The following is a 113,677-nucleotide window of genomic DNA, read 5'->3' as shown; positions in this document are numbered from 1 at the left end:
TGGAAACAGTTTGTCCCTCTGGAGCATATTTAGAGAGCACAACCTGGAAATGACTACCCCAAAAGTAGCCAAGTGTCTCCCACTGCAGTGCAGCCACCTGTACCTGGAGCAAGAGAGCTGATCTCTTCCTCCCCTGGCCCTCGGGCATTCACACTGTAAAGCTTTTCTGATGAGAACTGCATTGTGTGTGTGCCTTTCAGCCTCCACGGCCTAAAGATGGTGCACAAAGACTCACTTAGTGGCATAAGGTGACATAACCTGTCACTTGAGTGATCATCATCCTGTGGTGACCAGTGACAGGACCCAAAAGAATCGCCTTAAGTTGTTTTAGGAGTGGTTTATGTTGGATATTAGGAAAAGGTTCTTCACACACAGGGTGGTTGGGCACTGGAACAGGCTCCCCAAGGAAGGGGCCACAGCACCAAGCCTGTCTGAGCTCAAGAAGCATTTGGACAATGCTCCCAGGCATGTGGTGGGACTCTTAGGGATATCCTATGCAGGAACAAGAGCTGGTCTTGATGACCCTTGTGGGTCCTTGTAGGTTCCAACTCAGCTTATTCTGTGAATCTATGTTTTATCAGTGCTATGTCACATATGGGATGTAATGATTTCTATCTCTCTGAACTAAAATCAAACCAGCTCTACTAGGGGGAGCTTTTACCTTGGGCTTTTTTACTTTTCCAGATTTGAGTGTGAAAGATATGGAGGTAGGTCATCCAGGCTGGAAATTTCTTCAGGGAGCCCAAAACCACTTCCCAAACACTGCTGTCACTGCCAGCATGGCTGCAGCATCCTCCAGCGGTGTAATGCACAGCCCATGGGTGCAAGAGCTTTGGTCGGCCCCCAGGCCCCCGTGTGCCTCTCCAGCCCAGTGCCAGGGATCTGCACCCTGGCAAGTGCTCCTGGGACAGGGCAGCCGTGGTGCTTGGAGCCGGGGGCCGTGGCTCCTGCCTCCCCCGTGGCTGTGACCTCGTTTCGTGTGCACTCGCCCGCGCTGAGCCAGTGAGACTCATCCTAGAGCCCCACGCGGGCAGCTGGCAGGGATTTTTGCATCGTTTAATTCTCAATCCTCCCAAGAGCCTGGTGAGGGATTGAGTGTATTCCCTGAAATGAAGGACAGGCCTGAGGGGCAGAGCCAGGCACTGGGAGCTGGAAAGACCCAGTTTGAGAGCAATTTGTTCCCAAATGTCCCTTTGGGTGAGAAAAGCTAAGGCAGAAATAACAGCCGGTGTGGGCATTTCTCTGTCCAGCAAGCCAGCTGGAGCCAGCAGCTCCCATTGTGCCTACATGCAGCATGCTGAAACCCTGGAGGCGTCCCATCCCAGTGCAGCAGAGATGACAGGCCAAGAGCCGTTGTGATTTGGGGCAGGGATGTTTGTCCTCTCTGCTATGTGCTGGCCCCCAAGTGCAGCGATGCCCATGCTGTGGTGCTAGGTGTATTTGCACATCTGAGCACACTGAGCAGTTGTCTGCACATGGATGCTCAGACAGGATTTTTCTGGATGCTCACAGGCACTTTGGAAGTCCAGCAGCTTGCTAGTGCTGCCCAGCCCACCCTGATAATGCTGGCAGGCCTTCCTTCAGACCAAAAAATCACAGAAGGGATCAGGTCAGAAGGGACCTGAAAGATCATCTCGTTCCAATCTCCCTACCATGGTCAGGAACACCTTCCATTAGACCAGGTTACTCAGATATGGCCTGTGGCTCTATGGGCTCCTTCTGACCTGGTTTCCTCTATAAATGTAGATGCAGATGAGCTTAAGATGTGCAGAAGGGAAGATCAACTGCTCAGAGAGACATATATTTCTGCCATAGTTTTCTACAGAAGCTGGGGGCAGCTCCTATCACAAAAAAGGTTCTTAAGATAAGGGTGCAGCACCTTGAAATTGGGGCCCTCCAAAGACAGGAAGGGTTGGGGGTGCTCAGCTCTTGGCCTTAGGAAGTCAAGGCTCAGATGATGAAAACAAGGCATAAACAAGTCTGGCATGAGATTTGACTGTAAACCCAAAGGAAATGTAAATGGGTCTCTAAGAATCACATCAATAGCATTCTCATGTGTCCCTGTTACAGATGAGCAAACAAAACGTGAAAGGATGCACATCAAAACAGAGTCAGTCCAGCAATGCATGCACAAACAACAGCTTTGGCTAAACCCCAAAACTGAGCCAGGCACTATCAGGGAGACCCTCTGAATTATCTCATGTCAGGAACTTCACAGATTTTCCTGTTCTTACAAAAATGCACCTGCAGGGCAAGCACGGATGGAGGGAAGAAATGGGAACGTGCCATGCCTCCTTACAGCTGTGTCATTGAACATATTCACAGGGAATTTCAGGCACAAACCAGTCTCTAGCCTGCCATATTCAGAGGGAAGCAACAGGATATGGAAATATAGTGGACACCAAGAGGTAAGAACTGGTGGCAAAACAACGGAGTCCCCACAGCATCCAGACTTGTAAGAAGTCTCTCCATCCCTTTACTGGAGGTGCATGGGCACATGAGGGTGAGAAGTCCATGAACAGTCTAATTGCACTGTAACACCCTCACCTTGGACTGGTTATCACAAATTCCAAGGTGTCCCTGCCCTCCCACGAGGGCAGAGAAGAACCCATCTTTCCCTTTTGCTGTGCTGGCTAATTTCCTCCATGTTTACATTGCTCCTTGCTCAGAAAACCCCTCAGAAAGAAGATTCTGGTAGCAGCTGTGTACCTGGTGTGGCCTCACCCCAAGCCCTCTCTAGCCCAGGAGCTGAAGGATTGCTGCCCACCAGCATGTCCCTTGTCCCCACATCCCCTCATAGAGAGAAGGTACAGCAGAGCCAGGACAGCCAAAATGCCACCTCTGTGTGTGCATGGGCAGGGCTGCCCCTCCAGCAGGACTTGTCCCTCCTGTAATTCTGACCCCTGGCAGGGTGAGGGCAGCACCCCGTGGGGGACACACACCCCAGTTTTGCGGGACCGAGCAGGTCATTCCGGGGCCCAGGTTCCCCTGAAAGGTGCTGCTGAAAATAAGCTGGGCTGGGCTGCCACCTTGTGCCAGCAGGCAGCATCCACTGACCAAACCTGGCAATGGGACCTTTCCGTATGGAAACCAAAGATTTTCCATCACCCCACATTTTCAGTGACCTAAATGGGGATATACTCTCAATGTATATCCTGGAATATACCAGTTTCCTGATGAAGCCCATAGAATTCAGCAGCTCCCTGCTGAGCAGGCAAGGGATTTTTTTGTCCCTCCATGAAGTCATCTTCACCCGCATCTCACAGTTCAAAATTCCCGTGTTTGTGCAGATCATGGCCCCGTCAGCCAGCAGTCAAGTCCTCGGGGAAATGCCTGGGAGCTGGAAGAGAGGGTGCAGCACCCCAGGGTGCTGGCACTGTGTGGGGCACAGGATTCCTGCGAGTGCTCCGAGTCACAGAATTCAGGAGAAAGGCTCTGTCCCAAATGCTGAGCATGGCCAGGGAGAAATGCCAAAATTCTAAACGTAGGTGCAGGCAATGAACAAGCAGCCTCGGCTGCTGGTGCAGTCTGCCGTGCTGAGAGGCATTGCTGGGCGGCCCCAGGCTTTGCCACCTCACCAAGGTGACGCCAAGGAGACCTTTGCCTTGTGCTATCAGCCCTGGTTTGCACGCTTGGCACCGGCGAAGGCTGACGGGGCAGTCGGGGGGCAGCAGAAAGGCTGAGACGTCACTGCCCAGCTCGGGCAGCCCTGGCATGCACCAGACCGGGCACGGCCCACACCGGCCGGCTCTTGGGAGCCGATGTTATCTCGGTGGGTAAACGGAGTTTATCAGTTCCTTCAGGTTTTATTTTTTTATATATTTTATTTTCAAGGCAGGCGTGAAAGAAAGGAAGCATTTCTGCAGGGAAGCTGTAGGGGAAGAGGCTTAGGCGTGAAAAGGAGCGAGGGAGGGGACCATTCACACATCCAGTGGTGCGGCCAGGCACTTTTCTTGCCAGAACCCGCCCAGATCACCGGCATCCTCTTCAGGGCACGTCCCTTGTGCCACCTTAAATCCACAGCCCCTCCCACATCTCCACAGCTGCCGGTTAGGGCAGAGGGCCAGTAAGTGAAGACTGTCGAGGACAATGGGTGACCCCGAGGGGTAAAGTGGCAGCACTTGGAGCTCTACATTTCCAACAGTGAAAAGAGAGCAGGGATTATTTCCCTGGTGCTGAACAGGCACATGCAGTCCCAAAGTGTTGTTCCAGCCCTGGTCATAGGGTGACAGGGACGGGCAGGGACATCTCCAATCTGACCTCCTGCTCAGAGCAGGGTGCAACCAACACAACATCATATTTGCTATGGCTTTGTACTTCAAATCCCCAGGTCTGGAGATCCCTGCCCTGGGCTGTACAGAAATTCTTCTTGCTGAGCATCCTCAGCCTGCCAAGTTGTAGCAAACAGCCCTCATCCCTCATAACACAGTCTGCCAGCAGCTCCAGGATGGATCACTTGAGTTTTACACGTAGCCAAGACCCCTGTTTAATTCTGGAAGTCCCATGTGTGTCAGATACAAAGCAACTGTGAAGTCTGGTGGCCGTAGCACTGGGTTAACAACCTGTGTCAGGCTCTAGATAATCCATCCTTTGTTCCTTGGTCTCTAAGGCCCATCGTGTCCCTTGGGGGTCACAATGCTGCCCTCCTCTACAAAGGTGCTGGGAGACAGCTGATGGGAGAGGCAGCACTGGAACTATGAGTGTGGTGTGGGTATGGGAGGGAAAGAACAGCCCTGCCTGGCCCTACCACCCAGTGCTTGTTAAAGTGATCCCAGATCCATTGTTCTCACTTGTCCCTTTCCCATCAGGACTCTGAATTCTGTCAGACACGCCCAGTTTGGGATGAGGCTTTGGTGGGCACTGGGACTCAGTGTACCACAGTGACTTCATCTCTGTTGTGATCCCAAGCTCTGCTTGGAGCTGTACCAGAAAGGATTCCCACAGTGCCAAAAGAGAATGCCACCTCTACCCCTGAGAGCAGTAAGGCTCCTCCAGCAGGAAACTCTCCAAGTTTGATTTCTATCTTCAGTTTTACAGCCGTTTCAGTCAAACAGGTAAACCAAGCACGTCTTGGAAACAGGTTCTGGCAGGGGAAAGGTCCTGCAGCACTGGTTCACACTCCCCCGGGAGCACTCCCTGGCTCCAACACGGGACCATGAATTGTGCCTTGTGACAGTCTCAGGGAAAGAGGGACAGGCTTTGGCCTTTGTCTCCTCTAGCTGCAAAACACAAGGAGGACAAGAATCATGAAACCCCTTTGGAGGTAGGCTCTGCAGGAGATCAGTCTGTGCTGCACGCCTAGGGCTGGGGCTGCAAGTGATACAAAAAACCAAACTTTTTGTGGCAACACACCATTAAGAATGGAAGTGACACCCAATGCTCTTCTAGTATCTGTCCTTTTGGCTTTCTCCAGCTCCTCTGACAGCTGGGATGAGGCCATGAGTCACCGCACAGTGCCTGGTCCAGCCCTGCCACTGCTGCACACCCCACCCAACCTGGCACCACTCACCGGGGCTGCAAAGCAACGTGACAGCTGATTTCCACCAGCTTCCTGCAAGGTCCTTTTAAAATTCCCTACAATCTCTCCCTGGCAGGACTCCAGGTCTTTCCAGGCTTGCTTCTGCACGTGGGTCCTTTATTGCTTTACCTACCTATGGACTTGGACCAGACGTGCATAGTATGGCACAGCCTGCTGGCACGGGGAGCATACAGGTGATGCAGGGGTAGCATCACCTCTATAGAGGCACATCCTGCCCCATCAGCACTGGGAGATGATCCATGTACTTCTCAAAGGCGCTTCTGTGATTGCGAAACCTGCCCACACCAACAAAACGAGTGTGTGCATGGGGATGTCACTCTTCCATGATGAAAAACATTAAATTAAATTAAAAGTGGGTCAGGAGCCTTGCTTGTGTCAGCTCCTCAGCATCCTGGAGCTTGGCACATGATGGCCTTTCCGGTGGGAGCAGCCAGCCAGGCAAACAGGCTGAACAGCCCCAGCCCGCTGCCGGCAGGTCGGGGCAGCGCTGGCAGCTCCAGGAAGGAGGTAACCCAGGGATGAACTCACCACCACTCAGTCACCTCACCAGGGCACCCTTCAAAGGGAAGCCCTGCAGGCAGAAGGGCTCAAGACGGAAAGACGTCATTCCAACATGTGCTGCTTGGGACACCTCATGTTCCTGGGAAAACACCCTTCTCCCGGCCCTCCCGGCAGGCGAGTCTCTGGAAAGTGGCCAGCTGTGATGCAGAGCCATGCCTAATGTGCTTAAACCCCTCGTTTGCCTTCACCAGCCCTTGTGAAGCCCTTTTCAAGCCCCTGGCGTGTGTAAGGAATAGATGAAGCCTACTCCTGGCAAGGCCTAGGGTGGGCCCCTCTGCAAAAAAGTAGCATAGCTTGTGCTTGTGCCTCATCTCTAAACCTCCCAAGCCTCTGGAAGTTTTTCCAGATGCTCTCCAAACCACCACAGCTTGTGTTACTGTGCCCAGCAAATGGCCATGGTGGGGGTTCTGCCCCATGGGAAGAGCAATGGGAGCAGCCTCACCTCATCAGACTGCTAAAAGGGGCTTTTATGTCCTGCTCCTTAATCCTGCTTCTGTAACGAGAACATGTTTCAAAAATCAGGGGAGGTTGCTAAGGGACAGTGTGCTCAGCAGGGACATCGCTCACAAACCCTCAGCACTCAAAAGCAGGAGGTAAATAACTTGGGATATTATTAATCCTTCACTGCCCACACAATAAACAGAAATGTATTATTCTTGTCAAGGACAAAGGAGCCCATATTTCCCCCTAGCCAAGGAGCTGAACCAGCAAATTTTTTTGATTCAGCTCCACAGTGGGTTCAGCTTTGACTGAAGTTGTTCCAGTTGAGTTCCTGTTCAGGCCAATAAAGGTTCATTAACTATTTTTTAACTGTGAACTCATTTCAGCCAGTTCACACTGGAAAACACAGCCTGTGGAAGCAGCTGTGTGATGGGGACTGAGCCTTTTTCAGCCCATCCCTGGTTTCCATGGCCTCTGCTGACTTCCTGGTTGGACTCCAGAGCTTCTTGCGAGCTCAGCAGAGATGACATGCAGGGTCAAAAGGCAGAAAAGCTAAATTTTGCCCTGGAAGTCTGTAGGAAACCTGCACTGTGAAGGACAAGTTGGCATGTGGGGGAACTGAGCTGCCTGGGCTCTTCCTGACACCAGCAACTGCACACATGAAGTTGGAGGCAGTGGAAACTAAGTCACTAGGAACACTGGAGAATTGCATGTTCCTTTCATTACACTCAGAAATTAGAATGTTCCATACATTAAATACCCTTTAGTGGCTCATGAGCCGAACCTGAGGACAGCCAGGGGTTATTTAGCAAAAAATCTCCTGGAGCAGCAATCTGAGGCCCCAGGAGGAGATGAGGTCCTGTGTTGGCAGCTGCTCCATGGCCACATAGCTGTCCATAGGACACTGAGCTGCCATTTCTCCCTGCAGAGAGGCACGTGCAGGGCACGGCTGTCAGAGGACCGTCTGTCCTGCTCACGGCTATTCCCAGACAGCACCAGCACAGCTTTATCCATGACAGCACTTCCGAAAATAATGCCACAGGATCAGCAGCAAGGCGAGGGGAGCGTTGGGACTCAGCAGCCAGTGCACTGCAGGTTCACACTAACACTGTCAGAAGACGAGATCTTGGTTATATTTATCATTTGACGATACTGGTCCCCACTATTTTTAGAGTGGTGTTGCAGCTGCAGTTCTCTGAGGAGCGAGGTGAGTCAGCTGGGGGGACTGATCTTTACCGAACTTCACCCAAAATTGGTGAAGTCAAGGCATCTCTTCCCTGACCTGAATGGCCCGTGGTGGTCAGGCTGGTGAGCTGTGGGCTGCTTCCCCGTGGGGCAGTGGGTCCTGCTGGCATCCCCACAGGCGCGTGGCAGTGCCCAGGAGCCCCACGGCTGCTGGGTGTTTCAGTATCTCGGGTCCAGCATCCACGGTGGGCTCTGGCACAGGCCGACACTGCTATTTCCCAGCCCAGGATGGCAGACCCGGCCTGCCGGGCATGGGCACCACCTGGGGACTGGGGAACACCAGAGTGACCCCACTCGGGTCATGAGGCAAGGGACACAGGAGGGGGCCTCACAGGGGGAAGGCATACCCACATGGCCAGGGAGGGCCGTCTCTGAGGCTGGCACATGTCACACGCGTGGGGCTGGGCAAAGGGTGATTCTGGGGCTGGGACATGCTGTGCCTGTGGGTATGTGCACCGGTGGGACATGCCGTGGAGCCAGGGGCACCTGTGGGGTGGGATGCGTTAGGGATGAGACGGCTGCCCGTGGGGTGGCACACGCCACGCCCGTGGGGACATGCCGTGCCCGTGGGGTGGAACACGCTGTGCCCGTGGGGCCATGCAGTGCCCGTGGGGCCATGCCGTGCCCGTGGGGTGGGACTCGCCGTTCTCGTGGGGCCGTGGCTGTGGGTGGGACATGACATGCCCGTGGGTGGAACATGCCGTGCCCGTGGGGTCGTGCCCGTGGGTGGGACATGCCGTGGTCCTGGGTGGGACATGCCGCGCCCGTGGGGCCGTGCCCGTGGGTGGGACATGCCGTGCCCGTGGGTGAGACACGCCGTGGCCGTGAGTGGAACCTGCCGTGGGTGAGCCATGCTGTGCCCGTGGGTGGGACCTGCCGTGCGTGGGACCTGCCGTGCCAGCCCCGCCGCGGGCCGGGGGCCCCCCCTCAGCCCACAGGGCCAGGGGCGGCAGTCCCGCCCCACGCCGACCCTGGCCACGCCCACGTCGCCGCTGCCGGCCAATGAGACGCCACCCCGCCTGGGCCCGCCCCTTCCCCGCTGTCATCACACTCCCGCACGTGGAGGGGGCGGGCTATAGGCGGGGTCTGGGCGCGGTGCTTCACCGCCCATTGGCCACGCGGCTCCGCGACTCGCCCCGCCCCGCGCCCTGCCCCGCCCAGAACACCAATCAGCGCGCGAGAGGCGGGCGCGGGGGGCGTGTCCCCAGAGACACCCGGAAGGAGCGGAGGAGCCGCGCACAGTCGGGGCCGCGGCGGCAGCGGCGGAGGGGGCGCTGGTGGGTCCGGCGGGGCCGCGACGGGCAGGGCCGGGGGGCGCGGGGCACGACTGGGCTGCGGCGGGGACGGGCCGCCCGTTCGGCGTGCGAGGGGGTTCGTGCGCCCCATCTCCGCCGCCTTCCCCCGGTTCCAGAAGGTTCGGGAGGGCCGTTGGGACCGGGGCCCCAGACCTCAGGGGCGAGCGGGAGCTGGGGGAGGCGCGACCAGGAGGGGCCGTGATCGGGTAGTATGGGTGAGGCCGTAAGCGGAGTGGCAGACTATGAGCGGGGGAGGGGGGGGACCGTGACCAAGATGGGGGTTTCTGAGCTGGGGACATCATGGCCGGGATGGGGGTCTGTGAGTCTGAGGCACTGTGACCGAGGTGGGGAGCTGTAGCCGGGGCACTTGGGCCAGCAAGGGGCCTGGCACCGGCGGAGGCTGGGGCAGGAGGTGCCGGGGCGGGGGGGCAGGCGGCGGTGTGACCGCAGAGAGGCTTTGGGGTGGGGGTAGGGGGTGGCGCCCGGGGGAACCGAGGCTTCGGGAGGGCTGTGTCTGGCAGAGGCAGGTGTGGGGGCAGGCGGGAGGGACCGAAACGAGGCGCAAGCTTTGCTGCGGGGTGTCCCCGATCCTGGCTACCAATTCCCCGGCAGCTTAGGGAGGCTGCGCTGCCCCTGGTCTCGCCCACCAGGGCCACGTCCTCTGCGCTGTGACATGGGCAGGGACAGCCCGTCTGCAGCTCTGCCCGCACGGTGGGGCCTCCTCCTCCTCCTCCTCTTCTTTTTCTTCCTCCCGCGGCATCAGCTCCAGCCCAGCTGGGACGCGGTGGGCTGTCCCGGAAGGGCCCGCGGCGGTGGGGCCGTACCCCGGGGGCGCGGGGGGCGCGCCTCGGGCGGCACCTGCCCCGGGGGTCCCTCGGCAGGCCCCGGCGCGGGGCTGCGGGGTGGGCGGCGGGGCGGATGTGAACCCCGGCATCCGCCGCCCTCTGGTGACAGCCAGCCGCGGGCGGAAGGGCCCGTCGGGGCCACTCACCCACCCGAAATCAGCTGCTGCCGACCTAGCCAGGTTTTCAAGCGTTTTGCGGGTTTTTATACAGAAATCGCGCAGGCGGCGTGCGCTCGGCAACCCGGGTGTCGTGTTTGGAAAGGTGGCCTGTTAGGGAAGTCAGAAGGAATGGCTGCGTGGTGGGTGCTGGGGAGGTGGACTTGCTCACAACCCACCCGTGAATCCATCAGTACGAGGGCCACACGCCTCCGGGGTTTCCACACTCCTTTTATTATTTTTCTTTGAAAGAAGGAGTGTGGAATTTGCAGCTGCTGTGGAAAATGTATGGTAGAGGAATGTTGTGCTCTAAATTTAAATTTTAAAAGTAATTTCCACTCATTGCCTTTTTAAAAACATCAGACAAGTATAGATCTGCTTACAGACCTGCCCTCTCCCTGTGTCCTGTCTGTTGGCATCAGCAAAGAGGGGAAGCTGGGAGATTGTGGAGAGTGTAGCAGGCTTGAACCCTGACACAACGCAGTGTCTTGGCAAGCTTGGTAGCACGAGGAGCTGAACAAGGTCCGGCAGGTGACACCGAAGAAAACTCCCAAGGTGATAGTGCTGGAGTTACTTTTGGCAGGGCCGGGCTTTAGGTTGAGGACGGGGAGAATGAAGTCATCCTGTAAAGCCTGGTCACCGCCTTGTTTCCCAGCAGCAATTCCCGTGGTTCGGGTCTCGGCGTGCGTGAGTGGCGTGGCGCTGATCGGGGCTCTGCTTGTCCCAGCACGGAGTCCCTGCGCTGGGACAGGGCCCTGGGGGCAGCGGGCAGGGCTGAGGGTTTGGACGGGGCTGGTTCCGAGGGACGCTGCTGCCACAGTGTTTGTTGCCAGGGAGTCAATGCTTGCCCTCACCTGACCTCCAGCCCCTGCTCCCATAACATTTAACCATAACACTGGGTTGCTGCTGACTCCAGTGGGGCCTGGACGTGTGCCTTTCCATGGAGTCTGGCGTGGTCAGGACAGCAGAGCCCTGCTGTCACCATAGCTGTACAGCTGTTGCCCTTGGTGAGCTGGGCTTGTGGACTGAGGTCCAGCCACAGTTGGAGCAGTGCTGGGGCTGTTTCAGCTGTGCCACTCGCCTGCCTTGTTTCTGTTCCCTTTGTGAGAGGTTTCTTACCCACTGAAAGTTTGAAAGCTGGTGGGGTCACTCTGTACTGTGGGAACTCTGCTGTTCAGAGGCACAGCTTGCTGAGGAGTTCTCTTGCTTCCCTGCTTTTGCAGCAAGTTGTGCAGAGCAGCTCTCCATGCTCTAATTTTCAGGTTTGCCCTCTCCAGAAGTGGCCTTTAGGGAGTTATAGATAATTTAAATTTTACTGGTAGGGCTGCTCTTTCACTCCAAATTGGATGAAGGCGCAGCCCCTACACCCCCACTCGGCTGGTGCTGAGCTTTCTCAACCTCTCTGCCCTCAGCTCTCTTCTCTCTCTGAGCATGCAGAGCAGGAGGAGGAAGTTCCCTCCCTGTGTTCAAGGGACCTGTGAGGGCAGAGGAGCACATCTTTGCCCCTGGTGTTCCTCTTTGTTGTCTGCTACAGGCTGCTTGCCCTGGCACATTTCTGCATGAGTGTGCTGAGTACCAGAGGCCAGAGATACCCAAACTTTGCTCTTTGAGTCTGAGGGTGATTGAAGGGGGTGATTATTGATCTGAGTCTTCAAAGTCAAAAACTCTTGGCTCTTCCCAAGTCCTTTACGTGTTCTTACTGCTCTGGGCCTGCCCATGTTTGTCCTCTTCTAGATCTGGTTGGCACCATTGTGTGCTGTGTGGAAATGCACCATGCCTGGGGGCCAGGACACTTCCTGATGCAGAATAAGAAAACCTGTTGTTGGTGGGTATGTGACCACAGACAAGAAAGGAGAAAGTGAAGCCATATGGTTAGAAAAGTGGTGTCCTCAGCACGCTGTCAATGGAGCTGTAATCAAATTATCAGAGGCTTTGGTAGCTGGAGGAATTAATGAGTTGGGTTTGAAACAGGACAGATGTGAAGGGCAGCATGGGAGAAATCCTGAAAGGAGATATTTGTATGCTGGCAGATGGTTTGTTGCAGGTTACTTAGTGAGATTGTTGCAGGTTACTTTGTGAGAGTCTTCTCTGAGAGGCTTTTGCCTTGCATCTCTCCACATTGCATAATTCCCAGGGACCACCTTCTTCCGGGGAACTGTGTGGGTCTCTGTGTCCTGGTAATTCCACGTTGCCATGTTTCTGATCCTTGCTTCTGTCTGTAGTACCTGGCACCTCTGCTCCTTGGAGCTTATTTTCTAACCAGCTCAGTTCTTTGTTATTTCATGATGAATTGCTTGTGATCAAGTGAGCCAGGTGAATATAACCTCCAGAGAACTTGCTCTCATGAAGTTTGAGGCCTGCTTTAAAAATTATTTTCTTTGACAATGAAGTGTCTCTGTTCATCCTCCCTTTGGCTTTGCCCCTCTCTTTCACAGTCTCCCTTGCTGGAGACACCCAGCTGCCAATTAACATGTTTTCCCCCTGTTTCCGTCTGCATCTTCAGCTGGTTGTGAATCCTGAATGAAGAGCAGCTGGGCTCACATGCTCTGCATTTCAGAGAGCCTTTTCAGGACTGGCCAGTGCAGTTGCAGTCATACTTGCCTGTGGCCTGGACAACCCCCCAGCCAAGCAGCATGATGGTAGAACAATACTTGTATGGGAAACCTTCAAAGGAGTCCTGTGTGCTGCAAAATGGGAAGTTAGTGATTCAGCTGGAAGTGCTTTTTAGTAATAAATCCATGTCCTGGGCCAGGGGTGAAGTCAACGCTGAGATTCTTGTTAGATGTGAACAAAGATGCAAAGCCCTTTATGCAAGAGCTGAGGTGGTAATCCAGATCTCCTGGCCTGAGTCCATTTGGGGTAATTGCATTCTTCCTGGGTAGTGTTTTCAACCCATCCCTGTCAGATACATTGCCATCGCTTCCTGTGCTGCTGCAGTATGTGGGTGGCAGTACTTCAGCCATGTCCAAAGCAATTCTTGTCACTGCTCAGGCTTAGCACCTTTTGAGCCTTCTCTGAAAGACAGTGTGCTAGAGGAGGGACTTGGTAGAGGGTTTTCTATATATGTATATTTATGTCTACACATGCTGCTTTTACTGGGGCTTGTTCTGCTTACAAGCTCTCCAGACCGGTAGCCCTTGTGCCTTGCTGGTACCATTTCCAGGTGGGCCTTCTCCTGGGATGCCAGTGCAGGTGTCATTAAGCACAAACTTTCTGGGTGCCCTCAGGACAGTTTTAAGGGCTGAAGCCCCAGTGTGGTGGTGTGGCCTTGCCTCCCTGCACCACGGTGGGAAGGCTTGTTTCTGGGGCACTGGCAGCCTGCCTGCCTGCAGTGCTCTGCTCCCTAGCACAGCAGCTCTGGTCGTGCTGGGCTGTGCTCTGGTGCTGCTGCAGGGTGGTTGCCTGTGGGGATGATCAAGCTGCGAGCAGGGACTGCCTCACAGCAGCTTTTGCCCATCATGCCTGCGGCCAGGGGAAGGTCAGACCTGATCCTGGGGAGCCTGATGCCATCCTGGTTTTCAGGACCTGCTCTGCACGAGGACCTAGCCCACACAAAGTGTGATCTCCAGTGGTCTGCAATTAAAGCACTGGGAGCCTGGGGAGGAGACTTAAACAACATCTTTGTGATGGTGTTGGCAGGCTTCTCGGAGATTTCTATTAAGCAATTGTCGTTTTCTCCCTTCCCTGTAGCCTGGGAAACGCTGTGGTGTTGGATTTGTCTTGGTCTGTTTGGGTTGTTGGGAGGGGTGTCTCTCCAGCAGTGGAGTTTGTCCCTCCCTGCCCTGGCTCTGTGTCTCCATGGGGTGGCTCAGCAGGTGGCCTGTGGGGACCACAGCCAGCGCCTGTTCTTGCAGATAAACCATATGCCAGCGCACCCACTCGAGTACAGCAGAGCCTGTGTGCTGGAGAAACCTACAGCTGTGTGGGTGGACAAGAACAAAGCCAAAGGCACAGAAAGGCCTTTATTTCCCACTGAAATCTGGGCAGGGATATCATGGATGTGGCCTTAGCAGCTCTCTCTGGAGGGCCAACTGTGCACCCACCTGGAGTCGTGCAGGGAACTGGGGGTAGTGGAAGCCAGGAGGGAGTCAGGGCTGCAGCTGGAGGGGCAGCCTCAGCACTGCTAGATCTTTGAGCTGGTGGGGTGTTTGGGGTCTCTTGCTTCTGTGCACAGGCCACTAACTCACTTAGCTTGGGTGAGCAGTTACTGCCCACCCAGTGTTCCAGCTGAACCTGTGCGAGTGGACTTGTCTTTCCAGGTGACCCAGGACAGCCAGAACAAGGGACCTCAAGGCCAGACTGCAAGGGCTGACAGCTGAGAGCTGCCTTCTCTGTCTGCTTCAGCCCTACACCGAGGTTAGCAACATTCAAACATCACTGATTTCCCTTGTCTCATCAGGGCTGTGTGAAGAAACAGGGAACTCTGTGCTCTTCTCCCCTTGGATCACAGGGATAGCTCTGTAAGGTAGAGATCACTCAGATGAGGTTCTCCCACAGCCAAAGTTTTTTGAGTGCTCCTGCATCCCACCTGGCTGTCAGCATGGCAAAGGGAACCTGGATGTGTGGAACCAGTGCTGCTAGGACTGTTGAACCCTGCACACAGTTATTGGGAGCTCAAGGGTGATGTGTTCTTGGGAACTTGCAGTCTGTGCTGTTGGCCACACTCCTCCTTCTGCATGCCAGCAGGATTGAATTGGGAGCATTTCCCAGCTGCAGGCCCTGCTGTCCTTCACCTGAACCCACCTGAGACTTTACCCAGAGCTTGTGGCAGATGTAATCATGTTCTCTATTAGCAGCATTTGTTTTTTTCCTGCATTTTCCCAGGATTTTGTAGCTTGGCTTTGATGTGTGAGGCTCAGAGGAAGTATTTTAGGAGGACCAGCAGTTTTTGTATTGCCACTGGCAAGAAATATTACCTGGTCCAAGGCAACCAGCCTGGAGCACCCTGAGGTGGCTGTGGGCTTCCTGCCCTGTCCCTGGATGCTTGTGTGCCTGCCTAGAATCCAGCAGTGCTTGCCCCACCTGCACGGTGTGCTCTCACCTGAAAGGGAGCCCTCATCAGGACTGTGCCTCTGGCAGGGCAAGATGAACCCTTCTCTCACTCCAGAGCTCAGGTGTGATTTGGCCAGGAAAGAATATATGAGGAAGACATAGTTTAGGATGCATAGCTGCCCAGGCTCTGCAGCTCTTCCTCTGAAGTGCCTGCCAGGGAAGCTGGGAGCAATCCAGAGGCAGCTGGAAACTGGGCTTCAGGCCATTTCATCCTTCAGCCTGATGCCGAAGTGGTACCCACAGAGGGTGATGCAGGGATAGATTTACCTGTGAAGGTGGAAGGAAGAAAGGAAGGAAGAACTCCTTTGCTCATGCCAGTGCCCTGTGCTGCAGATTACCAATCACACAATGCAGTGAGAGCAGAGTGGCCCCTTTATCCAGCTGGGCTGTGGCATTCACTAATACCTGTTCCATGGTGGGGTTTTATATCTCTCTTAGTGATGAGAGGCATGACAAAGACCAGAGAAAAGGTTTTCTCTCAGTTTTGCTGGAGCTGCTTGTAGATTCCACTCAGCTAAGTTCACAGCATGCTCTCAGGCCTCCCCTGCCTTTGGCAAAGGCCATTTCAACACAGAGCACAGAATCATAGAAAGGCTTGGTTTGGAAGGGACCATAAAGATCACATCCCCACCCTCCTGCCATGGGCCAGGGGAGCCATACATGAGACCAGGTTGCTCAGGGCCCCATCCAACCTGTCCTTGAACTCTGCCAGAAATGGGACATCCACAGCTTCTCTGAGCCACCTCTGCCAGTGCCTCACACCCCTCTGGCATAGTATTGGATCCAGTTTTCTCCCACCCCTCCTTGATAACCAGTTAGCTTAATATCTTAATGGACAGCAAATCTCCCATTTATGTGTAAAGCAGCAGCTTTTCCTGTTGCTTGGCCACAGCATGAAGCTGTTCTCTGGTTCATATATCACCTTACCCAGGTGATATCAGTGAGTTTATATTTGGTCTGAATTAGCAATTTTGGTTCTATTTAGTGCAGCTGGTGGTAGTCTGGAAACTGACACAACTTGCAGACCCGTGGACAGAATTGCAGTGCCTCTCTTGGGAATGGGATGGAACCCTGTGCTGGGATACCTAACTGCTGGGCAAACTGGAGTTTATATCTTTAACAGAGAGCAGTCAGCCTAACATCCTCTAGCCTTCTCTTGGTGTGTGTAGGCTGCCCTTGCCCCAGAGTCTGACCAGCTGATGTAGCACTAGATCATCTTTCCACTGAAAACCACCAGAAAATGCTGCTTCCTCCTTCAGAACTGGAGCTCTGGGTTCCTTGTGGATATTGGCACTGGAGTTATGCAAGGAATCCCCTATTTGCCCAACCATCTCTGTTGCAAATAGGTTGGGCATTCAAAGATCCTGTTCATGGGAGTGTTGGGACAGCTGGATCCTTGTTCAGTTCTTGCTGCTCCCAAGAATGGAGCAGAGGATCATCTGCTGAGGCTATTTTAGGTTTCTGAACATTGCTGGTGTCCCTCTGAGCTCTTATTTGTGTGCAATCCTACGGCTTCCTGCTAAGATCTGTGTGAGAATCACATATCCTCATGTGTGAAGGTTTTGCTTGTGCACAGTGTTCCAGGGATTGAATTCCTCACTTACCTCAACATCTAACCCATCTCAGCTGTATCTGTGACTCCTTTTTCTAACCTTTAGCTCTGAACATCCCTTGGACCTTGCTTTGCAGATGCCCGTGTGTTGCCTGGTGGGAAGCAGTCTGCAGCTTCCCAATGTTTTCCTGCCAGAAATGTGCGTCCTTCTTTTTGCAGCAGTTGATTCCTGTTGTCTCAGATGGGAACTTACATTGCTGAAAACAATCTTCCACACAACCTCTAGGGGTGGAAATAGTCCAAAGCCCACAGCTGAGTGAGATGGGATCCTGGTTCTGGCCATCTCTGCATGGTTGGATGGCTGCTTGCAATCTGCCACCACCATCCTCCAGCGTGGCACAGGGTGGGGCCTCCTGCCCTCTCCCTTCTTGGTACACCCAAGACTTTTGGCTTCCCTGCACTTTTTGGTTTCTACCTGCTCAGGTAATTTTTCAGCAGTGCTGAGCATTGCTGAGTTTCATGTTGAGGCAAGATGTGGCTCTGCAGTTTTGGCCCATCTTTATTTTTAGCTGTGTAAGGCATGGTTGATGGTATCAGAAGGAAGTTGCACGGCCTCCGGAGCTCCATGACTCATCCTGGATCAGGACCGAGGCTTTGCTAGCTTCGGCTATAACCCTCAAGTGATGTTACTGGTTGTGGGAAAGGGCAGAACGGAGAGAGAAGCAGAGCTTTTAGAAGTTTGGGTTTGTTTTATTTTTTTTTTTGCTTGTCTGCTAAGTTGTTGAATTTACATGGTGAAAGATATTGACAGATATCACTCCTGAGTGTGGTTCAAGAGAGTCCTTTGTCTTTGTCTTGTGCCTGTGTGAGAGAGGTGAAAGGGAAGAGAGCTCTGCTTACCATCCAGGCTGGGTAACTGTTTAAAGGCATGTAGCAATGGTAGGGGAGAGTTTTTAAGGCAAGAAACAAAGCAGGATTCTGTCTCTGATTCAAGCCACAGTGAGGTTTGATGCAGCAGTACAGACCTCCCTGAAGTGGAAACTGGAACTGGAGAGCAGAGGCTTGGGAGATACCTGCCAGGATGCAGCAAGAAGAGTCTGAGGCCCCCATTTCCATTAGATCTGGTGCTACTGCAGTGTCGAAAGAGCTCCTGGGGCTTTCTGACCTGCAGGCAGCTGTGTTGGGCTGGACTGGAGAGGAGCTGCATGACACCCCCATGGAGCAGGCCCTGTGGGACAGGTGAGGATGTTGAAGCACCCCTGCCTGCCACAGCACGAAGGAGATGCAGTTAAAAAGACAGATTCCCCAAATCTGTCAGCGTGGCTCTCCTGTGCCTTGCCTTAGACAAGGTGGGGTGCAATGCACCTGAATCTGGAGTAGGGTCATTGCTCCTGAGGTGGGCAGGGATGAGGGCTTGTGGGACTGGGCTTCCACATGTACCCCCTTTCCTTCCTTGGTGAAGGTGCTGCCTTTTAGGAGTATGTTGAAGCTTTTGGGTGTTTCATGTGTGGGGCAGTGGGGAGAGGACAAGCAAGGGGGAACAGAGACAGGGGAGCATGTTGGAGGGTATTGCTATGGTGACTTGCCACTGGCAGTGTCACTGATAGGGCAGGAAAGCAGTCAGGCAAATGTGGAAGGTGCCACAGCCCTCAGTGCAGCCCAGTCCCAGCTGTGCCATGGGCTTGGCAACCCTGAACTCCTGCCTGATAATTTGGCATCTAGAGCTGTTCTCCTCTGGCAGCAGCCTCGGGGTGAGTGGTCAGGGGTGTTTTGTCCATCTTCTCCCCTCTTTCGCCCCTTGCTGGGGTGTGGGCAGGCAGCTCCCACTTAGACCTGTTTGTTTTGAAGCCCTGAGCTGCAGAGCAGGCCCAGCCAGGAACAAACCAGTCTCTTGATCCCTCTCACTGTACCATGGTAGAAAGCAAGTCATTCTGCTGCCCTTGCTTATCCTCAGTTAATCAACATAAGTGGCTCCAGCCATGACTGCACCTTCCCAGGATGCCTGGCCCTGTGCTGTGCTGTTCTGTCCACCTTGCACAGCCAGTTTGCCTTGCTCCAGGGTATCTGTACTTAGGGAGAGCAGACACTCTTGTGACCCCTCTGATATGGTCTGAGACCGTCCTCTGGGGCAGACAAAAGATAATTTAAACATTTTTGAAGCTGCCTTTGGGTAGACCCCTTACCAGGTACTGTTGAGAGAGCTGGCTCTTGTTGGTGAAGGGGCAATCATGCACTCACTAGCAGAGGGAATGGCTCAGGAAGCCATTTCCAGTCTGGCCATAGTGTGAGTGTGACTGAGGCCTGACCTGTCATCCATGATATGCCTAAAGGCCTGGATGTAAGCCAGGGAAAAGGACCTGCTGGCGGCAAGCACAGCTTGCTCGTGTCAACATGGATGGCTGTGTGAGCTGTAAACCTCTCTCATTACACCTCTCAAAGGTCACTGCTGGCAGCGAGCTACAGCACCCTGCCCACAGCTCTGTGCCCAGCCCAGAGTGAGAGGGAAACAATGCCCTTGGAGATGTATGGAGGCTGTTTGTGTGGGCTTGCCATGGGGTGGCACACACTGCTCTGCTGCCTGTGGCCAGAGTCTGTCTGGGACTAGGGTGTTCAGTCAAAAATGGATGGGAAAGGATGCCTGTGAGCTACTCAAATAGCCCTGTACGCACAAATGTCATAATCCTTGCCTGAGCTGTGACCCCTCCTTTCCAGGGTACAAGGCCTCATGTATTGCCCTGAAAACCATTTCACCCTTTCCAGTCTGCCCTAGTGTCCTTCTGTGATGTAAGGTTGCTGTAAGATCTGCATGGACTGCCCACTCCTCTCCAGTTCTGCAGTTTCAGTAGTCTTAAAACTCCTGAACAGTCTAGACTTGTTTGCACAATATTCCCTGGACTCCAGACCCTGGTGTTCCCAAGGGAGAGCAAACAAGGAGGTGGAACCTGGAACATGGAGCCTCTGGGAAAGCCTCCCATGGTGGACAGCAGTCTGTTTCCTCCCTCTCACTGCCAACAGGTTCCTTCTGCTTTCAGAGGAGAGCAGCTTGCCTCTGCACTGAAGGCTGGAGCTTCCTTCCTATGGAGGAATCTGGGACTGTAGTACCTGACACTGAAGGCAGCTTTGGGTCAGCAGCTTGAGGACTGCTTTCCATGTATGTGACCTTCAGCACTTGGTGTGAGAGTTGGTGTTACATCATATTATGGGTGCAGGTGGTGGCAGAGCATGGTAAAAGTCCATTGGGTCACACTGTAGTTCCCATTGACCCCACTTTCACAGCCAGTGGTTTCTCATCTTTCCTCTGCACCAAGGCCCCAAGATGTGCTATGGAATATCATGGAGTGATGCAGAGCCCAGCACATGAGGGGTGTGGTGTCATATGTGTGTGTTGGGGTGGGAATTGCCATTTTCTAGGCCAGAGAATGTTTTCTCTTTTATAATTTGTAAACACCTTGCCTGCCAAGATTGCTGCCCAAGGTTCAATCTCTTGGGCACTGTGACCCCATGAGTTACAGCCATGCCATCACTGAAGTGCTGCCCCCCTTTTTCTGTCTTACCTCTTCATACTACACGGTTTGAAGCACAAAGTACCAAAAAAGCCCAAAGGTAGTGGGGTCATATACTCTGCTGCCAATTTGGAGAGGAGTTAAGATAGGCAGTGCTGGAATAAACATTTAGGGAGAGGCAGCCAAGAGAGATTTCCTCCTGGCTGAGCCATGGTGTTGAAGCTGGGAAAGTACTGTGTGGGTTCCATGCTGCTTTGCTTTGCCTGTGCCATTACCTGAGGCAAGTCCAGGACATGCCTGCCTACTGGTAATCAGGTGGGGACACCATGCTGAGCGGTGTTACTCTGAAGAATTGGACAGTGCCCCGTGGGACATCAGGACCAACCTGCATCCTGCTGCTGTGGGAAGAGTGGTGGGGATTTCACCAGAGAGGTGGTAGATCAGTGAGATCAAGTGGAAATTTTGACCCTGTGGGTGTTTCTGCCTGCATTCCCTAAATTGTGAGAGGGTGGCTGGGTCCAGCTGTGCTGCACAGATTTTCTGGAGGATGCATGAAGAATGGCTTGCAAGAGCCAACCCTTAGCTCCACTCAGGCTGGGAGAAAATGCCTGGATGCCATGGACCAGGGTTTGCTTATTGCCAGTCAGCGCTGCTGGAGCTGTCAGGCCAGCACTGCCACTCAGCCCTTTCTATACCAGCGTTTGCATTGCTGATGAGATTAGCATAGCTGGGCCAGCAGTGGACAAAGGGCGTAATTCTCAAGATCCTCTCTGCTGTGGCTGCCAGCAAAATAAAGCAGTTATGGCATCAAGTAGGGAGTCTGAGCTTTGTTTTCAATTCGTCTTTTAACAGCAGCAAAAGCTAAAAATATAAGCTGTTTTTGAGGAACTAGAATATTCTCAGGCTTTTCATCTAGGTCTGCCAGCCTCTTTCCTAGGCTGACAGTCTGGGATCTTAAGGTATTTGCAATGATCTGTTCTGGCCTTGTAATAAATATGGAGAGAGAGAACAGAAAAACTGGTGGCATTAATCTGCCACCCTGAAAGTGCTCCTCTTGCTGCTGTGCCTTTTCCCTGTAACCAAAGGCTGTTTTGTGGCTTAGATTTGTTGAGGAAACAGACTTACAGCTCTTCTCTTTCTTCTGTGCAGCAATTTCCCTGGCAGCTCAGTAGGAATGATTTATTACAGATTTCAGCTGTTTAATTCTGTTTCCCCACAATATGACAGTGTTGGAGTAACTGAGCAAAAGGCAGTGATGTTTCCGGAGGAAGGCTGCTATCAGAGGCCACCCTTGTAGCAGAGGCTGGAAGCAAGGAGGAACAGTTTACCAGGAAATTCCTGTGTTGGTGTACTGGGCACTTTTGGGAAGGAACAGGCATGTGACCCTAAAAGCTTCCTCGCTACAGGACTCCAAACATTGCTGATGAAGCTGTTTGAGCAGCAGTGAGAATGCTGCCCTCCAGAGCCTGGGAAAGGTCTGACCAAAGTGGTGGTCTGGAGAGAAAAGGCAAATTCTGTCCTTAAGTGAACCTCAAGTGCTATTTTTGGAGTGTAGGTTTTCTTTTTTTTTTTTTTTTTTTTTTTTTTTTTGTGGGTTGGGGTTTTTTAATTACTTTTTGATGGTGGTTTGGGTTTTTTTTGGTACTGAAGAGGAATCATTTTTGCAAATCCCTGTAAGGCAAGAGAGAATTTCCTTTGGAGTGAGCTGGCCTGAAACTCGATACGTCTCTCATGTGTGTTAACAGAGAAATTAAAAGATAGTACCATAAAGGGATAGGGGATAATGAATTTCATCTAGTATTATGTTGTCCTGGGAGATAGAGCTAGGCAAGGGTATTGCAATAATGTTATGCTTTGCATGACAATAACAGCAAATACCACCTTAACCCACTTCCCCAGGGAGGGGTGAAAGGGTCAGTTTTCAGAGAGTCCCCAGGAAGGTGGAGCAAGGCAATCAAGAAGACAGAAGCCTGAGAAAAGATGCCAGGAGACTTACAGACGAGCAGTGTGTAATAGCTGTGCATTTTTTGCAGTTTGAGTTCAGTTTTCCCATTCTTTGTCCCAGCTGAACTGGGCAATGTTGGGCTCTTGACCTCACTGCAATCTTGAGAAACATACTCAAGAAACCATAACTTTAATAACATTCGTGATATATCCGACCCAGAGCCTGAATTAACAAATCTTTAACTTATCTGTCTCCCAGGCAGATAGATGAGTGGTAGTTTGTTACTGCACCAGTCAGGGATTTCAAAGGGTCTGCTGTGGGTGTACACTGCTGTAGACCTGGTCCTGGGAAGCTTTACTGGTTAGCAGGCCCTCAAAAGGGTTTCTGTAGGTGTGTGATAAAAACAGAGAGCCTGAGGTCAGTACCTGGAAGCCTACCAACTCCTAGAGCTGGGCCAGAGTATCAAGTCTTTACTCAAACACATGAATCTTTTAAGGTAGAGAATGCCATTACTTGTTCTCAATGAAGTATCTAGTGCCCTACCAGCCTTTGGAGACCTACAGCACTCTTCTGATTTATAACACTATATCTGGGTCTCTTTTTTTTCTTTCTTTTTTTTTCTTTTTATTTTCTGGACTATGCTAAGTTACTGCACATGCTGGTCCCCTCTGGTGGCAGAGAGCGCATGGGTCAGGTTGTGTGGCCCAGAGAGCTGGGTGCAGTGTGTATGGCCAGCAGCCGACTGGGGCCAACTCCTGCTTTAGGAGAGGTGGGAACAGAGGAGATTGACAATTGGGAAAACTGCTTGATGTAGAATATGTGGGTACTTTTTAATCCCTCCCCATCACTGGGGATCTCAGAGGTCTCGGTACCACTCTTGCTCCACTCCCCACGCTGTGCCAGGGGCTGGGGGCTGCCCACCCATCTCCTTCCTCAGGGCAGGGTCAGCATGCTGTGACTCAGTTTCCCTGAAGCCTGGGGAGAAGGAAGGGGGTGGAGCAGGACCAGAAGGGGGCAGAGGGGAAGTTACAGCAGCTGATAGGAAATGGCATTTTAGGGTGCTGCAAGGTGGCCCTACCCCATCCTGTCTGCTGGGGGTGGTATTTTGGGTTGCAGTGGTACAAGCTGGTTCTGTCTGCCATGGAACTGGTGTTTCAGGATGTGCTTGGGCAGCTCTGTTCCAGCTGCAGAGCTGGCGATTTTGGCAGCCCTTGCTCCATCCTGCCGTTTCCTGTGCCAGGGATCATCCTAGGAAGTGAGACGTGGCTGTACCTTCCATGTCCTCTGCATTCCTATGTCCAGGGTGTATAATTATGCACAGTCCCATAGTACTGCTTCCCTAGCTTGTGACTTTGGGCTGCTGGTCTGGATGTGGGTCTGAGCTTGTCTCAGACAAGGCAAGAATCTGCGTGCAGGCTGTGTAGTAACAGCCTGGCATCCCTTGCTGGCTCTGATTTGCTCCTGGTCATGGAGCAATGGGTCTACCTGGGGACAGAGGAGTCCTTGGAAGACTGACAATGGAGGTGCCCAATCCCAGCTGTTTCCTTCCTCATCCCTATTTCTCTGTGTAACCCCAAATCTGCATGCATGGAGCATGTTTTGTAGTAAATCTGCTGAACTGAGGGCAGGCAGAGCAAAACCAGGTGACTATAAAGAAGTGCAAGCCCAAAACCTGCCTGTGTTGTTGCAGCAGTGTGAGGCACAGTAGTTTGTAATGATGATGAGCACGGCCAGAGGCATCCCTCCCACCCTGTTGTGTGTATTTGGTGCTTCCTTCAAGCCACCAGCAGATTTTCAGTACAGCTCTTTTGTAAGTGGAGGGTAGGTCCAGCTTCCCCTGGATGCTGCAATCCACCTTGCTTCTGTGAAACTCTCTTCATTTGAGGCAGTGCTCTAAGGGTTAAGCCATGGTTGTGGGATAGGGTTTGTATCAGGAACAAAGAGGGCTTTTAAGGTCTGTGCTGGCCTAGGAATAGAGGGAATTGATTGAGCCTTTCCCAGTGTGTTGAATTACAAAGGTCATGGAGACCCTTTTGCTGGGAGGCAGCAGCCTTTGAGCTCCCTGCTGGAAGTGGGGCAGAGAGAAAAGAAACTGTGAAAGTGAGTGAGAACAACTTAGTGGAGAGCTTTAAGACCAGGTGAAAACTGGAACTGTATCCTGGGGTAAATAATGTCTGAACACAAGGCTGGGTACCTTCTCCCTGAGATTTTTGGGTGGTTTGGTTTTGCTCCACCTCCTTCCCTCCCCCTTACTGCATTTACAGCTGACCCACACATGACACCTGAATAAGCAGCACCTTTGGTGTATCCAGAACTTGGGCAGGCCTCTCCAGCCTGCTCAGAGCTGGTGAAGGCAGCAGAGGGTAAAAGGCAGTGCCTGTAAGGGAGGATCTTTCCAAAATGAGAAAGAGGAGCGACTCTGGTGCCTACAGGGACATTTTGCCTCAACAGAAGAGGAAGCTTCTTACCACCTGAACTAGACCTGGATTTTTCATGTGGAGCTGAGCAGGAAAGCCCAATTCTAGCTGGTTTCCAAGCCCCTCTTCTTAATGTTGTCTGCTCAGGGTGTCCCATGGGGCACAGCAGCAGAGGGTCCAGCAAAAGGAGCTAGGGAAAAGAACTATGGCAGAAACGTCTGCTTCCCTTCCTGCAGCAAGATGAAGAGAGGACACAGGTAGTTTCCATCTTGAGCTTTGGATGGGATGAGCCATCCAGCTAGTCCATCTAAGACATACGGAAAAATGTGGTTTAGTGGTCTAGTCCTTAAAACTTTCAGGTTTTAAGTACCAGCTTATCAGGCATTTGGCCATTCAGCTCCATCCACTGGCACAGGTGTGCTCCCCCATCTGATTTTATTTAAAGTAATTCCATTTCTGATCTTTATGTTGGATCAACTGACCTCAGATGTGATCTTTTGGAGCAAGGACTGTTTAGGCTCTGTCTGGGAGATGAAAGCTGATTCCAGTTAGTATCCAATGAGGGTCTCTGCAGCCACCACCTAAGTTAGCAGCCCAGAGGATTCTCTACTTTTTCAAGCACTAGAAGGGCAAGACTGTGGGAGCACAGAGCTGCATGAGAAGGGGGACTTGTTTTGGTGCTGTCAGAAACCCAAACATCTGCTCAGCTTGGTAGCCAGCCTATTATTGGGGTCATTCTCTGTGTTATCTGTCTCATTAACCAGGAACTGTTTCAGCAGAAGCATCAAGTTCATGGATGAGTTGCTGCTTTGGATTGACTTTGAGAAGGCTTGAATTCCTTCACCTTTAGTTGCTCCAAATCCTCTCTTCTCACCCTGTCCTTTGACATCACCTGTGCTACAGAAGCTTGCCAAAAACAAACATAAGGTGGATAACTGAGCTCCTCTCTGCTGGTAGTTCCACGTTGCTGACCTGGAATGCGCTGTTTGAAGACAGCAGAGTCTTCTCACTGTATTTTAGGTGAACACTCTGCCACTCTCTTCAGCCACCTGGACTGCAGAAGGGGAGCATGAGGCACTTGCAAGAGTTCCCCTTGGTCTGGGAAAGATGTCAGAATCAAGAAGAGCTTGGCTGTCTCTGCTCTGCTCCTTCTCCCATCCCAGCTGGAGAGGAGTGTTGCAGATGGGATGTTATCCCTCTGTTAGTCACAAAGAAGGGTGTGGCAGGAAAGTCTGGCTCAAAAGTCAGTCAGTCTGGCTCAAATTGGATCAGTCCCCAGCTGCTTAACTGGATGTAGGGCAGTCCCTCAGCTTCCTGTGTGCTTGGGGACCATGTTAGGGAGCTGACCATGCCCAAGAGCTCACACAGGTTTGTTACTGCTCTCTCAGGGGCTCCCAGAGTTTGTAGACAAGCCCACCTTTTCAGTTGTGGTAGGCTGATTTAAGCATGTGCATTTAAATTGCCAGGTCCATCCTGCTGGTGGCTGCTGAGTTCAGTTCAGGAGCTTGCCCAGTTGCTGTGGCCTCAGTGACACTGTGGCCATGGTGTTGGCTCTGCTGACACGTGCTGAGCACTAGGGATCTTCCTCCTGCTTCCCTAGAAGGGACCTGAAGTACTGCAGCATCCTGATGAGAGAAGGGCTGCTGTGCAGAGGAAGCTGCTGGAGCCCATAAAGATGCCATGGGGCAAAAACTTGTGTTTTGTTGTCCTGAGAAAAGAGGCTCTGTGTATACATAGTGAGGATCAAAAATTTAGAAGTCCAGGGAGAAGCAGCAGTTCTGGCATACAATCCTGAGCTTTGGCAGAAAATCATTCTTTGTGCCTATTAATATGTGACATTCCAGCCCAAAGTGTTGTCCCTGGCTCCCTGGCCAAAATATAATTTACTTTGGCCTTAATTCCTGGGTGTCAGGGCTTTCTATCTAAGCTGGGGCTTCATGACCCTGTTGAAGACATAATGCTTGATTGACTTGTTCTTTTGCAGTATACCTTGCCCCAAGTATCCTGTGTGTGGCTGCAGGCAAAATGCTACAGATGGCCAAGGGATCCTGGGAGGAAGGGTCCAGAGTCCCTTGTCTGTGCATGACTGTGACCCATGTGATGTGGAGAGGAAAGAATGAGAGAAGAGCCTGTGTGATGCCAGTAATTTTCTGTTGTAGCCGATAGATGGATCCTCTAGCTCCGACAGGCAGGGGTGCAGGTCTGTGACTGGGTGTGCTGCATGGAGCAGCATCTCATGCTCACAGCACAGCTCTCCTGTGCTCAGACACAGATGGAGGTGCTGAGCCCCTGGGTGTGCCACAGCTCTCGCTGGGCTCGGCACAGCTGCACAGTGCCATCTTCCTCTTGTCACCTCTGTCTGCTCTGGTCCCTCTGAGGAGACTGAGGTGACCTGGACAGCCCTTGGAAGGTGGAGGACAGCCCTTAGCAGGTGGAGGCATGTGTGTGGCTCAGGAGCAGGCCAGCATGTGGAAAAGAGAGGAGGGAAAGGATGTGGGGCAAAGCCTGCTTGAGCCTCAGCCCCAAGCATCAGGGAATTGCCAGTCAGAGCAGCAGCCTGCAGAGGATCTGTGTGTACCCAGACCATGTGTGTGACTTGCACTGCCCACACTCAGGAACTGGCCAAGCCTGCGTGGAACTGGGCCCTGCGTGCGCAGCAGCATTAGCACAGCTGACTGTAGCCATGCTTAGAAGAAATAATTTTATGTCTCCCAGGAATCTGGCTACCTTGGAGAGTTAAGCCAGGAAGAGGCACAGCCTGGAGGAGCATGTTTGGGTGTACCCAAAGGCAGCTTAGCTGGCAGACATCTTGCCTGTGGATCTGAGCTGTAGCAGTGCTGGGTAACCCTCCCACAGCCAGCAGGGTTGGGCTGATAAAGGGAATGGGTTTGCCTGGAAGGCAGCCTCAGAGCCTGGAGGAAGGCCTCCCCTAGCATTGCTCCTTATCTTGGCAGCACTCCCAGCCTGCCTCTGCCCCTTCTCCCCACAATGGACTTGAGCCAGTGGTGGCACCCCTGCCCTTCTTGGGTGCTGTGGGGGCGAGGGTTCTGGCATGGCCAGGCCAGGCTCCCTGACCAATTTGCTGCCTTGCAGAGTCTGTGTGTGTGTCCAGAATTGCCCATTTTGCATACACACACACACACACACACACACACACACCCTTCGTGCATGGGGCTGTGGCAGAGATGGGATAGTCAGGAGGGGTGAATCACAGGGGAATGAGTCAGTGGGAAGGAGAAGGCAGGTGCTTGTGCAGGACAGGGCTTTAAGGGAGCCTAAGGGTCTGGCAGCTCATGCTGAGTGCATGGGAGATGGGCTGAGCTTGCCAGAGGGGAACTGGGAAAGCCACAGGGCTTAGCAGGCAAAGGCAATGCCTGTGCCTTGGGAGCAGGCCAGGATCTTAGCTACATGCTGAACTCCAGCTGGGGGTACATTGCTGTCCTGGAAAGGCTTGGGGCATCTTTGGTGCTGATTCTTTCCCAAAGAGGAGCACTGCAAGGGAGTGCAGGCACCAGGTATGCCTGCCTCCAGTGAATCTTCATCCCCGTGCAGGCAGTGGGGTGTCCAGCCAGCCCTAGGCAAGCTGAGCACATCTCTGTACTGGTCACATCCTGCCCAATGGTCTGAGAGAGCAGATGAAGTATGGCAAAATGAATGATACTTGTTGGGGCTGGGAATGATAAACAAATAGCTCTGGATTGAGTGAAGACAGCATGGAGGAAGAGCTGGGATGCAGATAATGCACTGGAGATTTGTGGACATGGGCGGTTGTTGGCTCCAAAACCCACTGTGTGGCCTGAGCTCTGCTGCAGACCCTTGAGGGTATTGCCAGGTCTGCAGATGGCTGCTTCTCTCATCGAGGGACCTGCTCTGGACTGCTGGGTTTCCATCTAGCACAGCTGGTCTCTGCTGAGTTGGCCTCCTAATTGTCCTGCTCATCACTCCTGCCGACAGGTCCCTCATGGGCATGGTGGAGGGAGCCTTGGTATCAGAGCTACAGCAGCACAACCGAAGCTCCCTGTGTCTGGGACCAAACTTCTTGGAGCTCGTACTTGGGAATTCTGTCATGGAGTAATGTAGGTGTGTTGCAGCAGGCACTGGTATTGCTGCCAACCAGAGCAAGGATCAGGTACTTGAACACAAGCAGCTTCTGCTGATCTCAGGCAGAGATGAGTCTCTTTTTTCACCATCCCCAAGGTAGGCAAGTGCAGGTACCTCCCACCCTCCCTGGTGGCACCCTTGGCTGAGCAGGATGGAGCCCAGCAGGCTCCAGCACTCTGCAGAAATGAGCTGGAGCCCTGGCTTCTTGTGTGCTGCCGCGGGCAGAGGCTGAGAGTGGTGGGCTTGTGCAGCCTGGGGGAGGGCAGGCAGTGAAGGGGGCTCTTCCTGCTGCTGCAAGCTATGGGTTTGCAGCTTGGCTCTCTTGGGAAGTGCCCAGGGGCAGGATGAGAAGCGGTTTCACACCAGGGAAATTCTAATTAGATATTAGGAAAACTATTTCCCTGCAAGGCAGTTGACTGGAGTAGGGCCCAGAGAAGGGAGACAGTTTCCACACTTGGTGACTTTCAGCCCCTGGCATGGGCAAACCCCAAGCAGTTTGCTCGAACTTGGCCCTGCTGTTAACCCAATTGGACCCAAACTCTCTGAGGTCTCTTCCCACTGTTGTTTCTCAGTTCTGCAGTTCTCAGGTTGCTTGGCAATGTCATATCTCATGGACTATTGGATTGACCAGCTTGGAGGTACATGGAGGGCTCAGGGTCTTGTTCTGTCTGTCTTCTTCTCACTTGGACTCATCTGTGTGGTATTAGCAGTGGTGGGAGATGGAGGCACTGCCTCATCCTCAGCTCATTCACTTGTCCCTGCTTCTCTTAGCTGGAGCACCCATCTCTCTCCAAGTCTGCATTATTTCCTTCCCACATGAGCACAAGAAGCCAGTGGGCAGTGAAGCACAGGATGCAAAGCATCCTCCTTGCTCTGCTGGAAGCACAGAGCTGTGATGTGCAGGGGGGTGCTGGTGTTTTTGGAAGACTCATGAGGATTCTGGCCTCCAGCCCTCCAGATGGAAAGTTTATCTTCCCCGTGGTGCCTGTCCCAGAGATAGTGGTGATTGGAAAGGAAGTCACTTGGTAGCTTTTTTAAAGGTTGCAGCTGCTTGACCATCCTCAGCAGATGGATGCTGAGATGAGCCCAAAGGATCGTCTGGAAAGAATTATTTGCTCCCAGTATTTTCTGTTTCTTTGCCAGCCTTTTATTCTCATGGCTGCTCTTTTCCTGATCCTGTCCTTTTGCAAGGCTGGCTGCTGGCAGTCTTATGAGCCTTGTCTTCAGGAACAACTTTGCTCTGTGATTTATTGTGTCTCTGAGCTTTGACCTGGTGTCTGATGCTGCAGAAGCCCATGTCTGGTGTGTAAGTGTTCAGAGGGTGTTTACAGTGTTTGACCCATCCTGTCTGCAAGAGTAATGAACCAGAACAAAGGGGTCTGCCTTAGCCTTGGTGCCTGGGTTAAGCTGACCTGTAGCAGTAGCTACATCTGCTTTCTCATCTGGCAGAGGCTGGGTGGGAGTTTGGGCTCCCTTCATGTGAGTTTTCAAGGTCTAGAACATTTTCAAAAACCATGTTGGTCCCCAGATGCCTTCTGAAGTTGCTCCTTTCAGCCTTTCCCTTGGGCTTGTTGACACTGAGCACTCCCTGTGCACTGAGCATCGCCCTGTGCACTCTGCTCTCCCTTCCTTGGCAGTCTACACATAACTCAATACTGCTCTGGGCATGCTGGCTTTACTTGGATATCCGTGTTACAGTACCCTCCTGCACATCAGGAACAGCAGGGTCTAGTGGTTTGGGCCAAGAGATCCCTGAGGTCTGTTCCCAGCTTTAGGAGCAAGTGCTGTGTGGCAGGAGATGAGCTGGTTTCTGGTAGGCCATGGAGAACTCTTAGGTCTCTCAAGGCTTTGTCTCCCTAGGAGGGTCAGGTCTAGAGGGACGTCTGTGTCCTCAGGGCATGGATCAACCACCAGGGTGAAGATGTTTTTGACTTGGCTGCCTCTGCTGTCTGTGGGGCCCCAGGGGTGGATCACTCTTGTGGACCAGGAGGTTTGCAGTTTCATGGGGTGTAATAGGAGCTGGATCGTGTCTCCTGCTGCCCTTCAAATGGATACATCTACAGTCCCTCTTACTCCCATGTTTTCCTTCTTAGGGCCTTCTGCTCACGCTGTCTTCATTATGGGCAACATTGTGAATGTTTATATGACAGTTGTGTCACCCTTTTCCTAAGTCCATCAGGGTGTTTCACCTTCAATCCTACAGGAAAGAGAGGTTTTCCTTTCCTATGACAAAGTGCAGGACATTTAATTCATGGTGAAAATACTCCTTCCTGCAGTAACCCTGATTGTGTCAATCTTCTTAAAATCAAAGATGGACAAAGCCTCACCCTTGTAGCCCAAATACCTGTGCAGCACATGTCATCACTCTGGCCTGGGCTAGACTTGAGCCTTTCTAAATTACAGCTGGAAATGAGTTGGGTGTGTGTGCACAGCCGTGTATGTGTGTGTGTGTGGTATCTCCTCCCCCTGTGCCACGTACATGTCTAGTACAGAGAGTGGAAAAGATGCTGAATGTCCCCACAGCTGCTGCAGCCTTATCTGCAGGCTGCAGCTTGGTAACCAAGCAGGAGGCCCGAGTGCCTGTGCTCAAGCACCTCCCTTGGAGGGCTCTTACAGTAAAGGGAAGTGTATTGCAAGAGGGCTTGTGCTGGGGAGGGGCAGTTCCCACGGGGCAAATGCTGCCGTGCACAATCCTTGCTGCCCTCCCCACTGCAAGCCATCTGCCTACTCCCTCTTCAAACGTGTAGCTTTGACACCTGGAGCTGATCGGAGCAATTCAGCATCCCCGGGACTTTCTCCACTGCCCGGAGGTGCCTGGTGACTGTTTGGGGAGGTACAGAAAGGTGATGGTGCTGTGGGTCTGTCGGGTGTCAGGGACTCATCAGGGGAGAGTGTGCAAGGAGCCTTGGGCTGGTGGGGCTGTGGGTGTGTGACAGTCGGAATGCGAGGGGCCTGGGGTAAGCTAAGGTGTGAACTGCAGCAGTCAGGAGGCAGCGAAGCACAGGTGAGAGCTGGGGGCTTAGCTTGGGGGTTCGTGGAAACAGGATAGGGTCTGATGGTGAGGTGGAGCAGGAGCACATAAGCAGGAGCACACTTGTGGGGATACAGAGCCCAGCTACCATGGGGTGGGCATGGGGTGCAGTGTTGTGCATCTGGGTTTAGGCAGTGTGAATGGCTATAGGGCATCAGGTACAGAAGGAGGTGGCTTGGTAAGGAAGCTTTGCATGCCTGTAGATATATGCAGTGGTGACAGAGGGAGAAGAAAGGAGATGGCAGAGCTGGGAGCAACAGGGCTGCCATCACCTGCTGATTTCTGTGCTGTCTTCTCCCAGCCTGCAAAACATCACCTTACCACCCAAGCTCTGTGTCAGAGGCTTCTGTTTCTGTACCCAGCTAATAGTGCTGGAAAAGGGGCTGGGCTGTTCAGGCTGCACCCCTAGGTCACGCTTCCCATGGTGCACAGCCCAGGACAGGGAGCTGGCAGGAGGGGAGTTACTGTAAGTGATTGCCTTACCACTGGAGTTGAGTTAAACAGGTTACTATACAGTTTGCAGGGCTTCTGATGCAGACACCAACTGCAGGGTGTTATTCCTCCTCTTGGGAGATCAGATAAAAGGGACTCCTGGTGCTAAAATTTGTAGATCACTTAGAATGGTGAGGGCCTCATCCAGACTGGGTCTGCGGAATATGTCCCTTGGACAAACATCCTTATTGAACTTGAGCTGTGTCAGTGCATTGGTGCCTTGGTCATGGCCAGAGACCTCCGGTATCATGCAGTGCAGACCAGAATTGGTCCTTGTCCTTGGCCAGGTCCACTTGCCTCCTCAAAGCCATTCTATGACTGGCTGCACAGGCATGTGACTGGGTAATCACACGGTGGAAAATTTTCCATTGGTTTCAGCTGGCACCAAGCTCTGGACTGGAACAGCCAGTCTGCAGGGTCATCAGTGGCTGAGGTCCCCTGGGCCTGTTCCTCAGGCTACCGCCCCTGAAGAGGGACAGGAGGTCTGGAAGGGAGCTGGCTGACATGTCCCAGTGCCTGGGTGGCCAGGGGCTTGCTTTCACATTCTTTCTTGCCACAAGGTGACTGCTGAGGCCACTATGCTGCCCCAAGTCCAATGCTATGGGTCTCCCCAGAGCTTTCAGGTGCAGTGCTGGCTGCACCCTTCCCTGTGCAGCAGCTACCCCGAGCTGAAAAGGCATGGCTTTTTATGATGTGGAGCCAGCACAGAGAAATTTGCTGCTTGTGGACAGCTGTTGTCCTGGGCCTGGCTTGTGTCCTCCAGCACTTCTCACCCGGGTGCTGCCTCGGGGAGGGGAATAGAGGTTTGCCCACCCTCGACTCCCTGTGTCAGGGAAGTAGGTGCCACCTCGGGCTAACGGGGGTGAATAGCTGCGGTGGAGCCTAGCAGCATCCTGCTGCCTCTGCAGGGATCCTCTTGGGCAGCGGAGAGTTTTCCCCACCCCCAGCTCTGCCGCTGCCTCTTTGTTTTCTGGCAGAAGCCTCTGTGCCTTTTCATTGCCGTTGAGGCGCCGAGCAGGAGCCTACATGTGCCGCGTGTGCGTCTCGCCGGGAATGTGATGCGGGCTGGGAATCCTGCCGGGCCGGGCAAATCCCCTGCAGGGCAGCGGAGGCCAAACAGCAGCTTCAGAGGTCTCCATCCCATGGACCGTTCCTCCGGTCGAGCAAGGCTGCGAGGCAGCTGGTCTCCCTCACAAAACCCTCTTTTGCATTGACAGCGCTTCTGCACCTTGCCACAAGTCGAGTAAGTTGTATGGGAAGGGGCCGGTCCTCAGCTGGGCACTCGGGCTCTCCGCTGTGGTTCTCCCTCGCTCCCGCTGGGAAGGCACCTGAGATTAAAGCAGCGCCAAAGGCTATGGAGCTGGATACAGCGGTGGCTCAGGATTGCCTTGTGCTGCGCCTGCCTCTCCATGTATTTGATCTCTCGACTTCCAGCGGGGACTGAATTCCTGTGCTGGATTCTGGGCTCGGCTCTTGTGAAAGGATCCAATTATTTTAGAGCTTTGAGCATCTCCATTTGCTGCCCATATTTGCGGCGCGCTGGCTGGAATTCCAAGTGATTAACGTGGCTGTGACATCCCTCCTAGGGGTGTTATCTTTGCTCGCTGTCCCCCACCGCCCCCCTCTTCCTCCTCCGGCAGCGAGCGAGCGAGACAGGCAGGCAGAGACAAAGGTCTGTCCTCAACCTGGGCTGTCCTCCCCGTAAGCGGCTGCTGCATGGGATTTCCCTGCCCTGCCTGCTGCAGGTTTCCTGGGCTCCCGGTCGAACACTGGAGCTGGGCGGCCGTGGGCTGTATCGCAGAGGTTTGAACCTGCTGGGCTGGGTGGGCAGGGGGTGCTGCCGGCCTTGGAGAGCTGCCCGATTGTCCTGCCGGATTTTAAGCTGCTTTTCATTCTTTGACTGCGCTTTCCTGGGAAGAGGGGCAGCCGTGCGTGGAGGGGAGGTTGGCGGGGAGGGAGTTGCATGTGGGGGAAAGCTTTACACAGGTGGCTGTCGCATAGTGGGATCTGCCTGCAGACCCTGTAAACCCCCCTTCCCAGCCGCAGGCTATTGTCAGCATCGCCGTGTGCAAGCCAGGCACCTGGGAAAGGTGTGCCGAGGTGATCCGTGCCAGGACGAGGGGCACCAGAGGGAAGGGGTAAGTCCCTGGGCTGGGAGCTCTGCTCCGGCTCCCCCGGGCTCCCAGGAGAGCTTTCATTGTGTTATCCCGACTTGGCCGAGCGGAAGGGCTCAGTCCCTGCGGCACCTGAGTGTGGGGCTGGGGCTAGGGAGGCACTGCATGTTGCTGGGCAGAGCTCAGCCCTTGAGGAGGTTGCTGCAGCTTGGAGCCCCAGCAAGATGCACTGCAGAAAGGGCTGCTCTGTTCCTGGGGGCTTCTGCACCCTGTCAGTGCCACCTCCCGAGGGATGGGAGGGAGCAGCAGCACCTCAGGGACACGATGCTGTGGGCACAAGGAGGTGTTGGGTCTCTGTCTCTGTAAAAGATCTGTCTGGTGGTTTCTAGGAGCTTGCACTTGTGACATGGGCAATACCTCTTGCCCCATCCTTCTTCTCTGTGCTCGGGCTTCCTCTCCATTCCTAGAAGGGGCTAACACTGACCAAGGCTCTGCAGCTGCATAAATCTGGCATGGCAGGAGGCCTCCTGAGGACCCTCAAGAGCAGTACTTGCCCTTGTAGTGGGGCAAGGAAGCTCCCTCCCTCTGAATCCATTCCCCCTCCCTCTCCTTCTTTTTCTCTTGTTTTCATCAAGTGTCAGCTCCTTCCTCCCCAGCCTGAATTTCAGGATAGTGCCAGAGCCATGGCCAGTGGTCATTTTTCCCTTCAGGCACAGTTTTCTCCCCTAGCATTTTGTTAGCTTCTCCCTGGGATTGCCACCTCTGCTACAGTGCTGGAGGTAGTCCCCAGCTCACACATCTGTCTCTCTCCTGATGGTGAGATGCCTGGTCTGTCAGACTGTGCAGGAACCCTTCTCTGGTGGCAGCATTGCTGTTAGTGCTGCCATCCTTCAGGGTTGTGACGGAAACTTTCTGCCTGCTGGCACGTCACAAGCACTGCTCTTAGCCTGTGCCAGGGAGCTCCTGGGTTTGTGCTCACACTGCTTAGATTTCCTTCCTTCTCCTTGGGTTCAGATAGGACCAATAGAGTTATGATTTATCCTCCAGGCTGTCTGTTTCCAGCAGTTTCTGTTGCCTCTTCTCTTGCCTTGTACTCTGCTTGTTCTGAGGATGATTATTTGCCCTCTTCTAATGGTGGCCCTTCTCCTTCCTGGCTGTGTGGTTCCTGTTTCACCCCAAGTGAGGCCACCAGTGTCTCTTTTGCCATGAGAGGAAACAGGAGAAAGGCTGCAAAAGTGACTTGGGCATTGGTTTGGGGTTTTTTGTGGTCTAAATTCTGCAAAGACCCCTCTTGACCCTGCCAGCCACCAGGCTGGTGTTCTGTCCCAGGCAGCAGTGCCCGGGTCAAAGCTTCTTGTCCACACTCATCCTGCTTCCTCTCTGGCTGGCACAGTACAGCTCGAACAGCATCAGATCCTTTTGCAGGCTGCAGCCCGGCATGTGGTACCGCTGCTGCACTGCCGAGCCAGGAACCCATCCTCACTCGCCATCCTGCTCTGTTGCCTCCAGACTGAGACCATGGTCTGTTAATCCTGGTTTCCCCCTGGATGTGCTAATAGGAATGGAACCAGCAGGTAAGCCAAGTCCCTGACCCAAGCCCACCAGTCCTGGCTGTGTTATTCTACATCAGGCTCTGGTGGCTTGGTGTCCCCAAGGAACACAGGGTTTCTGCCCCAGCGCCTGGGACACGCTCCCTCTCTGCAGGTCATTTGGCACTGGGTTTTTCTTGGGTGTTGAAGCGTCTTGCCCTTCCACAGGCAAAGAAATAGAGGAAAGCTGTGCCTGGCATAGCTCCAGATCCAGGTGCTGGAGATCTTGGCAAAAGCATGGGGCCCTGTCTGTTCTCTGAGCAATGAGGGGGCTTGGCAGGAGCAGGGCAGAGAGTGGAAGAGCTCTGAGCGGGCTTCCCTTAAGAGGCAAAGCTCTTTGAGTCCTATCTTAGAGCACCAGTATGGACTGAAACACTGTCAAAAAAAAAAAAAAAAAAAAAATCAGCATCATGTGGGCTTAGGAGGGGCCAAACCCTTGGTATGGGCACATGGAGCCCCATGTGCCATGTCCACAGAGATGGTACCTGTGCCATTCAGCTGAGCTGGTGAAACCCTGGGCCTGGCTCTGTCCCATCCATGTGGCCAGAGTCAGGGCTACAGCAATGCCTGGCTCAAGGACAGGAGAAGGCAGAGGTGACCAGGTGCTTTCTCCGTGTGCCTGCTTGGAGTGCAGGAGGCCATGGTCCCAGGTTCTGTTCTCTGGGGAGGTGGTGGGCTCCCCTGGTGCTGTCAGAGGCTGAGCTCTACTGTGAGCTGGATGGGCTCTCAGCAGGGAGGGACTGCCCTGGGAGATCTTCCCTGGGATACAGCCCCTTGCACTTCGAGGAGGGTGAGAAGCAGAGCTATGCCCCAGCTGATGCCCATCCAGGCTGTTGGGCATTCCTCACAGAGGATGTTCAAGGAGATCTTAGGGTGTACTTGGAGACACTTTGGGTGATACTTTCCTGTTCCTGGCGTGGGGCTGACATTCTCTAGCATGATGCTTCAAACAACAGTACCTGGGCTTGGCAAAAGGTGGTGCAGCTCCTTGTTTTAGTGGCTGGTGCTGGCAGCACCTGATGACTGGTGTTGAGAGCTCAGCTGGGAGGGATTTGTGGTGCTAGCAGGTCAGTCTGTCCTTATACATCCATTCTCCTGAAAGGCAGCGGTTGCCAGGGAGAAAATGGCTGTGACTTCAGTGGGACATGGGGAAGAGAATGAAAGGACACAGGTGAAATTGTGTGTTTGTTCTGGCATGGACACTCTTTCTTCCGCTGCACCAAGCTGATTCTTGCTGTTGGTTGCTGATTTTGCTTCCCATTGGTTGATAGTGCCACACAAGTCATGGCACAATGCTCCCTCAGGGAGGGAGGAGGGACACAGCAACCTTCCAGGCAGGCAGAGCCCAGCATGTTACCACTTCAGCATCCGCCCACAACTGAGGGCATTCACTTGCTTTCCTACCTGCTTTGGTGCAGACCTCATGGGGTGCCAGGAAGAGCTGGTCTTTGCAAAAAGCTTTTGTTGAGGTTTTAGACCCGTGGTTTGTTATGCTGCAAGTGCTCCTTAGGTGCAGCTGTATCTCAACAGGTCCTGTTCTGGCTGGTTGCTGGCAGTGCCCTTCCCCAGCAGTGGTGGTGGCTTTTGAGCTGTCCAGCTCTCAGAGACTGGTCATGACAGCGTGTAATTACAAATCTTATTGGAAATGTAGTGAAAGAACAGCCTGTTTTCTGAGGCAGGTGAGGTCAGGGAGTGAGCACAGCTGATGCTGGCTTCCCACGTGCAAGTTGCAGGGATGCAGATTTTGCCAGACCAGGATGCCAGAAGGGGATTGCACTTGAGTGTTACTGCCTCTGAGCATCCATTTGGGGTTTTTGTTCATCTGCCTGGCCCCTGGTCCTGCTGTTTCCAGCCTTCAGAGCAGTACTCACTGCCCAGACAGTGACTTCCCACTGGATGGGTGCTGCACTGAGTCCCCATTTGAGGGATGCATAGGAGGGAGGTGGGGAGGGCGTGGTCCCTATGGATAGGGATGATTTCCTCCTTTACCTGGAGGTGCCTGGGCTGGTGAAGTCCATGAGCTGTCTGCCACAGAGGTGCTGAGGGTGGAGGTGCTCAAGGGCTCCTGCACACTCTGAAGGTGTTGCACCATGAGCTGCTGCTTCAGCTGACTCTTCTCCACACCCTCTTCCAGGCATCAAAGCTGCAGTGCCCGTGGATTATGACCACAGGGGAGCTGTGTTGCATCTGCAAATCTCTGTTGTGCATCAAGGGCACATCTGAACAGGTGAGTGCTGTGCACATGAAAGGATTGCTGTCTTTGTGCTGGGGAAAACTGGTGGGGGGCCATTATGGCTTAGGGCTGTCAGGCTCCTCATTTCTGCCTTCCCTGACAGGCATCTCATATTGGAAGAAAACAATTCCAAGCTCTTCTCCTTATCTGTCGGGCCAGAAAGTGTCCTGTGCTGTGGGTGGAAGGGGGAGGAGGTGAACATGAGACCAGGAGCTAGCTGGAGGCCCAGAGGTTGCTGCAGTGTCTTGGAAAGCAAGGCATGAAATGGTCGCCAGAAAGAAAGAGGAATCTGTTCCTATGCACAGGGTTTCATACAGAAAGGCATGCAAAAGGGATGTAAAATCAAGCCAGGTATGAGAGTTCACAGCTTAGCTTAAAATATTTGTGGTTTAAATGGAAATCAATGTGTTAGCAGTGCCTGGAGGTGACTGAGATGTATGTGGCCTTTGATTTGGGAGGCTGGGAAAGGCTGAGCCCAGATGCTGCCTTCCCTGCCTGCGTGACCCTGCAGACAGGAAGCACCCTCCTGCCCTTCTCCCAGGAAGCATCTGAATCACCCCAGCCCTGCATCTCCCCCTTTCCTTCCCCTCAGAGCCACTGTGGACCCTGAAGAGCTGGAGAGGACGTTGCAGAGGTTCGGAGGCACACCGTGATGGTGGGAGCCATTCCACGGCAGCCACGCCGCTTCTGGGGGCAGCCTGACTGGCAGGCGTCTGCAGCCAGCTGTGCCAAGGACCGCCTGCTGCGGGGCAGGGAGGCTGATCCAGAGACAAGCAGGGGTGAGAACTGTGGGGGCAGCCAGGATGGGCTGCGCTGCTGGGGCTACACAGAGGGGTTGAGGTTGGCCGAAACATGTGCAGGTTATCTGGACCAGCCCCACCTAGAGCCATTGCCCAGGACTTTGTCCTGATCGCTTGTGGATATCTGCAAGGATGAAGATTCCGCAACGTCTCTAGGTAACTGGTTATGCTTGGTCATGGTTAAACAAAACCATGTTTTCTGATATTCAGAGGGAACCTCTTATCTAGATATCTAGATGAGATCTCACTGAGCCTTCTGTTCTCCAGCCTGAGCAGTCCCAGGTCTCATAGGGACAAATGCTCTATTCCCTTAATTTTTTAGTGTCCCTGTTTTGCACTCTCTCAGATGTGGCCTCACCAGCACTAAGTGAAGAGGGAGGATCAGTTTGCTCAACCTGCTGTTAATCCTGTGCCTGGTGCACTATTGTTTTTCTTTGCTGCAAGGGCACATTGCTGGCTCATGGTCAACATGGCACCCACCAGGACCCCCAAGGCCTTTTTTATTGTGCTGCTTTCCAGCCAGTCAGTCCCCAGCATATCCTGGTGCATGGTTATACCTTTTATCACTCCTTTTACACAGAGTCCCTCATCTCAAGCACCTTGGCCTGCCATTTTCACATCCATATCCCAGCAGGGTCAAAATAGCATATGCAGGCTCATTCTCCACATAGCCTTGATCCACTTGGAGAACAAATTTCCCTATAGCTCACTTGGCCCTACACCCTTACTCCACAAGATCAGGCACAGCCGCAAAGACAGGCAAAAGACAGAGCTGCCAGGCACTGGCAGTTTGTCCTGAGTCTGCTGGTGACTTTTCCTGCATCTCCTCAGCTCTTGCAGCCATTTCAGTATTTTTCATGCCTGAAACCAACCAACATATAGACAGGATTCTCACAGCTCTCAAACTGGACTGAAAATCAGAAGTGAGTCACCATGCTGCACAGAGAATGGCAGGCCCTTGGAGCTGGCAGGAGTGGGTGGATGGTGACCCTGCTATCTCCCAGCTGCTGATTGAGCTCCAAGCTGGTCCAAGTTGGCAGAGATAACAGGGATGTTGTACAGGTTCCTGTCCCTGCTGTGGGGCTGGCACCAGCCCTGCCTCATTCAGTGCACGTGGCCAGGGCAGGGCGTCTTGGCCAGCACTGGGAGATGTTGCTGCTTGTTGCCCAAAGGGGTGATTACAGGCCTGAGCCCCTGGGACTGGTCTGACCTGCCTGACTCCTGTGCTCCACAACAGCACAAGTTTGTCCCTGGCAGAGGGCAGGCCTCTTCCTCCCCACCTGTCCAGACTTGTCCACAGTTGTCTCCTGCCTGTCTGGAGACTTCTCTTGTTGCCCAAGCCAGGAAGTGTGTGCTGAACCTGCAGCTGAGTGATGCCTGAGGGTTTCCCAGAAAGGCACATCAGCTAAGTTCCTCTTCCTGTCCCTGGAGAGGGAGATTCAAGTGGGCTGTGTGAGGAGCCATGTCCCAGTGGGTCCCTTGCAGCTGGAAGCCTGGATGAGGATGGAGATCCAGGGCTGATCCTCATCCCTCTGCTCTCTTTTTTTCCAGATGCTGTGCTGCAGAGCACCTCATAGTAGAGGGCTCACACAGAAATCCTGAGTGAGAGGAGGCCCACCTTCCACCCTCTGCCCTTGGCACCCTGACCTGTGGCACTTTACAGTCCCCTTCCTGCTGCTGCATGGGCTCCACTCGGAGTCCCAGCAAGTGAGGCTCCATGCGGCACATCCACACAGAGACGCCTCTGCCCCCGGAGCGCAGCACGGAGCCCAGCCTGTCCCGGCCCAGGGGGGAGACACCCTTGGAGCCTTCCTCGCAGTGCTGCACGCACCGCAGCATCCTCGTGGGCTACAATGAGACAGAGATCAAGCGCCAGAAGGTTTACCAGGTGTCCATCTTCTCCCATCTCTCCAGCTCCTCTGAGAGCACGGAGCAGCGGGCAGGCACCCGGCCAGCCGTCAAGAGGGGATACCCCGAGCAGCGAACTCTGGAGGGGGGACGAGATCCCAAACGAACTCACTGGGGTGACAGGGGGGTGGATGGAGGCCCTGGGCAGCCTTCCCTGGATGATGATGATACTTTTGAAGATGGTCTGCTGGTGGAGGAGCTCTCCCTTTGCGGCTCTGCCCAACACTTCTCCCACAGTGGGCTGCGGGTGGTGGAGCACCGCTGTGAGGGCAGCCCTAGCCACAGCCCCAAGGCCAGCAGAGAGGACAAGTCACAGGATGTCTCCTTCTCCTCCTCCTCCTCTTCCTCCTCCTCCTCCTCCTCCTGGCCCCAGCACATTGCTTGCAGTACTTTGCACATGAGAGACAGTTGCCCTGTCTCATCAGGGGATCAGCCCATAGACTATGGAGAGAATGGGGAGCTGTCAAGTGGCCACAATGTGCTTCACCTTGATTTGCACAGTATTGCACAAACAACCCAGTTGGACCCTGGTGGGAAGAGAGAGAAGCCAGGGAGCAGCCCAGCTCACACCAGCAGGGCTTGTGGAGAAGCAGAAGGGCCAGCAGTGGCCAATGGGTGCAGGGAGTCCCCAGTTCCACAGACAGTGCTCAGCCCCGAGCCCAGCAACCTGAGCTCCCAGGAGATGACACCCTGTGGGAGCAGCCAGCTCAGCAGCACCTGCCCAGCCAAAAGGAAGTTGCTGCCCGCTGGCGAGGTTATGGCTGACTCCTGCTCTGAGGATGAGAGCCTGTCCCCACCAGCAAGGAAGAAGAGGGTCCTGCCATGCCATCCTGTGCCCACAGCCTGCCGCAGCACTGATGCCAAGGGAGCTCCGTTCTGGAATCACCTGCTTCCTGCAGCCAAGGTAAGCATTGCTCCTAGGGGAAAGCAGGGAATGGCCTGGGGATGCCCAGAACTCAGGACTGTGCTTGTGGGCAGTGTGGTCCACTGTGGCACCATGCCCTGTGCTATCCCTGAGCTGCAGTACTGGTGTGAGCAAGGCCGCAGCTGACAGTCAGCCCTGACACACATGATCTGCTTTAACCAGCTCTTGACATCTTGCAGTCACTAGATCCTCTGCATGGAACTGGCTTTTTCTCCTGGAGAGCCTTGATTGGGCAGGAGACAACCTCCCCATGGCAGTGAGAGCTGCACATGTCATGAAGCCACTTTTGGTGTCTGATGGCTTTATGTTATGCCATGATATACCAGCAAGATTGGAAAGAAGGCTGGCCTCTGCCTGCCTGGTGACGAGGAAGGCAGATGTGTGGGATGGCTTGAGCTCCTGGCCATGATGCCCATTAGAGCAAGTGACCAGTGGCAGGCAGTGTGACTGGACATGCTTTGACCAAGGAGCCCAGTGCTGTGTACACAGATGCCACTGGCTTTTCTGCCCTTTTGTGGTCCCTGTGGCATGTCCTCAAGGTGCCACAAGCTCTCAGCAATGGGGCAGACGTGTGAGGTTTGCAACCCTCCCTAGCAGCTCAGGAGCTGCCTCAAATTCTCCCTTTGTTACCCTGCCCTTCTTATCAGCCCCCTGCCCTCACCCTGTCCTGCCAGCTGAGGCTGCAGGAGGCTCAGGCCAAACCTGGCACCTTCTTCTTCTCTAGGGCATCCCTTGGTGTGGGGACACACAAGAACTGATGTCAGAGCTACCCTGGCTTCTTGCTGCTTGGAGCTGGGTCACACCATCCATGGCACACAGCTCCATTGCTGTGTGCCTTTTTCATGACTGTCCCCCAGCCCAGCTGCCCCCAGCACTGTCCTTGCAGAGTGAAGCCCTCCAGCAGCTTCCCTGGGTTTTCCTGCCTGGTCATGCCAGCCAGCTTCATCATCCCTTTGTGTTGTGCTACCCTTTGTGTGGCTTCCAGAAGGGAAAGCCCCTGAAAAAGGGACATCTTTAAAAGGAGGCTGCAGTGTGACTGTGGCTTTAACTCCCCCACCCCACAGCTGTAGGATCCTAGCTGTGAGTAGGGGTGGCACTGCCTGGTGGCACTGCTGAGGACTTTGCATGAACCACCAGGGGACAGAACTTTTCAGAGGCTGGTCTGCAAGTGTCCTTGTAGGTGTCACCAGTCCCTGGGAGGTGCAAGGGGGTATCGTTGCATGGCTCTGTCTACAGGTGTCTTGTCACTGGGGCTGCTCCTGAGACCTGCTTTCTAAAGAGGGAACAGTGACTCTTGGGTGTCAACACTCTCTTTCCCAGCTGAGCCAGTTCAGGTTTTGGGCAGCCCCATGTTCCCACCAGACACCTGTCCTGGGTTGACTATATGATGCTTTTATCCCCAATCGTCTCATTCTGTTTATGTTGAATAATAATAAGTTTTGTACCTTTAAGAGTGTTACAGAGAGTGAAGGGGGGAGAGAAGAAGGGCGCAGTTTGTTTTCAGACACTGCTCTCACTTCTTCACATTCCTGCTTCTGGACTGTGTTGTCTGCGGACAGACAGCGGGACAGAGCTCTTCTTTTGCTGCCCTGTTGGCCACTCATCCAGAGGCTGCTGATGGCTGCTCAAGGACAGGAGCCTGTTTCATCTGCTGGGACTCTCATGGGAAAATGGGACAGGGACGATGGCACCTCCCAGGGGTTGCTGCCCTAACATGGTTCTCTATTTTGTGTCCTCTCAGAGCTCTTCAGATTGCACTGCGGTCGGGAGGAGGCTGAAGAGTGGGCTGCGTCTCAAATCGTGAGTGTGCTGGCAGCCCCGTGGGATGGACCTGGGGGCTCAGTGTGGACCTGCCCACCTCAGTGCCCTGCAGCCCCGTGGGAGGTTCACCTTGGGTTGAGTCCTCTGCCCTGCCCTGGCCCATATATCTCCCCTCCATAGGACTGCAGATGGGGCGGGGGTGGTGTTTATTCTTCCCCTGGGATGTAGGAAAGTGGGTTCAACCTATAGCAAAGGTATGGGGGACCTGGAGAGGGATCCACAATCCCAGAGACATGAACAACCCAGGGCTGTGTGCTCTTCAGTCCAACACCAGTCTTCTCTCCTCACTCCAAGGCGACATCTCCGGACCAGCCTCCGGAGGGGTACCAGGTCCCCCACAGTGCCCTGGGCCACCACCACTGTCAGCCACGCTCTGCTGGGCAACTTTGAGGTAAGGGTGCCTTTCTGCTGGGGGAAGGTGGGTCCTGGGGACTGCATGCAGGGCTAGCAATGAGTGAGAGGCTGCACCTGATGGGAGCTGTGGTGTGAGACTGGGCTGATTGTCCCCAAAAGGCCTGGCCTGCAGTCGCCACCACACAGCCCCACCAGCAGCATGGCTCAGCCAGCAGATCCTTGGGTGGAACCTGCTGAGATAGGTGCTGTGGGGGCTGAGCCAAGGCACTCTCACTGCTTCTCCTTGTTAGATGGTTGGTGTTATTCCAGCAGTTCAGGGTGGGTCTGTCTCAGAATGAGGTCTCTGGGCACACAAGGGCAAGCAGTCAGCTGGGTGCAGTGAAGATGGGGATGACTTCACCTGGAGCATTGAGGCAGGGGGTGGGGCTGGTGTTTGAGATTCCCTAACGCTTCCCTCCCTCTCAGGAGTCCATCCTGAAGGGGCGCTTTGCACCATCGGGGAGGATCGAGGGTTTCACGGCAGAGATTGGTGCCAGTGGCTCCTACTGTCCCCAGCATGTCACCCTGCCTGTCGACGTCACCTACTTCGACATCTCTGAACACAGCGTGCCCTCGCCTTTCCTGGTACATGGATGTGGGGAGCTGGGGGGCTGTACCCTGACACCCTGGGGCAACCCCTGGCTGTAGAGGGTGGCTCCAGTAACCACCTGTTAAAGGAGATGGCTGCCTGTGCCAGGAGCAGTCTTTAACCCAGAAAAGGGAAAGAAGAGGGAACATACACAGGCTCTGCTGCTTCATGGTTGCCATTGTCATCACCTCTTTTGTCATCACCTCTCTGTTTCTTCTCCTGGTTTGGAAAGGGGCTGAGCTGGGGGTCTTCTTGTTGACTTGTACCAAGTGTTCCCAGCAAGGGAGTCTCAGGCCCATGCTGGTTCCCAGCTTTCCCTAGGCTTTCCCCTCTCTCACACGCTGTTTATTTTGCCCCAGGGAGTGATTGACTTGGAGGCCTTGGGAAAGAAGGGTTACAGTGTCCCCAAAGCTGGAACCATCCAAGTGGTGAGTCATTCCCTGGCCTGCACTAGCACTGTGGGGATGGGGCTGTTTGGGCTCTGGTTGCCCTGCTGGGGGTAGGGGGGAAATGCTCCATGCTGTTGTAGGCAGGGCAGCAGCTGGAAGGGGTGTCTGCTGCAGAGAGGTTACATGGTCAGGAGGACAGCATAGCAGAGGGGAGCAGAGGGTACCTAGGGTGCTGTCAAGGAGACAAGGTGATGGGAGAATCAGAGAAGGAAGGGTGTGTGAGGGTTTTGGCAGAAAAGTGTGTATATGCAGAGGGAATGGGATGTGATAGAAGAGGAGCACAGGTGTGAAGGTGAGTGGAAAGAGCTATGGCACTCAGGCTAAGCCCTCTAGGATTTGTGTGGGGCTTTCTGGATTCTTGGTGCAGCAGTTTCTGCTCCCAGATGCCCCATCTCTGCCCTGCATCCTTCTCAGTCTCACCCCCTACCCCTCTGCCCCCAGACCTTATTTAACCCCAACAAGACTGTGGTGAAGATGTTCTTGGTGACATACGACTTCCAGGACATGCCGGCCAACCACATGACCTTCCTACGCCATCGCATCTTCCTGGTGCCTGTGGGGGAGGAAGAGGGGCCCACAGTGGCCCCCAGTGACCCACTGGGCACCAGCCCACCCCGCAGGGTCCTCTGCTACCTGATGCATCTAAGGTAAAGCGTGCCGGGGCGATGGGCACCTGCCCCAAGGTCATCCCTGCGCTCCTCTCTTGTCTTGTCCCAAGCCTGCCAGACAGGAGGAGAGACTGGGGAGGAGCAGCTGCTCCTTTGAGGAGATTGGAGCTGCCACCCTGCCCAAGGGCAGCTGTCTCTGTCCCTCGGAAGGCAATCAGAGGGTGGCCACATTGGCCAGGGGCCAAAGTAGTCAAGGGGGTTGTGCCCTCACTGAGGATGCCCTGCCCTTACCTGGGGAGCCTGAATCCCTCTGTCCTGCTTGTCTCCACGCAGGTTTCACAGCTCCAAGTCAGGGAAGATCTACCTTCACGACGACATTCGGCTGCTTTTCTCCCGCAAGTCGATCGAGGTGGATTCGGGGATCCCCTACGAACTGAAATCCTTCACAGAGATGCCGCGGAACCCCTGCTACTCACCCCGGGCCTGACCTCCTTCACTCCCTGCCCCCCAGGGCCACTGGGGAGCCTCCAGCCCAGCACTTAGGGGAGAGAAAAGGGCCAGCAAGCACTGCTTTGAGATATCACCCACCCTCCCGACCAGCACGGACACCATACTCTGCAGCAGGGCTGGGATCACCCAGAGCGTTTCACCAAGAGGGGCAGGGGCTGAGGAGCAGCCCTGGCACTCCAGGGACATGCCCAAGCCTTCTGCTGGCACTGCTCCCAGCTTGGAGACTTGGCTGTTGGCTGAGGTGGGTGGGTGGGAGTGAAGAGATGGACTGGAGCTGTGAGTGAGACCTCCCACACTGGTCTCGGGTCTGGGAGCAGAAAGTGTGTAAGAGTTTGTATTTATTAGTATTTATTGTTGCTGGGAGCACAGAGGAGGCTGGTGCAGAGGATCAGAGGTGCTGTGTTTGTTTTCCCTCAGCCCTGCCTGTACCAGGCTGCCTGTGTTCAGGCAGGGCTGTGGGGACTGTGAGGGTGATTAGGGACAGGGAAGCCTCAGCCGATGGAAGGGAGAGTGACCCAGTGCTCCCAGATCAGAGGTGTATTAAAAGCCCACTGACAGGCTGAGACTCGCTGGCACCAGCTTTGCAGGGCCAGCCCAACTTCAAGCAGCTTGGAGAGGCCTGTGCTTATCTTCTGAGTCTTGTAGGGTAAGCTAGAACCCAAGAGACCTATGGCTATCAAGGGAGTGGCCACTGCCAGGTTCCTGAAGGTAAGAGACGCAGCTGCCACGTGGATGGGGACCTGGAGCTCTTTGCAGGAATATGGGGATAGCCCTCTGGGCAAGAGCCTCCAGAGCACGTGAGCTGTGAATCTGAGAAGATTGCCAAAAAAAAAAAAAAGGAACTTTGCACTGTCTGTGGGTGTGGAGTGAATCCCATGGAATCCCATGCAGGAGCCAGCTTTGGGCAGGGTCTGCCTGCAGGGTGATCAGGAGCTGGAGGATGGTCAGGAGCCCCAGCTTAGAAAAATGGGGAAACGGGGAAGCAACAGAGGAAATCAGACTCTGGGACTTGGGCTGGTTCCTCAGGAGCAGGACTGCAAGAATCCTGACTGGGGCAGTCAGAGGGACAGGGCCAAGGGTAAAACAAGCTTGCACATTCCCTGTCTGTATCATCTCTCTGTCCTCTGAGGGTCTCGGCAAGGCTCCCCTGCTAGCCCAGGCTGCGGGGATCCTCAGCCCCTCTGTCAGAGAGAACAAAAGAGGGACAGGCACATCAGCTCCCGCCGCTGGGGCTGAGACCCGAGCGCGGGGGCTCAGTGTGGGGATGGGCCGGGACTGGGGCTGTGGGGGCGAGGTCCTGCCCTGCCCTGCCCGGGGGCGGCCGAGCAGCTCCGGCCCTGCTGCACTGGGGTTAGAAGCCTGAACCTGCCCATACACCACACTGGGGGCCTAAACGCCCCTCACACCGGAGCCCTGGATCCCCCAAGCCGTGGATCTGAACCCCCCTCACACCGGGGGCCGCTCCCCCACTGCCCTGGCCAGCGGCTCTCGGGGACTGCCATGACACCGGAGTCCCCCTCGCCCCCAGGTCACCGGGGCTAGCCCTCTCGCCGTGGCCCTGCGAGCTCGCGAAGGCCGTGCCGGTACTTTTCGTGTTCGTTTCTAATTTAATAAACATCCGTTTGGAGCTCCAGAACGAGACCGGGGCTGCCGCGCCCTGATGGGGGCGGTGCAGAATCGCGGGCAGCCGGGCGGGCGGAACCGGGGACCGCGGCCAGAGGAGCCGGGGGGACCGATCCGGGCGGCGCAGCCGGAAGCGGCGCGGCGCAGGGGCCTTCCGGGAGTGTGGAGCGGCGGCGCCGAGCGGGGCGGGCAGAGGGGGCGATGCTGTCGCGGGCGGGGATCCGGGCCCGGCCCGGCCTCGGGCTGCTGCAGGTGCGGGGAACGAGGGCAGGTGGGGAGGGAACGGGGAGAACTCGTCGTTCGAGGGGTGCCCACGTGGTCCGGGTAGCGGATGCTGGAGGGGCCGGGAGAAGGGATTGGACTGGGGGCACCGGGATGAGGGGAATGGTGTTGGGGGTCTGAGAAGTGCTGAGGGGGAACTGGGCGGGGATGGGGTAAAGCGGTGAGGGGGGACACAGAGGACGGACGGGCACGGGGGTCGCAGGTGGGGTTCAGTGGCGGTGGTGGTTTCGCCGGTCCGAGAAGGAAGTGAGGAGGAGCTGTGCAGGGATTGGGGGTGTGGGTCACAGGGGGCTGTGGGCAAATGAGTTTCGAGGGATTGAGGAGATAGAGGCGGTCTGTGGTGTTGGGGCTCCTGGAAGACGCTGGAGTGGTGGTGAGGAGCTGGGCAGGAATAGGGCTGTGTGGGCGTGGCGGGGTGAAAAAATAAATGGGTACGGGCGGCTGAGAGGGAGTCGGGGGGAGCTCGGTGTCGGTGTTTGGGGTGAAGGGCTGGCAGTGTGGGGGCTCGGTGGGGAGAGCTGGGCAGGGACCGGGAAGGGGTACGGTGCGGTGGGCACTGCGTTTGGGGATTGAGCAGGGACAGCGGGGGGACTGGGGAGAGCCGGGCAGGGATAGAGATGAAGGGCGGGGAGGTGATGTAGAGAACAGACGGGTACAGAGAGGGAGGCTGGTCAGTGGGAGAGTATTTGGGGCTGGGAAGAGCTGGGGTGTGGGCAGGGGGATGCACAGGGATAGAGAATAAGGAGGGAGAGGAGTGTAGTGCAGAGGACAAACGAGTGAGGAAGTGACTCAGGAGGTGGGGTTCAGTGGGCTGCTGGTGTTGAGGGTTTAGGGGACACTGTGCATGGAGAGGAGCCGGGCAGAGGAGGAGGTGTGAGGAGGAGGGGTGCAGAGGACAAGTCGAGGTATGAGGGGGACTGAGAGAGAAGGGCCTTTGGGGGGGTTTTGGGAATCTGCAGAAGTGCTGGGATGGTGGGGGTGAACTGGGCAGGGATTGGGGTACAGGGAGGGCATTGTGAAGGAGACTGTGGACAAATGGTTATGGGGAGGGCCAGAGGGGGATGGCTGAACATGGGGAGTGGTGAAGTGGGTCTGGATTGTAGGAGAAGTGTATGTGTGGGGCTGTGGAGGTGTGAGCTGGGTTGGGATGGGGGGAGGTTGAGGGAAGCTGTGTGAGTGAGGGTCCATGGGGAGAAGGGTGAGGAATGCTCGGACAAAACAGCCCTTTGTGGGAAGCCCTGGAGGCACCCAGAACTTTGGAGGGACAGGTTGTTGGGAAGGGGTGGCCTGGGACGGAGGTGGGGGAGTGGGCCTGAATGGGTTATAGGGGCTGAGTGGGGCAGAAGAGACCCACATGCACACACCTTCATTGGCCTTATGGTTGGAGGGAGGCTTTATTCCCCACTCCAGGGTGGATGAGAGAGGAGTGGAGACGTGCAGAAAGCTCTGGCATGGGAGTGAGGTCCCTGCACCAGTGGAGAAGACTGTCCCTGGCACCAGGCCTCATCCCTGTGGGAGCACCCTTACAGCATGGGCTTGTTTGAGGCATTGTTTCCTGCCCTGGTCTCCTGGTCAGAGCCCAGAGAGGGTATCAGGCGTGGAGCTGGGCTCTGAGGTGCCAGCAGCTGGTCTCAGCCCTGCTCCGTGTCCTTCCCTCAGCATTCCCAGCAGCTGAAGCGTGTGGCACGGCTGGCCCCAGCTCCGTGCCGCTGGAACTCCGGGCTGCCCATGAACATCGGGGTGCTCTTTGTGCCGCAGCAGGAGGCCTGGGTGGTGGAGAGGATGGGCAAGTTCCACCGAATCCTCGAGCCTGTAAGGAGCAGCTTTTCTCCCCTTCTGGATTCAGCAGGTTCCTAAAGCTGTAGCGAGGCGCGTCCTTTGCACGAGGATTCAAGAGGGGTGGTGGGCTCAGTTTCCCAGGCTGAAATCCTTTTGGCTGCCTGTGGAGTAATTTTCCTTGGTGGGGTGTTAAAAGCACTGAGTAACTGAAACTCCTTGTGTGTAAAACATGTTTGCAGTGTGTGGCATGGGCTTTGTTTGCATGACTCTCTCTACTCTATCAGCCATCTAATCCCACCCTTTTCCCAGGGTCTGAACTTCCTCATCCCTCTCCTGGATCGGATTCGTTACGTCCAGAGTCTCAAAGAAATTGTCATTAATGTCCCAGAACAGTCAGCTGTGACACTGGGTGAGGAACAGCTTCCGTGTCCTGCCCCTTTCCTTCTGCTGCATCTGGGGTGAGCAAGGGACAATGAGGATGAGTGGAATTGTCCCAAGCTCCTGCACTCAGCCCTGTCCCTTGGGCATAAAATCACAAGATCACTGAATGATTTGGGTTAGAAAGGACCTTAAAGTTTGTCTCGTTCCAGCCCCCATACCATGGGCAGGGGACACATTCCACTTGGCTGGGCTGCTCAAAGCCCTGTCCAGCCTGGCCTTGAACACTTCCAGGGATAGCACATCCACAGCTTATCTGGGCAACTTACTTCAGTGCATCACCACCCTCACAGTAAAGAACTTCTTCCTAACATTTAAGCCTCTCCTCCATCAGCTTAAGGGCATTCCCCCGTGTCCCATTCCTCCATATCCATGTGAAAAGGCCCTCTCCAGCTCTCTTTAGGTACTGGAAGGCTGTTGTTGTGACTGGGGGCAGCCTAGGAGGTTCCATCTGCTCCCTCTGGGCTGCAGCTGCCCCTTCTTGCTGAGTTGAATGTACCTCGCCAGAAATAAATTTTTCAGGCATTTTTCTGTATTGAACCACAAAAGAAAATTCTGTTTCTGTTAAAACCATTTTAGAACAGAGTAATGGATGTGATGTTAATGGACAGCTCTGTTATATTTCCAGTTTTAAGTGGTTTATTTTGGTTTTTTCCTCCTTAAGTCTTTATTTACAAGAGCTACAGTGTGAAATGCTTCTGTTGAGAAAATCAAGACCTGTTGTGTATTAAAACATCACAGTGTTGTCCAGGGAACGTAAGGTCCTTTTTGCAAAGCCTTTAGATAAGAAGATCTATTTCAGCCAATCCTCTTCTGTGCCATGTAGCTATGTCAGGGTGAAAAAGGATGAGCCTGCCCAGCTGTGCTGTGGAAGAGGGGGTTTCTGTGTCTTGTTTGTGCTGCTTCAGTCAACAGGTTCTGTTGTTCTCTCCTGACAGATAACGTCACCCTGCAGATCGATGGTGTGCTCTACTTGCGGGTTATGGATCCCTACAAGGTACCATCCCTGCCCCTTGGGCACCTTTCTCCTGGCTCTGCCCGCTCCCTGCTTCCCAAAATGTGTGCTCCAGCCTCTGTGTCCTGCCTGGCAGGTGGGCTGAGCACTCTGACTCTTCCCAAGGCTCCAGACTCCATGTTTTCAGCAGGGGTGTCTGGCAGGTTTCTCGCTTTAGCGCTGTTTGTCTTTCCTGTCTTGTTCAGGGTCCCTCTTGGCATCCCTATCCACTCTGTTTTGTGCTTCTGCTCTTCAGGCCAGCTATGGGGTGGAAGATCCTGAGTATGCAGTGACCCAGCTGGCCCAGACTACCATGAGATCTGAACTTGGCAAGCTTTCCCTTGACAGAGTCTTCCGGGTGAGCTGGGGAGACAGTGTCTCCCAAAATCCCAGGACAGCCTGCATGGCCAAGCTGATGTGCTTAACATCAAAATGCCCTTTGCTTAGAGAGCTTATGGCTTCTGTTTCAGTTGACCTATTGGTGAATCCTTGGAGATGGGTCTTCTTTCAGCTGTTTTTTTTAACAGGAGCTATTTTTTGGCCTGCCCTGCGTTATTTGGAGGGGATGATGGGTGGTATGTGTCCAGACCCAGCTGGTCCAGCTGCCTTTCTTGAGTCAGTGACTCTTTACTCAGCCCCAGTGATGAATATCCCTGACCTGTGTCATGGGGTACTGTAATCCTTGTACTACACTTGCTGGGAAGAAACTGGAGTTGGTGGCATTCTCGTGTATGCAGATGTATACCAGGTGTTGTATCCCAGCAGCTTCAGTGTGGGCCCCTGCTCTCCCTAGGGATGTGACCCCTTCCACAGCTGCTGGAAGCGCCTAACACTTCCTGAAACCTGTGGAGATTTTTTTTTTCTGGTGAAGCTTGGTCTCTGAGGGAGGTGTCTGTTTCCCTCCTGACACCTCTCTCATGCTCTCTGCCATTTCTTTTGTGCCATCCAGGAGCGGGAGTCCCTCAATGCCAGCATTGTGGATGCCATCAACCAGGCTTCAGACTGCTGGGGCATCCGGTGTCTGCGCTACGAGATCAAGGACATCCACGTGCCCCCACGTGTGAAGGAGTCCATGCAGATGCAGGTGAGGCTCTCTGGGAGGGAGGTCTGGAACAAGAGGGAAGCCTTCTCTTCCATGTTGCATTACAGAATCACAGAATCAGTAATGTTGGAAAAGACTTCAGATCATCAAGTCCACCCTATGATCAAACACTACCTTGTCAACCAGACTATAGCATCAAGTGCAATGTCCAGTCTGCTTAAAAATCTCCATGAACAGTATCACTGCCACTTCTCTGGTAGCCCATTCCAGTGTCTAATCACCCTTTCTGTGAAGAAGTTCTTCCTAATGTCCAACCTAAACCTCCCCTCGTGTTCCTTGAGAGTGTATCTTCTCATCCTGTTGCTGACTCTCTGGGAGAAGAGGCCAACCCCTGTGTGACTGTAACCTCCTTCCAGGTAGTTGTAGAGAGTGATAAGGTCTCCTCTCAGGACCTTGTCTCCTCTTGTCCAGACTAAACAACCCCAGCTCTCTCAATGGCTCCGCATCAGACTTGTGCTCCAAGTCTTCCCCAGCTCCATTGCTCTTCTGTGGATGCTCCAGCACCTCAATGTCCCTCTTGAGGTGCCTAGAATTGGACGCAGGACTCAAAGCGTGGCCTCACCAGTGCTGAGTACAAGGACGTTATCACATTCCTGGTCCTGCTGGCCACACTATTGCTGATACAGGCTATGGTTTATTATTGTTACCTGTCCAGAGCTGGCAGCACCCAGCCCTTACATCAGGAGGGCACTTTGGCTGCAGACATACAGCTGCTGATTAAGTAACTCCTGTCATAATTTTTGTAGTAGTGGCACCTGCGTGCCACATAACAAGCCCTGCCAGGTCCCTTTAAAATCCCTACTGGGCTCTGTGGAGAAGCAAATCTCAGAGCTGAAGTTCTCCCCTTGAGAAAAGCTGGACACCAGATATTTGGGCTGGAAAAGGAGGAGGGGGACGCAACTTAGGTGGGAATGGGGCTGGGAAGCACTGTGTGGCATGAGGAGCAGAACCAACCTTACCGAGACCACACAGTGTTCTGTAGCTGTATTTTCATGCTTTGCTAAGCCATGCTTCCCCCAGCAGAACAGAGGAGCATATCCTTGCCCCACAGATGGGATTTCCCCAGCACAGCCATGGCAGGCTGGTGTCTGACCTGTGTTCCCAGGTGGAGGCAGAACGACGGAAGCGAGCAACAGTGCTGGAGTCAGAGGGGACAAGGGAATCAGCTATCAACGTGGCTGAAGGCCAGAAGCAGGCCCAGATCTTGGCATCAGAAGCTGAGAAGGCCGAACAAATCAACAAAGCTGCTGGTACTGCCTGGGGCTAAAGCGTGGGTTTCTGTAGCCCTCTGGACTGAGGGGTGGTGCTACAGGGGAGAGAATGTGTTACTGCAAGCCAGGCTTCCTCAGCCTCTCTGATCCTTCCCTGCTGGGGCCTCAGGCTCAGCTCCAGTTGATGTTGCTGCCCTGGCAGTGCAGCTGTTGGCGAAAACACAACCATGCATGCATTGAAATTGTCTTGATTCTCTCCCTGAAATGGTTGGGATTCAGTCCTTGCAAGTGCTCTCTTGTGACCCTGATGTGCACCCTGCTGTGGTTCATTGCAGGAGAAGCCAATGCCATGCTGGTCAAGGCCAGAGCCAAGGCAGAGGCAATTCAGCTCCTAGCAGCTGCCCTGGCACAGCAGGTGAGTATGGCTACCTGGAGCAGCCACTGCTTTGGTCCTGGCACTGGGGGAGGTCAAACTGCGGGCAGGGTGGCACCTGGCTTTCTCCTGGACACTCCCTGGCGCCTTCGGCAGCAGCAGGGAGTGAGGGGCTTTGCTGGACTGGTGTGGGCTGGGGACACAGGCAGGGATGAGCTGTTGGTGGCACGTGACTTGTCTCTGTGTCCCCAGCACGGCAATGCTGCTGCCTCCCTGTCTGTGGCAGAGCAGTACGTGAACGCTTTCTCCAAGATTGCCAAAGACTCCAACACCGTTCTGCTGCCCGCCAACACCGGCGATGTCACCAACATGGTCGCACAGGTCAGTGCAGCCCACGTGTCCTGGGCTGCACCCAGAGCCCCGTGGGCAGCAGGGCAGGGAGGGAATTCTGCCCCTCTGCTCTGCTCTGCTGAGACCCACCTGGAGCCCTGCATCCAGCCCTGGGCTCCCAGCACAGGAACCACAGGGACCTGCTGGAGTGAGCCCAGAGGGGGCCACCAAGGTGGATGGAGCAGCTCTGCTATGAAGAAAGGCTGAGGGAATTGGATTGTTCAGCCTGGGGAAGAGAAGGCTCCAGAGAGACATTGTAATACTTTCCAGTACCTAGAAGGGGCTCTCAAGGAAGGTGGAGAGATGCTTTACAATGATGATAGGATGAGGAGGAATGGCTTTAAACTGAATTAGTAGGTTGAGATTAGATTTTAGAAAGAAATTCTTCCCTATGAGGATGGTGAGGCCCTGGCAAGGTTGCCCAGAGAAGCTGTGGATGCCCCATCCTGGCAAGTGTCCAGGTCAGGTGGAATGGGGCTCTCAGCAACCTGCTCCAGTGTGGGGTGTGGAGGGATGTGAAAAAGGATCTTTAAGGCCCCTTCCAGCCCAAGCTGTTCTTGCTGTCACCCAAGTGAATCTTGCTGGGGCCTGGCCCCCTCTTCTCCTTCCCTCCTTATGACTGTGTAATTCCCTCCAGGCCCTGGGGATCTACACCACACTGACCAAGCCACAAGCTGTGAAGACCCAAGATGACATGCCTCCAGCCCACGAGGACTCCCACTCTTCTGCCACGGAGGTGCTGAAGGCAGAACAGGGCAGCTCCAGCTAACAGGGCTGGAAGGATCTCATACCCTCTCCTGAGGCCTGCCAGCAGTCCTGTTCTGCTGCAGGCAGCCGCTCTTGTTCCCTTAGTCCCTATTTTGTATTGGATTTAAATCATGTAATAAATGGTGAGTGCTGCTGCAGCATGTTCTCTTGTGCTTGGGTGCCTGACCCCAGCATTCGATGCCAAAGGGGGATCATCCCTCCTCAACAGGCTCCTGCTGGGATCTCCCATGGACATGCAGTAACATACAAGAGTGAAAAATTTGATATAATGAAAAAATTCTTCCTGTGAGGATGGTGAGGCGCTGGCACAGGTTGTTCTGGGAAGTTGTGGATCAGGCTCTGAGCAGCCTGGTCACGTTGAGGGTGTCCCTGCTCACAGAAGGGGGGTTGGAACTAGATGATCTTCAAGGTACCTTTCCAACCCAAACCATTTTATGATTCTGTGAATTTGAGGACCTCACTCTTACAGAGGATCTCCCTCCCAGTGCATCACCTCTCTGGGAGTGTGAGCTGCTCTCATCATCCCTTCCTCTGTCAGCTCCCAGAAGCTGTCCTACAGTGCGTGACTGTGCGTTCTCCACAGCGAGCTCCTCACAGCACAGGGCGGGAAGCGAGTCTGTCGATTAATTAATTACTTGATTAATTAAAACAACACTTTGCCGTTGAATGTGCCTCGGCTGCCGGGAGGCGCGCTGGGACCTCCTGTCCGCCAGGGGGCGCGGCCGCCCCCATGCCGCTCCCCGCCGTGCCACTCCAGCGCGGTCGGCGCCACACGCGGCGCTTCCGGGAGCGACGGGCGCCGGGAGCCGCAGGTGGGACGGGACGGGAGCGTGGTCCGGGGTCTCAAAAAGGGGCTGTGAGGGGCTGAGGGGCCGGGAGGGAAGTCTGGGGCGCGGGGGACACAAGGGTGGCGCGAGTGTGAAGTGGCGGACCGGGAGTCGGGGGTGCAGGGGAGGGGCTGGGGGTGTGTGAAGGGGAATGGGGGTGTGTGAAGGGGAATGGAGTGTCGGGAAGGGGATGGGGATACCGGCGAAGGGCAAGGGGTGCCGAGAGGGCGCTGGGCAGTCGGGAGGGAGCCGGACTCGGCTCCCGTTCAGGAGGGGATACAAGGAAGTGCGTGGGGCGGTTGCCGGACACGGAGTGGGACCAAGTAAAGTCAAGGCAGGCTGATCGGGATTACTACGGGACAGGCGGGTGTGGGAGGTGCTGGGCCGGGGATGGGTGCTGGTAGGGAGGGAGCGGTGCCGGGCCAGGGATGGGTGCTGTTAGGGAGGGAGTGGTTGTGGGCCAGGTTTGGGTGCTGTTAGGGAGGGAGTGGTTGTGGGCCAGGTTTGGGCGCTGGTAGGGAGGGAGTGGTTGTGGGCCAGGTTTGGGTGCTGGTAGGGAGGGAGCTGTGCTGGGCCAGGTTTGGGCGCTGGTAGGGAGGGAGTGGTTGTGGGCCAGGTTTGGGTGCTGGTAGGTGCCTGCCCAGGTAGAGCCGCTGGGGACTGAGCCTACCTGTCCTTTCCTCTAGGATGCAGCGGTGGCCAGTGGTGCTTTTCCTGGCCTGGGTTTGCTTTCTCTTTTTTGCTGGTATTGGGCTCTTCATGAGCGGCTTCCTGCTCACCCGGATCGAGCTTGCCAGCAGCAGTTCCTGCTCAGACCCACTCGTGCCTCCGCTTTGGGAGAGGCAGAGCCTCCCGCCGGGCTCCTGCTGGGCTCCCCAACGCTTTTCCAAGGCCGTGCTCGTCATCATCGATGCCCTCCATTTTGAGTTTGCCCGCTTTGACCCTGCCAAGGCCAGCCCGCTGCCCTACGAGAACAAGCTGGGTGTGCTGCACCAGCTGGCCACCTCCCAGCCCCGCCATGCCCGGCTCTACCGCTTCCGAGCCGACCCCCCCACGGCCACCATGCAGCGCATCAAGGGCCTCACCACTGGCTCCCTGCCCACCTTCATCGACGTGGGCAGCAACTTTGCCTCCTACGCCATCCAGGAGGACAACCTGCTGGCACAGCTGGTGCAGAACGGTGAGTTCCTGGCCTTTAGCTCGGGCAGGATATTAAAGCACTTTTTTTCACAGGCACAGGAATAGGTTGCCCAGGGAGATGGTGGAGTCACCATCCCTGGAGGTGCTTAAGAGGCTTTTATACCTTGTGCTGGGTGGTGTGGTTTAGGCTTTATAGTGGTGGGTGTACGATCGGATTGAATGGTTTTGAAGGTCTCTTTCAACCTTGGTGATTCTGTGACTGGGGCTGTTCGGCCTGGAGAAGAGAAGGTTGTATTGCTGCCTCATAGCAGGCTTCCAGTCCCTGAAGGGGGCCTACAGAGAAGCTAGAAATGAATTCTTTGTCAGGAACTGTAGTGATAGAATGAAGAACAGTGGGTACAAATTGACAGAGAGGAATTGTAGTGATAGAATGAAGAACAATGGGTATAAATTGACAGAGAAGTTTAAGTTAGATATTAAGAAGTATTTCTTTACTGTGAGGGTGTTGACACACTGGAACAGGATTCCCAGGAAAGTTGTGGATGGCCCATCCCTGCAGTGTTCAAGGCCACACTGAATAAAGCTTTGAACAACCTGATCTAGTGGGAAGTGTTCCTGCCCATGGGAGGGGGCTTGAAACTGGATGATCTTTAAGGTCCTTTCCAACCTCTTAACATGCTATGACTTGTGGGCAAGGCAGCAGCCCTCTGGAACAGGGCATGTGCAAACGTCTGTTCAGTTTAATTTGTATTCCAAACATTGATTAGTTTCTCCCTGGGAAGGGCATTCCTTACAACAGATCCCCCCTGTGAGCTGATTCTTTCTCCCTGCTTAATGACAGTTTCCTCAGGCAGAGTCAGGAAGGCAGGGCATTGCCAGCTTGCTTTGGGAGTGGCAAGTAGCTGTGACCATGACTTCATCTTCATCATCTTCAAAGATGACGAGAAAGCAGGTGAAAGTGGCTTCACTGGTGGTGTTTGTCCCAAGGTCACCCCCAGGAATGCCTGTAGGATGGCCAAGGTTGTGCTGTGTGGGGCACGTGACAGGGGAGGAGCCAGGTGTGCCAGGTGGTGCCAGGTGTGCTGTGGGGGTGTCCCTCAGGCAGCCAGCCTGCCAGGCCAGCTGCCTGCAGCCGTGAGGCAGCAACCTCATCCCATTTCCATCGTGGTTTGGTGCTGCTGGGGGTGCTCAGTGCAGCTGTAAAGGGCTTGTTATGGTGGGATAATGGAGTAGAGGGGAGAGGACAGGCCACAGCTGTTTGTTACCTGGAGAGACTTCCTCCCAAGGCTCAGAGTGGGCTAAGGCAATGTGATTTTGTGTGAGCAAGGTGGGCAAATCCAGTGAATCATCTGAGGCAGAATGATGATCACAGCATATCCTGTGGCAGAGTAGCAGTCTCAGAGAAAAAGGTTCCTTGCTCCCAGGCTGAAGACGCTCTGTGGAAACAGAACTGGCTGATGGCAGGCAGGGCAAGGAGAGTGGGAAGCATCAGCACTTTTGCCTTCTCTTTTCCATGTCTGGAACACCATCACCATTGTGTTTAAAAGCCAGAGCTCAGGACTGCATCTTCTACTCCATCACCTCCTGCCTTGCATTTTGCAGTGGGGTCACAGGCCTTGGGGGAGGCTTTGTCTGCTTCAGGCTGCACCCTGTGCACTAAGATGTGTTCAGGGGTCACCCTGTGCACCCAGCTGTGTTGTGGTGGCCCAGGAGTCTTTCTGCAGGGGTGGTGGGTCAGGTCAGCAATAAGTCCTGAGGTTATGCAGTGGCTTTGGTGTGGAGGGTACTTACTGGCTTACAGATACTCATGGGCTGGTCCCTCCCTGTATTCAAAGTAATTTACAGACAGATGGTCTTTTTTTAGTGAAAATTTTGGTTTTGAGTGTGGGTTGGAGAGGAGCAATTGCTCCAGATCCTGACCTGGGTCTGCTCAGGATCTTTGTATTGTTGTGGTAACAGCATGACCCAGGAGGGCTTAATCTCTCACTGGTTCCTTTCTCTCTGTCTCAGGAAGGAGAGTGGTCTTCATGGGTGATGACACGTGGGAAGGACTTTTCCCAAAGAAATTCTTCCGTTCCTATTTCTTCCCTTCTTTTAACGTGAAGGATCTTCACACTGTGGATGATGGGATCCTGCAGCATCTCTACCCAACTGGTAAGTAGCTCTTTCACCAGGGCATGGGTAAACCTTGGCCTAATGTGTAGTCCTACTGCAAATTCAAGGTAGGGCTGGAAGGTTTTTTCTGTTACAAAGGAGCACTGGGCAGTTACACACTGCTGCCCTAGGATTACAGTGTTCTAGCTGGATTTCCACAGAAAAGCCAGTTCTTGGAGCCCACAGACCATTTCTGTAGATGCCTTTCCTCTGTCTGGGACAGAATTCAGCTTTTTGGGATGAGATTAGACTTCTACATCTGTCTTACAAAATACACTGGCAGGATGGAGACAGGGGAGCCCCTTACCTTTGCCATGTGGCTGCCTAGGCAGGCACACAATACTCTGGGCAAAAGACAAGTTAGGGGCCTGAGACACAGCACTGCTCTCAGCAAAGCATTGGTGCTTCCTAATCATGGGAAGAAGATGAAGCCTGAGGTAGGTGTTTTCCACCTCCCTGAGGTGCTGGGACCAAGGGACATGCTCTTTCGTTTTTCTGTGTCTGAACATATGCACATCAGGGGTGCAGTGGCCTTTCACAGGAAAGCCTGGGTGCCTTGTGTGAGAGCTACAGGTTATCATTTCACTTTAAATATGTTGGTTTTCTTGTGTCAAGACCCTGAAGCAGAGAGGAGAGCCCAGGGTAACTTTCTAACTAGAGTCTGTGTTGGTGTGTCATGCCCATGTCCTCGGATGCAGAGGGGCACATTGGTGGGTTGAACCTAAAACATCTCCAGGGAAGGATGGGAGTTCTGGGTTCTCCTTTTTCTGAGCATTCCTTTGTTTCAGCCTAGTCTTGAGGTAAGTTCAAGATGACTTGGGTGACATTATACTGTTCCCCTCCTGAGGGATGGGGAGAAAAAACCAGGGATCCTGGGATGTGTGCAAAGCTTTGAGGTCCCTGTGCCATTGCACCCAGGAACCTCTGGCCAATAGTATGCCTGACTTAAAACCTGCATCCTCAAGAGCTGGCAGTGACAGTGGCAGGAGGTGAAGAACAGCAATATCCCGAGGCAACCGGGAAATTCTGGCAGGAGGATCCAGTCTCAGAATTCCAGGCTGGTGCATGATAAGTTTGCTTTCGTTTTGCAGTGGACAGCGGTGAATGGGATGTGCTGATTGCTCACTTCCTTGGCGTGGACCACTGTGGGCACAAACATGGACCTGACCACCCTGAGATGGCAAAGAAGCTCACCCAGATGAATGAGATGCTCAGGTGATCAGTGTGGCACTGAGGCTTTGCTAGCTGGCCTCTTCTTTCAGCCAGGCTGGTGAGATCTTCCCAGGGAATTGACAGATGCAGAGGGGAGCAGGGAATGCTTACTGAGCCTGTTAATGTGGAAAACAGCTTTGGCCAGCAGCAGCTGGAACCCCAGATATGGGCAGTATTGCTTGCATAGATGAGTCTTGAGTGGTTTGGTTTCTTAAGTAAGGCTGCACTCAGGTCTTGCTTCTCTACAAACCATGAGATAGTGCAGCTGGAGTGTAACTGAGCCTCTCTCTTCCCATCTTTAACATGGAGATTTTCCCACTGAGGTCTGGCTAATGTTTGAGAAGCAGGTGGAGGACCCTGGGATGAGGGCTGCTGCATTTATCATACAGAGCCATGAGCTGCAGTTTTGAGATAGAGGTCAGGATGGGATACAGAAATTTCAGATGCTGCGGCTTTTGATTCTTAGGGCTGCTTTTAAGTTTTGCTGCTAGCTGTATCTGAGAGTGCAGCATATACTGTGTCATACCTACTGCATCCTTCATAGACTAATCCCTGCTTTTTTCCTTTGAAGTGGGAGATGTCCCACATAACATGATACATGACCCAAATAGAAGCAGCCTAAAATTTCTTTTCTTTCAGGAGCCTTTCTTCTGAATTGCATTTTGACACGATCCCTGACAGCTCTGTTTTCTGGGGATCCAAGCAAGATCAGTCCACTCTGTCTTAGAGCTCTGAATTTTCAGTTTGGCTTTAAAGTAACAATTTAAAACACCCTGGACTCTGGCTTGTTACAGTTCTGCATCACCGTTTAGTTTTGCTTATATCTGTTTGTGAGCTTCACCTCTGTGATGCAGGCAGGATATCCTGGAGAGATATCCTCTTCCACCTAGGCTACTGTGGCCCTTGCCCGGGGAGGCGTTGACTTTCCTTATCTCGGTGGCAGGTCCTTGGTGGATCACCTGGGGAATGACACTCTTCTTCTGGTGGCTGGGGACCACGGCATGACAGAAACTGGAGACCATGGTGGCGACAGCGAGAAGGAAGTCAATGCAGCACTGTTTGTGTACAGCAGGACACCCCTGTTTGGCAGTGGCCCTCCAGAGGTAAGGAGCTGACTCTTAGGTATCCCTGCCTAGTTTGGTGCCTGGAAACTGCATCCTGGGATTACAGAGAGTAACAGTTTGACTGGGATTTTTTTAGACTGAGAGGGATGAGGAGTCTGTCATAGAATCATGGAATAAGCTGAGTTGGAAGGGACGCATCAGGATCATCAAGTCTAACTCCTGACCATGCACAGGACACCCCCAGGGATGTCTTCCCCACTGTTCTCTCAAATGAGTGAAAAGCTGCATTGCTGTCTTCTCTCTGAATTTCTGATTCCTTCCCTGTCTCTCCAGGAGCCTGAAACCATTCCCCAAGTGAACCTGGTGCCCACTGTGGCCCTGCTGCTGGGGGTGCCCATCCCCTACAGTAATATTGGGGAGGTGATGGCCGAGCTGTTCGCTGGGGACAGTGACGCTGTGTCTGCAGCCTTGCAGCAGCTCTCAGTCTATCACATCAATGCCAAGCAGGTATGGCCTGTGGTAAGCCTCCCATTGAACTAGAGGGGAGAAGGAATGGGTTTTTAAGCACAAACCTCTTCTGTTTGGTGGAGGTGAGATGGTGACATGCTGTTATTTTCATGGGGAACTTACTTTACATTGCATCCTTGCAGTGTTTGCTCCAGTAAAAGACAGCCCCATCATCCCTAAAGAGAAATGAGAGCCACCGTTTAGTGCTGTGGTCTGGAAAATACTGTCTGGGAAGGTGGAGGGTGGCTGGATCCAAATGGTCAGAAGTGGATTAAGTTATAGCGGGTGATGGTTCCTCAAGTCTGAAGATGACCAGAGACAAGTGTTGTGGTTGGAGATTGGAAAGTAAAAGTGAAGATTTTCATGCTGAAGGAGAAACAGTGTTAACAATAAAACTATTCTAGATTAGTAGAAGAATGAAAACAGTAATGAAAGACCAAATAAAAAAAATAACCATGCAACAGTTAATACTGAAGTAGGATACTGAAGGAGCAATTTACACAAAGCGCAACAAAATACAGAACCCCAGGAGCAAGTTGACAAAATTTGAATGAGAGTCTCTACATCAGGTATGAAAGAAGCCTAGGCAGTGGGGCAGGCTCCCATATCGATATTGTGAGGGCCATCTGTTGTGGCTCTGGTCATGCTACAGAGCCAGCTTTGCCCCAGGCAAAGCATGCATCTCAGTTAAGGGCCACTCTGCCTTTGAGGGACTCTGGATTGCTGGGAGCACAGGAGTAATTCCTCCAGTGCCCAACTAGCTTCCTGGAGAGCCACTTGGACACTGCTGGTGCTAGCCAGTGAGGAGCTGGAGACAATGATTGCTGATGGGAAGACAGAAATACTCAGCTTTGTAATTAGAGAGGAGCAGAGTGCTCTGACATTTAAAGATCATACTGTATGTTAGCGTCCATTAGTCACTGAGGATCTCAATCATCGTTTGTTAGGAATTAGCATTATCAAGTTGTGCCTGTGTAAATATTCGCACTCATTGTTTGAGGAGGTTTCTGGCTCGATAATGGTGGCGTTGAAGAAGCTGTGGCATTCCAGGGAGGCCTGTGAGAGAGCCAGTGCATGTGTGTGCCATCCCTGGGCAGGGGCAGACTGATTCTGACTGTGCTCTGAGGAAAATGGAAGGTGTGTGAAGTTATGGTTGCAGTTCAGGACTGGAGAGATCTAAGCAGATGTATATCTGTGCAGGTTCTCTGCCCTACCAATGCCCCTGTAACACTTCTTTTATGACTTCAGGATCATAGCTGCCTCTGTTCATGTTGTCTTGAAGTAGAAAGCAAAAAGAATGAGTTTTTCTTAAAACTATGATGCAGTATGTTAATGTGTGTTATTGAAGAAAGGGAAGCAGTTTGGTTTCATCCACTATAAGTTATTTAATGTGATGATTTTCCTCAGACAAAGCTGTAAAACTCAACATGGGGCAGATTAACAAGTCTTTAATAGCAATGACTTGGCCTTCTGAAGAACATTTGCCTTATTGCTGCCAAATACTCCATAAAGCCCTTGTGGGGTTCTGCACAGCATTAGCAGAGGTGTAGCTGCAGGAGTCATCATGGCTGTGGCTAAGGATGTATGTCTTGAGAGGGATGTCAATTTGGAGGAGAGATTAAGTTTCCTGATGGTGACATCCCTGGGTGGCAAGGTTTGGTAAACCAGGGTTGTTTCCATTATGAAGGGGCAGCGTGAAACAGTGAATCCCATTCCCAGTTTTCCCAGTGCTGCTGTCTGATCCTGTGTCTTCCCTCCTGTAGGTGGATCGCTTCCTGCAGTCCTACTCACTGGTGGCTCAGGACCTGCCAGCAGAGCAGCTTCAGCACCTGCAGGAGCTCTTCTACAGTGCTGTGGAGGAGCACACGCAGCTCCTGACCCAGGTGCAGGGGACGACAGTGCCTCCGGAGCTCAAGCCGAGGCTGGGAAGCCTCATCAGTCGCTTCCAGCGCTACTTGCGGGAGGCACGGGCTGTGTGCACCCAGTCCTGGGCCCGCTTCCACCCCCTGCGTATGGTGGGGGGCTGCATTCTTATTGCTTCCTCTTGCTTGCTCTGCTACATGGCCTCAGAGCTGGCCGCATCCTCACAATCTCTCTGTTGCAGCTGCCTCCTGTACCCGCTCTTCTGGGGCCCTGTGGGAGCTGCTCTGCTATGGCTGGTCCACGTTTTCACCCAGGAGGGGCTGGATCTGCTCCTGGTGTCATCATGGGCAGCTGCTGCTTCTCAGCTGGGTTTTTTCTGGCACTGGTGGGGCCAGCATCTCAAGAGAGCCCGTCTGACAGGCAGTCAGCCACCCTTGGCCAGTGGTGGCCTCAGGCAGAGGCTGCACGCATGGCTAGGGCTGGCCTTCCCCATGGGCATTCTGGTGTTCCGCTGCGGAGCTATGTTCTCCGACAGCTTTGTTGTGGCCGAGGCACGGGTGGCCCCGTTCCTGCTGGCCTCGCTGGTGATGTTGCTAGTAGGGAAGCTCCACTGGGATGGTCACCTGACTGTGCCAGAAGGTCCCAAGCAGCAGCTCCTTGGCGTTTCCTCTTACCGGAGAGAGATCTGGTACCTGCTGTGCCTCGTGGCCATGCTCCTGGTCTGCGTGCGCCTCTCCAGTTTCTTCCACCAGTGCCGTGAAGAAATCCCTCAGTGCCGGCCCTCTGTTTTCCTCTCCCCACTTGCCAGCCTGAAAAACACACGGGCCAAGAACCTCTTCTACCTCCTGTGCGTGGCCTTGCTGGCTGGGCTGGTGTATGCAGTGCAGAGCTGGCTGAGGCACTATGGCAACCTGAACAGCTCGGACCCCCTCGTGCTCTTCGTGCGCTGGGGTTTCCCACTGGTGGTCCTTTGCATTGCCTGCTACTGGGCCGTTGCCTCCAGTGCTGATGACTCTCTTGGCAAGCTGCAGGAGCTGGTGCAGGTTGCAGTTGTTGTGTTTCCCAGGGCTGTCTATGGACTAGCATCCATGGGCCTGCTGCTCCTGCTGTGCAATCCCATGACGGTGTTTGCAAAGGACACGCGGGAGTCGGCAGGGTCCCTTGTCACTCCCTACCTGGGGGTCCCTGGCTCCGAAGTCGACTTCCTCCACGTCATCCCTCAGATCTACAAGAGGATGCAGGAGTCTCAGAAGAGCCGGCTGGAGCGGGGCAGCTGCAGGGCCACTGTTGCAGCGTACGGGCTGGGCAGCGTGTACTCAGCAGCCCTGGTTATAGCCCTCACCCTGCTGGGCTTCCTCTTGATGCTTCTGCACAGCGAGCGGCTGAGCTTTGCCTTCCTGCTCCTCTTCGTGGAGGCCTTTGTGCTGCTGCACATCCACACGTGTGCCAGAGGCCTTGCTGGAGATGCTGGTGAGTCTGGGCTCAGTAGAGCAACCACTGGATGTGTTACCTGGGCTAACCTGTGGTGACCTTGCCTCAATTCCAGTGGGAGAAGCAGGATCTAGTTTATAGTCTTGGGAAAGAGTGGTGCACTGATCCTCAGGATACTCTTAGCTTTTTTAGAGCTGCTTAAATCCTCTAGCAGAAGAAAGATGCGTGCAGCAGGGATGTGAACATGGGAGGGGGAGGAGTTTCAGGGAGAGAAGCTCTCTTCTTCCCAGGGTGTGAATAGTCACCTAACCCCACTGGTGCTGACAGAGTGCAGTAGCAAGGCTGCTGGCACCAGCAGAGGGAATGCTGGCCCCTTGCTGTATCTGTGGGGGGAGCTGGACTGTTTCCTGTCTTTTAAAAGAGCCTGCATGGAAGGGGAACTTGGAGAAAAAAAGATCACTAGGCTTTTTTAGACCATGGATCTGGTTTGTTCCTTGATGCTGATATCCCAACCCCCTGCCTCTGTTTTTGTTTTTTATTCCCTCAGAGCTGTTTTCAGTGCCGTGGTATGCAGTGATCTCCTGGCTCCTTGCTGCTTCACAGTTCTTCTATTCCACAGGCCACCAGCCTATCTTCCCAGCCATCCACTGGAATGCAGCCTTTGTTGGCTTCCACCTTGACCACAGCACGAACCTTCTGCCTGCTGTCCTGGTGGGAGCCAACACCTTTGCCTCCCATATCCTCTTTGCAGGTAAATAAATTTCTTCCTGGGCTGTGGAGGCTGAGCAGACACAGCTCACTGCAGTGCCTTACCTGGGGCTCTGCAGGTTGAGCGCGAGGCAATAAAGGCTCCAGCACCAGCTGAGAAACAGCATCCTTGCTGTTCCCCTTGTGGGGCCACAGCAGCCTGGCCTGGAGCTGGGGTATGTGCTTCCTGCACATCCAGGGCAGGATGGCAGAGCCTGGACTGCTCCTCACCTCGTGGGCTCTGATAACTTCATGTGCCTTTGTCCTTGAGGTAGTTGGCTGCCCGCTGCTCCTGCTGTGGCCCTTTGTGTGTGAGGTGTCCACCTCACAGAGGAAGAAGCCCAAGAAGGAGTCCCGGGAGGAGCTGCAGGAGGTGGAGGAACACATGATGGAAATGAGGCTGCGGGAGTCTCCAGAGTTGTTCTCCACTGCTCTGCTGCGGCTGGGGTTGAAGTACCTCTTTGTCCTTGGGGCACAGGTACGGGCAGAGGCAGGGTGGCTGTGGGAAGGGTTGTCTAGGAGGAAATTGGTGTGCTGTGATAACTGTGGGGCTCTCTGATGAGAGAAAGGGGTCAGCCAGGACACAGACAGGCCCTGGCGTGCAGTGTCTGGTTGCGGGTGGAAGAGCAGGTCCCTTCTCAGCCATGCCATTTGCTCTGTGCTTTGGGAAGGGCTCCAGCATGGAAGCTGCCATATGGATTAGGATGCTTTTCATATCCATATGCCCGGAGTGGTAATCTCTGCTCAGGAGCTGCAGGGTTGTAATGCTACTCCCTGTCTTCCTTAGCATTCCTGTCCCACACCAGCTCTGGTTTTCATATGTGCTGTGATGACTTAGGAAGCTAAACACCAGAAATTTTAGTCCTGTGAAAGAAGTGAATAGTTTTCTGGGATTTATCTCTTCAAATCATTCTCACTGTCTCTGGTCTCACAACACTCCTGTGTTGTGAGACCAGAGACAGTGCAGGGGAAGAGAGAAGCAGTGCCCCTCTCAGTGAAATAGTAGGTCAGGTTAGCCACAGTGTGAGCCCTCCCCTGTGCTGCCTCAGCCTGGCCCCACAAGGGCCTTCATGTACCCCAAGCTGCTTGTGTTTCCTGACTTGAGGACATCATGGAAGGGAGTCCTCTTTAGGATGCTCATTCCTGATATGTGCTGTGCCAGCCTCTCAGGCACGTGCAGTTTAGTTCCACCTTCAGATATGAACATAGTGCCCAGGAAGACTCTCCAGAATCACCTATAACTTGTTTTTCATGATCTTCCCCACAGCTTCTGGCCTGTGTTTGTGCAGCTATGATCCTCAGGAGACACCTCATGGTTTGGAAGGTCTTTGCCCCAAAGTAAGTCGCAGAAGTTGCTCTGATGCTGGATTAAGACTCATGTCCCTGACACCTTGACTAGAGTTCACAGACAGTAATTTTGGAATAGACCCTGTGACTGATCTTCTGACTCATTGCCTAGTACTGGTTGTAGAAATATCCCTAACTAACTACTGCTTGAAATTCAGAAGCTAGACTTGAGCTAGAGCCTAGAAGTTTCTCTTCATCTGAATTTCCAAGGATACACAGAGCCCACCTGGAAGCTGAGAATGTTGTAGTCAGAGAGCCGAAGGTAAGGATACCAGACCAGAAGTGAAAAACCCAGAAATGCTGAACTGGCAAACCTTTGAACTAGTCAGTGTGAAGGGTGGCCTCAGCCTCTGGGGGATTCATAATCCCACCTGAGTCAGTGGGTCCCGAGTGGCCTCTAAATCAGATGAGTGCTTGGCTTGTAAATTTCAGGCAGCAACTGCTGGGGCGTGGATGTAATTCAAGTTTTAGGATGTGGGATGCTACCAGCCTCTCATTGTCAGGGAAATCAATCAGCTGGAGGGTAGCAGCCTGTCTCTGCAGTCATGCTGGCTGTTGTGTCCTTAACTGCATCTGTTGTGCCTGCAGGTTCCTCTTTGAGTCGCTGGGCTTTGTGGTGAGCAGCATCTGCCTCTTGCTGGGGATCTCCCTGGTGATGCGTGTGGACTGTGCCGTCAGCACCTGGTTCAGCCAGCTCCGGCTGAGGTAGCCCTGGAGGCGTGGGGAGCCCAGGCTGCGCTTGTCTCCTTGCCTCCCTGGGGCTGGCAGGGCTACACGAGCCGCCAGCAAACGAGTGCCTGCCCACAGCAGCCAGGGATTCTGCCCAGCTCCCTGCTGCTGTGCTGAACAAAAGGACTGGAGCCAACTGCTCCTGCCACTTGGGGATGGTGTTTCTCAGCAGGGGAGGTCAGAGCTCTCACTCTGGGCTTTGCTGGCAGCAGGAGGACCCTGCTGCAGGAGCCCGAGAAGCAAGAGTCCTGAAGTGCTCCTCTGGAGAAACACCAACGGGGATCTTGCCAGTACTTCCCTGATGCATGCCACGATGTGCAGCTGGTAGGCTTCAGTGGCCAGCAAGGTGTCACCTTGACTGTGCAAAGACTCACGGGATGGAGCCAGCTGAGGAGGGGAGAGGAGGTTGGAAGCGGAGGGAATGTCCCACAGCCCCCACTTGTTTCCACATGCTCGGTTTTCACACTGGAATCACACTGCACATGGTTCCATGCAGATGGCTCCTGGAGCCTCCGTGGCAGCTACTCCTCTGTAAAGTCAGACAGTTGCTCTGTGGTGAGGCCTCTCTTGCCCTGCACTCAGTCCCGCTTTCCTGGTTCCCTCAGCCCTGTGAAGTGCAGTGGGGAGTGCTCTGGGCTGCCTTCTACAGCAGGCTTAGCTTGGGCCAGTGGTAGCAGGGGCAGCTGTGTGGATGACCTAGAAATTCTCCACTTCTGTTCTCAACCTGTCCAGGTCCCTGTGGGCTGGGTGGTTGCAGCCAAGGCTCTTGATCTCTTCCTGCCTGTGTGCTGCTGGATGCTGGCTGTTTACTGTGAACAGTTAAGATGCAGGAGGATGTAGTGACAGAATATGGGCTCACACCCATGCTGGGCCTGGCCAGCAGGAAATAGGAAGTAGCTGTAAATAGGAAATAGCTGGAGTAGCTGTCCCAGCTACAGGAGTAGCCTTGGTGTGAGATACAGAGCCTGAGAGCAGCTACTTGAAAGCCTGGAACAGGCACCAGTTCTTTTGGGAAGTGGATTAACTTTCTGGTGTCTGTGTGTGTGCTGAGTGCTGTGGACCAGATGCAGTCAATCACATCCATCATCCCATGTTTGGGACTTGTCTCCCCCTTGGCCTTGCCCTTCTCTGTGAGACTTCATGTCACAAGTAAGCTATGCCAACATGCCCTTGACTGCTCACAGTCAGGAGGCATGGCGTTTCTTTCTTTATAGGCACAGGTGGAGGGTGGTGACCATGGTGCCTGGCCACATCCCAACTCAATTCCTCCTGCAGTTTCCATTGGAACTGGGATTCCTTACTGCTCTGAACCACTGTGTGGCATTACTTGGTGCTATAAAACTTTTTGTCTCCTTCCTCTTTGGAAAGAGACAAGGACTGCTTGCCTGGGATTTCTGCAATGATATTTGCCCAATCCCATTAATTTTTAACTCATGCACCATGACTGCCCCTGTTAGAGTCCTTACTGCAGACTGTTAGCATAATTCCAGGCTTTTCTTCTCTTCTGCCCTGCAGAGTCCCAGGGAATATCTCTCTCATTATTTCATTTCTTGCCATTTTTCCCAAGTGCCCAGTTGCTGTGGCTCTTGAGGGCAGGTGGAATTTTGTATTTTACCCCTGCAAAATGCCTACTCAGTTGTTCAGATGCAATTCCAGTAAGGCTTAAACTGTTCTTGTAATAGGTTTCCATTGCCTGGCCTGCTTCTGATCTGCTGGCTGTGCCCTGCTACCTCAGCCTCTCATGTCCTCTGCTCTGTGGTCCTGCTCAATTTCACCTGTCACAAGAAGGGACTGGTTTGTAGCTGGCATCACACCCTGGCCTGCCTCACTGCCTGGATGCACAACACCAGTGCTAGCACAAGGAAGGGCTAGTGGCAAATAGTGAGGGAAGCTGAAATCTGCAGGAATGCATCAACCCACAATTAAAATGGGCTTAGGCACCCTTAAAAACAGGTTATTTGCTGAAATTTGACTGCCTGGTGGCCATAAGCTTCTGAAGGAACAAGGGGTGCATCAATATGGGGAGGAGGAAGGGGGTAGAGGTAGCAGTTACCCAGTAAATTTTCACTCAATGTGAGGTTAATCTGGATAACACACATTCCTAAACCTCAAGGCTGGAGCTCAAATTGGTCTTGTTGTAACCTCATAACCTGGTCAGGAGGTTTCTGCCTGCCTGTGTTTGTGCTGGCAGAAGTCCCTGTGGCTGCTGATAGTGTAGGACTGGCCCCTGATGTCCCCACAGCTGCCACCCAGGCCCCTTGGCTTCCATCTCTGGGACTTGTTTCTCTTTTCACTGGTCACTCCGCTGCAGCTGAGCCTTCCCATGCCCACTGTTCATGGCTGGAGCACTCACACAGGGCTTGGGAATCCTCTCCTCACCCCTCTGTGCCACCCCTCTGCCATGTGTGGGCCCCTGGTCCCAGGAGGCCAGGGAGAGCAGAGGGAACAGCAGAGCTGTAGCCTCATCAAAGGACACACTTATCTCACCAGAGACTGAACAAAACTTGCAGTGGAAGAGCTGCAAGTGCATCCTTGTCACTGCAGAGATGCCATGGAGTGCTGGCTGCTCGGACACGGCAGGCTGGCTGCTACACCAAAGATTTCAGATTCATGAAGATGAGTTTTTCAAGGGCTGGAGATGCTCTTGCTTCGTTTCATTGACTGTTTCAGTCTTTGTCAGCCTTCCTCAGCTGCCCTCAAGCTGATTGTTTGGCTGCCATTCTTCTGGGCATGCTGGGGATTACAGAGTTAATGCCAGTCTAGGGCCTGGCGACCTTGGAAGCAGATCATGCTGCTGATGCTGCAGCAGACAGGGCTGTGTTTGCTGATTTAAAACTCCTGGAGGGGGTTGCCTCCTAGTCCAAACCAAGGCTCTTTGGGAAATGTGGAGTGCTGGGGAGGAGGTTTTGCCCCACATGCCTCCAAAGAGGCCATAGGGCCCCACTAGGCTCTAGATGAGTTATCCAGACAGATAACTTCTGGTCCCTGTGTCCCTGGGCTGAGTGTGACAGGGGACAGGGTGCTCAGCTGAGCAGTTTTCATCCTGCACTCCACAATCTTTCTGCACTTTGGGCTTTGCAAGTGCTGTGCATGTATTTCTTGGCATGGGAGAGCCATTGGGAAACTTCCCTGGCTCAGGCCCATGGTGTGTCCCATGGACTTGGCACAGAACAAAAATTCAGTTGTGTCTCTTGCTGCCTAGAAAATAGTGACCAAAAGCTGTGGCCACTGTGAAGAGTTGTGAGTGTTGGGAGCACCTGCAGCTCTGGTCCGTGGGGCTAACACGGACCCCAAGGGATGGCACTGTTTTGGGGAGCCCTGGGCTCGTTCCAGCTCTGTTCCCACAGCCATTCCTCTGTCCCATCTCTCTCTGGTTTTCCCTCAACTCTTCAGGCTGCTTTTTTATGCCAAGGCACAGTCCCAGTCCCAGTGTGCATGTCCCCCCTTCCCCTCAGGAAGCAGCAGTGCTGGGGAGTCCTGCTCTCTCCTCTGAACCCTGACTCAGTGCACCACGTGGCTTGGAGCAAGATTGTTGTTTTATTTTTTATTAACCTCTTTGTACCTCAGTCCCTCTTTTGGGGAAAAAAAAAGGGGATGGACCCAGTTGTGGAAAGCAACCTGGGCGCTCTGCATGCAGCATGGTGCTACACTTTCCTGGGTATCTACATATCTGGCTGTCAATGCTTTCATTCACATCCAGCAGCTACACCTGGAAGGTGGAAGCCATGCTCAAGTCTCTGCTGGGAAGCAGAGCCTTTTTCTTTTCAAAAAACCCTACAAAACAGGCAAGTAGGCTGTGTTTGTTCGCCTGGCGTCCTGGGCACGGCACGACCGACCCCATGAGGCAGCCAGGAACGGGTTGCTCCGGTGTTAAATTGCATAATTAATTAATCGGGAGTAGAGGGGAGGTGTGATTTGCTGTCCGAGGGTGGCACGGGGGCTCTGGGCAGCTGTGAAAATGATGTCTGCAAATAAAACGGTGAAAGCCAATGAGAGGCACCTCATTGTTCCATCCCTCTCCCCAACCCATCTGGGGTCTCCTTGAGAGGGACCTTCATCTATATTTTCCTTCTGAGGGGAAATGGAGGGTTACGCACCGATCTTTTCTCTGCAGGAACCAACAACAGGACCCAAGGGAACGGCCTGCACCTGTGTCGGCTTAAGTTGAGCTGGGGTCCAAGGCTCTCGGGGTTTAGGAAAAGACTTTTCCAGGAGAGTGGTCGGGCCCTGGAACAGGCTCCCCAGGATAGGGGTCTTGGCTACAGGCCTGACAGAGTTCTGTAAATCTTTGGGCATTGCCCATGTGTGGTTCTTGTGGGGCCTGCACGGAGCCAGGGGTTGCATCGCTCACCTCTCGGGACCCTTCCAGCTCAGGGTCACGGAAAATGGCCTCCGTTTAGGCCACTCGCCCTGCCCGACAGGGCTGTGCCAAGCTAGAAATTGGCAGACTTTGCTGGATTTCTCCTAATCTACAGCTGCCACCAACTAAGACCCTGCAAGCCCTTGGAGCCCCAAATGCCACCTTTCATCTGATACCCAGACCCTCGGACTGCTGGCTTCGCTTTGCGCCGAGGTTTGTCCCTCCGCGGCCTCCCCTTTCCCGGCGCGCGCCCTCTCGGCCCCGCGCTTCCCTGTTGCCTTGGTGACGGCCGTTCCCGCCAATCGGCGGCGAGGGCGGGAAAGGCGGCGGCGGGCGATGGCGGCGGCCATGAAGCGGCGGCGCGGGACGGACCCGGGGCCGGAGCCGGAACCGGAGCCAGAGCGGGGCTGCCCGCGGGCCTGGGCTGCCCAGAGCCAGGCGGTGGTCGGGCGATGGACGGTGCGGCACGTCCTCTTCCTTCCCCCCGCCCCCCACCTTCCCCGAGGTGCGGGGCTGCCGCCGGTGCCGCTCCGCAGCCGGGCCGGCGGTAAGTGCGTCCCTTGCAGACGGCGCGGTGCGGCGGAGAGACGCGGCGCGTGTGCCGGCAGCTGCGAGACGAGCTCCCGGAGCTGCACCGGAGCATCTGCGGTGAGTTGCGGCCGCCCTGCCCCGCCTTCACCTGCCGGTGCTGTCCCGGGCCGGAAGCGTGTGCCGTGGAAGCACCGGGTCCCTGACACCTCTGCTTACCGGGATGCAGCTCCGGTGTTCCCATGCTGGAAACGAGCGCTGAAGGCGGCGGGGTGAAAGGGTTCCCGCTGCCCAGTGCTGAACGGGGCCTGGTGCAAAAGAGTTAATCCCAGAATCATCAGGGCTGGAAGGAATCTCTGATCACCCAGTCCAACCCCCCTGCCAAGGCAGCACCACCTGGAGCGGGTGACACAGGAACACATCCAGGTGGGGTTTGGATGTCTCCAGAGACGGAAACTCTACAACCTCCCTACACAGCTGTTCCAGTGTTCTGCCACCCTCAGTGTAAAGAAGTTCTTCCTCAAGCGGAGGTGGAGGCTCTTGTGTTTTAGTTTATGGACACTGCTCCTCCAGTTTCAGCTACAGTATCCCAGTGCTGGAAACCAGCCAAGCTGAAATGTTCTCTGCTGCCCTATGCTGACCTGGGCCAGAAAAGGAGTTACTGTCCAGCCCCAGACTCCACCTTAACTGGGCAGAGCTTTGGGGTTTCTGTAAAACAAAAGTGAGACAACCTTTTCTGTAGGAAGCCAGGGAAGAGGCTCTGTGACACAGGTGTGGTGCAGAGAAAGCCCAACGTGAGGCAGCTTTACTTTCAGTTTTCTCAGCTCCTCAATGCAAGAGAGACACAGAACTCCTTGCAAGGGTCCAGCAGAGGAAAATGAGGATAACTAGGGGACTGGAACATCTTTCGTACAAGAAAAGCCTGAGCAATCTGGACATGTTCAGTCTGGAGCAGAGGAGACTGAGTGGGACCTCATTAATGTCTGTCAGTGTCTGCAGGGAGGGGTCAGAGCAGGAACCAGGCTCTGCTCGGTGGTGGCAAGCAGTAGCACAAGGAATGGGCAGGAACTGATGCACAGGAAGCTCCACCTGGACATGAGGAATAACTTTACCCTGGTGACTGCACAAATTTCCCTAAAAGGTTGTGGAGTCTCCCTTGCTGGAGATACTCAAAAACCATCTGGATGCAATCCTGTGTGCTCTAAGATGGCCCTGCTTGAGCAGTGAGATTGGACCAGATGAGCCACTCTGGTCCCTTCCAGCCCTATCCATTGTGTGACTCTGTGATAAGGAGAGAGACAGTGTGTGAAAGGGTGGATGTGTACTGGAACAGAGTAGGCTGTTGATGCTCCTCTGGGAGAACTGAATGTCTTGGAGGACTGCAGCATTTTGGTAGCTGGGGAATGGATGTCTAGAGGAGTGTTGGCACCTGGAGTGCTGACACATGCTGTCTGTCTGGCACTGCAGCTCCCAGGTGGCTAAATCACATCACAACCACTAAAAACTTCTTGCCAAGCCACTTCTCTTGTTGCCAAGCCAGGTGTTGAGCATGGATAGCTGTTTATTCTTAGCCAGCTAAATTTCTTGCTGGGTTGCTGTGCCCACAGGGCTACCAGCTACCCTCCCTGCCCTGCCTCTGGAACTCACTGTCCTCTACAATTCCCTGCTTTTCACTGTGGGAGCATCTGACTCTGTCATCAAAGGAGAAGCAGAAGGAATACGCCAGGGGCTCCTCAGGGGTAAGGATTTGTTGTCTGGGGAGTTCTTGGGGTGAAGAGAGCATTCTCTGTGCTCTGGGGATACTTTGTGACTGGCTTGAGGTGCAGGAACTGTGAGCAGACACTCCTGGCTCTGCCAGAGAAGGCCAGGGATGAGGGAAACTGTGAGCAGACATGCCTAGCTCCACCTGGAAACTGTGGGCAGGCACCCCTGGCTGTGCTTGGAGAGGCTGGAGATGGGGGGAACTGTGAGCAGACATCCAGGCTCTGCGTGTAAGGGATGGAGGTAGAGTGGCATGTGGCCAGGGACAATGTGCAGCTGCCTGCCTGCTGCTGCCTGCAGGGATGGGCTGGAGGTTTCAAGGGAAACAAGGATTGTTAATGTATAAGATGCCAAGTCTTGAGCAAAGTTCTAGTGACAGTAGAAAATGAGTGTTTTCTTTAATTATGGTGTGCTGGCTTCAAAGAAAGCTCACTGAAACAGGCTGCAGAGGTGGATCTGCAGTGTTGGCACATGCTTACCTGACGGCAGATGACTTCAGCAGCACTGGAGTCCAGCTCTGAGTTGTGCTGTGTGTTGTCTCCTGAATGTGCTGCTGTCATCTCCTCTCTCTTAGAGCTTGTTTTCCATTCTGCTGGGACCAGGCCAGCTCTGCAACCACCTTCCATCGCTACAAGGAGCCTGTGCTTGCTTGAGGCTCTCTCTCCCTCTTGCATCCAGGGTGTCTGTTACAGGGCACCAACACGTTGTCTCACAGCTCTCACAGCTCTAGGTCTTTTTGCTTGGTTTTTTTTTTTTTTTTTTTTCAGTTCTGGAGGCTTGTGGGGCCTGCGGACAGGATCTTGGCACAGAGGAGCTGTGGGAAAAGGTGCTGCAGGAGGTAACCGTGGAGGAGCTGCAGGCACCTCTACACCGCCTGGGGGCCCTGCAAGCAGCCTGGTGGCTGGCAGCCAACCAGCTGGGAAGTGTTGCTGGCCTCTTCCAGCTCCTGAGCACCGCTGAGGTAACTGGGCACAGGCAGATGCCGGCAGAGCTGGCATAAATACCATGTTTGTCATAAAACTCACTCTGCAAAATGTTGTTGTGGCACTTGGACAGCTGAACCAATTAGTGCTGCCCAGTCAGCATGACTAATCCACCCCGTGGCATCCCAGCATTGCCTAATGGCCCTGAGAGTGTTAATGGATCCCAGAATATTCTGCCTTTGTGGGCCTTGGACCTCTGTGTGTCGGACAGGAGACTTGGGCAGGCTGGAAGAGGGCTGCACATGGACTTGCAGACTCTGCAGGGAACAGCAGTGGGATGCAGAACCTTCCCTGCTTAGGTCCTGTCTATTAGGTCCTATAGGTCCTGTCTTTCTGAATGAACTCCAACAGCTGCCTGTTGCATGCCAGGAGGCCCTGGAGGTGTACCCCACGCTGAGGTGGGGAGCTGCTGCCCCAGGCCAGGCAGGAATCACTGCAGTAGGGGGGTTGTAGCAGAAGGGAACAGATGGTGGGACATTGCTCCCACTGCAGGGAGCAGTGTTGACTGGTTGGGTGGGACCTGTTTCTCTGTGCACTTGGACCTATATTTCCTGCTTCCCTTCAGCATTCCCTGCTCTCTCTCCTCTGTGCCTTCACAGGACCCAGGAAGAGCTCACTGCAGTGAGGGGCAGAACAAGCTCCTCTCCCTGATCAAGGCATGGCGGGTCCCTCCTGAGGGGGCCTCCCTGCCCCTTGCACAAAGCGCCAAGGACTTGAAGGAAGTCCTCCACACAGCAGCAGCCTTCCTGCAAGGTTTGTGGGGGGCAGGAACTCAGGCCAGCACAGTCTCCTGCTGCTCTGTCCCAGGAACACTTTCCTTGCCCTTGTCCTGGTTCCTTTTCCCAAGCCAACTGGCCCTTGGGGTTTTTTGGGCTGTTCCTTTGGAAGTGGGTCTGGGCTGAGCCTCTGAGACTCAGCCTTTACATTCCATATTCCAAAAGCTTCCCTGCTTTTCCCCAGCTCATCCCTTCTCTGCACTATCACAGGGTTCCTCTGCCTGTCTGTGGCTGTAGGGGAAGTGTCTGGGCCCTGCAGTGACCTTAAAGCAGATGGCTGGCAGGGGATTTATGAAGATTTTCCTTTCTTCTGGAACTTGCCTTGTTGCAAGCACCTTGTTCCTGTCACACCATGGTGCTGCAAGAGCTACACAAAGCTGTTGTGAGGCTCTGTAGCCTGGTGTCACAGCAAACAATGGCTGCTGTGTTCTGTCCTGCCTGTTTTCTCTCCTTTACTGTTTTGACAATCCCAGCAGCTCCAGGGACAGCCAGCACTGCCTCGCTGTGCTTGGGCTCCTACAGGGCCTTCCTGTCCTGTAGGACATGTGAGTGTGGTGCTGCTATGTGAGAGCAGCTTCAGAGGGAAACCTAAAGACTGAAGAAAAGGCAAATAAGGAGTGGTAATAAATATTAATTAATTGATATCCCAAAGCATCCTGCTGGGAAATGACCCAGATGCGCTGAAAAAATTCTGAAGTTCTGTGTGTGCCTTCCCTATCTGCACTGCTATCATTGTGGATGAATGTGGAGGTGAACCTGCCCAGCACATCCCCTGTCCTTGTTCTGGGCCAAAGGAAGCATCCTGGGCTTGGCAGTCCTGTTATTCCTGCTGAACATTTCCATTGATGGCTTGTTCTCTTGCAAAACCACTCAAGCCAAGATGGCAGCTTGGCACTATTGGGCTGTGCATCGCTGGGTTTGGAGGGGATCAGGCAAGTCCCTGTGGCTCTGGGAAGGAAAGGGCACCACTTGTTTGGGGCCAGGTGGGACACAAAAGTGAGCCACAGAGCCAATATGTTGGGTCTGTCCTAGGGCTGCAGGAGCTGGAGGCTGGGAACTTCCCCACCGCCATTTCCTTCCTTCAGGAAGCTGCAGGAGGATTCTGCTCCAAGAATATCCTGGCCCAGATCCACACCTGCCTTGGCTGCTGCGCTCAGCGAATGGTAATGACAGCAAAAGGGGAAAGGCAGCTGTGGGGAGGGTGGGCTCAGGCTCATGTCCACGATGCCTCTGTGTGGTCCAAGGCCTCTCAGGGAGGTAAGAGATTGCAGAAATTGCCCTTGTGGCCCCAGCCTCTTGGACAGGCTGCAAAATCCATGCCAAGATTTCGGCTGACTGCAAAGTGTTGCTGCAGAAAGAAAAGCTCAAAAACCAACCTGAGGAGGGCTGCCTTTGTCTAAATTGCTGCCCTGCTTAGTGGGGCTCTCTTGGGGAAGCAGAGCAAGGATCTGGATCCTACCAAACTGTAAAGACTTCTGCAGGATGTGCTTACAACATGCATGTCTTCCCATCCACATAGGGCAAGCCTCAGACAGCCCTTCAGCACCTGAAACGGGCCCTCCAGGCAGATTTCCAGTGCCTTCCTGCCCTGTCCCACGTGGCAGCAGTGTACCATGACCTGGGAGAGATCGATACAGAGCTGCAGGCCCTGACCCTGCTCTACGAGGTTTGTCTGGTTCCTGTCGTTCTGGGATGAGTTCTGCCCAGCAGAGCCTGCACAGAGCTTCCAAAGTAGGCTTCTTCCTTCTCCTGGACTCCTTCCAGGCTCTTTGACCCTGGAAGGAGTCCCCAAAATAGCATGGTTCTGCCTTCAGCAAGTGGGCAGGAAGGAGTCCAGCGAGATCTGAAATTCCTGCTCAGCACCGCGTTTGGATGTGGCAAGACTTTGGGTCCCAGTTCATGTTTGTGGTGGCTTGGGAGGTTATAGTCTCAGGTCAGAAAGTATCAATCTCTTAGTGAAGTATATAATAGCAAGGAGACTTTTAAGGGCAGATTTTGGCTGCAGTGAGGCAGAGTGCATTAGCTGTGTGAACCTGCCTGGGAGAGGTCACAGCAGTAGACCCTGAATTATCTCTTCAGCTGTTGGAAAACTGTCAGGTACATACAGAGAGGAGAGGGAGCTCTCTCCTTAGGTCTAACTAGGTCTATGGCTGCAATGGGAGATGGTGTTCCAGGCAGCTTAAAGTACCTTGAACTAAAAATCTGAGATGGTCTGGGTGATCTTGCAAATCTCCTGGTGCCATGTGGAGATCAGAAGATGGCCTGCCCCTTGTGATCCTCATGGCTCTTGCTGGAAGCCACTGTGAGAACAATGTAGTTGTGCTTGTGAAGTGCAGCACTTCTGCTTGCCTGAGTGCATCTCCAGATGTCAGAAGTGACAAAAGATTGCAGCTGCCTGAGACTTGACCAGTCTAGTGTTGATAATATTTTCTGTTCCTCTTTCACAGGCTCTGGGAAAAAGCCCTCCAGCAGCTGCTTCCTCTAGTCCCTGTTTCCTAATGCGAACAGAGCTGCTTGTCCACACACCAGTACTCACTTCCCTCCTCCGGCCTTGCCACCCCTCGGAAGTGAAATACCTTCTGGCACAGCGGTGTCTCCAGGATGGGAGGTAACAGTGCCTCTGCTCTGCTTGCAGCATGCTGCTTGTTTGGGCTCTGCAGTTTTCCCTGTGCTCCTGGAAATGGTCCAGTTTAGTGCTGCTGTTGTAGGCTTGCTCAAAGCACAGAGATTGTGAACAGGGCAGTGTGGTGCAGGGGGAGGGACTGTGGGCTGGCAATCCAGGTTTCACCTGGTTGATGGCACTTCTCCTTCCACCACATGTCCTGTTCTGTTGCAGGGTGGCTGATGCAGTGGAACATTACCTGGATTTTCTGTCTCTCCTTCAGGAGGGGCTGCAGCAGCAGGTGGGTGTCCTGGTACAGAGCTCCCTTGGTGACTTGGAGGATGAAGGTTGGAGGCATCCAAACCCAGTCCCAAGGGCTGGGCCCAGGCATCAGCCCTGGACTCCAGGCTTCAGTGTCTAGTTTGGGATGTGAAGGAAATGAGGTAGGGGCTGACGTAAAGGAAATTAAGTGGGGGCTAGCACCTGTGGCGTGTCTGCCTTTGGATTCACACCAGAGAGCACTCCCCATTGCTGTTTGGAGAGACAGCTTCCCCTTCCCTCTGGGGAGCAGCTGTCAGCCTGATTTTGGATGTCCTTCACTTCCAGAGTAGGGACTTGATGCCTTGACTCTGCTGAGCTGTGAGTGCTTTCCATCTTCTGCCTGCTCCACCAGGCTCCAGGGACTGTGGGAGAGGGCTTGAGCTTTGCTGGGCAGCAGCTCCACGTTCCCAGTATGAACAGAGTCATGCTGCTTGGCAGAGAACTCTGCAGTTCTGCAGCACTGATGTCACTTTTGCTCCCCAGGTGCCCCTGGATGGCAGGTCAGCTCTGCCCAGGATCCCGGAGGTGTTCCTGGAAGCAGCATCTGCCTTGGAGCAGGCTGGGAGGCACCAGGATGCCATAACTGTGTGTGAGGAGGTCATCAGCCGGACAACTGACCTCATTCCACGGGTGTTACGAGTGGAGGAGAGGCAGGAGCAGCTGGAGTCCTCATTGCCAGGGGCAGAACTGGCAGGTGGGCTCCTGTCCCACAAGAAGGAGAGCCTGTGCTGCCTTGCCTGGAGAGCAGCTGGATACCTGCACCAGGGCTGGGCATGGGCCAAGCTGGGCAAGAGCAAGGAGGCTGTGACACAGTTCAGCAGGTGATAAAGCCCTGCTGGGAGAAGGGGCCTCCCCAGCAGGCAGCCATGGATGGTGGGGCCAGGGCAGGATACAGCATGGCACTGAGGCTGCCCTGACAACCTGGCACTCCTGAGAGCCCAGGAGTGGCTCCAAAGCTCCTCTGGCCTCCCACCCACAGGTGTCTCAGTGACCTCCTGCGTGTCCAGCTTCACGGGTCTGGCATCAGACACACAGGTAGGACACCACACAAGTGGGACCTGTGTGGGGCCTTGCCTGGGTTAGGATCTGTGTGCTTGGCAGCAGCAGGTGCAGGGCTAGGTGGTGGGCACAGCACCACTCTGGCAAGAGGCAGTTGTCCCAGGGTGCAAAGCTCTGGGCCACGCTGAAGCCTCTGAAGAGACTGGCTGGGTTTTTTTGGAGCAGAGTTTGGCTTTTGCTCTGCCTCCTTCACTGCCTAGGCAGCAGTTATAAAGGGGCTGTGAACTGGAAAGCTTCTCCAATTCAGTTTTTGGGGGAAAGATACATGCCAGTGGTGCAGAGGGACAGCTAAAGGCCAGGTTGCTGCTGAGGTCACTGTTCAGCACAGCCGTGTAACATTCTGGGCTCTTGACATTCTTCACTCTCCCCCTCTGCTGCCTCCCGACCTCTTCCAGCCCGGCAGAGAGGCTGAGCTTTGCCTCTGTCTCCAGAGCTGGAGGATGAGCAGCCCAAGGAAATGCTTGGCCTGTCCTGACTGCTAACCTGGCTCAGCCTGCTGGGAACAGGGGAGTTCTAGAACATCTGGAGGATGCTGTCTTCATGTGTGTGTGTCTTCCTGTGGCAGAGAATCTCCAGCCAGAAGTGGAGGTGCTCCAGAAGATCAGGTTGCTCTCTCTCCTTGGGCGAGGTACACAGTTCCTGGAGCTGGGGAGGAACAAAGAAGCTCTGTTGGATTTCCAGCACAGTTTGCAGATCTCACCAGGTAACAGGCTCATTTTGGTGAGGAACACAAGGGATTTCCACAAATTTGTCCTGGGCTGCTTTGCTGTATTCAGCAGGAAGTTCCTATGCTTTATACCACATTTATTCAGGTGTCAAGGACAACAGTAGGGCCACTAGCAATGTTACATACTGGAGATACTTCTGTGGGGCCTGGTCAGCTCACTGGCATGGAGAAATACCCCAAAACTATTATCAGAGGAGTGTATCAGAACCCTGACAACAACCTGTGCCCTCAGATAGCTTGGAAATTTCTTTCTCAACCCCAGCTTGGCAGCAGCAGGTACAGGGACAAGGTGGTGGGCACAGCATCACTCTGGCAAGAGGCAGTTGTCCCAGGTACAGCCAGCTTTCTCCCAGTCAGGTCTGCCTTCCCAGAACAGAGGAGTGGAGCTGTGCTTCACCCGAGGGAGCAGCAAGTCCATGCCTGGCAGTACAGAGGCCTGCAAAGGGAACATTCCTGTCTTGAGCTCAGCCAAGGCACAGCTAGTGCTGCTGACAGGGCCGCTCTCTCCTGCTGAGTGCTCTGACATGCTGAAGAGGTGTGAGCTCCACCAGGATCTGTCAGACCTGCTGGTCCTAGTCTTGCCCCTGGCTGCTCCCTCTGGGGCTGCGGACGTGCCTGCAAGGAGAACCCCAGTCTGTGTCCCAAGAGAGGTGTGGCAGGCTGTGCCCCAGGGCTGATGCCATCTGCCAGCCCTGGCGTTAACCAGAGCCTGTGACACAGCCAGGACAGCCTCCTCCCCACTACACCACCTCCCCTTACACTCACTGACCTCGTCTGGCTGCTGAGCTGCTTTTGCAATGCCCTGCAACCCACAGCAGTGCTGGGGACCTGCTCCTCCTCTGCTAAGGACTGATCCTGCTTCCTGTCTTGCAGGTGACCCAGCTGCTGCCTCCTACCTGGTGCAGGCCTTGTGGGAGCTGAACCGGAAGCAGGAGGCGGCTGCTCAGTGGCAGAAGTTCTCCCAGAGCTGCCCTGCAGAGGATGAGCAGCAGCAAGGGCAGGGAAGGTGTGTAGAGGGGTGGGTGAGGTCTCAGCAGTGCAAATTCTCTCAGGCCATGAGGGCAGTTTAGGTGTCCGAAGAGCTTCCCCTGGTGACTGCTCCGAGGGGCCACAGGCTGTGGCTCTGCTGGGACTCCCTGGGGCAAATGGGGAGGACAGAACTGCAGGTGGAGCAAGGGGACCTGCAGAACAAATGTCTTAGGGCATGGCAAAGGAATGCTGGAGTCCTCACTGCTGCCACGGTCCCCTCTCTTTCAGGTCGCTCCCTTTGTACCTGGTTTCATGTCAACAGCAGGCAGTGTTCCCTCACAGTGAAACTCTTGCCAGAAGCATACAGGATTACCTCAGGGCAGCAGCCCAGGACACCCCAAGGTGACCTGGTCATGCCCCCATACCCATCTGCTGAGGTCTGCCTGCACTTGGCTGGCACAAGGCCTTTAAGAACTCCTTCAAGACTCAGAATTACTCTGTGATGAAGCTAGATTCCCAAAGGACTGAAACAGAATACATCTCCTTTTCTAATAAACAGCTCAGCTCTTTTTAGCTTTGGGTTTGTCCATGCTCTTTTTCCAGAGAAATGTTGCAGTCATGGCCTTGACACTGCCTCCAGCTACTGGGAGCCCATGGGCTGTGTGCCTGGATGTGTGAGAGATGAAGGGCAGAGATACCTTCATCCTCTGTGCCCTATGCATGGTGGGGCTGGCTCTGCACTCGGGCTCCAGGGAGCTGGTGGTCTGTCTTGTCAGTGCTTTGTGTGCCTGCTTTTTGCTTGGTTACTGTGGTTTGAGCCCAGAGAATGGGTTCTCTCTGAGTGTGCAGCTCAGAGGTCTGCAATTCACAGTGCTGCTCTAGTCCAGACCCACACCTGCGTGTCCCCTGTGGTCCTGAGGGTCTGTGCCAATGCCACAGCTCCAGGCCCCTTTCCCTCAGGGGTGAAGGAGCACATGCCCTGCCCCGCGTCTGGTGGAGATTTTTTTGGATGAGGAAGGTGCCCTTACCCCGTTGCCCAAGCCTTTGAAAAGCCTTGCCTCCCACAAGAGGGAAGGAGTGCTTGGGATCTGCAAGGCCATGGAGTGAGGGGAAAGAGGGCATGACAGCAAGGTAGGAGCTGCTGCAGCCTCCTGTGAACGCTGGAGGGATAGAGAGGGGGCTGTGGGTGGGCTCTGACCTGCAATTCTTTCAGAAAAACACCTTGGCATATCCTGGGCTGCACCTGATAGTGGAACCCTGGAAAAAGTTAAAGATAGAATCTAAAATGTTAGGCTTTGTGCTTTCCCAGTTCAACTGCACCTGCGTAAGCAGTATGATAAATTATATAATTGTTAGATGTGATGATTGTTTAGTAATTAAATGTAAATATTATATAACCATAAGAAGAATAGTAAGAAACTATGTTGGAAATTCAGAGAGGGGCTAAATTTATGTATACAATAGAACAATATAAGTTTAATAATTAACATGAAAGTTATGTAACGATAGAGTATAAAACATGATCATTTCGGATGTATGGTCGGAGTCAGATTTGGGTTGAATATACCCCGATTCCCAGAGCTCTTAATAAAAAGCACCACATATAATCGCTCCGTGATTATGTGTTTTTGAACGCTAACACACCCAGAGCCCCGGGGGCAGCAGGGCAGGGAGGGGATTCTGCCCCTCTGCTCTGCTCTGCTGAGACCCACCTGGAGCCCTGCATCCAGCCCTGGGCTCCCAGCACAGGAACCACAGGGACCTGCTGGAGCCAGCACAGAGGAGCCACCAAGGTGATCAGAGGGATGGAGCAGCTCTGCTGTGACTGAGAGAGCTGGGATTGTTCAGCCTGGGAAAGGCCCCGGGATTCCCACGCCTTCAAGGGGCCCCAGCAGCGCTGGAGAGGGACTTTTGACAATGACATAGAGCGACTGGATGAGGGATAACTGTTTCAAACTAACAGAGGACACGGTTAGATGCGGTATTGGGATGAAATTTTACCCTGTGAGGGTGCTGAGGCCCTGCACAGGCTGCCCACAGAAGCTGTGGCTGCCCCTGGCTCGCTGTGAGCGTTCGAGGGCGGGCGGATGCGGCCTGAGCAGCCTGGCCTGGCGGCCGGTGCCGGCGCCGTGTCAGGGCGGGCCCAGCCCCCCCCCCCCCACACCCTGAGGCGGCGGCCATTCCCCACCACGAGCAGGAACGAGGCGGCCCTGAGTGGCGGGAAGAGGCGCGCGTGCGCACCACGCCCCTTCCGATTGGCTCTGCCCTCGGGAGCTGCTCAATCAGCGGTGGCTGTGAAGGCGGGACTTCCCTCCCACATGTTCCCGTCGGTGGCTCTTCGCCATTGGCCTCGCAGCAGCTGTCGCTCGAAGGGTGAGCGGCATTGCGATTGGCTGCGCATAGTGGCGCCTGGCTGGTGACGATTGGCCAGGGCACACAGAGGGGCGTGGCTCGGGCGGAGCCGTCCGTCTTTCTTTTTCGCTCTCACCCATTGGCCGAGACGGCGGCCGGCCGGAATTTCCGATTGGCGGAAATACGCTGTTGCTAGGCAGGCGAGGCGGCGTGGGCGGGGCTCTCCTCGCCGATGAGTCGGCGCTGAGGCTCAAGCAGCGCGGACGCCCCGAACCCTCCGCCCGCCGCCCGCGACCCCCGCGACCCTCCGGACTCCCCGCCCGCCCCGAGGAGCCGCCGTCCGCCGCCCCTCTCCCCCACCCCGCAGCGCCATGGCCTCGGGATCCGAGTAAGTGCGGGCCCCACCGCCTCCCCGCGGCCTAGGCCCCGCTGCGGCCTGGGCCCGCTCCGGCCTGCCCGCTTCATCCGGGGCGGTCCGCGGGCCCCAGGCGAGCGAAAGCGGCGCCGGAACGGGGATGAACCGCTTCCCGCCGCCCGCCCCGCCACGGCCGGGCCTGGCCGGGAAGTGTCGAGTCATGGCGGGGGGGCGAGGCCGCGCCGGGCCTCCCGCCGTGCCTCCGCCGGGCCTAGGGCCGCCCGCCCGCCGGGCCATGAACTACGGAGAGCTTTGTTTTCCAGCCCCGTCCCGGGCTCCTTCTGCTCGCAGCGGCCCGGGAGCCGGGGCTGGCGAGTGATTCGGCGCTAGCCGAGGCCGACATGTTGTGCCGGGCAGGGCCGAGGCGGTCGGCGGTGTTTCCGTCTCGGGTGTCTTGCCTCACTCTTGTCGGCTGTGCTCAGTTACAGGCTGAGGATCGTCTTCCCTGCTCCCCAGCAGTGAGTAACACTCTCCGCACGCAGCCCACGTGTGCATTTTGAGCGGAGTGAAATAGAACCCAAAAAATAAATTTTCCCAATCTAGAAATTCTGAAAGTGACTTTTTGACTTCGCTAGAGGCACTTTTGGTCCCATTTAGTGTATTTTGGTGTTCTTTGAGTAGGTTTTCCCTCTTTTAAACAACTTCTGGAATCTAAAACTGCTTGGCCCTGCGGGGTCAGTTCAAGCGAAGTGTGCCAGGCATTCCGTGTCTGTAGTGGAAGTGACATTCCCAGACCCCTGTTGTGGACCTGGGTGAGGTTAACAGTGTTTTTAAAAAGGTATTTCTACTTCAGCAAAGTTTTTCTCACTCACGCAGGGACCAGAAAAAGTTTGTTTGCATCTGGATCACGGTTACTTTTTAGATGCCATTTTTTGTCACAGCTGCTGGCAGCCATCTTGCTGAACCGAGCCTCAGCATGGCAAGTAGCATTCCAAAAGCTAAGAGAGTGTGATTTCTGAGGGATCCCTGTTTTCCTCTCCCAGCCTGTCTGAAACAGTGTTGAAAACTTGGTTTCTCCACAGTGTGTCTAAACTGCCCCCTTTGTTGTCTTACCTCAGTGTCTGTAGTCACCACATAACTTCAGATACTTCACTTGGGGATAAAAATGCTTTATGACTATTTTCTTTAATATCTACCTGGGAAAAGCAGTTCAGTCTGTAAATCATATGTTCAGATTGGTAAGGAATTGCTCACAGGTTTTATCTGGGAAGTGATTTCACAACGCTGGTGGTAAAAAAATCACGTCAGTGTGCAGAAGACATGGCTGATTTCACTTTCGTTACTGCAGCTGGAATCATTCTGGGAAGTGCCTTCTCCCTTGTTTTTAGCAGGGGCTTGAAGGAAAGGAAACAGCTTGTTTCCTTACTTTAAGCAGGGCTTTGGAGGTTGGTTATCATTTTCAGAAGAATCACTAATTGGTAGCCACTTTCTGCTCTTGTTCTTCATACCCTGCCCTGTGATGGCTCTGGGCATTATCAGTTGTTGAACAAGGGGAGCTCTGACATGGAGAGAAACCACCACTGGTGTAATTAAGTCCATGAGGCTGTGTCAGGGGAGCCTGAGGTTGGATACCAGGAAGAGGTTTATCCTGAAGGTGGTCAGTCACTGGAACAGGCTCCCCAGGGAAATTGTCACAGCACCAAGCCTGGCAGAGGTCAGGAAGCATTTGGACAATGATCTCAGGTACATGGTGGGATTGTTGGGGCTGTCCTATGCAGGGCCAGGAGTTAGGCTTGATAATCCTGATGGGTCCCTTCCAGCTCAGGTTATTCTGTGGGTCTGTAAGTTGTAGGAAGTTCCCCTGGTTGTCCCATGTGTGAAGTAAAGCTGTTGAACTGCATTACTGCGAGAGAAAAGGAGGCTGAGGGAGCCTGCTCATGGTTGGCCTTTAGGGCCAATACATCTTTGCTTCAGTTTTATAGATGTCTTGCGCTTTATGTGCAAGCTTGGCCATTTGCTGTGCAGTTGATTGTGTCCTCACTTCTGGCTTCTGTCTAAGGGCAGCTTAATACAGACCTTGAATTACTTTTTAATTCCAAAACAGCTCTAAAGCTACGTTTTGTGTTCAGTTTGTCTCTTTGTTAAGTCAGGGAAAGAAAGGGGTGAGAGGGAAAGCGTGTGAGGGAGCTGACGAACTGGGTAGGTCAGGGAGGTGATTTGGAAGGTTTCCACCAGGCTGTCTCTGACCAGGCTCATCAAAGAACTTCAAATATTACCTGGGTTAGCTTTCTGTCCCTGTCCTTTCCCAAAGTTTCCTGGCAGGAGAGAGTCCCAGCTCATGCCTTAGGCTTTCCTGCTTGGTGTTTTGTGTTTGTGCTCTCCTTCCCACTGTTGTTGGGGTTTGTCTGATCATGGTTGAGGTGCACAGATCTCTTTTGCCCTGTTATTTCAGCTGCAGCATGAGGAACCCCTGGAGGGATGCAATGGGGGCAAATGGTGATGATAACAATATTATAAATTGCTGCTAAAAGATGGGCAATGCTTGTCTGTCTCAACCTTACCCTTGTCTGCAGGAGAAATGACATCATTTCCATGCCTAGCTGACATGTAATTTTGTAGCAGCTTTGTTTTTTCCTCTGCAGACCTGTGGGCTCAGAGTGCTGAAGCTGACCCTGCACATTTAGCTCCCTGGGTGCTCTTTCTTGTACACTTTTATTCCATTTTTAATGCCTCCAATCCTTTTTGATCACTCTGAGTGCATCTGATATTGATCCAGCCCTCAGTTCTTAGGGAAATGTAGGTTCAGTTCTTCCATACTAAAACTTTTTTCTCTTATTTAGCAGAACCAAGTGGATTCTTGCTGTGTTCTTCTGCACTGCTGCATGTCAGGTGCTATCCAAACTTCCTCTCCAGTTTTTTGCAGCTTTTGTTTTGTGTAGAGTGTTGCTTGAAAAGCCTCCGGTTGTTACCTGGTCTGTCTACTGTTTGTTTTTGATCTGATGTTCCTGGCTGTTTTTTTGGCTGTAATGGCAGTCCCTGCATCCCAAGGGACAGACACTTAGTTTCAGCAGCATTTCACATAGCCGAAGTCTGGCAGTGGTTTCTTATCAAAAGGCCTTGGGACTCACATCTTGTGTGCAGAGGGAGGAGTTACAGTCACACTCTGGGTAACCCACATAAGGAGTATTGTGTCTCCCTGGTGTCCCCTAGCTGAAATTCTGAAATCTGTTTGCTGGGTCAGTTTCCAGGGGCCACGAGCTAAAGCGGAGGCAAAGTCCTTAGAAGTAGGTATTTGGTTTTTATGCACTGTTTAACCATAATCTGCCCTGATAATGTATTTGTTCAGTTTACTTACTATTCTCTCAGTTTTCCTGGAAATTGCAGGCTTTTTAGGACTCACATTTTTAGATTCGTTGTGGAATTCATGAGCCCTGTCTAGGATGTATCCAGCAGCTTTTATTGTGTCCTTTTTACCTCTTGCACTCTTTAATAAAGAGGAAAAAGGTAACTTGCAATAGTGCTGGCAGTCCGGGAAAGAAAATATTTTACAACTTTTGTTCACTTATAATAATGTTGCCTGTGGTTTGCAACGTGTTTCCTGTGATACTAGTGTTTAAGGGAAGCTTGAAACCCTTTTGAAAGCAAGCTGGCTGCTCTCACGGGCTTGCTTGGTATTGTTTCCCATTTTACTTGGCAGAGAAGGGAGCCAACACTGCACAGCCTGACTTGGAAAAGCCTCTGCCTTGAGGTGGGGAGGGACCTGGGTAACATCACACCATAGGTATGTCACCCCTCTCTGATGGACTCTTAAAAATGCAGTGAACATGCCAAGAGCTGCCCTTTCCACTCAAGGATTGGTTTCTTCTGATCATTCTGTCTCAAAAAGGGTGAGATGGAGCCAGAGTTATGGCTGTTGCCGTTGTCCATGAAGCTCCCTGCTTTTTGCCAGTGCTTGCTGCTTCCTTAGGTCAGGGGAAGACTTTATTTTAATTTATTTTAATTTATTTTCTTTCAGAATCAAGTCAGACTATGCAAGGTTTTCTCTTCTGACCTTGGCACAGCCGCCCACTAGCTACAGCACTCCACCCCTGTTGTGTGTGGCTAATGTACAGCTCTCAAGAGCTCCTCTGGAATAAGTTGGTTTCAGTTCATAATCTGTCATAGAGCGAATTATTTGCTGTATTAGATTTTGAAGGAGAACAGTTAATCTGCCCTTCTTCCATTTCCTTGATCTTTTACTTGCTCCATTTTGTCAAGGGAAGTGAATTATCTCTTGTATTTCTTGGTGGCATTATAGGCCAGAGCTGCAGTGACTTTTGTGATGTTATGGAAAACAGCTAAAAACCCCCAACACAAAATCATTTTTTGTGAGCACTTGAATATTTCTACAGCTTGCTAGGTTTAACAAACAGGCATCTACAGGCTTAACTCTTACAGCTCTTCCTGACAGGGTTGCCCCAGCATTGTCCTTTAATGCTGCTATTTATCTGGGATTTGACACCAAATAGACTTGAACTTTTGTTTTGTTGGCAGCAGTTACATGTGATTTCAGATGAGTCTGACTAATTCATTGAGGCGAAACATCTTACAGTCAGCAAGATCTCACTGACCACTTCTTTTCATGGATAGCTTCATAGCTGTATCCATTGGAAGCTCATAGTTACATTTACTGGCAGAAGACATCCTTCCTGGAACTCCTGCAACTGGTCCCTGGGAAGTAATGTTCTCCTTTGTGCTACAAACACATAGAGTGTCTAAAAGACAAGACAACAAAGAAACTTTTAGAAAGTGAAGATGAAAACGAGGTGGCTGGGCAGGGCCGGTATCAGGCAGGCTCATAAGCTGTGTTTTCTCTCCCAGCTCTAAAGCCGATGACTTGTCGACTGCGATTCTGAAGCAGAAGAACAGGCCCAATCGGTTAATTGTTGACGAAGCCATCAATGAAGACAACAGTGTTGTGTCACTGTCCCAGGTGCGTCATCTGTAGAGGCAAAGCATTTAATCTGCTAATTTGCAAGCTGTTGCTGTCTGTTAACTTGAAATGTAACTTTGCAACATGAGTACAAGTGTTTATATCAGAAACTACAGCTGTTACCACTGAGGGAGGGTTGTCTTGTTTCCTGACACTCCTCCTTAACAAAATGCTTTTTGAGCCTCAGTTTGTAGGATTCAGCTGGGCTTGTGCCCTTCCTCTGGCTTCAGGATTAGCTCTATACTACTGTAGTAAGAGTCTCTGTCCTCTGGGTTTAGTATATCACTTCCAAGTTGTAATTTTCAAAGTCACATAACTCCTTCAAATACTTGAATTCCTGTTTTTTCAAAAGCTTGTTCTAACACTTTGCTGGTTACAGGCAAAGATGGATGAACTGCAGCTGTTCAGAGGAGACACTGTTCTGCTCAAAGGAAAGAAGAGGAGAGAAGCAGTGTGCATTGTTCTGTCAGATGATACCTGCTCAGATGAGAAGATTCGCATGAATAGGGTTGTTCGCAACAACCTGAGAGTGCGCCTGGGTGATGTGATCAGGTGAGGACACAGTGTTTCCTGTGGAAAACATTAGCAGCATCACACATTATCTCATAGTATCTGAGCTGCCCTCTTGCAAAAACAAGTTTAAACCTGTTAGAAATGAATGCCAGAAAAAAGGTGGAGCAGACACATAACAAGATTAAAAATGCCCCAATGATATTTATATTCCAGTTTTTGTTGTAAAATCATTATTAAATTAGGAATGCTTAAAAATTGTTCCAGGGCTTTTGTTGTGCAGCACTTGTGGGAAGTAGAGTCATAAAATTATTTGAATTGGGGGAACCTTAAAAGTAGTAGTAAAACTTGGAAATATGTATCTCTGCTTTAATAGGTCCCATTCTGTGATGGGAGTGGGTAGAATGGTAGCACATGAGCATTTCCTGAACATAATTAGTGGTAATTTGCAGGTTTAAATAAGGGAGGGCTAACAGCTTCTTGTCCTCCTAAGAATTGTCTCTGAGAAAATGAGAGCCTGGTTATGACACCAGACTTTCTGAAGTGATATCTGTGTTAATTTTTAAATGCAAAACGTTTTTCATACAAACTTAGTAGATGAGAGAAATTATGCTGTTCCACCCATCCCTTTATGTCTAAAAATGCAAGTTTTAAACACCACTGTAATTGGTTAAAAATGGTGCTTTGTATCTTTGGATTTAAAGTAGAGGTGAATTCTTACTTTAACCTGATGTGAGATTTCTGTTGGAGTCTCTTGTCTTCTCTGTTAGCACTGTGTCTGTAGTGGTTCTCAGTCTCCCAAATGTGTTACCAATTGTCTTGATTCTTTGCAAGGTCAGGGAATTTTCACTCACTTGCCCTCAAAGTTTTTATTGCAAATATTTAGCTGCTTATAGTGTTACAGTGTCCTGGTTTCTGCCAAAATCCAGATAATTATGCTAACACTTCCTGATTGTGGTGCGTCAAATATTTTCCTTCTGGGACGGTCTCTCTTGTCTTTTACCCTCTTGCTGTGTCCTCTCTGTGATGCACGTGGTAAAAGAAAAAGAATCCGTTAGGAGTCTAATAAAAGTCACATATCACATACGAGAAGCTGTGTACTCAGCTGCAGTTCCTTGGCTTTTCTTAGCTGGTGAAGCCAGTTTCTGCCGCAGCTGGATACTTTGAGCTGTTGCTACATTAGGCTGTTGTGCTACATTACAAAATAATTACTGTAACAAAATAATAAATGTATTTAAAAGGGAAAAGGGCTTTCAGCCTTCAACCTACTCATCAGCCCTCCGGAAGTGGGACTGACCTACACGTGGCTGCAATGGTACTTACCTCTGGTTGGTACTGTGAGAGCCTTTGCTTGGAATTAATGTAGCCAGCATCAGGGACTTTGAGCACTGTAGTAGTGAGAGAGAGGAGGGAAGAAAGTGTTTTCCCCAACTCACTTTTCCTTGCAGCTGGTTCTGCAGTAGCTTGTTGATATAAAAACTTCCTCATGACTCTCACAGGTCTTTAGGCTATATTAGAGATGTGTGAATGTGGAGAGCGGGTCTGCAGAAGAGCAGAAGGGTAGGAGAAAGTTATTAAATTCTTCAGTGGTCTTGGACAGGGCTGAAAGGAGTAACAGCTAGTGTGTGCTGTGAAGACTAGCTCTTGGTGGGTATGATTTTTGCCTTGTCAGCACTGAAATATTTCTGTGTGGGTAGGAAGTCTCACCAAGGCTTTTGGTGGTTTTTGGATGTTCTTTCCTGGGAAGGGGCATGTCTTTTCTTGTCCAGGTGTAACACTGAGGTGTAAGTCCAGCGCTAACTGGAGTTTTCTTCTTCTGCAGCATCCAGCCTTGCCCAGATGTGAAATATGGCAAACGTATCCACGTGCTGCCAATTGATGACACGGTAGAAGGGATCACAGGGAATCTCTTTGAGGTCTATCTCAAGCCCTACTTCTTGGAAGCTTACAGACCTATCAGGAAAGGTAATAATGCCTGTCATTCAAGTCCTCATGGCCGCAAGTGTGAGCTAGTCCTGAGACTAAATACAGAGAATTTCTAGAAGCTTGCGCAGATCTCCATGAGGCTTTAGACCAGCATCTGTAGGGAGAGATTTTGCTAGTGATGATATAAATTTTCCTTAATCTTCAGAAGGAGTAATTGCTGCTGCTGGCTGGTGGGGCAATTTGGTAGTTCTCTTGCATTTTTTTTTAGCTGTATGAGATGGAAGAGCATAAGAAAGGCTCAGGTGGTACTTGGGAGAAAATCTCATTAAACTAAGTTGCTACCATGTGATATAATTGGTGAGTTGCCTGCATATTAATCAATTGATTTGGTTTATGTTGTGCTTATCCAATTTCATCAGAGTCCATCCTTCATTAATGTGGTAATTGAAGGGGACTCAGGTTCAGATCACCACATGTGGAGTGGTGGAGTCAGCTGCTGTGAGGTGCTGAATGTGGTGATGTGCATATAGCTGCTATAGAAGTGATCACATGAGCGTCATGTAACAATTACCATCATGCAATTTAGTGAATTTCCTACTCTCACCTAAAATCAAATCACCTTGACCCATACACTGGGCTTTTCCATCCTCCCACATCATCCACAGAGTCCACCCAGGTCCTTGAGAAAAAGCAGAACAATGTGTAGAAAAGCAGAACCATGTGTGGGCATGCCTTTGCCTGAGGCAGCAGTGACCCAGACTGTTTATCCCAGCATATTTTTTATGTGCACTACAGGAACTTTGTCTCCTTCTACAGCATGTAAAAGTGTTGGCTGGACAGGGGCAGTCCAGGCAGCTTTTGCTGAATGTTTGTCCCAAAGTTTGCTGGTCCCACCAGCCTTTGCTCTCCATGTCATCATGAGCAGTCCATTGCATCATTTTGTTTTTCAGAGGCTGTTGCACAATAAGGAATGCAATACTCCCTCTGAAAACCATGCTTTGCCTGTCCCTGGGATGGAGTAGCCTCAGTGCCTGATGTTTTGTCATCAGATCCAAAGACCTTTTTTTCCTCTTAGAGTATGGAATAATGTGGAACGGGCTTCCAATGTGCTGGGCCAGGTCCCAGCACATTGCAGTGATTTGTGTCTCTCTGGAACTGCCAGCCTGACAGCACACCTTTTTCCACATATTTACTAGTTTTTCAGGATTCCACACTTGTTCAGGAGTTCAGAATGTTTTAGGTAGTCACTGGCGTGGACACTTTCCCCTCTGGGTGATGTTCTTAAATCTATTAACTGTAAACAAGACCTGAATCACATTCAGTGACGTGCTGTTGCACAGCACGAAGCTTGCCAGAATTCCAGAAGCATTTGGACAAGATCCTTGGGCCTGTCCTGTGCAGGACCAAGAGTTGAACTCAGTGATCCCCATGGGTCCTTTCCAACTTGGGAAATTCTGTGACAAAAACCAGCCTGGATTCAGGTGTATTAAAAGGATGTTAAAAATCTTTAAAATGTTCAAATGCTACTGTAATCAGCCTGGCATTGAAAGAGGTCGGGAAGGAAGACACCAGGAGATATAGGAGAGGTGCAGTTACCAGTGGTTCCCAGTGGATGGCTCCCAAAGTACAGAGCCGATGGCAGCACTCAGTTCACTCCTCAGATTCCTCTCAGGACCAGCGCCTCCATCTCATCATAAGCCACTACTGCAAAGAACAGCAGAAAGATCATGTTAGCCCAGGCAGCAAGAACAATAAACCTCACCACAGGGGGCACCCCCACCGAGTGAGGTGTTTAAAACATAGCCTGAGAACAAGCACAAATAAACACCATCACCAGCTACTATTATATATTGAATGCATATAACAAATTTGTCTTAACACCTTCTACTCGGATCTGTTGTTATGCCAACCCTTTTTCCCTGTGCTGGCTACCAAGGACTGTTGTCCTTTGATTCCAGCATGTGACTAAATATCAGATAGCTACTCATTCCCCACCCAGCCATGGGATGGGGAGCAGATCAGGAAAAAGGAGAAACCTGGGAGTTAAGAACATTTTTGTAATTGAAACAAAGTAAAATATAATAATAATAATAATAATAATAATAATAATAATAATAATAATAATAATAATAATAATAATAATAATAATAATAATAATAATAATAATATTATTATTATAAATAATAATAGTAATGGATTAGATAGGGGATGAAACATGAGGGATAAAAAAGACTGGTGTTACACGACACCTGAGATAGTTGCTCACCACCTGCTGAATGATGACCAGCCTGTCCCTCATCGGTGTGTGATGTCTCCCAGTGAAATCCCCACAGTTCATGCACTGGGCATGGTGTTCTATGGCATGGAATATCCCTCTGGGCAGTTTGGGTCAGCTCTCCTGGCCCTGCTCCCTCCTGCTTTCTTGTGCACCTGCTCCCTGGCAGAGCCTGGGAAACTGAGCAGTCCTTGAGTTAGGGTAAACAGTGCTGAGCAGCAGCTGGAACATCAGTGTGTTATCAGCATTATTCTCAACTGAATCCAAATCAGAGCACTGAACTAGCTACTGGGGAGAAAATGAACTCTACCCCAGATGAAACCGAGACATGTATACCAGCTGGCACCCTGAGTAAATTCATTATTTGGAGTAATTTAAGGAATAATTGGGAAGTGAGTAGAAAACCAAGCATACTTTTGGGGTTGTGTTCATAACACTTTTGATGTACTTTTGATGAAAGTACACTATAGACACAAGTCGAAGTTATCCAGTGTCTGTCAGCCAGAAGTCACAGTGCAGTGTTACCTATTATTCTGCTTCTGGAGACAAACAGTTATAACTAGTATCAACTAGTTACAGTAAATTCAGAATTAATTGTTATTGGGTTAGGGCTTTTTGCCTGTCCTGAAAATGTTAAATTGAAACTGAATGGGAAAAAAAAAAGTGATTTCTTGCCTTTGTGGTTTGTATTTGGGCAGGGTATTCTTTTCCATTGTTTGCTGTTTTTTACTGGATGAAATTTGAGAACTGAAACAGTGCTCAGGCTGTTGCAGTGGATGCAGATCTTGAGTTTAACATGCAAAGCAGTGTTATAAATGCCATAGTGTCTGCCTGTGTGACCAACTTCCTTAAACTCTGGGGCTGCTGTTTGTACTGGGGTTGGCATTTTGCAGATGTGGGTTGCAGCAGGCCACTGACATGTGGGGTTTTACAGGTGACATCTTCCTGGTGCGTGGAGGGATGCGTGCAGTGGAGTTCAAAGTGGTGGAGACAGATCCAAGCCCGTACTGCATAGTGGCTCCAGACACAGTGATCCATTGTGAGGGAGAGCCCATCAAAAGAGAGGTGAGCAGAACCCTCCACGTGGTGCTCCTGCTGGATCTCCTCTGTCCAAAGCCTGTTTCTGGGACAGTGCTGGAGGGCAGCAGTGTTTGCAGTTCCTGTTTTGACATTTTATCTACTGAATGTAATAGAAACTTTGGTTTCAGGAGATGTGCTGCTGCTGAAGGTAGTCAGAGAAAGGTACTCCCAGTGTCTTCCTCATATGCTGAAAGCACCAGGGGGTAGGTTTGCTGATGAGATGCCATGCTTTGGCAGCAGCTGTTCTGCATCTGCTTCCAGATATTTCACACTGTGCTTGGATGGATGCATCTTTTGATTCCAATGTTCCCTTGATCCATAGCAGAGAGAGCTTACAATGGTGCTACATTTCATGCCATGTGAAAAGAAAGCGATGAGCACTTTTTCCAAGAGAAATTTGAAATCCTCAAATGGTATACGTTAAAAAAATAAAAATTCCCCAGTTCATTAAGGTGTCTAGCCTTGAGTGTTGCAACCTTGTGGCAGCCTGAGGGCCTTGTCTGACAGGTTTTGGCAACCTTACTGTACACAGTAGGAAATGTGGGGAAAATGAGCTGAGGTGGGTGTGTACTTCATAGAATAAGTACCTTTTTCTGCCTGTAAATAGTGTGAGTGCTGGTTTGTTGTAAGCTGCCTTCTGAAAAACACGTCTGTGACCCTTGTGAGACTGCACCTGGGCACTCCATGCATCCCACTTGGCCTCTTCAGCAACAGCAGAGATAGACAGGAGTAAGTTCAGCCTAGGCCACAAAAATTATGAGGAGCTGGTGGTCAAGAATGAAGGAGGAGGGACTGGGATCATGGGATAATGCAGCCTGGAGAAGGGAAGGTGAAGGCCTACTGGTGACTGCCTGATGGGAAGGGATAGATGACCGGGCTTCTTCTGAGAGCTGTGCCCAGGGACATGACTGGACACACTAATATAAGCTAGATCAAGGGAAATTCCCAGTAGATCCTTGGAAAAATGTTTCCCCCAATCTTGGAGCAGAGCCCAGAGAGGGGCAGAAATCTCCAATATTGAGACCTTCAGTGCTTGTTAGGTCCAGCCCCTGCTTGAAACAGGTGGGACTTGAACTGAGCCTCTCTGAGATTCTAGGCTATGTTATTATTTTAGTGTGGCCTAAATAACTGAGGCCAGTAAAGGTTTGGACAGGAGAATGGATGGATATTGTGAGGGAAGAGTTGGTATGATCTTATCCGTATGTCTGGACCTTAACATTCTCTGCTAATTGGAGTCAGTCTCAAAGGGTAACACTGCACCTGAGTATCTGGCAGCTAGAATATGCCAAATAGATAGCATTTACTCTATGGAGTAAGTATATTTTATACTGACATTGTCTCTTGTTACTTCCATTAGCCCCATCAAAGAGTCACAGAGCTTGTTTTGTGTTAGAGTCTGTAGGGAACCTGGCAGCAGAGGCTGTCATTCCAGAGGGTGGGCTTCAGTGAAGTCTGAGTACGTGCAGGCAATTCTCTTTATATGTCTGGGAAGACAGAGCTAAGAAACAATTATAGAAGACATCAGGAAGACTTGAAAGGGAGAATCTCAAGACAGGCAAGAAATGTCTAAAAAGCCATACTCCTGGCTTCTGTAGACTGGGAGGGGTTGTTGAGCTATTGTTTTCACTCAGATGTTTGATGTGTTTCCTCCTGGACAGGATGAAGAGGAGTCACTGAATGAGGTGGGCTATGATGACATTGGTGGCTGCCGGAAGCAGCTGGCTCAAATCAAGGAGATGGTGGAGCTTCCCCTCCGACACCCTGCTCTCTTCAAGGCCATAGGGGTGAAGGTATGTCCTCACGTGCAGGGGGATAAGTGGGCTTGCCCTGGGAGATGTCTCTTCACAACAGAGATTTAGGAGATATTGGAGAGGGGAGTAAGCAATTTGTGGTGTGGGTTTTTGGATTTTTTTTTTAATGCTAGTCTTTGGAAGGTATTTGCGTACATGTTCTGGTCACAGACTGGAACACTGGCAGCTTGTAAAACAGAGTGATGCTTTGAATCAGCGCTGCCAGTTACTGGCAAGGTTTTTGTTGTGTGTTGTGGGAAGTAGTAAAGGGTGTTGATAGCAGTGCTGACATGGCAGCTGTTGCATGAGTTTGCATCACAATTTCAGACTGGCATTATCAAATGCTTACAAATTCACTGTGAAGCTGCTTAAGCAGTCAGATACTCACAGCCTAAGTCCCTTGCCTTTGTCCTCAGCCTCCACGTGGGATCCTGCTGTATGGTCCTCCTGGCACTGGTAAAACACTGATTGCCCGAGCGGTGGCCAACGAAACAGGGGCTTTCTTCTTCCTGATCAATGGTAAGTTTTGTGGCTGCGTTGGCTCCAGGTCTGCTGTGTGCTCACTTGTTCATCTTATGGTAAGGAATGGTGTTAAGAGAGCTTGTAGGGCCACATTGTCTTCCTGACATCTTTCCTTACCTCTTTCAAACGTGTCTCTGGGGACACTTGGAAGTCCTTTGTGTGGAAGAATGTGTAGTGGCACTTCCCTGAAGCTTGATTGTGTTGTAGCAGAGTGCTTGGAAGATCGTGCTGAGACACAGGGATTTGCTGTCCATCTTTCCATTTGTGTTGGTGAAGGCAGAACTGGCAGGGCTTCTGGCTTTGCTCCCACCATGTTCTGTTCAGAAAAGAAGCTGCTGCTCTGGATTCCTCTTTGCCCTCAAGTAAAGCACAAAGACCTCTTTTGTTTCACAGTACATTATTTGGAGGGAACTTCCCTGAAAACTATAATGAGATCCTTTGAACTTAGCTACAAGTGGCATAACTCCTATTTAAGAGTCTCACCTGTAGCACTTGAGATGGATACTAGTTGATACCTAGTAAGGACTAGATTCTCAATTTTCCACACTGCTTTTCTGTCCCATTTTAGTCCGTGCTGGAATAAGAGCATTTTTACTGAAGGAATGCAGCTTTTCTTCTCCAGTTTCAATCATGTGACAGTACAGCAGTGACCAGCAGTAAGATTAGGGACTTGCTTTTATCTCAAGAGAGTGGATGTAAATGGGCTAATTTTAGCCACATGTCACCCTGTCATATACTTCCTCAAGTGTGTGGAAGCTGTCACTGAATGCTAATGCACCAGCCGTTTCTTCAGATGCTTGTACATCTATTGCATAATGAAAATAACACTGTCAGAGTAAGCCATGGATTCGCTGCCTGCTGGCCCCAGTCTGGAGCTGCAGGCAGTGCTGCAGACAGAGGTGATAAGAACTGGTGAGTTACTTATAATGAAATACTCAGAACACCTGCCCACACCTGTGTCTCTGCAGCTGGCAGCTCTCTGTGCCTGAGGGTCAGGTTTATTTTTCTTGGTTCCTTCAGAAGCATATTTTCTCTCCATTACCACTGCCATCAGCATGACAGCAAAATCTGTAAAAACAGGATAAATCTCTGAACCTCCACTAGTGTTCAGCAGTTGTAGATGTCAGGGAAATGCTGTCCATCCATTTGGGATCAATGTGGTTACACACTTCAATTTTATATTTAACCTTTACGAGGAGATGGGGTTTGTGTTTTTGTTCATTTGTGGTTGGTTGTTTTGACTTTTTAAACTAGTTTATAGGATCATACAAAGGTAAATGTATACGTGTGTAATGTAAGCTAAAGATGGCTTCATAGAGCTTTTTCCTTCCTTATCCTGGTAATTCATCACCTTATAATTTGATTGCCTCTCTTGCAAGCTAGGACTGGCATTAACTGTGTGTGGTGGCACATTACAGAGAAGCTCACCAAGTGTGAAATAGGGTAAGGAAAGAGGCAGCTAAAGGTAGCTCATTGTCTAGTGCTGCATTCTCTTAGAGTAAACTGGAAACACCAAAATAACGATAGAAACTAATTCTGCATGCTGGTCTTGTCTTTCAGCTGCAGATTTAGTGAATTTGATTGATAGTATTTGCTTTGGCTTGAAATATAGCTTGTCCCATGTGGATGTTGTACTGAAAATATTCAGCTGCATGTTTTTGGGGCTAGCTGCCTTTCTTCTGAATGGCACAGCATTGCTGTTTTTTAGGTCCTGAGATCATGAGCAAGCTGGCTGGTGAGTCTGAGAGCAACCTGAGGAAAGCCTTTGAAGAAGCAGAGAAGAATGCTCCTGCCATCATCTTCATTGATGAATTGGATGCCATTGCTCCTAAGAGAGAGAAGGTAAAGAGAGCCTGTAGGAGGTAAATTAGCATGTCCCTTTGTTTTGGTAGCAGCTGGCATGAGTCTCTGCGTTTCACTACAGAGTAAAGCAGCATTTCTTTAACACCTGAATTCAGTTGGACCCCAGGAGAGTTAGATGCAGTTCAGGACATTTGTTACCATTCTGTGGCTGCTGTATCTGCTGCCTCCCATGCAGTGCTGGCTGCCGTGCTCCTTGTAGAGCTCTCGGTGCCAGTGCTGCTCTGTGTCCCCACAGACCCATGGGGAGGTGGAACGTCGCATCGTGTCTCAGCTGCTGACCCTCATGGATGGGCTGAAGCAGAGGGCGCACGTGATCGTGATGGCAGCCACCAACAGACCCAACAGCATCGACCCAGCGCTCCGGCGATTCGGTAACCACCCCTGCCCCCTCTTCCCTGTGTGTCACACACTTTGTGACTGGCCATGCTTCTGGGGCCCCTTAAGGATTGAGCAAAAAGTCGTGCTGAACATGTGTTACATAAACTATTGACTTGTCTCCAGCTTCTTGCTAGAAATTATTTTCCGGGCTTGCACCCTTTGATGTTGTTTTCTGTGCCATGTTAGGTGAGAATGTGTAGAAATAATACTTAGGAGTGGGAAAAGTGTGCTAGCCTGTATTAGGTGAAGCTATTTCAGGACACACTTAAGGAGGAAATGCCTAAGGGGACATTCATGCATTAGATAGCAGAGGGCTGTGAATTACCTGGTTTGGATTTCTTTTATTAATGAACACTACAGTCGTTTCTGAGACTCAGGTCTTCAAAACATGAATATCTGGTGCGTGACCAGTTGGTAGAGTCTGTAATAGCAAACCTATCAACTGTGCAGAGGGAACTGGCCTCTTAAGTGTGTCGTGAGCCATTTGAAAGCGCAGCTGTGACTGGACGAAAAATAGAGGTGTACGCATCTTAGTGAATATTGCAGTGAGACCCTGTTTTCCTCATGTGTTTCACCACTTGGGTAATGCTGTGAAGGTTCTAAAAAAATTAAATCTCTCAGTATTTTTTTACTCTTGTAACAAGGACACAAGGGTAGAAATAAAAATGTCTCATGGTATGTTAGTTCAGTGAAGCCTATTTCCCAAAAATGCAGCTCAGAAGAAGTTACTAAATGTGCAGTCCTCTGTGCTGTATAATCCCAAGGTCTTACTGTTGGTCTCACAGTAGTCTCACTATCCGTAAATGCCTAATACCTTTCCTCCTCCTCTGATCTGTCTCTTCTAATGTGCTGATAGATGTTGCAGGCAAACCTAAAACTCTGTCATTTTCTGATATTTTGTGGAAAACATCACCTTGCTTAGTCAGAGGAAGGCAGCAGCTCCTGTGGTGTGCAGAATCAGCAGCTCAATGTGTGCTTGTGCTCCCCAGGTCGTTTTGACAGAGAGGTAGATATTGGTATCCCTGATGCCACTGGGCGCCTGGAGATCCTGCAGATCCACACAAAAAATATGAAACTGGCTGATGATGTGGATCTGGAGCAGGTGAGTAGTGTGCCATTAGGAAAGCTTGTCTCATTTCCAGTGCTCCCTTTCATAATGGAAGTATTGTTAAGGCTTGATTGCACAAGTGGAGTGGCTCAATTAGGACAGCCTGGAACTGCATGAGTGTGTGATTCCTGGGATTCCTTCTGACCAGTTTATCACTCACTAGTTAGGAATGGCATGGCTAAGTGAAACAAATGTGTATCATTCCAATCTAGAAGTGCCTTGCCACTGTCATCCTGGATTTGTTTGCTATGTCATTGCCTTTAAAAGTACAGTCCCTCTGAAAAAGCTCACACACAGCTGGGTGAGCATTGTAGTGTCACTGCACCACCTGTATGCTGGATGGTTCCTGTCATCTCTGTCCTGAATGAAGAACTGCAGTTCTCAGGGTTACCTTTGTAAATTCCAGATGCAGATTGGATCTCTAGTAGGCAGTAGAAGGCACAGTGTCTTTGCCTGAGTGTTAGGACTTGTCTTGAATGTGCAGCAAAGCCCTGATGTTGATCTCCTCCCTTCCCAGTGAGGGACCAGTGCGTGTGTTGCCCTTGCTTGTGTCCCTGTGAGTCATGGTCAGTGCTCTGCTTTCAGGTGGCAAACGAGACCCATGGCCATGTTGGTGCTGACTTGGCTGCTCTTTGCTCAGAAGCTGCTCTTCAGGCAATCAGAAAGAAGATGGATCTCATAGACCTAGAAGATGAAACCATCGATGCTGAAGTGATGAACTCTCTGGCAGTGACCATGGATGACTTCAGGGTAATGCAGGAGTGCTTCATATTCTTATGGGTGCAATTAATTCTCTCTCTGAAGCAAAAGAATGTAACATGTTAGAATTCATATACCCTTTCTTCTAACAACAGTGGGCTCTGAGCCAGAGCAACCCTTCTGCTCTTCGGGAGACTGTGGTGGAGGTGCCACAAGTTACCTGGGAAGATATTGGTGGCCTAGAAGATGTAAAGAGGGAACTCCAGGAGCTTGTACAGGTAAGGCATTACAACAGATTTTTTGCTTAGCCAGTTTAAAAATATTATAATAAAATATAGAATATCTTTAGTTTCTTGTTTGGGCTGCCAACAGAGTAAATGTAGAGGGTTTATGGCATTTATTCTAATGGACTGTAAATACCACGCTGTTCCATCTTAGTGAACTTGGGGAAGGCGCTGGGAAGCAGCATTATGTTTTCCTGAGCTGAGTCTGCAGTGGCATTTTATGTGGGTGTTGTGCAACATGCATAAACAACCATAGTTCTGCCTCTTAAGTGGAGACCAGCAGTGGGACCACTGCTGAGAATCGTCTTACATGGTAGCTGTATCTGCCAGGCAGTGGATGAAAGTGCTCATACAGAGAGCTCATACAGAGCCCTTCTGAAGGGCTCCCTGTCAGCCTTAGCACAGGGACAGGTGAGAAGTAATTGTGAAGCCCTCTACAAAAGGAAAGAACAGAACAAAATGTTGCAAATTATCTGTGGAAACTCCAGGTGTCTGCACTGGCAGTTTGGATTGGATACATTCCTGCTTTCAGCTGGTGCTGTAGAAACATCCTGTCTGTGAATAAAAGAATCTAAATTTTCAGTCTAACTTTCTGATGTTAAAATCATCACCTGTCTTGTATATGACCTCGTTGCTGAGGATAAAGGCTCACATCAGACACCTTGCTGTCTCTGGAGAGCAGAGCAAATAGGTTAGGTAATGAGCTGTTCCCTTTTGCTTCTGCAGGGCAGAGGGAAGCTGAGGTTAAGTGTGCTGGAAAGTACTGAACTGGTACTTGGGAAAGTACTGAGCTGTACTTAGTTCCTAAAGATAAGTAGGTTGTTTTAGGCACCTTTCCAAGGCAGTGTCCGCTTAAAAACTGCAGTGGCACCTGGCAGGATCTTGTGTTTAATCCACCAGAAATCTCAGGTAGTGCTTCTGGTAGAACCAAAACTGACTCAGAGGAATGTGTCCCTTCCTGTGGCGGGGGACTTGGATTGATGGTCTTTTGAAGGTCCCTTGACATGCAAACCGTTCTGTACTTCCGAGGTAACCTTTTGTGGCTCATCATGGGAGATTTTTGTTTTGCTCTCTTTCAGTATCCTGTGGAGCACCCAGACAAGTTCCTCAAATTTGGCATGACCCCATCAAAAGGGGTTCTGTTCTATGGGCCACCAGGCTGTGGTAAGACACTGCTGGCCAAAGCCATTGCCAACGAGTGCCAGGCAAACTTCATTTCCATCAAGGGGCCGGAATTGCTCACCATGTGGTTTGGTGAGTCTGAAGCCAACGTGCGCGAGATCTTTGACAAGGTAAGTGTTTCTCCTGCTCTCTGTGCTGTCTTGGCGCTGAGGTATCCCCAGAACTTTGTCTCCACTGCATCTGTCTTACTGCTTCTTGTGTCTTCTGTGTTTTCCCCACTTGCACTGAGAGCAGGAGCTCTTTCCTGTTATTGGAATTAATCCTTTTCAGCAACATAGCTCTTAAAACTCTTTTCCCTGACTGCAGTTGGCATCTGTCAGTAGAGGGTGATAAATTCCCCAGTGCCTTTGGCAGACACTATGGTTAGGAGGGCACATGTATGTTCCACACCCCTGGAAACTTCAATTAGCACCTCATTAACTGTCATCATCTACAGATTTTCAGTCCTATGGGTTCTTGTCCTGCAATATACACAGTTTAGAAAGAAACTCACTCCTGTTCACTTGTTTCATAGTGTCATCTCCTGTCCCAGAAGGTGTCTGCATGGATTATCCTGTGAATCCTTGCTCTTGTGGTGAGGGACAGCACTATTAGAAAAAAATTGGCAGGAGAATGGAGAAAAATCAAGGTGGGAGGGAATCTCAGAGACTGTTTGTTCAGCTGTTTGTCCAGGGAGGTAACTTTGAAATTTCATCAGCTCAGGGGATTGAGTTCTGGACATGTGTGAAGGCTGGAGAATCCCTGACCTCTCTGGGCCTGTGTCCTGGTGTTGGAGCACTCTTATTGTGACCAATTTCTTCCTTATTTCTTACTGGGATTTTCTCCCCTGCTCACAGCTGTGTCTCCAGGTCATGAGACTCCCAACACCCTCCAGGCTAGGGGCTGGAGAGGTGTGCAGGCGTGAGGGCTGTAGCAGGCACCTCCTTGTGCCTGTGGTCTTTCCTCCTCTCACTGCACACGGTGAAGAAAGATCCAGCTTCCCATAACTACACATTAGGTAGCTGAAGACAGCAATTGGATTTCTCCTTTCCATTGGATATATCTCAGCTGCTTCAGTGCCTGAATAACCAGCTGACATCTTCAGGTTTTGCAGGGAGAGTTCTAGTCCAGCAAAATGGCTCCGTTTTTCACTTTAGGCATTGGAGTTACTGTCTTTTCTGCCTGGTTCACAATGTTCCCACTTCAGGGAAATCCAACTTGTTCTTCAGGAGAATTTAATGGAGGGGTTGTGTGGCAAGAGACTGCTCCGGAGCAGTTCTTCCAAGCTCTCCTTGAGAAGAGCTTCTGGTACTCTTGAGCTGTGTTAATGGTGAGGAAGGCTTGGTGTGGAGTCAGCATGCTCCTTATTGGGCAGTATTAGCATGGAATAATGGTGCCCACTGCTTTTTGCAGGCTCGCCAGGCAGCCCCATGTGTGCTCTTCTTTGATGAGCTGGACTCCATCGCCAAGGCCCGAGGCGGGAATATCGGTGACGGCGGCGGTGCTGCAGATCGTGTCATCAACCAGATCCTGACCGAGATGGACGGCATGTCCACCAAGAAGAACGTCTTCATCATCGGTGCCACCAACAGGCCAGACATCATTGACCCAGCCATCCTGCGCCCCGGCCGCCTGGATCAGCTCATCTACATCCCCCTGCCTGACGAGAAGTCCAGGGTTGCAATTCTTAAGGCCAATCTGAGGAAATCACCAGTTGCGAAGGTAGAATCTGCACCCTCACTGCTTCTGGCTTGGGTTTGCTGTGTGCTGCTTATGTTCCTCACAAGCTGTGGTCAGCACCGAGGTCTGGAGGCTCATCCCTGTAGTAGAATGGGAGAGGAAGCTGGAGCTCTGAGGTTAGGTTTCAGCAAAGCCAGAAATTTGTCTGCAGGCACAGCAGCTCTTTGTCACATAATGGGGTTCTACTCATGGTGCAGGATCAGAAAAGCCTATTACGGTGAGGTGGAAAAGATTCTTGCACTCTGGGAAAAAAAGAAGTGTAGAACACACAGGTGTCAAATACCAATTGAAGAGGAGCAGTTGCAGTGAGTTGCTGCTGAGCCCTGTCATAGGCAAGAGCTGTGTCCCTTGCCTGGGAAGAGGCAATAAGGCAGCTGAGAGTTGATCAGATCAAGAAAAACAGACATGAGGTGGGAGCCCAGGCTTTTCTATGTCAAGCTTACCTACTTAGTTGCAAAGGAGGTTGCAATAATACCCTCTCAACTGAGGGGGAGGAGAGGAGGAGGTCGGCTGTCTTGGTCTGCTTGTGCCCCATCTCTATTTCCAGTCTGATGGTATTTTGCTTGACTCCTCGTGCTGAGACCTGAGCAAGTCATACCCTAAATCTGTAAGTGCAGAGGCACTTACAGCCACTTTGTGGATTCTTGGTGGGTGTGAGGAGTGTAGCCTGCTTTCGTATGTGGTTAACTTTTCCTGAAAATGAGAATCTCTACAGCTGATCTTTCCAAAATTGGCCATAGTTAAGACAGTACCTTGATACCCTGGGATCTAAAGATACCTTTTCTGTCACTTGAGGATATGAGGTGTAAAGGAACGGCCCCTCTTCCTTTTTTATTTTTCCCTAGGATGTTGACCTGGATTTCCTGGCGAAGATGACCAACGGCTTCTCAGGGGCTGACCTGACAGAAATTTGCCAGCGTGCCTGCAAACTGGCCATCCGCGAATCCATCGAGAGCGAGATCAGGCGAGAGCGTGAGAGGCAAACCAACCCTTCTGCCATGGTGAGTGGTACACCGAGCTCTCCCTGCCTACATGCCTGAGGTGTGATGTGTTCCTCTGTCATCCTCGGGGATGAGTGGGCTCTTGTGCAGAGCGGGGAGCTGGAGCACTTTGTTCTCTTCTTGTGGGAGGTTGAGGACCCTCCTGGGATGCCTCATGGTCAGCATTGCTCAGGAGGTGCCTTCTGCAGCCCTGACTCATGCACACCTCTCCAGCCCCCGCCGTGGAGGGTGTTGGGAGTCTCCTAACCTGGGGGGGAGCTGTGAGCAGCTCTTGGGCCCGTGGAGCTTGGGCACACAGCTCACCTGGTCCCTCTGTCCTGCTGCAGGAGGTGGAGGAGGACGATCCTGTTCCCGAGATCCGCAGGGATCACTTTGAGGAGGCCATGCGCTTTGCCCGCCGCTCTGTCAGTGACAACGACATCAGGAAATACGAGATGTTTGCACAGACCCTACAGCAGAGCCGTGGCTTCGGCAGCTTCAGGTACCTGTGGGGTGTGAGGGCTGTGCAGTGTGGCTCAGCCAGCCCCCGAGCACAGCACTGGGGCAGCTTTCTGATGGGTTCTGGGCAGCAAGCCTCTTTTGCACTGTGCATTCCCATTCAACCTTGAGCATGGAGCACCACAACACAGCGTGGCAGGTGTAGGCTGCAGGTTGATTGTAGCTGCTCTGTTGGTGCACCCGAAGTCCCTTTTTTCCTTTACCTCAAGCGAGGTTTTACAGCCAGCAGCCATGAGCCCTGTGACCTTCCCTAAGGCTTCATCCCATTCCTTCTTAGTTGTCACTGGGGTTTGGCACAGAGGGAGGGTATGGCACTGAACTGCAAGGAGGCTTTTGAACAGCTTCTCTTCTCTCCTGTCCTGCACTGCTGCATATGCAGGTTCCCCTCAGGCAACCAGGGCGGCGCCGGCCCGAGCCAAGGCACAGGAGGTGGCAGCGGGGGCAACGTGTACAGCGAGGACAATGACGACGATCTCTACGGTTAACTCGCTGCCCTCGGTGGACCAAACTCCACACCAGGCCACGTTGTACAGGGAAAAATCCAATGTTCAGTGGACTCTTGGCTTCTTCATTCCTCAGTCAGAACAGTGTAGCTGCACGTCAGACTTTGTACAGGGGATGTTTTCTGCAAACACAAATCCAGAGCGGTGTTCAGTTGGGAGGCAGACAATGAATTAACAAGGAGGGGAACTGACTTAATTTCTGAGAAATTTCTGTTCTAGTTTATGTGGCAGAATCAGCAGCTTTAGCAAGGGTACAACGCTAGCCTGTATTAAAAAAAAAATAAAACCCCACAAAAAATAATAAAAAAATTAATAAAAATCCCACAAAACTCTAGCAAGGTCGTAGCAGTTCCTTTGTGTGGTGCTGGCGCTGTCTAAACCCGTGTCTGGTGCTGTGTGAGCTCTCTGTGCTCCAGTGGAGCCCATCTGTGTGAATGTTCCCCTGCTGTGGACAGGGCTGCTCTTCATGCTTAACACCTCTTAGCTCTGTTAATGGAAGAAATGGGTTTGGCAGTGTCTCTGCCCTGGCAGGAAAAAGCCTGGCAGCAGGTACCTGCTATTGCTCTTCCGAGGCTGGCCGTGAGCTGTCAGGTCTCTTGCTGCTGTGGCTCTGCAGCAAAGGATCTCTCCAAGAATCCCTGTCTCACCCAGGCAGGAGGGGCATTTGGGGTGTCTCGGGTTGTGGCACAGTGACACCACTGTGGCTGAGGAGAGAGGACCTTCAACACATTCCATGTGTCCCAGTTTTTGATGCTTGTCTTGGATCTCTGTTGGAAAGCTGGCTTTGTGTCAGATACAGTAGTTGGGTTCTGATCATGGTTTTTCTTCCTTTTCACCTGTTCTACCTCCCTGCCTTTCCACTTCCTTTATTTTCCCTTCTGTGTACTGAAAAAGGTGCTACTGCTGTACTTGGTTGTGGGTCCTGGGGGCAGGAGGACAAGAGGCTGGGTATGGCTGAGCCCTCAGCCCGAGGGGGGCAGTGGCTGTGGAATGCACCGAGCTGCTCGTAGGGACTGCAGGAACGGAGGGTTTCTGCAAGGAGGTAAAACGCAGTTTGTGTGGCAGAATGTTTCCCTGCGCCTCTGGGCCGAGCCACGAGGGAGAGGGCAGGAGCTGTGGGGCTGGGCTGAGGGGTTCTGTCCCAGAGCCTGGCACATCTTGAAGGGCTCCCTCAAGCCGTCTGTATTTAAGAGGACAGGATTTAATGGCAGAGGGACGGGACTGGGCGTGGTGGGAAGGGGCTTGTGCGATACGCGCAGTGAGATAAGGGAGCGCTGCGTTTGAATGGCGCAGCCCCAAAGGATGCCTGCTGTTACCTGCGGCTCACCCGCGCTGCTGTTTGGGAGCCGTCTGCCGGCACCGCTGTCCCTGTCCTCACACCACCTCTGCTGGCAAATCGCTCCTGCTGGCGCCGGGGGGACACTCGTGGCAGCGGGGGTGAGGCTGGGAGCTCTGGTGCTCCCCCTGCCTCGCTCCATCCCGTTTGTGGGTTAAACATCACCTTTCTGCTCTAGGGTTGATTCTGCTCCCTGAGCTCTGCAGGGACAGATACCAGCTTTGCTTTGGCCACAGGGAACTAGAGCCAGGTGCTAAGGAGCTCTCCAGGACTCCCCGAAGCCTTCCATAGCTTGGACAGGGGCTTCTTCCTCTCTCCCAGCGGGAGAACATCACCACCCAGCAAATCGAGGGACAGATCCATCCTGGCATCTTTGTCTGCTGTGGAGACTGGGGCAAGGAGGGCATGGCATGGCGGGGTGTGTGGCCCAGCTCCTCGCAGCCCAAATCTTCCCCACTGCCTCTCCAAGTTGCAAATGCTAATTGAATCCAGCAGAGGGCCTGGAAAAGCTTCTCCTTTCTTCCCTGCCGTCTGTGGTACAGCGCTCCCAGTGAGGGGACAGCACCCGCAGGATTTCCAAGAGCATCGACCCTTGCTCTGAGGCTGTGTGGACCTGGTGGGAGGGCTGAGGGTGTGCCCCAGACCAGCGCTCACAGCCCCCTCGCTGTGAACCTCAGCAGCCCCAGGTGAGCTGTTGGTATCAACTGGGTTTGGCCCCAGCCCTGCCCCTTTCAGGCCTCTCCAGCAGAGACCCTGGTCAGTCACTGACAGGGCCAGAGCCTTTCTGCAGCACCTCCTCCCCTGCCCAGATCCTTGCTGGGGGGACTGGGCAGCTCCCAAAGGTGCTGGAGAGAAGATGCTGTTGGCTCAGGTGTGCCCTGCAAGGTGTGGGATTAATGAGGGGGAAGCTGAGGGCATCCCCTTCCTTTGCTGACATGATCAGCACCTCCCTGTGCCCCCCTGGGTTCCATCTGTCCCCAGAGCCCTTTCACCTCCTACAGCCCCTACAGCCAGGCCCCATCAGGACCACTGGACTTGATGGGAGCCACAGTCCAGCCATGCTTGATGCAGGGTGGGAGACCTGTCTCAGGCCATGGTGTTGGGGTTAGAGGCTGGTCCCTGATCCAAGTGATTGGCACCCTGCTGCACCACCCCACAGCCCTCTGGGCCCAGCAGGTCCTCCAGTCACCAGGGAGGAGTCACAAATGACTTCTCTCAGCAGGTCCCCATCCTGCTCCAGGCAGGCATGGATGTGCTATGGGCATCCCTGCTCCATTGGCAGCACTGACCCCCGGGACATCCCTTCCCCCTGAGCCCCCCAGCCATGTGTGCCCATGGCTAGCCTTGTCCCCTCTTCCATGGGCATCCCCTGCCCTATGGCTGTGCCCTCCTCACTGACATTTCCTGCCCCTATGGATGTTCCCACTCCAGGGACTTCCCCACCTGTGGAGGTTTGAACCCAGCTGGCAAATCAGTCCCACTCAGCTGCTCATTCACACCCCACCTGCCTCGGCCCCCTGGCTGGTACACTGGGCATGGTGTTCCATGGCATGGAATATCCCTTTGCCAGTCTGGGTCAGCTCTCCTGGCCATGCCCCCAGCCAGCTGTTTGTGCACCTGCTCCATGGCAGAGCACAGCACATCAAAATCTCCTTTGTCCCTCCTGAAATATGGATGTTTTCTGCCCTGTGTAGCTCCATGACTTTAGGGTGCACAGTGTGGGATAGAGGATAGAGGCAGGGCCCTTCTAGTCCTGGTCATTGGATTTGTCACTTCTTGTAGAAATGGAATCACAGAATACCCTGAGCTGGAATGGACCCATCCTGACCCATCACTGAGTCCAGCTCCTGGCCCTGCACGGGACACCCCTAGGGACGCACCATGGGCCTGGAGCATTGTCCAAACACTTCTTGCACTCTGTCAGGCTTCATGCTGTAACCACTTTCCTGGGGAGCTGTTCCAGAGCCCTTCAACCCCTCTGGGTGAAAAACCTTTTCAACCTAAATCTCCCCTGACACAGCTTCATGCTTGCCATAGGATCAGGAATATTATACCCTCTGACCCTGCCTGGGGAACTACCCACTGGAGACTGGGCAGCAAATACTCTGAAAGAACCCTCATGCGTGATTGTTTTCCTTTGCAATTCCCATTCCTGTCTCTCTATGGTCAAGGTAGGTTTTCCTTCCCACATTCTTGTGTCCTCTCCATGTTGTCTCAGGGAGAACCACCAGGTACCCAAATCTCCTCCCTCTTCCCTCAAAGGATGCCTACAGTTACCAGCCCTGGGGAATGGAGGGCTTCCGAAGATGGAAGACAGGAAGGAATTACAGATGTGGCTGCCTCATCCCTAGGAATGTTCACGGCCAGGCTGAATGGGACTCTGAGCAACCTGGTCTAGTGAAAGATGTCCCAGTCCCTGGCAGGGGATTTGGAATGAGGTGAGCTTTGATACCCTCCCAACCCAAACCTTTTTATGACTGGTTCTGTGGAAGAAGGCAGATGTAGTAAAATGTTTCTGCCGTAGTTTGACTCTCCAAGGAAAAAGGCCAAAGGTGCAGTTATGAACAGTTCCCAACAGATGGCTCCCGAAATACAGAGGGAATGGCAGTGCTGAGTGCTTGTATCAGATTTGTCTCACAAATGGAGATTCTCTTGTACCAATGGATCCACGGGCCAGGGCCAATTGTGTGAGGTTCAACCAGGCCAAGTGCTGGCTCCTATCCCTGGGTCACAGCAGCCCCTGCAGCTCCAGCTGGGACAGTGGCTGGGAAGCTGCTGAGTGGGAAAGGCCCTGGGGGTGCTGGTCAGCAGTGGCTGAACATGAGCTGGGGGTGCCCAGGGGGCCAAGGAGGCCAAGGACATCCTGAAAGTATCAGCAATGGTGTGGGCAGCAGGAGCAGGGCAGTGACTGCCCCTCTGTGCCGGGCACTGGTGAGGCCACACCTCAAATGCCATGGTCAGTTTTGAGCCCTTCACTGCAGGAGAGACACTGAGGTGCTGGAGCGAGTCCAGAGAAGGGCAGTGGAGCTGGAGAAGGGTCTGGAGCACGAGTGCTGTGAGGAGAGGCTGAGTGAACTGAGGGTGTTTATCCTGGAGAAAAACAGGCTCAGAGGGGACCTGATCACTCTCTACAGTGACCTGAAAGGAAGGTGTAGTCAGTCTCTTCTCCCAAACAGCAAGTGACAGGACAAGAGAAATGGTCTCAAGTCGTGCCAGTGGAGGTTCAAGTTGGATATTAGGATAAATTTCTTCATTGAAGGTGTTGCCAAGCATTGAAGCCAGCTGCCATGGCATGGTGCATGCCGGGGGGTATTTAAAAGATGTGTATCATCAAATCACAGAATGTTTAGGCTGGAAAAGACCTCTAAGGTCATTAAGTCCAAAAATTTAATCAGCACTCCCAAGTCCACCACTAAACCATGTTCCTAGGCTCCAGCTCTGTGCATCTTCTTGGAAACTTTCAGGAATGGTGTAGATGGGGCATGTGGAGACACCTATAAACCACTACTGCAGAGAGCAGCTCACCCAAGCCCCACAGAGGACCAATCCCACCAGAGGGGACACACCAAGCAAGGTGCTCCCTCAAGCACACACACGGGAACTTGAGTGTAGGCAGAACAACTCTGTGACTAGAAACTATTAAACTAATGCTTATAACAAACCTAGCCTAACAAGGTCTGCTCAGATCTCTTGTTACTTCATCCTCTGGGCCCACACTGGGCACTGAAGAGGGCTGGTGAGCTTTCACTAAGTGCCATGCAGCCACTCACTCATTCTCCCCACAGTTCATGCACTGGGCATGGTGTTCTATGGCATGGAATATCCCTCTGGGCAGTTTGGGTCAGCTCTCCTGGCCCTGCTCCCTCCTGGTTTCTTGTGCACCTGCTCCCTGGCAAAGCATGGGAAACTGAGCAGTCCTTGAGTTAGGGTAAACAGTGCTGAGCAGCAGCTGGAACATCGGTGTGTTATCAGCATTATTCTCAACTGAATCCAAATCAGCACTGAAACAGCTACTGGGGAGAAAATGAACTCTACCCCAGATGAAACCACCACTTATTCCATACCTTTCCCCATGCCAGGTCCCCTGCTTCCCAATGCCCCATTGCCCTTACTGTCTTTTGCTATCAGTCTTTTGAACCCTTCCACTGCCCAAAGAGAGCCTGTAAGAAGGATGGGGAGAGGTTTTTGATGAAAGCATGTAGTGACAGGACCAGGAGTAACGCCTTTAAAGTGAAAGAGTGGGGTTTTAGATTGGATATCAGGAAGAAATTATTTACTGTCAGGGTGGGAAGCACTGGCAGAGGTTGCTCAGAAAATCTGTGGATGCCCCATCACTGGAAGTGTTCCAGGCCGGGTTTGACGAGGCTTTGAGCAACCTGGTCAAGGGGAAGGTGTCCCTGCCCATGCCATGGGGCAGGAATGAGGTGAGCTTTAAGGTCCCTTCCTGCCCAAATCATGCTTTGATTCTGCAATGGCATCATTGCCTCTGTCTATGGACCACCCCTATAAAAGTCCCTTGAAGTTGTTTAGTTCTTGACCTTGGGCTTTATCTGTCCTAAGAGTCTTTCAGGGCAGGAAGGATGGTGTCTGGAGGTGTCACATGTAGAAACCAGCTCTGATTCTGTGCAGGGCTTGGCTGGTTTCACCAAAGCTCATCCTTCCTTAACATGGCAATCAAAGGAGAGCTGGGCTCACATCCCCAAATTCAGAGAGGCAAGGTACCCTGTGATGGTGATGGGCATATTAGTGGCCATGGAAACCATATACAGAACTATGTAGCAATTAACATCACCCAGTTTAATTTATTGACTGCTCTCACCCAAAATCAAACCCTCTTGAGCCACACACTGGACTTGAGCGACGGGCACAAGGCCCATGGGTTTTGCTGTCACCTCCTGTCCCTGTGCACAGCTCCTGATGGGAGCACTGTGCAAATATTCCCTGGCATCAGCAGGATTTTCCATGGGTGCCAGTAATGCCTCTGGCTCTCACCCTGCCCCTCCAAGGCCCTTCTGAGAAGAGATGGGCACTGCTCTCTCAGCCCTTCACTGACTGTCCCACTGCCCATGTCGGCCACATCCCAGAGCCCAGAGGGGACAGAGCCCTCACCAGCACTGCTGCCAATCCTTGGCAATGTGGTCAGC

The 113,677-nt window shown here is 52.6% G+C and overlaps 5 protein-coding genes across 11 annotated transcripts; all 5 read left to right on the top strand.

Moving 5' to 3' along the window:
- The first annotated feature begins 8,988 nt into the window (after positions 1–8,988).
- On the top strand, positions 8,989–47,749 carry ATOSB (atos homolog B). Of its 5 annotated transcripts, XM_063180162.1 has the most exons (11): positions 9,037–9,063; positions 14,341–14,437; positions 38,012–38,104; positions 38,703–38,889; positions 40,462–41,722; positions 43,485–43,543; positions 43,859–43,955; positions 44,384–44,542; positions 44,906–44,974; positions 45,437–45,642; positions 45,937–47,749. In XM_063180162.1, exons 5-11 carry the CDS (start codon positions 40,628–40,630, stop codon positions 46,088–46,090), a joined length of 1,839 nt encoding a protein of 612 aa, XP_063036232.1. In that variant the 5' UTR covers positions 9,037–9,063; positions 14,341–14,437; positions 38,012–38,104; positions 38,703–38,889; positions 40,462–40,627; the 3' UTR covers positions 46,091–47,749. The 5 variants fall into 5 exon arrangements, with proteins under 5 accessions (XP_063036233.1, XP_063036232.1, XP_063036235.1 ...); XM_063180163.1 differs by lacking the exon at positions 14,341–14,437 and having other exon boundaries at positions 8,989–9,063; XM_063180165.1 differs by lacking the exons at positions 9,037–9,063; positions 14,341–14,437 and adding an exon at positions 31,441–31,461.
- Positions 47,750–47,909: 160 nt separating this feature from the next.
- On the top strand, positions 47,910–55,210 carry STOML2 (stomatin like 2). The gene is made up of 10 exons (XM_063180378.1): positions 47,910–47,988; positions 49,678–49,830; positions 50,107–50,206; positions 51,174–51,232; positions 51,486–51,587; positions 52,179–52,313; positions 53,437–53,581; positions 53,878–53,957; positions 54,168–54,296; positions 54,943–55,210. The coding sequence occupies exons 1-10, from the start codon at positions 47,938–47,940 to the stop codon at positions 55,072–55,074; spliced, it is 1,086 nt and encodes a 361-aa protein (XP_063036448.1). The 5' UTR covers positions 47,910–47,937; the 3' UTR covers positions 55,075–55,210.
- Positions 55,211–55,831: 621 nt separating this feature from the next.
- PIGO (phosphatidylinositol glycan anchor biosynthesis class O) lies at positions 55,832–72,084 on the top strand. 3 transcript variants are annotated; one of them, XM_063179612.1, is made up of 12 exons: positions 55,832–55,885; positions 56,587–57,080; positions 59,051–59,194; positions 60,286–60,409; positions 61,350–61,509; positions 61,804–61,977; positions 63,741–63,860; positions 65,064–65,310; positions 65,819–66,022; positions 66,294–66,496; positions 67,286–67,356; positions 67,954–72,084. In XM_063179612.1, exons 2-12 carry the CDS (start codon positions 56,588–56,590, stop codon positions 68,072–68,074), a joined length of 2,061 nt encoding a protein of 686 aa, XP_063035682.1. In that variant the 5' UTR covers positions 55,832–55,885; position 56,587; the 3' UTR covers positions 68,075–72,084. The 3 variants fall into 3 exon arrangements, with proteins under 3 accessions (XP_063035682.1, XP_063035680.1, XP_063035681.1); XM_063179610.1 differs by having other exon boundaries at positions 63,741–65,310; XM_063179611.1 differs by lacking the exons at positions 67,286–67,356; positions 67,954–72,084 and having other exon boundaries at positions 63,741–65,310; positions 66,290–66,471.
- A 706-nt stretch (positions 72,085–72,790) lies between these two features.
- On the top strand, positions 72,791–83,755 carry FANCG (FA complementation group G). Its single transcript, XM_063180439.1, has 14 exons — positions 72,791–72,913; positions 73,021–73,102; positions 74,590–74,721; positions 75,511–75,704; positions 76,326–76,479; positions 77,535–77,665; positions 78,022–78,168; positions 78,950–79,110; positions 79,339–79,405; positions 79,909–80,246; positions 80,405–80,460; positions 81,050–81,187; positions 82,085–82,217; positions 82,469–83,755. Exons 1-14 carry the CDS (start codon positions 72,791–72,793, stop codon positions 82,584–82,586), a joined length of 1,974 nt encoding a protein of 657 aa, XP_063036509.1. The 3' UTR covers positions 82,587–83,755.
- Positions 83,756–84,819: 1,064 nt separating this feature from the next.
- Positions 84,820–107,531, top strand: VCP (valosin containing protein). Its single transcript, XM_063181334.1, has 17 exons — positions 84,820–84,920; positions 89,748–89,859; positions 90,239–90,411; positions 92,192–92,334; positions 95,505–95,635; positions 97,309–97,440; positions 97,857–97,959; positions 99,671–99,804; positions 100,061–100,196; positions 101,193–101,305; positions 101,897–102,061; positions 102,166–102,288; positions 103,374–103,586; positions 104,869–105,177; positions 106,041–106,196; positions 106,523–106,677; positions 107,074–107,531. Exons 1-17 carry the CDS (start codon positions 84,904–84,906, stop codon positions 107,177–107,179), a joined length of 2,421 nt encoding a protein of 806 aa, XP_063037404.1. The 5' UTR covers positions 84,820–84,903; the 3' UTR covers positions 107,180–107,531.
- Positions 107,532–113,677: the final 6,146 nt, after the last annotated feature.

The sequence above is a fragment of the Melospiza melodia genome, chromosome Z (genome assembly GCF_035770615.1).
Source record: "Melospiza melodia melodia isolate bMelMel2 chromosome Z, bMelMel2.pri, whole genome shotgun sequence".
Classification (NCBI taxonomy): Eukaryota; Metazoa; Chordata; class Aves; order Passeriformes; family Passerellidae; genus Melospiza; species Melospiza melodia.
This window is presented reverse-complemented; position numbering and strand designations above follow the sequence as displayed.

Excerpts from the sequence above, each read along its gene's own strand:
- ATOSB (XM_063180163.1), top strand. The coding sequence starts at position 40,628 with ATGCGGCACATCCACACAGAGACGCCTCTGCCCCCGGAGCGCAGCACG. Across the intron at positions 44,975-45,436 it reads AAGCTGGAACCATCCAAGTG|ACCTTATTTAACCCCAACAA; the intron begins GTGAGTCATTCC and ends CTCTGCCCCCAG. Across the intron at positions 45,643-45,936 it reads TGCTACCTGATGCATCTAAG|GTTTCACAGCTCCAAGTCAG; the intron begins GTAAAGCGTGCC and ends GTCTCCACGCAG.
- STOML2 (XM_063180378.1), top strand. The coding sequence starts at position 47,938 with ATGCTGTCGCGGGCGGGGATCCGGGCCCGGCCCGGCCTCGGGCTGCTG. Across the intron at positions 49,831-50,106 it reads TCCACCGAATCCTCGAGCCT|GGTCTGAACTTCCTCATCCC; the intron begins GTAAGGAGCAGC and ends CCCTTTTCCCAG. Across the intron at positions 53,958-54,167 it reads CAGCTGCCCTGGCACAGCAG|CACGGCAATGCTGCTGCCTC; the intron begins GTGAGTATGGCT and ends CTGTGTCCCCAG.
- PIGO (XM_063179610.1), top strand. The coding sequence starts at position 56,588 with ATGCAGCGGTGGCCAGTGGTGCTTTTCCTGGCCTGGGTTTGCTTTCTC. Across the intron at positions 66,497-67,285 it reads TCTTTGTCCTTGGGGCACAG|CTTCTGGCCTGTGTTTGTGC; the intron begins GTACGGGCAGAG and ends TCTTCCCCACAG. Across the intron at positions 67,357-67,953 it reads TGGAAGGTCTTTGCCCCAAA|GTTCCTCTTTGAGTCGCTGG; the intron begins GTAAGTCGCAGA and ends TTGTGCCTGCAG.
- FANCG (XM_063180439.1), top strand. The coding sequence starts at position 72,791 with ATGGCGGCGGCCATGAAGCGGCGGCGCGGGACGGACCCGGGGCCGGAG. Across the intron at positions 73,103-74,589 it reads GCTGCACCGGAGCATCTGCG|GGCTACCAGCTACCCTCCCT; the intron begins GTGAGTTGCGGC and ends CTGTGCCCACAG. Across the intron at positions 78,169-78,949 it reads CCCTGACCCTGCTCTACGAG|GCTCTGGGAAAAAGCCCTCC; the intron begins GTTTGTCTGGTT and ends CCTCTTTCACAG.
- VCP (XM_063181334.1), top strand. Across the intron at positions 102,062-102,165 it reads TGACCATGGATGACTTCAGG|TGGGCTCTGAGCCAGAGCAA; the intron begins GTAATGCAGGAG and ends TTCTAACAACAG. Across the intron at positions 106,678-107,073 it reads CGTGGCTTCGGCAGCTTCAG|GTTCCCCTCAGGCAACCAGG; the intron begins GTACCTGTGGGG and ends CTGCATATGCAG.